The following is a 115,022-nucleotide window of genomic DNA, read 5'->3' as shown; positions in this document are numbered from 1 at the left end:
TCTGGAAAGGGAGGGAGTAGAAATCCATCCTATACTTAGGCCTAGGGCAGGAGTGGAGAGAGAGGGCTGTGTCCAGGCCAGAGCAGCTTGGGACAGTGTGCAAGGCCTGGTGTGTTAAAGATGGGCTGCAGCAGAGGGCACACAGGCTTTGTACATCATGGAAAAGCCACCAGAGTGGCTCCCCTCCCCCTTCTCTCTCTCTCTCTCTCTCTCTCTCCCCCCAATCAGGAAAGCTACAGCTAATGCAGGAGCAATAAGCTATATAGTGGAAGGTTGGGGTTTTTAATCTCTTATGCAAAGGGCCAGGTATGTTTTAATGAAGGTTAAGGGATGGCTGTTTAGTTTAAATAAGTGCTATCAGAAGGCAGTGTGGCATAGCTCCTGGGGCATGGAACTGGGATTTGGGAATGGCATTCAAGTCCTCCATCTACTGACTTGCTATGTGAGTGCATTACTTAATCTGTTTCTCCTCCCACCCTTTGTCCAGTTAGACTGGGGTGGGCAAACTTTTTTTGGCCCAAGGGCTACAGCGGGGTTGCATGATCTGTGCCTCCCGAAAGCAGCCTGGCCCCTGCCCCCTCCCACTTCCTACCCCCGACTGTGCCTGTATTGGAACCACTGACCCATCCAACCCCCCTGCTCCTTGTCCCTTGACCGTCCCCTCCTAGGACCCCTGCCCCTATCCAAACCTCCTGCTCCCTGTCCCCTGACTGCTCTGCCCCCTATCCCCACCCCTGTCCCCTCACAGCCCCCCTCCCCAGGACTCCCACCCCATCCAACCACCTTCTGCTCCTTGTCCTCTGACTACCCCCTGGGATCCCACCCCCTTGTCTAAATGCCCTGTCTGCTGACTGCCCTCTTGACCCCTATTCACATCCCCACCCACTGACAGGTCCCCTGGGAATCTCACTCCCAACCTGTTCCCCATCCCCTGACGGTCCCCTGCACCCCCCAACCTCTGCTGCCGTCTCCTCTCTGACTGCCCCCCCACTCCCTTACCTGACACCCCTCACCAGCAGCAGGACCTCACAGCTGCAACACCAGGCCAGAACCAGCTGCACTCCTGGGAGCGGTGGGCCAGAGTGCAGCCCCGTGGCAGGGGGTGAGGGGCCAGGCATTAGGCTCCCTAACTGGCAACTCAAGGGCTGGGCAGCATGGTCCCGTGGGCTGTAGTTTGCCCATGTCTGAGTTAGACTGTCACCTGGGCAGAGGGACTGTCCTTTTTGTATATGTTGGGTACACCACCTAGCACCTGTTCTTGCTTGGGGCTGAGATGCAGTGGGGATTTTTTCATATTTTATGTATCAGAGGGGTAGCCATGTTAGTCTGGATCTGTAAAAGCAGCAAAGAATCCTGTGGCACATTATAGACTAACAGATGAAAGCTCATGCTACAAAATGTCTTAGTCTATCAGGTGCCACAGGATTCTTTGCTGCTTCATATTTTGACTATTGTGTGTGCCTCAGTTTCCCCTGTGCAGTACATATTTAACTGGGGTGGGTGGGTGGCGTGGGGAGGTAGTTTACTCTGCAGAGAGTCAGGCTATGTAAGCTCTGTAGTGTAGCCAATGGTGTAGCTCAGCCACTCTGTGCTGCCAGGAGAGAACTCTCCCATCAACTTAATTACTCCTAGCCACCCCTGCTCAGGTGGGTAGGAGTAATTATGTTAGCAGGAGACATGCTCCCCCTGCTATATCAATGTCCATACTGGTGCTTAGGTTACTGTAACTAACATCCCTCCAGGGCCTGTTTACTCACAGCCCTCCGTGACATAACTTATCCCGATATAAACTCTAGTGGGTTTGTAGCTTCAGTGGTACAACCATGATCAATACTGAGCTGCCTGGGGCCCTATGCCCAGGGAGAGGCCCAGAAGACAATGGCTATTCCAGTTGTCCATACCCTTGGCACTTAGCAACAAAGGGCTGGGGATGGCCCACCCTCTATAAGAAGTCTGTGTGGTGTGACTAACTGGAGAACAAAGGACTGAGGGCCAGGTGCACTTGTTAAGGTTGGGCTGCTAGAGGCAGGAGAGAAGCTGCTGGACTGGGACTAAAGAAGGGGGCAGAGGGCTCAGCACTAACCCACATGGCCTATTCTGTAACTTTGTTTGCTGGTAACTAAGGGCATTCTGTGCTGTGTTCCAGCTATCTAATAAACCCTTCTGTGGGTTAAGAGTCACTCCTGCAGCAGGGACGGGGTGCATTGCTCCCTCTGGGGGTGCTCAATCCAGGGGGCCTCACTGCAGGGAGCTGATGACATGAAGCAGGGGAGCTGAAACCTCTGAGGTTTGCTCGTAGGAGACAGAAGCCAAGAGGCCTCCCCTAGTGAGAGTGAGACCTAGAGGGGGCTGCCATACTGAAGGGGCTCTCTGAAAGAACACTGGGCTTGTGGATCCATGACAGGGTCCTCTGACTTTTACAGTAATAAACATGCCAGCGTTTTAAAGTCTTGCTGTGCTCACATCCCCTCTCAACCAGGTTTAATAGGCTGAGAGCTACAGCTACATACCATCAGCAAGCTGTAGTCTCTCTGCAAGTGGTAGCATCTTTGTTGCTAATTTATAAAAAGCAAAGAGGTTTTTTCCCCCCAATAACTGGTTTATTGCTGCTGACTATTCCTTCTTTCCTTCCCTTTGTTACCCTTAAGAGTGGTTCTCAAACTTCTTGTAGGGGTGACCCTTTTCACACAGCAAGCCTCAGTGTGACCCCCTTATACATTAAAAATGGGGGGTTAATTTAACAGGGGCTTGGGTCTGTCAGCCTCACACAGGACCAGGGTTTGGGCTCTTAGCCCCATGGAGCTGATAACTGGTGACCCGCTAAGGGGTCATGACCCCCCATTTGAGAACCTCTGCTCTAAGAGTGGCCTTTACATAAAGGGGCAGGTGACTCCCCTGCTCACAACATTTTGATTGATCACTGCTAAAATGTTAAAAGCCCCAGCTGCATGTGCTGTGGTTTCCACACATAGGACCCCAAGTGAGGTATAGCAGAAGGGCAAGTTCCCTGCTCTTGCTTCCTGTGTGCTTAGAGTTTAGCTGTCAGTGATTTCTGGAGTGCAGAGTAAGCCCAGGTGCTGCACAATGGGTAAAATGTACTGGCAAACTAGGTGCTTGTTCTGAGGAGTTCACAGGCCCAAGGGGCTGCAATAAAGAGAAATGGTGAATGAACAAACTCTCAAATGCTCCAAGTCATAAGAACATAAGAATGGCCACACTGGGTCACACCAAAGGTCCATCGGGCCCAGTGTCCTATCTTCCAATAGTGGCCAGTACCAGGTGTTCCAGAGGGGATGAACAGACCAGGTAATCATCAGTGTCTTGTTGCAATGGGTGCGAAAGGGCTGGCTCACAGAAGATCAGTCAGTGAAGCAAGGCCACTGTGGTGGAGTCTGAAGTGGCGAGGTGCTGAAAGCTGGATCTTTAAAGGTACTTAGGTGCCTCATGAGATTTTTCAAAAGTGCCTAAGCTGCTGTGCTGCCTAAATACCTTTGACAGCCTGACCCAAAATCCTCTCTTCTGGTTTCAAAGTCTTGGTCTGATTAGCCAGCCAGGGGGCTCTTCCTAAATGCCAGTGTGCCTGTCTCCTGCCAGCTGTTGGGGTGAGGCCTGGCTGTCTTTTGTGCTACAAGTGAGGGCACCGGCAGTAGGTTAAACAAAGTGGTACAGCTGTGCCTGGCGTCACAGGGCTGCAAGGATACTATAAGCTGGGGGAAGATGGCAGTCAGTTTAACTGCATGGCTCAAAATAGCCACAGGGTGGCAGCTTACCACGAACCCATTGCATGCAGCAGAAGGAGAGGAAATAGCAGGGAGTGCAGCTGGGTAAAAGCAAAGCATTACAAGTGCCTGGAAGGAGTAGGCCTGGCAATTAAGTACAGCAACCCTTCAGGAGGGTTTTTTTTTACCACAGCTGTCAGGATGGCCGAGCGGTCTAAGGCGCTGCGTTCAGGTCGCAGTCTCCCCTGGAGGCGTGGGTTCGAATCCCACTTCTGACAAAACATCATTTTTATGAAATCCACTCCTGAAAGCAGCCGAGAAAGTGGTAAATGCCTCACATAAGCTGTTATGCCTGTGATATTATATAGGGTGCAGCCTTTTTCTGTATCTCACAGCCAGGTATTCCAGAGACAGGCAGCATCTCTCGCCTAATGGCAGGCTAGGAAAGATCGACTGCACAGAGAAGAGTGAGGATGAGACAGCCTTTGACCCCTCCCCCCACAGCCACTGCTCCCAGTGCCTACAGCAGGGTCCCCAATGTGGTGCCCGTGGGCACCGTGGCGCCTGCTGGGGCATCTTAAATACGCCTGCGTACTGGCCGGCGGATGAGCATCTGCCAAAATGCTGCGTCATGCAGAGGCGTCGCTGCCAATTTTTGGCGGTATTTTGGCGGTGACGCCTCTGGATGATGCTATGTGTTGGCATTTCAGCAGCGACACCTATTGACATTGCCGCTTGGCAGTGGAATTTTGGTGGATGCTCATCTGCCACAACGGTCCTCTGTGGCTCGTCATCTGGTGCCTGTCATGAAAAAGGTTGGGGACCACTGGCTTACATCAATCAGTGTTGTTAAATAGCAATTCACGCTCCCTAAGCCTCCTCAGGAAAGGCAGATGCTGAGGCCAGAAGGTGTGGGACCATCACCATGGCTTAAAGCCAGGAAGCAGAGCCAGGTTCTGCCTCTCTGGCCAGTACAATGCTGCCAGGGTACCTGGAACAAAGTCAAGGAAACCCCGGGAGTGCTGGCTCAGATGAGCTATTCTGCTGTGTGTGGCCACTAGGAGGCACTGGGCTGGGGAGAGAGGGTGGGTATGATTCTAACCTTCTGAGTGAAGGCCATTCTAACCAGTGAACTGTGCCTCCATCTACTAGGATCCTGCCCCCAACTCTGAGCTTCATGGTCTGCCCCCACCTTGCTCTGCTGCCTCTGCCTCCCAGAAGCAGCAGCAGGAAAGGGGCACAGGGTACTTGGCACGAGGCAAAACACTTCCATGCACAGAACCAAGAAGCAATTCTACACTAATGAGGATGGCCATAGGAAGCTAAGGCAGATGAGGAGCTAGGGGCCCTATGGGGCATGGGCTGGGGGGAGGGTATCATGTTCAATGCAAAGAGGCAAAAAGGGAATTCTGTTTTTTTTTCTGTTCCTTAGAACCTTAAAGGCAAACATCCCTACTGGTGCCAGGTTGAGAGAGATGGGGCTGCAGGACCCCTGCTTGACAGCAGCTTAAACCCAAAGCACGTGTTGAGAAACCAGTGGGCTGGACACACCCCTCCATCCATGGGACAGAGGGGAGTGGAGTATTCCACAGCCCTGCCCTTGTTCCAGGGTGGTGCCAGGGAGGGGCCAAGCAGGAAAAGAGGAGCAACAACTCCCCTCACCCCCCCCCCACCCACCCACCCTGTTAGTTCCATCAGAAGCTCTAGGCAGCAGGAAGCTGGAGCTGATACCATTCTGGGACACTGGGGGGCATTCTTCATTCAGGCTCCTCTCTGAATCTCTGCCCCAGCAGGCCTCCCCTCATGCAGTGCAGACGACTGGAACAGGGGAGCTGATGCTCACCAGGCTGGCAAGGGTGGGGGTAAGCCAAAGGAATTACATGAGGGGGAGGTATATATCTCAGGCACAATGATGGGTAAGAGCCTAGTGCTCAGAGATGGGAGCTTCAGCTCGGGTGCAACGGTTTCTGCTCGCTGCCCCTTGCGGTCCTCCAGCTTCCTGGCCATGGCTGGGAACCCACCCCTCATTCCCTAGCAAAGTGTTGGCAGCAGGGCTGAGGTCCTAGGGAGCTGAACTGGGGGGGGAGGGGGGTTAGCCCTTGTAAAACTGTATGGCTGGAGGGACATGGTTTGGACACTGCCATTTGAAAGCATTGGCCTTAAGCTCTGCCTCAGTTTCCCTCACTACAGCCTGAGGCTCACACTTTGCCTTCCAGCAGTGCTTTGAGAGGTGCCATGGAGGTGCTGCTGTCACGCCCTAATTTATGAGAGGAGAAATCAAAGCCAGTTAGGGGGACCAACAGGCATCTGGCAGAGTGGAGCCAGTTCTCCAGCAGTTATGTGGAAGTGTGCCTTGGCTGTTAGCTGCTCTGGGTCAGGCTAGTTATTGAGGCTGCCCAATAGAAAGCCTGGGTTGACCTCCCAAAAATGCAACATTTTTTACAAGGTGTTACCAACCGGAGATGGCCCTGCCCCTTGTTCCTGTGAGTGTTTTCTAACCATGGGAGGCCATAGGACAGGGGTGGACAAACTTTTTGGCCCTTGGGCCACATGTAGGTGGGGAAATTGCATGCATGGCCATGAATGTAGGGGTGGGGCAGGGGCTTGGGGTGCAGGAGGAAGTGTGGGAGGAGGTGCAGTGTGCAGGAAGGGGCTCAGGGCAAGGGGTTGGGGCAGAGAAGGGGTGCAGGGTGCATGGGGGGCTCAGGGCAGAGGGTTGGGGGGCGAGGTGAAGGAGGGGTTCAGCCTGGCGCCGCTTAGCTGGAGTGGCTCCAGGGTGGCAGCGGTGCGCACTGGGGCCAAGGCAGGCTCCCTGCCTGCCCTGGCCCCACACCACTCACAGAAGCAGCTGGCACCACATCCCTGGGGAAGGGGGTGGCAGAGGGCTCCGCACCCTGCCCTCGCCCATGGGTACCTCTCCTCCACAGCTCCCATTGGCCAGAGCTGCGGGGGGAGGAACCCACAGGCGAGGGCAGCATGCGGAGCCCTCTGCTCCCCCTCCCCTAGGGGCCTAAGGAACATGGTGCCAGGAGCAGCGCAGGGCCCGCAGCGCCATGTGCGTGGCAATCCCGCAGGCCAGATCCAGCCCGCGGGCCGTAGTTTGCCCACTCCTGCCATAGGACATTGCGGACCATGCTACTTCCTACCTGGTGTTGTCCACATGAGGACCATTGGCCTTCACCTTGCACAGCTGCCAAGCCAGCACGCTGCACCAGCACTAACCCTGCCGAAGCAGGGGTTCCCAAACAGCACCTACCCCAGGCTGAGGGACCAGGCCCTTGCAGAGCAGTTTGGAAATGGCAGCATGAGAGACGAACCCAGAGAGGCCCTAGAGCCCACCTGTCCCTTCCACCTAGAACAGAGCAGAGGCAGGAGTTCACAGCACACAACCCCCACAGTGCCCTAAAGGCAGCCAAATGTGTTTTATTATGAAAGTCTGGAATGAAACAATGTCCTGAGCAGGAACAAATACGGGGGACCAGTCTGCCAGCAGGCTCCATCCCCACCCCACCCCAGAGGGTGGGGGATGGTGCCATGTACTCACTGCAGAGAGACAAGCACATGGAAGGGAAGAGTTTAAAAGTTAAGTGAAGGACTTCGAGGTTCACACATTATGTGAATGCCACAGTTAAAAAGCTGCCCTAGAACCAGTTTTGCCATCCACCAAGGCTTGGATGTTAGGTAGGACAGGCCCACCAGGGCTTTGGCTGGGCTGAGCTGATTGCAGTGGGAGGGCCTGCCAGCAGGGTCAGCCCTGGAGCTACAGGATGGCACAGCGGTCAGGTGGGTCCCTGTGTGCAGGTACAATCTCAGCCCCAGGGTTGGTCAGTGTGTCACACCATGTGATCCCAGGCAGGGAATTTTCTTTAGGGGGGAGCCAGCTGGTCCAGCTTGGTGTCATTTGCCGTGAATAGGATTCTCTGGCTGATATTTCCAATTGTCTCCACCTAGAAAGAGGCCACAGAGAAGACCTCAGCCATCCTTCCCCATAGGCTCATCCCATCCTAGCTGAGTGTCTATCCACTGGGCTAACATGTTTAAGGGTGGCAGGGACAGCAGCGCCTCCGTCACTGGCCATTTTTTGACTCTAGGCATTTACAAATACTCAACAAACAAACAAAAAAAACCATTTTGTTCACCCTGAACCAGACTTTTTCAAATTACCAACAATTCTGCTGGGGCTGTTGAGGGCAGGCAGGCAGGCAGGCTGGGAAGCTGGAGGTCTAATGGCAGCTTGGTGTCAGAGGGGGAGGGGGAGGAAGAAGCAGAGGAGGGAAGGCAGGCGGGCGTGGGGCTCCTCCTAACCAGGTTTGGATGAAGGTCTGTGAGCACCGCAGCATGCCCAGCTCAGAGGATCTGTCTTCACAGCCTTCCTATAACCTCAACTGCATGAACTCCCTCTTGTATCCTAGTCCAGGGGTTCTCAAACTGGGGGTCGGGACCCCTCAGGGGGTCGTGAGGTTATTACATGGAGGGGTCACGAGCTGTCAGCCTCCACCACAAGCCCTGCTTTGCATCCAGCATTTATAATGGTGTTAAATATATAATAAGTGTTTTTAATTTATAAGGAGGGTCACACTCAGAGGCTTGCTGTTTGAAAGGGGTCACCAGGACAAAAGTTTGAGAACCACTGTCCTAGACAATGGCACCTTCTCTTCCTTGCCTCCTACACATAGCGAAGAGCTTGGCAAGTATCCGTCTGTTCCCCAGATCCCCGGTGCTCAGCTCCCAGCTCCTGCAGCACAAATGCCATGCAAAGGGATCTACTCCAGTGCTAGCCCAAATCAGTCCCTGTGCTGCTTTCTGCCTATTTAAAAAGTGACACAGGTAAAAAGAAACTCCCTGAACTCAAGGTCTGGCTCACTGCCTGAACTGTTCCCTTCCAGGCCGCTTAGAAGGGCAGGGCTATCCCTAGAGGGGCACAGGCCAGCCAACCCCAGCCTCTCCACAAGAGGCTCTCATTATTCCTGGTGGGGAGAAGCCAGGAGGCTGCATTTCCTGTCTCGAGACGGAACCTGGTGTCACAAGGCTGCCTCGGACATCTCAAGACCAGCAGAGAGCTGCCTTCCCCACAGCAACAGCACTAGCTCGCCTGCAGCTGCTCTATTCTTAGGGCAAGAAACATAACCTACAGGCTTCCAGCTCTCCCCTTCACACCTCCCCAGCCAAGGGCAGAAACCGCTCTTAGGGCTAAATGGGCCCCACAGTTGCCCTCGTCTTTCGTACAGATGGGGCAGCTCCAGAGCATGAGGCCCCCACTTCTTGGGTTTCCAGATGCACACGGGGGCATAGGCAACCCGACCCGCTCACACAGGTCAGATGCACGTGTGGAAAATCTCAGCTCCTGTCTCCAGGGTCACACTAGGTCCCTGGTCTGGGCTCTAGGGTGACCCCCCCCCCAAGCTGCTCTTTGGTAACGCGGACAGCCTGGCACTAGCCAAAAGAGTGCGGGGAAAACCAGTATCCTGAATGGAGGCCTGCAGTGGCTCTGTGTGCAGGAATGGAAGCTGACACTGAATCTGGGGGAGGTGGGGTGCAACAGCCAGACACCTGGGCCCACTGCAGTCCTCCTCCCATGCGGCTTCTCCCCCCACTGCACGCCGCCCCCAGGCTACCTCCCTCCTCCTTCCTGTGACAACCAGCCCCACAGGCTGTCAACCTGAGTAAGGAATGTCAGGCCAGCCCCCTCAGTCAGGAGAGCCAAGATAATTTCTGTTGTTTCTTTTGGGCGTTCCCCCAGCCTGTAGGTCAAATCTGAATCTTAGAGGCCAGAGGTGAAAGGCCTTGTGGTAACTTACTGGGCCACATCCCTGTCCCCACGCCTTCCGACTGCACAACAAAACTCCTGCCCCCCAATCTCTGCAAATCTGCTTCCCTGATTCCCAGGGGAGACACATGCAGAAAACAGCACGCACTCTCCTGGTCAGCAGATGCCATAGCAGCAGCAGTGTGACTGTCAGTCACACACACACTCACCGTTAGACTAGTACTGCCAGTATGTTCTAACAGCAAACTCTACTGGATTATCACTTACACCCCGACCAGCTCGGGACACAGGCTTCCTGATGGTTTATTCACATACAAATTCATAATGGGAATCAGTCACTCTCCTCAGACAGGCAGCACCTGGGCCCTGCACTGTGGCTTGTCCAAGTTTCTTGTCTACATGATTCTTCTCAGCTTGGAGAGAAGCTGGTGCAACTGGCTGGGTTTTTTTCTTGAAGACACTTTTAAAGAGAGGAGAAGTTGTGAGGGTGGCTGAGGAGAGCCTGGCCTGACAGAAATACAGCTGGCAGCAGTGCCCATATCGCCTGGACCAGCAAAGGGGCTCTGAGCTCAGTAGTTTGTAGCAAACTTCAAGAGGCCAGGGAGGGGGTCGGTGTGAAACATGGCTGGCAGCCAGGGGGATTCTTCTTCCCACTCCCCTCCCTGTCCCACATCTTGTTACTACAGGTGCCTAAGCAGCACTTCTGAGAAAGTGGCTTTCGGCATCTCTGGTGACACAGGAGCAACGGGGAACCCTCTGCTGTGTCATCCCATAGGCAGCACCCAGAGCTCAGGCACCTGCTTTAGACCAGCACAGCCAGATGCTCTAGGGCCCTGGCCCAGTGCTCCATGCAGAGGGGACTGGAATTCACACTATTCGCTGCAGGGAGTCTTTGGTGCACAAAGGAGTTTGGAGAGAGCTCCTGGACCACAGACCACCACATTCACCTCCAGGCTCCTGCCAACCAGCAGGGGTGGGGAAGGAATTCAGGGCGCAGCCCTGATCCCATAAGGCATCTGGTGCTCGTGAGAGCTCACAAGGGAGGGGCTGGGACAGAAGGTGGAGAGGGGGCTGAGGTATGTAATTTCCTCCTGGAGAGAGAAAACTGGAGAAACTCCTTTCCCATCAGGAGTGATGCTTCTTTCCAAACAAAGTCTGGTCATCCCAGCTGGCAGGAGGTTCCAGCCCCTCTCCCCATAAGACCTGCATTGGCCTTTAATGAGGGCAGAGAGAGGGACGTTGCGTCTCATCAGCTCAGCTGCACCAAGGGCCCTGCTAGCACTCTGGCCTGCAGGAACACTCCCAGACGAGCCAGTCCTCTATGGGAAAATAAGCTTGGCCTCCAGCTGCTTCCACAAAACAGCGAGGACACATCCTTCCCACGGCTGTAGAATCTGCTGGCTTCATAGTCCATGTCCCCCCAGAGCTTCCTGGCGATGGAATCTCCCAGAGGCCACTGGGCTTTTGTCAGTCACTGTCATCGCTGTGGCTCTCCTCCTCCTGCTCCTCCTTCGGTGCCTCTGCCTCTTCTCTCAGGTCGGCAAAGAAGTCCTCTCTGCTGCCCGAGGCTTTGCTACTCAGGGCCTTGAGCTGCCCACTCTTCTTCCTCTTCCGGTAATCATCCACCACCATGGAGCAGAGTGATGAGATGTCCCAGAACTTCACCTTCTGGTCATGGCCACAGCTGGCCAGCAGCTGACCAGTGTGGGACTTGGCCAGCTGTTCAATGGGCTCCCCCAGGTGCTGTCCAACGCTGCCTATCACCCGATTAGGTAAGATATTCACTGCCCTGAGACAAGAACAGAAGCTTGATTAATGGAGGGCCAGCTCCCGCAGTAACTATGCATGGTACTCCAGTCAACCCACCCACCAAGAGGAGGTGTTCTGGGGCACTCGGAGATTAGAAGACTATAATACAGGACCAACTGTCCAATAACCTTGTATGCTACCCCATCACTACCCACCTACCAGACAGGGGTCTTCTGGGATGCTGAGAGCTTAGAAGAGGGAAAGTGCCAAGTGGTTTAAGCCCCAAATTCAGGGCTTAGTAAGAGAGCTCAGTAGATCCAGCTCCAAGGAGATAAATTCTCACTTCACTGTCAGGAATTAATGTAAACATCCCCTGGGAATCCAAATCCAGCAGCAACAGCCGCACAGTGCTGAACGCCAGAACCCAGGAAGGGAAATGCACTGGGAACAGAAGCACCCAGAATGAAATGCACAGTAGGGACAGCCCTGAACGCACAGCGAGGCCAGTCTGGGGTTTGGATTCCTTCCAGTTTAACTGCCTTCATGGTGTTAACAGCACAGCTCCCAAGATTTCCCACCAACAGCCCTTTCATGGAGGCACCCAGAGGGATCCAACCCAGTAGGCTGTCTGAAGTCCATTCCCCAGCATCAGGGCAGGGGATTCCCTTGCAGTACTTCTGCCAGGGCTTTGCCCTGTCTGCTTGTAATGTGCCCTCTTGCCTTTGCATATTATTCCACGACTGCATTTGCCTTTGACAAATACACCTCTACCCCAATATAACGCAACTCAATATAACACGAATTTGAATACAATGCGGTAAAGCAGTGCTCCAGGGGGGCGGGGCTGCGCACTCTGGCGGATCAAAGCAAGTTTGATATAACGCGGTTTCACCTATAACACGGTAAGATTTTTTTGCTCCCGAGGACAGCATTATATTGGGGTAGAGGTGTATTTTCCCTTTCCTCAATTCCACCCCAATACTCCTAACCCCTTGGCCCTTCTCCCCCCACTCTCCCTGCTATTCACACCCTGTAAAGCCTCTGAGCAGAAGTCCATCACGTCCTCTCAGCCCTGCTAGCAGAAGCAAGGCAGGCAGCCCGCTTTTCCCAGCCTCCCTGCTGGGAGCTGGCACTGGGCTCTCTAACCTGATGACTCCATCGATGGAACCTGTGCACAAGACGTTCTCCGTGACTGGGACCATGCAGTCGATGGACTCAGCCTTTACTGCAAAGCGGTCGCTAGTGGCACCAAAACCGTCCCAGTTGAAGAGATAAATGGTCCCCTCACTAGAGCCGCACGCCACTTTCTTCCCTCTCTGGACAAGAAGTGAATGAGGCAGAGCTGAAAAAGCAGAAGCTCAGGACAGGACCCTCCCCTCCCCACACGGGCTCTCTAGCAGGGAGTGCTAAGGTCAGGGGCCGATAGCACAGGGAGTGTGACAGAATGGGCTCCTTTCCTCTTAGTCAAGGGAGTCCACATGTTGAACTCCGCAGGGTCCTTCGAGCTCATGGCTGAATATTAAAGGGAACTGGAGCGCTCACCACTGCCCACGTCTGGGACAGCTCAGTGCTGAGGCAGGGAAGCCTGGCTCTGAATTGCTACCCCCACATGAAGGACAGTCACACAGGTGGCCCGTGAGCGCCTACCTTCATCAGCGCGACAGACGTCAGGTCTCCACTCTGAGGCTCTGAGAGCAGCTCAAAGCGCCGTCTCTTGATGTTGAAGACACCCATGGTTCCATCGCCGCTGTGGGAATCAAAGTGGTACATTGCACTCACTCAGACACGGGAATCCTCACTTCCTGTCCTAAACTGGCAAGTGTTACCTTTATACCCCCCAGAGGTGGCTGCACACTTCAGAGAGAGGATATATGTGATCCCCCCATTTGGGATTGTCCAGGATGAGAAGCACAACAAACTCCAGTGATTACAAAGGGTCGGGGCCATGGTGATAATAGCACTTACCCGCTCCTTCAAGGGCGAAGACAACTGTGCCATCTGCATTAGACAAGCAGAACCAACAAGGTGCGAACAAACCTGCTCTTCCCCTAGGGGACGTGCTCTCAGGCCCCCCGGAGCAGGCTTTGCTGCCTGATGTGCCCACAGGAGTCCCCGGTGCACGTGGCTGAGGACCCCAACGTCACCTTGTGGTGAGCAGGAGCTTCTTGTTCTCGTCTATGGCCATGCTGCTGATGTACTCCTCGTGCTGCCGCATCTCCATGATGGCTGTGCCTTTGCGGAGGTCCCACACCTTCAGCATCCCGCCATCGTCCCCCGTGGCAAAGAGGTGCTCGTCTATCACCAGCAGGCTGTTCAGGGCTGAGCTGTGAAGACCCCTGCCCCAGTCACCAGGAACGTCGGGGACTGAGAGAACCTTTCTACCTGAGGCAGCCCTGTGAGATGCTCCACGCTGTGGCAGGGACCAGAGGCACCTCAGAGAGCCATCTGCCAATCAAAGGCCCTGCCATGGAGGCCTGCCTACATGGCAGCTCTAGTCATGGTACCAAGCACAGGTGGAATCTGGGGGAGGGGGAAGTTTGGCACCCCCAGCATGCTGGGTGTTCCTAGGGTGAGGGAACATTTTCAGGCAGCAGAGAGCTCCCGGGAGCTCTCGACCCTCTCAAGGGGGCCATCTGGAGAAGGCAGCGCCTCCTATCAGCATGTGTGGGGGAGGAGGAAACCAGCTCCCTCCAGAGCAGGGGTTCTCAAACTGGGGGTTGGGACCACTCAGGGGGTCGCAAGGTTATTACATGGGGGATTGCGAGCTGTCCATTCCAAACCCTGCTTTGCCTCCAGCATTTATAATGGTGTTAAATATATAAAAAAGTGTTTTTAATTTATAAGGGAGGGGTCGCACTCAGAGCCTTGCTATGTGAAAGGGGTCGCCAGTAAATGAGAACCACTGCTCCAGAGCTAGTTCCTGCAGCCCAACTCAGCCAGAGGGGTCGGTAGAGGGTGACCGGTGGCCACCTGGACGCAGCGGGCTGTCACTACAGTCCTGGCCCCATGGCTGGCTCCAGGGTTTTGGTAATTTGGCCTGCTCTTTGCCCCAGCCTCCCATCTGAATCTTTGACTGCCCCACCAGGCATGGCAGCCTTAGGGCAGATTTCCCTGCTCCCCATCCCACACATGGCCCAGCCAGCACCGAGCAGCACTCAGCATCAGGGATGGACATGATGGGCAAGAGAGAGTGCACAGGAGACCAGCTCCCTGCCACGGGGAGCAGCCAGCTCTAGTGGAAACGCTGAGCAAAAGGACACTCAGGGAGGAACCACTCTCCTGCTCTAGGGAGCTTAGGCAGCCAGTTCCCAGGAGGCCCTCGCTGGGCAGGGCAGGGCAGGGCTGCATGGGGCCAGGAATCCCCTATAGACACATACCTGTGAGCCTTGGAGAAGCGTGTCACCAGCCGGCCCTCCTCCACGTTCAGGATGTGGATGGATTTATCCTTAGACACGGTGAAGAGCTCTGAGGACAAGACACACAGTATACATTCAGCACCCCCAGCCCATCCAGCAACCAGAGCAGCAGGAGTGACACCGAGTTACCCAACTCCAGTGCCCATGTCCTGTGCTTATCCCTCACCAGCAGGATTCCCCCAGGATCGCTGTTACTCCTGGGCTCTGTGGCCATGAAGCCGGCCAGGATCCTAGCCCTGCCCTGGAGCAGCGTAACACAGTATGCTAGGGCACAGAAACATTGTGGCAGAATGGGACTTTTGAGCTACAGGGAGGAAACCCTTGGCAGTCTGGTGAGGGAGGAGAAAGGGGAGCTGGGAGCCCTGCCCCTGCCACACCTCTCGGATCTCTAGTCTTCACAGTACGGACTGACTGCATGGCTCTGAGCAGTCACTGTGCAACAGTCAAGCAGCAACAGCCCTGGCTCTCCACACTCCCCCCATACATCCCAGTCTCTCTGGACCCCTCACTCCCAGGCACAGCTGATTGCAGGGGGATCTTATCCACAGGCTGGGAGCTCAGCACATTTCCTGAGCCAAGCACAGCTAGGCCTGCTCAGGCTTCTAAGCAAACTCCAGCAAACTCCTCACACTGCTGCATGGCTGAGACCCAGAGAGGCTCAGCAGCCCCCCTTCCAGGGTGCAAGGAGAGAGGCTTCTCCCCAGAAGACAGAGAAAGGCATCCTCCTTGCTAGCTTGACCTCCACCCAGCGAGTCTGCACAGGTCGCTACAATGGTGTGAGAAAGTCGAAGGGAGGTGCACTCACTGTGTCCGTCGTGGGAAAAGGACACTTCCCGGCAGGATTTCAGGTGATGTCCTGAGGACCAGAGCTCCCGGTTCCCACCCTCCAGGCAAGAGTACGAATATCTGAAACAGAAGCATGTGTGTTAAGGCGACATCAGTGGGGAGCTGCTCCCTGTCTTGTCCTTTCAGGTGAGGAGCACACTTTTTGGGCGTGGAAGGAGCATTCAGATCCAAGATTAGGGGCTCCTGGTGCCTTGAATGAGGAGGTCTGTGTCCAGAGGGGGCTTTCATGGTACAGGACTGGAGAAGGGGGGGATGTGCCATGTCCAGATTGCTGGGGCACCGCCAGCCCCCAGAGGTGGAAGGGAAACAGGAGTCAGAGGTTTCAGGAGATGGATTCACATGGAAGAAAAAAGATCCCGGTGGAGCAGGAGCCCAAGCTGTGTGATGGGAAAGGAACAGGTGGCACCTCAGCATTGAGGGTCATCTCCCACAAAGGGAGACCCCTGCTTCCCAGCGCTCACTATCAGGAACTGGAGACTCCCCAGAGCTAGTAGGAGACCAATCTCCAAACCAATGGTATTGTGAGGGACTGTGAATGCCGGGCAGGTTCCCTAGAAATCTAATCTAATGCCTTCCAAGGCAGGTCACTAAAGAGGCACCATTGCAGCTGGGAGAGATGGCAGGTGCAGCAAGAGGCAGAGACTTTGCGCTACACCTGTGTGAGTGCAAGACAGATTTGTGGCACCGTCAAGTGATGAAATGGAGCAGTGCCAGCCAAGAGCCTGTTCCCAGTCTAAGCTCTTGGCGGAGGAAGGATGATGTGTCCCCAGCTACACCATCCCAAATGCCAATGGTCCGATACTGGAAGCAGCTTTGCCCAGCCCCCATCTTCCTCTGCAGAGATAAGTGGTTTCTTCAAGCCAATCTAGCCTTGGAGCATGGAAAAAAACACCTCTAAACACACATCACTCTCCACAGGAAGCCTCTTCCCAAACCCCAGACTTCTCACGGCTCCGTCACCTCCAGCAGCTGAGCCTGGCTCCTATCGACAGTGGTGGGGTGGGGCTGGATGGGCCATGGGGTCACAGACTCCTACCCATAGTATACACCCCATAGGGGCCCCTCTCTCTCTGCCTCCTGGGCAGTGCTGACCCCGGGGGTTTCCTTGCAGCTCCCTGGTTGCACTGCCTGGTGCTAGGGTCTGTTGCTGATTATCTACACAGTGCTCTTCTCTCAGATAGATCCAACTCACACATAGACATCGCCATCCACATCGCCGGCTGCAAGGATGTCCTGGCTGGGGTGGAAAGCAATGGTGTTGGCAGCAGCTTCAAAGGAGATGTCCTCTGGGGTGTCTCGGAGCCTGGGCTCCGGCTCCTCCTGCTCCGGATCTGCCTTTGTGGGGTAGAGAGACATGAGCTAGATGGTCAGCCAAGACACCACCGGGATGCTCAATTCCACTCTCACCCATGTGCACACAGCGGCTGCTAGCAGGGCTGATGATTCCCCACTACTGAACCCTCCCCACATACATGGGGACACCAGCAGAGCCCCCACTGCTAATCTGACATGCATCCAAAGGGGGGAGCCGACCTGCATGTGTCCTGCATCTTCCTCCTCCTCCACGGCTGCCTCCAGCTCCTGAGACGTTCCCTAGGGGGAAGGAGAAAGAGATCATCAGATTTAAGTGAGGGAAGGTGCATCCTGGGAAGCAGGTCGCCAGCGCTGCCTCCAATCAGATACAACCAAGAGAACACACTCAAGACAAATGGGCCCACTCCAGCCCCAGCAAGAAATGTCCCCTGGGGCTAGGACCCAGGAGATGCTACTATGACAGATATGACTATTTCCTGCTATAGCCTGGAAAAATCCCATTGAACTAAGTATCTTTTGAGTCCACTGTATCAAACATAAAGGTTACGTGTTATCGAGGAGTGTATGTGACCTTGCTAGAGGGGAGATGGGATATGAGTTGGAACTTCCAAGGACTATACTGAATAATGAGCCCAGAATGAGCTTTTGGACAGACAGTGTCAAGTGGGGGAATCTCTAGGGGAGGAAAATGCAAATTCTCAACTCTAGTTATGCAAAAGCCCTCTAGAACTATCTCCTGAGGAGAGGATGATTGTCTACTGCTTATCTGTTTCCAGAATCTGAAGATCAAAGGCCCAGGCTGTAAAAGGACAGACTAACCTATTCACGGATGTACTTGTTCTGGGCTGAAGCTGTTATGAATAAACACACAGCCATGAAAAAACACGTCACGGACCAGAAATCTGGTCTTTTGTGTGCTTTTACCTTATACTATACTTATTTCATGGAGGAGACCAGCGTTTATCAAATTGGGGGTCCTGACCCAAAAGGGAGTTGCAGGGGAGTTGTAAGGTTATTGGGGGAGAGGGGGGCGATTGTGGTATTGCCGCCCTTACTTCCGCGGTGCCTTCAGAACTGGGCAGCCAGAGGCTAGCAACTGTTGGTTAGGCACCCAGCTCTGAAGGCAGCACCCTGCCAGCAGCAGCACAGAAGTACAGGTGGCAATGCCAGACCATGCCACTCTTACTTCTGCACTGCTGCCTGCAGAGCTGGGCAGCTGGAGAGTGGCGGCTGCTGACTGAGGGCCCACCTTCCAGACAGCAGCGGAGAAGTAAGGGTGGCAATATCATACCATGCCAGCAGCCGCTGCTCTCCAGCTGCCCAACTCTGAAGGCAGCACCGCCACCAGCAGCAGCGCAGAAGTAAAGGTAGCAGTACCGCAACCGCCCCTACAACAACCTTGCGACTCCCCACAACTCCTTTTTGGGTCAGGACCCCTACAATTACAACACCGTGAAATTTCAGATTTAAATAGCTGAAATAATGAAATTTACTATTTTAAAAATCCTTTGACTGTGAAATTGACCAAAATGGACCGTTAATTTGGTAGGGCCCTAGTTATGAACTTGTAGCCACAGAAAAAGCCCTTTGTGGGCTTTGAAGGACTGACTTCACCAGAGCCCTTGTTGGAGTGAGGGGGTGATCTCTGGAAAGCTTATTAGCATTCTTTGTTTTAATGTGTTTTCTCTATAATGCTTTCACCCTTCAGAATAAATGTGCTTGCTTAGAAAACAGTTGTGGGGTAACTTGTAACTGTGCACAATTACACTGCTTAAAGCCTCTCAAGAGGAAGAGCAAAGTACAGCCACTGGCCTGTCTAGGCTGCCTGGCTTGCTGGGAATAACACAGTGTAGGCAGGGAACTGTGCAGCCAAGAAAAACCCCAGTCAGGAGGGAGAGAGGCATGTGCTTCCACCCAGCTGAGGGGAGTACAGGTGCAGTTGTCCTGAACTATGACAGCTGCTCCCCTCACAGCAGGTTAAAGGGAAGACAAAATGTCCCTGAGTCCTCCATGGGGCACAAAGAGAAGGGCAGGGCTACTGGGCTCCACTGAGGAAGAAGAGTTGCTGCTAAGGACCCGCAGGGGATGCAAAAGGAACACCTACTGTTTATAAAAATGGAATCAGTTAACACAGCCCTTCTCCTGTAGCGTGGACAGAGTCTTGGGCCTGGTCTACACACAGGAATTGGACTAGTTTAACTAAATCTGTGTAAAAACCAGTTTAGTTAAATGAGTGTAAATCAATACAAGTGTGTCCATAAAGGGGTTTGCTGTGGTGTAACTGAATCAGTTTAAAAACACACCTTTGGTTAGACCAGTGCGAGTTCCTGTGTAGACACAGTTGAAGAGGTGAATGTACTGAATCAAAAGTGCAGACAGACAATGCCAGCAAAAGCCAGATATGATGCAAGCAGGTCAAGGCCCGAAGTATAAGGGGGACAAACTAATTGCTGTAGAATCATGCTCAGGAATCTCAGCACTCCTTTTAGAAACAACACAAACAAGCCAGCAAGTCAGTAGCACTGATGCCTGTGAAAAAAAAAACAACTTTCAAGTGCAATCCAAACACTAACACATAGGCAGGTCCACCCAGGCCTACAGGCAGCCTGTAACCAGAGTTCTCAGGGGTGAACTAGCCCATTCATCTCAATGAGACATTAACGCAGAAGGCTAATGATATTTAAAATACCAACTCTAGTAGCTACTACAGAAGAATGACTACACTGGGTCAGACCAAAGGGTCCATCTAGCTCAGTATCCTGTCTTCCCACAGTGGCCAATGCCAGGTGCTTCAGAGGGAATGAACAGTCAAGTGATCCATCCCATCATCAGCTTCTGGCAAACATCCTGGCTAATAGCCATTGATGGACCTACCCTCCATTAATTTATCAAATTTTTTTTTAACCCAGTTATAATCTTGGTCTTCACAACATCGTCTGACAAGGAGTTCTACAGGTTGAATGTGCATTGTGTGAAGAAATACTTCCTATTATTTGTTTTAAACCTGCTGCCTCTGTCATATACCCCCCTTAGTCAGCTCTTCTCCAAACTGACAAATCCCAGTTTTTTTAATCTCTTCTCAGATGGAAGCTGTTCCATCCCCCTAATCATTTTAACTCCTCTCCTGAGCACTTTGGCAGGAACATCGAGTTAATCTGCTTGCCCATGAGTGCAGGGTGCAGCAGTGACAAGGCTGTCCTCGTGCCGGGAGCCAGGGAGTCGATGTCCAGGTTTGCTGAATCGGGAAATGAGGGATACAAACCTCCCTTCCTTACTCCAAAAGGGGGTGGGGGGAAGGGAAAGAAAAGTTTCCTCCCGCTACCGTGCGCCAAAAGCCTCAAGCAGCCTCCTGTCCCCCGTCCCCCACCAGCAGCTTCTCTCTCTGATGCGGCTGCAGCACCGAGGGGTCGATCTGCAGCTCCGCACACGCGGGAGCAGCCCAAGAAAGGCTACGGCCCGACCTGGACACGAGGGCCGCTGGCTGGCCGGGGACAGCGAGGGCAGAACAGGGTCCCGCGAGGCAAGGGGGATGGGGCAGGGCGCATTTCCCCCCCCAACGCTGCAGCCTCGGGCCGTGACAGGAGGGGACGGAGTGACCGGCTCTGATACAGGAATTGGCTCGTGCTCACCTCTCTGGGCGCCGCCATCTTGGTACGGATCGGTCCTGGCAGGGGAGTAGTGGATGCGTTTCAGCCAGGCGCTTGCGGTAGGCGCCGGGCTGGCCTTTCCCCGTCCAGGACCCTATAATGTTTAATTTCTTGCTTTAATTATTTGCATGGCGCCGCCCCACTGAGAACTCTTAGAGCTCTCGGACAGCTTACGCAAGCGGGCCGGCTTTAGCTCAGCGGTTACTTCATGATTTCAACTCCTTGAAAACCCAGCCCCTCCGGGGGTTCGAGGCCCGCGGGCGCTATCTGGCCTTTTGCCCCGCGGATCTTCAGCGCTTCCTCATGCGATCATTGCTCTCAACCTCCAGCCCCGCAGAGCCTTGAGACCGAGCTTCGAGGGAGGGGAGTGCGTGGGGCGCACTGAAAAGCCCTGGCTGACACATCAGTCTCTAGTAAAGGCCCTGGGCCGCATAGTGCTGGCCCAGAAGGGGGGCCCTACTTCACGCCACGTGCACTAGACAGGCTGGGAATGTGCTTCTCTAGCAGAGGTGGAAAACTGCCCCCAGCTTTCCAGTAAGAAAGAGGCAAGTCTTAGCCAGGCTGGGATCTGACTCCATGGGCCAAATCTCTCACACTGCCCAGCTCTGCCATGCCCTGGGCGACACACATGGCTTTGCTCCCTGCCTAGTTGTGCAAGATGGTATTTTCTCACAGTAAATAAGGCAGAGCAGTGGCACCAGAAAGCTGTTGGCACTGCCCTAGTACCCAGCAGGCCTATGTCTTGGCCCAGGTGTCACAGTCATTTTAATTGCAAACTTATTATTTTAAACACAGGACATGGCTTGCTTAGAAAACTGAGCCTTCCACTTGGAAAAATAGTTTGTTTGGTTTTTTATTAACAAGACTCAGGGGTTTTTATTCGGTCTTTTAGTTGCGTATCGTACATTCATTTGCCTTTGCTGGCCCTGATCTTCCTCAGGTAGAATTCTAGTTCTTTGCCTTCCAGAATATAGCCGTCTGCTCAGCCACACTGTCCAGGTCTGGAGGCGATGCAAGCAAGCAGCTTTCCCTGCTGGAATTGTTCCTCCAGGAGGCCGCTGATCTTGGCATTCTTCTTCCGCTCATCATATTTCTTCTGGATCTTCTTTGAACGCTTTTTGTTTAAGATTTCCTCCTCTTCAGGAGTCAGTTTAGTGCCCTTCTTGCGTCCGAGAGGCAAGGCATAGTGGACTTCATACCACTGTCGGTATGGGGTACTGTCAACGAGAACGATGCAGTTCTTCACCAGGGTCTTTGTCCGCACCAGCTCATTGTTGAAGCATTGTTTCTAGGCAATGGCAGACAAACCCTAGGCAAAGGTTCTAAGCCCCATTTCTCTCTTCTTCTCTAGGGGCCCCTGAACTAGCAATCCGGCAGCGTTATTCCCATGACCCGCCGGGCAGTTTATGGGAAACCAAAGTCTTTGGGTTCCGGTGGGAGTATGGTTGCAAAGCTGAAACTGAAAGGAATTGACAGATGGGCAGCACCAGGAGTGGAGCCTACAGCTCAGTTTGATAACAGGCAGGGCGAGAGGAAGGGATAACTCAGTGGTTTAAGCATTGGCCTGCTAAACTCAGTGTTATGAGTTCAATGCTTGAGGGGGCCATTTAAGGATTTGGGGCAAATATTGGGGCTTGGTCCTGCTTTGAGCAAGGGGTTAGAGTAGATGACCTCCTAAGGTCCCTTCCAACCCTGATATTCTATGATCCCACCCCTTCTAGCCTGCAACCCACCAGGAGTCACACACCCACAAAGAGCTATTGTAATTTTATTGCATCAAAAAGGATTACAAATTTCATGGTAATAGATAAAACAGAAAATATCATATTGCCTCTGTTTAAATCCATGGTACATCCACATCTTGAATACTGCATAAAGATGTGGTCACCTCATCTCAAAAAAGATATATTGGAATTGGAAAAGGTTCAGAAAAGGGAACAAAAATAATTGGGGGGTATGGAACAGCTTCCACAAAACTGTGATTTTTCATCTTGGAAAAGAGGAGATATGATAGTGGGCTATAAAATCATGACTGGTGTGGAGAAAGTAAACAAGAAAGTGTTATTTACTCCTTTTCATAACACAAGAACTAGAGGTCACCAAATGAAATAAATAGGCAACAGGTTTAAAACAAACAATAGGCAGTATTTCTTCACACAATGCACAGTCAGCCTGTGGAACTCTTTCCCAGAGGATGTTGTGAAAGCCAAAACTACAACAGGGTTCAAAACAGAACTAGATACGTTCATGGATAGGTCCACCAATGGCTATTAGCCAGGATGGACAGGGATGGTGTCCCAGCCTCTGTTTGCCAGAAGCTGGGAATGGGTGACAGTCTTACAGAGGTGATGCCAGGCTCTCTCCGGCAGAAGCGGCTCTGTCCCACTCCCTGCCCAGCTGCCAGGGAGAGTAAGTCAAACTTGTTTGGGGAAGGGGGAAGGCACAGGGAGAGAAGGACGGAACCCCACGGGCCCCTCACCACAGGTAATGTGGGGCAGGGAGAACAAAGCAGCCCCAGGTTGGATGGGGTGGAGGGTGTCACTTGGCAGAGGAGACACCTGGGGCAGTCACATGTCCTCCTCTTTAGCTTGTGCCCCTTGTAAATTGCCTCGGGGGAGGGGGGAGGGACAATCGTGGCAGTGCAGGGATTGGATTTAGCACTCCGGGCATCGGCTCAGGGCCGGAGCAACCCATTAGGTGACCTAGGAGGTTGCCTAGGCCACTAGAATTTGGGAGGCGGCACTTCAGGTCCTTCAGTGGCCACCCTGATTGTCGTCGGCATTTAGGCGGAGGGACCTGGGGCAGGGAAGTGCGGGGAGGGCCGCCTGCAGCAAGTAAGGGGGGGCGTGGCATGCAGGGGAACTTCTCCCCACCCCAGCTCACCTCTGCTCTGCCTCCTCCTCTGAGCATGCCACCCCCTCTGCTTCTCTCCCTCCCAGGCTTGTGGCGCCAAACAGTTGATTGGCGCCGCAAGTCTGGGAGGTGGGAGAAGTGGAGCGGCGACGGCGTGCTTGGGGATGAGGCGGAGCAGAGGTAAGCTGGGGCAGGGAGCTGCTGCATGGCTCCCCGGGGCCGGGGGGGAGCTGACTGGGGGGGAGCTGCTGCACGGGGGGTGCCTCAGGACGGAGAGCTGCCGCGGGGGAGGTGCCTCTAGGCGGGGGGGGGGCAGCCCCGTGGGGGGTCACCTTAGGGCAGAGGGTTGCCACAGGGCTCGGGGGTGGGTGGCACAAGGTGGAAGTTTCGCCTAGGGCATGAAACATCCTTGCACCCGCTCTGCCTCCCCTAGCACAGCCGTCCCTGCCTCCCGACACCTGGGCCATGGTGCCCCCCCCCCCATCGCCTTTTCCCATCCCTGATCTGACCCTTCTCCCAGGCTCCCACGGCTTGCTGCTGCTGTCTGGTGTGAATCTTCCTCCTCTCCTCCACCCCAACCCTTTCCCCCTTTCAGGTCCTGCCGCTGCTGGTTGCATCTCTCCTCAGCAGGCGTTTGCCCTTGACTTCAATAAGGGAAGGGGCAGGATTTCACCTTTCCTGGTTTCTGAGCAGTGCCTGTGATTTATCACACAACATCTTATGGTGCCAGGTCTCCCAACAATAACCTTTGTCCTCAATTTTTCATAGGGATATATCCTGGATGGCCTTGAAAAGCAGATGATTCCCTTACTAGTGCTAATGCCAAGCACTCAAAAAATTATGAGGCAAGCCCCAAATATCCCGAGATTGGTTTAAAAGTCATGAGATTTTAAAATATAATACAATTGGGGATCTTTTTATTTGCCTTCTGGTTTTTGAGTTTTTAGGGGCCGTTTTCCAGCTTTGCCCCTCTCCCATGAGGGCTAGTATCTTGTATTTGTTGTAGTCAATGATAGCTGAGATTCTCACATACTCACAGGTCTCTACAAGGTGAGGCTCTAAAAAGAATAATAAATGTTGCTAGATCAGTGCTTAATTTGTAATGAAAGGTGCCATGGCTCAACCTTTTTTTTTTTTTCTTTCATAAGTGACGCAGCAAGCCCAAAGGTACCAGGGCTATGAATTGCCAAGCCTACAGGTGCTGGGACTCAGCCTGGGCAAACGCTTGCACAAATTGAGAGAGAGAGAGAGTGTGTGTGTGTGTGCGCAGCTTAAATTGGTTAAAACCCCTAACTTTCAGTACTCAGCGTCTCAAAAATGTTAGACTGCCAACCTGTGTTGTAGAGATGTCTTCTCTTTAAAAAAACCCCATGAATAAAGCTACTTTAAGGGAAATTACTGCTTTGTCCAACCCCGAATAGCTCAGAGATCTTTGCTCACCAATTCTCATAAAACTTGTATTTGTCATGCCTTTTGGGGTACTTTAGTATTACGATCTATTATAAAGAAAGTGCCTTTAATTGATTGATTTTAAAATGAAATTAGTAACTGGAAAAAATGGCCAGTATTTTTTTTCTTTAATCTGTGACAATTATAAACTACTGTAATCTGTCATTTACTTTCCAGAATCTAAAGTATATCTAAGTATAATCTAAAGTTCTCCTGCGAAATGCCAGCTGTGTAGACCCTTCCGTGGCTGGATCATTCTTTTTTTTGTATTTTAAGGACAAAATAAATATGTATAACTAATTTTAAAGTATGTAATTAGTCATTAGATATGTCAGATGGCGCCTTTTTTTATGTGTTCGCTCCCCCTGATGTTAGAACCTGGCTACACCACTGACCCTTACAGGCCTGTGATCTGGCCCTGATTCCCAGGTGATACTAGGCAAGTCACTGAAAGCTGGAGCTTTGGAGACACATGCTAGTTTTTGCCATGTATGCTCTGTGCTTCAGTTCCCCATCTAGTGCTTCTAGATCAGCACTTCTTCACTCACTCAGTTTCTGACATCCCAGCCTGTCAGGGCTACGGACACATCTGGCCATTTATATGGGAGGGTGGGAAACTGGCAAGGGGTGCAACTCCCCCCCCTCAGAGGAGAGTGAAGACTGATGATTAACAAGGGGCACCAAGGGCCTTTGCCAAAGACCAGACTCTCAGTGACTGGAGCCCAAACCCTCTTCAGCCTTAGGAAAGGGGGTGGGGTAGAGCAAGCACCCACAATCCAGCTACAACCCAGGACCCAAACTCCCCCCAGCCCCTCCTCTGCCTCGTGGTGGGAAGATTTAGGGTGGTTTGCACTGACATAGGACTGGCCTGAGATTAAGGAAAATGCTGGAGAGGGACAGGAACAGATGAATCAACTGAGCACCTGAGAACTTGGGTGCAGCCTGATCTCTTCTGGGTACAAACCATGGGGTGGAAGCCCTGTGCCCACAGAGCCTCTCCCCTTCAGTGGAAGATTCAGCAATTTTCAAGGGTGCAAAAGTCTGCCAAGTCCACAGCTGGAGGAAATGGGGATCAGGAGAGCAGGTGAAATAACAGCACTAACACCCACCCTGGCTGGGATCTAGGGCATGGCACTAGGAGTGCCTAATTCGGTCTTCATTTGGATCTACACCTTGCTAGTGACAACCAACAGCTCAGCAGCCCAGTGTGCAGTGACCCCAGTGAAAATAGTAGCAGAAGGCTGAGAAACACCCCAGGGAAAGGTTCTAGAGCCATTTTTGGTGGGGGTAGTTCATGTTTTCTAACTCTCTTTTCTAGGGAGACCCTGAACTTTGGGGACCCCTCTCTTCCCTGCCAAGAAACTCAGCTGCTTTTCATGACCCAGTAACAGCAGCATTTCCCTTCCTCCCATAGAACACAGAGGGCACTGGGATTTTCTGCATCCTAGTGATGGGCACCATTAAAAAGGTTCAACTGACTGCTCAGAATGTAACTGTAGCCCAGGGCTCAGCAACTTTTCAGAAGTGGTGTGCCAAATCTTCATTTATTTACTCTAATTTAAGCTTTCACATGCCAGTAATACACGTTAACATTTTTAGAAGGTCTCTTTCTATAAGTCTATAATATATAACTAAACTATTGTTGTATGTAAAATAATGTTTTTAAAATGTTTCAGAAGCTTCATTTAAAATTAAATTAAAATGCAGAGCCCCCAGACTGGTGGCCAGGACCTGGACGGTGTGCCACTGAAAATCAGTTCCAGTGCTGTCTTTGGCACGCATGCCATAGGTTCCCTCCCCCAGCAGTAGACCATCAGTGGCCCAGCCAGGCTAAGATTAAATACAGCCACCGCTGCATTGACTCTTTGGACACCAAAGCAAAAGCAGCATTTGCCTCAAGAGCCAGCCCCAGCAGGGGATAAGCCCCTCCAGCCATACTCTGCCTCCTTCTGTTTGAAAGGGGTGATGCACAGTGATTGTCCACAGGAGAGAGAAAAAGGAAGCAGAAGCCTTTCAAACATTCCACAGGCAGCCCCCGCACATCCTGTCCATTCCAGCTGCAACCCAACAGGCCAAGCCCAAAGTGAGAAAACACACACACAGAGTTAGCGCAATTTTATTGCATCAACAAGGATTACAAATCACATGACGCAGCAGCACACTCTGGAAGAAGGGGCACAGTCTAGATGCACAGCCTCCAGCAGTCCAGGGCCCCAGGCTCCTCCAGACAGAGGACAGCTCCCCGCAAAGTGCATATGTACCCCCCCCATGCCACAAGCCCTGTTCTTTCCTGAGAGCAGAGCAGCTTTGTGCCAGAGCCTGCAACAGGAATCAGAACTGCAGAATTGTAATAGAAACGAAGTGTCCAGAAATCAAAGCCCCAGGGGCTCCAAGGATGAGACGCAGGAACTTGGCTGGGACGTCAGTACTTCGGTCTCTTCACCTCCACCCTGAAACCAGAGAAACATGAGGCCAGCTGTCGGACATCAATCAGCATGTCAGTGCGGCCCTGGGGCTCTAATCTGAGGCTTCCCCTCAACCTGTTTCCTTATGGAGAATGAACGCTACCCATGTATTCCCATAAGGTGCACCACTCTGGGAGAGCACCCCCCACGCCCACGCTGAAGCACCTACTTCCATAAGAATGGCCATTCTGGGTCAGACCAAAGGTCCATCCATCCCAGTATCCTGCCTACTGACAGTGACCAATGCCAGGTGCCCCAGAGGGAGTGAACCTAACAGGCAATGATCAAGTGATCTCTCTCCTGCCATCCATCTCCACCCTCTGACAAACAGAGGCTAGGGACACCATTCCTCACCCATCCTGGCTAATAGCCATTTATGGACTTAACCTCCATGAATTTATCCAGTTCTCTTTTAAACCCTGTTACAGTCCTAGCCTTCACAACCTCCTCAGGCAAGGAGTTCCACAAGTTGACTGTGCGCTGTGTGAAGAAGAACTTCCTTTTATTTGTTTAAAATCTGCTGCCCATTAACTTCATTTGATGGCCCCTAGTTCTTATATTATGGGAACAAGTAAATAACTTTTCCTTATTCACTTTCTCCACACCACTCATCATTTTATATACCTGTCATATCCCCCCTTTAGTCTCCTCTTTTCCAAGCTGAAAAGTCCTAGCCTCTTTAATCTCTCCTCATATGGGACCCGTTCCAAACCCTTAAATCATTTTAGTTGCCCTTTTCTGAACCTTTTCTAGTGCCAGTAAATCTTTTTTGAGATGAGGAGACCACATCTGTAGGCAGTATTCAAGATGTGGGCGTACCATGGATTTATATAAGGGTAATAAGACATTCTCTGTCTTATTCTCTATCCCTTTTTGAATGATTGTGGACATCTTCAGAGAACTATCCACAATGACTCCAAGATCTCTTTCCTGATTAGTTGTAGCTAAATTAGCCCACATCATATTATATGTATAGTTGGGGTTATTTTCCCCGCAATGTGCATTACTTTACATTTATCCACATTAAATTTCATTTGCCATTTTGTTACCCAATCACTTAGTTTTGTGAGATCTTTTTGAAGTTCTTCACAGTCTGCTTTGGCTTAACTATCTTGAGCAGTTTAATATCATCTGCAAACTTTGCCACCTCACTTTTTTACCCCTTTCTCCAGATCATTTATGAATAAGTTGAATAGGATTGGTCCGAGGACCGACCCTTGGGGAACACCACTAGTTACCCCTCTCCATTCTGAAAATTTACCATTTATTCCTACCCTTTGTTCCCTATGTTTTAACCAGTTCTCAATCCATGAAAAGATCTTCCCTCTTATTCCATGACAACTTAATTTATGTAAGAGCCTTTGGTGAGGGACCTTGTCAAAGGATTTCTGGAAATTAAGTACACTATGGCCATTGGATCCCCCTTGTCCACGTTTGTTGACCCCTTCAAAGAACTCTAATAGATTAGTAAGACATGATTTCCCTTTACAGAAACCATGTTAACTTCTTTTGTTTCGACTAATTTGCCTGGTACTAACGTTAGACTTACTGGTCTGTAATTGCCAGGATCACCTCTACAGCCCTTTTTAAATATTGGCGTTACATTAGCTAATCTTCCAGTCATTGGGTACAGAAGCTGAATTAAAGGACAGGTTACAAACCATAGTTAATAGTTCCGCAATTTCACATTTGAGTTCTTTCAGAACTCTTGGGTAAATGCCGTCTGGTCATGGTGACTTGTTACTGTTAAGTTTATCAATTAATTCCAAAACCTCCCCTAGTGACACTTTAATCTGTGAGAATTCCTCAGATTTGTCACCTACAAAGAACGGCTCAGGTTTGGGAATCTCCCTAACCTCCTCAGCCGTGAAGACGGAAGCAAAGAATTCATTTAGTTTTTCCGCAATGACTTTATCGTCTTTAAGTGCTCCTTTTGTACCTTGATCGTCCAGGGCCCCACTGGTTGTTTAGCAGGCTTCCTGCTTCTGATGTACTTAAAACACATTTTGTTATTACCTTTGGAGTTTTTAACTAGCTGTTCTTCAAACTGCTTTTTGGCATTTCTTATTACATTTTTATACTTAATTTGGCAGTGTTTATGCTCCTTTCTATTTACCTCACTAGGATGTGACTTCCACTTTTTAAAAGATGCCTTTTTATCTCTCACTGCTTCTTTTACATGGCTGTTAAGCCACGGTGGCTCTTTTTTAGTTCTTTTACTGTGTTTTTTAATTTGGCAGGCATCCTGCCTTCCAAAGCAAGGCAGCACTACTGAAGAGACACTGTGTGTCTTGCTTGGTTCTCAAAGGCAAATACAAGCCGGAGGACTGGAGTTTGCAATGCAGGGAATAGCAGTGTACTGAGGGGTGCTCTGGCTGTCATACGCCCACATCAGAACCATGGGCCCAAGCTGTCCCTCAGTTTAACCCTGGTGCAGACTTAAGCCCAAACACAGCTTCTCTTTGGGGCTCCCTGTGAAGAGTGGAGGGACTTAGCAGTACAGCCTCTGAGAGAGCCCTTCACGCCAGGCTGGGTCAGGCACTAGAGATACAATGATGCCATAGAAGGATCTGGGGAGATAACCTCTCCTCCATTTCTGATCCTGCTAGCTCAGAGCCTCTCAGATTCCTATGCCGGCTCAGCATGCTTGTGCTCAGGGCATTTAAGAAGAACATACTTCTGGGGGTGGAGAAGACAGCCCAGCCCAGGAGATTAACAATTGAAAGATGGGGTCTTGACCTACGCCCCAGAGGACGTGTCCATGATGGCATCTTTCTCCTGAGGGCTGTGGGGGCTAAGCCATCTGGGAAAGTTCTGGTGGAGGGGGAGTGAGCTGCAAGGGAGAATTGGGCTGGGAAGGATTGGAAAGTTTAATGCTATCAATTGGAATGGGTTTCTTCAGTACACAGAGCCTAGCGCTGGGGAGAGGCCTGCGGGACACCGGAATAAAATAGCTGGCTCCCTGCTTGGTAGTCTCTCAGAGATGAAGACAGGGGATCGCAGAGCCTCAGCCCCTCCTCCATCCAGTCCTGCTGTCCCCTGTGCTGGGGACAAAGGCTGGCAAGGTCCCAGTGCGGGTGCTGCAACACTCTCCAGCAGCGAAGTCACATTAATGAAGAGGAGATTCCACTCACCCATCAGCCTCCAACTTCTTCCTTTTCTCAATGATCTGCAGAGAAAGCACAAAAACCATGTTGCAACATGAGAACAACACGAGCTGCCCAGAGAACCTGTGGCAGGGGCTCTCCCTACCCACAATGAAAGGTGAAGGCTCCATAGGGGAAGGAGCTGGTTTGCAGGTTCTTTGGCCTGGTAAGGGTGGAGCAGGAGCTAGGGCTTCCGAGCTGCAAGATCCACTCAGGGACAATTCTGTTCAACCAAACCAATTTGTACTGGTGGGAAGAGGGAGTGGGTGAGGCCAGAGGAATGAAGTCAGGTTCCCACTCCTGGACAACACTGGAGACAGCTCAACCAATCCCAGAACCCAAGGGATCCTTCCTCTGGGTGCTGACTGTTCAACAGCACCCCCAGCAGGGAAATAGCTGTGTCCTGCCCCCAGACACTCACCGCACTGATCTTCTTCCACTGCCGGTCCAGCTCGGCTTTGTCATTGGTCTCCTTGAAACGGCGTGTTTTACGGCCCTCTGACATCTTGATTCCGTACTGGAAAGCCGCTCTGGGGTGAAGAGGTGAACAGAGGGGAGCTCAGGTGTGGAGGACAACTGGGCAGGTGGCTGCAGACCAGCCAGGCTGCCTGTATTATTGGGCCAGATTAGGGTTTTATCTCCACTGGGCCAGGTAGCAATCTCCTGAGGGTTACTGACAAGAGACCATCCTCCCCAAGGGGCATAGCTGCTGCCTAGGTCCCATCACCCACTCTGTTCTCTCCACCCTGGTGGGGTACCTTCCCCTCTACCCAACTTCTGGGGGAGCACCAGACTTACTTGGGCAGAGCCTCTTTGTTGTTCATGTACTCGCTGTACTCCTCCTGCGTGTCAAAGTCCCAGCGGCCCAGAGGCCCCTTCTTGTTACCCTGCAGCAGGAGAAAGGGGCTTAGGTGTTCATCAAAGGAAGCTGGCTGATACTCCCCATGCAGATCGCAGGCCTGGGGAGACGAACAGGCTTGGGGATCTTATTCCAAACCAAGCCAGGCTTGAGCAGAGAGCAGTCTGATCTCCCCCACTTGGCGGGGACGCATAGTTCTGGGAGCTCCTGGATACCATCTCTGAGAAGGTCATAGCTACACATGGGAGACGCTTCCATGAGCGTGCCCAGAACTAGAGAGCTGGTACGAGATGCCCAGCTCTCGGAGGCAGCAGAAAGGCAAGTCTTTAGATGGAGTCTCTAATTTATCTTTCCTTGCTGGCTAGCCCCTGCTCACCCGCCTCCTTTGAAACAGGAAGTCCTGAAGGCAGACAGGATGCAAAGGCCTGGCTCCAGTCTTGACCAATGAGCAAAGCTAAGAGGAGTGAAGGGCCAGGGAGCCAAGCAGCCACAATCCAACTAGAATCCCTCCCCCAGTCATCCATTGAGCACCAGATGGCAGGTAATTTTCACCCTCCTCTCCCTCATAGCAAACAGGGCAGAAAGATCCAGCTGCAGCGCAGAGAGAACAAGCACTTTCATCTATCTGAGAAACAGTTATATTGTGGAGCCAGGAGTCCATGTCCAGACCGACCTGCACAGATTCTGTCCTGTGGCTCCTTTGAGCCTCTGTTTTACATCAGCCTCATGAGCTGGCTGGGAATACCTGATCCATTTTGCTGTAGTCCACCTCTTCATCACTGTCCACAGCCATGTCGTCCATGCTGAAAGGGGAGGGGGAGAGTCAGCTGAGGCACCGTCTGAGACCGTGTAGCACACACAGTTCAACCAAAGGTACTCAAGTCCTCTCTGTTCTGGCAATGCAGGACTCTATGTACATCTGACTAACTTTAGCTGGGCAGCTCCCTGGGCCAGATGACAGCATCTGCTCCCTCCAGCAAGCTGACCGCTCCCAACCAGCCTGCAGGGTGCCTGTCTGGGCTCCTCAGCTCTGACCAAAACCCCCAGCTGCCTGGGAAGCAGCTGCACAGTGACCCCCTTCCCCCAGTGAGCGAAGAGCCCTTACGTGGCAGGGTAGCACTCAGCGTAGCTGTTTGACATCCCGAAGAAATCGCCCAACTGCTTCTTATCCTCAGGCTTCTTTAATGTGTCACGTGTTAAAGAAAATACAGCAAGGAGACAGTGTCTGACAGATGCAGAGAGGGGGCATAGGAACTGGCGGCACAGATGGAGCCAGTGTGGGGAATATGCAGGGCAAGGCACAGACTGGGTGGGAAATGGAGGGAGCTGAGATGGTCAGCGGAGCCCATTCTCTGGTGGGATGCACCAGGCGACGGCTCGTGGTTTGGACCCAACATACCACAAGGGACAGAGTGTTCAGATGGCTTTTCCCATCCAGTTCTCCTCTCCCAACAGCAAAGTGTGTGTGTGAGAGAGACACCCCGTGCGGAAGGAGGGACATGCTGGGGGGAGAAGAGCCCTCCTGCAGCACAGATGCCCAGACACACCAGCAGGCTGCAAGCAAGAGAAGCCCAGAGGCAGGGTGGTTGATGTGTGAGCATAAAGGATATGATTCTGGTCCCTCCCAGCCAGCTGCTCCAGCGAACTTCTCATTGATGGATTTAATCAGCTCCTTGGCTGAGCCTGGCCCTGGGCACAAGAGAAAAGCTGTTAGACTCTACCCTAACCAGGACACCAAGCTGGGGTACAGCTCCCCGTCTGCAACATACACAGGGCTGGCCCGAGACCTCTCACATGACAGCAAGACATAACCCCCCATATAGTCATCATGATCAAAGCCGCTTCTCAACAGCATCTGGGAGAGGCACTGCCCCCTTCTGGTAGCTAATGGAATAAAGTGCATGACCCAGGTATCACCCACCAGGGACAGGGCCTGGGGACTAATGGGGATGAGGAGACCCACAAAGGAGGAAAGAAACCCGACCCAGATTAACAGCCTGTAGGGTAAAGTTCAGTCCAGGCAGGGCCCATTGAGTCCCTGGCCTTCCTGCTGAGACCTGCAGACTAGTGCCAGCGGGATGTTCAACCAGGGGCTAAACTGAGACCCACCTGGCCAGCCATGCCCCAGTGGGAATGAATTTCAGGCACTGCCAGCCCCAAATGGATGCACACCAGTGCCCTAGGATGAATGGCTCTTTATCTCATTTCCAATTCCCTGGAGCCAGATAGGCCCCCACTATTTTATAGCAACATTAGAGGTTTCAGGAGCTAAAGCAGAACCCTATCGGCCTGGACCGGCAGTGCCAGGAGCTCTGCTCGCCATGCAGCCAGTAAGGTTAGGAGGTCTCTGCTGCAGGCTGGAATTCAGTCCCAACTGCCTCATGCCACACAAACACAGCAACTCACCTTTGTCAATATCCAGGGGCTGAAAAGGGAAGGCAAGAAGAGAATGTTACTATGGTGGGCCAGAAAACAACTGAAAATGACAGCGCTCCTGAACCCTGGGTCTGAGGGCTCAATCCTGCCCCCAAGCAGCACACAGAATGCAGGATTGAGCCTTCAGTGTGTGACAGAGTAAAAAGCTCCTTTTGGTCCTGTTTTCCAAGGCAATTGCAGGAGAATAGAGGTGTCCAGCCTTCCCATCAATCAGCTGATCAGCAAGTCTCTGCCCACGTCAGAGATCACTCTGGAGACATCCCGGAGGATGGTCACACACCAAAAGGCAAAAAGCTACAGGTGCAGCAGCAGTAACATCCCTCTCCAATTAGCACTCCGATCCCACTGTGAGCTTGTAGGGCAGTAGATGACCCAGCCACATTCCTGCCCCAAAGAGCAGGCAACCTCCTCCTAGGCGCTGGGGCAACTCAAAGCTGCAGGGTCTGAATCTGAACTCAGATCCACTGGGGCTGACCAGAGTGCAGTCAGTATGCATTTCCCACAGTGCATCACAGGCCAGAATCCAGCCCACACACTACTGTAACTCTGAAAGAGCCTTACTACTGACCTGGAGCTAACATCCCCCACCCCTCCCTCAGGAAGTCTCCATCACAGAACAGATTCTGGGCAAGACGCTGGATCTGTTCCCACTCGGCATGGGGAGATGGAGAGCAGGATACCCAGGGCTCTCTCTTCTCCTGGGAGGGAGTATTCTCATTGCAGCATGAGGAGCCAGCAAAAGATGCAGGTGTTGTTATGACTCTCCTAAGCCATATCCCCACTTTGGAACAGAGACGCGCAGTATAAAATCCCCTCTGCTCCGTAATAACCCCAGCCCATTTGAGGGGACCCTCTTTAACTCACCTCGTCATCAGCTTTGGGTTTCTCAAAGTAGCTGTGTCTCTTCTTCTCCTCTTCCCGTTCCCGCTCTCTCTCTCGCTCCCGTTCCCGCTCTCTCTCTCTCTCTCGCTCCCTCTCCCGGTCTCTCTCCCTCTCCCGGTCTCGCTCCCGTTCCCGGTACCTCTCTCGCTCCTTCTCCCGTGGCACCTTCGCCGCGGATGGCACGTAGTCACCAATATCTTCAAAGATACTACAGGTGAAATGGACGTTACAGTTACCACTGGTGTCTCGGCAAAGGCCAACAGATCAGCCCCTCAGAGCTGGAGGCTAACCAGTAACAAGCAGCACGAATCCAGAGAAGACTACAGCATCGGAGAAGTCCCAGCCAGCTGCATCCCTATGCTCATCTAGCACACATTTTTCTCCACTGAAAACAAGAGCCTTCTGCTCTGCAGCTCCTGCTATCTGTACTGGCCTCCCTTTGTGCCCCAGGGAGGTGCAGATGCTCCAGCCATTTCAAATTTCAACCAAAAACATCTCCTCTCCCTTGTCTGGGCCTCTTCATCTCTCTCCCTAAAGGGAATGGGGGTGGGAGAATCTCCATTCTAAAGCCCAGTGTGAAGAAGTAATGGGCCAAACAGAGCCCCTAGGCTCCCCCTAATTCCCCAAACAGACCCAACAGCTACCCCCAGAAGCACCAGGCAACTTCCTGATTCCCAAATCCCTTAGTGTGAGCAGTCAAGAGAAAGCCCAGAGGACAGTCCCTCATCCCAGAGGAGGTTACTTACTTCATATCAGCCTCAGGGGGTTTCTTCTCATCCAGCTTTCCTGCAGGCAGAAGGCAGCAATCAGTGAAGTCAGCACACTTCTGTCCTGCTTTCTCTGAGGCCCGTGCCCTGCCCAAACAACTGAAGTACACACAAGAGGAGCTCGTGCAATCACCATAGAGCTTCTGAGCAGGGCTCCAAGATGCTCCTAGAGCCTCCCATACTAGCCTCCAGCAGGACCCCGGCTATCTATACAGTCCTCTGCAGGCAGAGATGCCTCCAGACAGCTTTCCCTTCCCCCCTTGCATAGCTGAGGATGGGAAATAACCAGTTTCTCTTCAGCCCGAAATGAGATGAAACCAAGAAAGGCACAGTGAAACCCCAATTTAGACCCTGCACTTTTAGACTACCCAGGATCTGCCAGGATCCATCACTTCATTCCTAAGAACCCTGTCCTCCCAAATCCATCCCCTCATGGGCCACAGGAGCCCCACCCCGATTCCATCCTACAAGGCGATGGAAATCCAGCCCTGCTAGGATATGCACAGCTCCACTCCTTTGTAATTTCACTGAGATCAAGCCCCAGTTTGTGGCTGACCAAAGCCCAACCAGTAACTTTTCTAGTTACGTCAGTGTATCCCACCAGAGAAGGGGCTCCACTGACCATCTCAGCCCCCTCCATTACCCACCCGGTCTGTGCTCTGCCCTGCATATTCCCCACACTGGCTCTATCTGTGCAGCCAGTTCCTATGGCCCCTTCTTGCTTCTGTCAGACACTATCTCCTTGATGTTTCCTCCCCTCAGGGCTACCTTTGTCCTTCTTCTTGAGCTTCTTGTTGCGGGTCCCCTGCCTCAGGTAGGAGAGGATCTGAGTCAGCTTGCTGATGACAATGTCGTTTGTGGTTAGTGTGGTCTGTGCCTGGAAGAGAAAGCGCCGAGAGAAGGAATGATTCTCCAGAAAGAGAACCCCTGAGAATTGCAGCCCCTCCGTGAGGCAGGACTCTGACCAGCTATGCCCCTGCTGAGCTAGAGCCAGTGCTGTCAGTGCAGTAAGAAGACCAGGACGGCATAGGCAGTTACCTCCATGGTGGGGCAGTCAGCTTTGCTCCGGATCAGGGTGGTTGGGATATCTGTGTCTGCGTACTCATCATCCAGATCCACTACGTAGGCCATCCGCCCCGGCAGGTACAGCTCGTTCCGCTCATATGCCTTTGTCTTGAACAGTATGCGGTAGATGTTCCGACCTGGGGAAGAGAGGGAAGTGTAAAACAAAGTGGCTCAGGAGAAGAGGAAACCAAAATACCCAAACGTCTATTGACTGCAAGAGCTAAACTACCCCTGCGCTCAGAGGCTGCAAAATCTCATTCACACCCTCTCTCCTGAGAGCCCCAACTGATCTGCCAGCTCCTCACCAATCCACTGAGTCCTCCACAACTCCCCAACCAATTTGCTAGGCTTCCTCTCCACCAAACCCAGGGCATGATCCTCAGCCATGCACCAAGCCCCTTCCTATTCTCTGCACAACCAGCGTAATACACCCAAGTGGCCACATGGACACATTCATACCCAAACGAGTCTTGAATTCTATTTTATTTTCAGGATCTTCATCTTTTCTGAAAAGAAAACAAAGTATTAGAAGTACGGCCATTTCCATTCCTGCTCCAGCCCCTGCAGAGCTGGCTGCACTGTGCTCAAAGGAGGGTTCAGCCTTCTCACACTCACTTGGTTTCCTTCTGGGGTTTCTCCATCAGTTCCTCCTCTTCCTTCTCTTTGCTGGCAATCTCAGCACGCACCTGATCAGAACGACAAGACAGACGGAAAGGGAAAATGCTGTCAAAATGCTAGCCTCTGGCTCATTGTAACCAGAAGAGAGGCATCCAGCCCTTTTCCCTGGGCTCCAACACCTTCAGTGGACCAGCCAATGCTCTGCCCCAGCCTCACGCAGGATGACTCCAACCAAGAAACTGGCTGAACAGGTGCAGAGTAGAACTTGACCGTGCTATTTCCCTGTGTGCTCTACTAGCTAGACTGGAGCAAGGGATCGTGAGAGAGAACTCCTGGGTTCTAGTCCCGGTTCAGCCACTGGATCATTATGTAGACTTGAGTAATTTGTGACTTGGTTTCCCCATGTAAACTAGGGGTAATATTTGTTTACTGCACTGAGAGGTGGAGGCAGGGCCGTCCCTAGGGGGGTGTGGGGTCTGGGACATTAGAAACTCAGCGACTGTCTCCCGGGGGGCGCTCACCCCCGGCTCCGCCACCACTCCACCCCTTCCCCCAAGGCTCCACCCCCACCCCGCCTCTTCCCATTCTCACCCCTTCCTGCCCCATCTTGTCCCCGCCCAGTTCTGCCTCCTCCCCCAAGCACGCTGTCCCCTCACTCCTCTCCCCCAGCGCCTCCTGATGCTGCGAAACATCTGATCTGCAGCAGGCGGTAGGCGCTGGGAGGGAGGGGGAGGCGCTGATTGGCAGAGCCCACTGGCAGGCAAGAGGTGCTGGGGGCAGAAGGAGGTTCTGAGAGGAGGGCTCCTCCTTGTCTCACCCCCCCCCGCACCCGCCTGCCCCTCACCCCATTCGCCTCCTCACCCCACTTGCCTGCCTCCCCTCCAGTGGGGCCCCCCAAAGCATGGGGCATTTGCCCCAATTTGCTGTACCGAAGGGACGTCTCTGGGTGGAAGTCAATGGTTTAGCTCGCAGAAAAGTACACTGCTACTCAGAAGGAAAACCTATTGATGTATTAGCTGCACTCACCTTCTGCAGCAGTGCAAAATCCAGACCCTTCACCAAGTGAGTGTGCTCCATGTCACCACCCAAGAACTTGGATTCCTGGATCAGCTGTCTCCTCTTCTCAGCCGCTGACTTATCCCTGTGCAATGAGAAGGGAGCATGTTACACAAGCTCTGCTCTGGGCTGGAGCTCCCTGACAATGCCTGGACACAGGCTAACTTACGCTTCTGCAGTGGGTCCCACTGCCCTGTAGTTGGCAGTCGTGCTAATAAGCTCCGTTTCCTCATAGTCTTTGTTGACTCCGTCTCTTCTCTCCTTGGCTCGATCCCTGTATTTCTCAGCCAGCTCCCTCTCTCGTTCAATCTCCTGCTGCCGCAGCTTCGCATAATAGCTGGAGGCAGAGAAAGGGAGGAGGGTTTGAGCTACTGGATTGTGTTTATAAAATACTGACCAGGCGACACCACCAGTCTGTTCCCATTCCCACAGCACTGCCCTGTGTGGGCCACTGCCTCCACACCACCTCCCCTTCAATTCTCAGCCATGCTTTTAGCTGCTCTGCCTCATCTGGCACAGCTCCCTTCTCCATGGTCCCCTAAAGTCCCATCTCTCCAGACTCCAGCATGTAGAAAATACTGCTTCCTTCCTTCAGCCATGTAACCCCATCCTCAGACACCTCCAGTGGCTCCCAATGCATTTGAAGATGCTTGATTTAAAAACCCTTAATGGACTTGCTGCAGACTCTCCTAGACCTTGTCTCTCTCTACTGCCCTTCTCACTCCTTCTGCTCATCGGGCACTGGCCTCATCTGTCCCTTTCCAGAATCTCTTCATTGTAGGGTGCAATAGTTTTCTCCTCAGCAGCAACACTTGTCCAGGACAGTCTTCCTGTAATTCTCAGCTCCAACAGTCCTATGTCCTCACATCTCAGTGGAAGACAAAACAACTTTTCTTCCTCACTTACCACTCTTCATATTTTTACCTTTACAGCATTTGTTTGTATTTTTACCTCTACGTACAGTTTGTATGGAAAATGGTAAACAAAATAACATTATAATAGCAAGATATTGCTGAGCAACAGAGTAGCTTTAAAAGTGAAGAACCCACTCTGAACATAGACAAACAGTGTAAATGCACCATAATGAGTTCAATACTTGAAAGAAAATGCTGAATGGGGCGAATACCCCCATATTGTCCTAACTCACCCCCACAGAGGGCAGCCATGTCAGGTGCTCTCCCCTAACATCCTCCTAGGGGCAAGCTAAGCAATCTGTGGCACCATCCTACTGCTCCCCTGGTGCAATCCCTTTGTTGGTTGTGAAAAGTGACAACCTCCCTATCAGAGTGCTTCTAACATCATTTGGTTCCTTTGCCATTAGTCCAGAGCCCACTGATTTTCCAGGCCACTTAGGGTCCCTTTCTGCATTCTAAACAAAGGGCAGCAGCTGGCTGACAGGTGAAGGTGGCTTCTGCTACAGCACATTCCATATTTACCTCTTCTTCTTCCTCCTGCGAGCAGCTGGATCTTCATCTTCGTTGTACTCCCGGGGCATCCTGGAGAGAACAGAAAAACCACAGTCATCACAAACGGCAGACACCCACAAAACAGGAGCAGGAAGGACTAGAGGCGACAGTCACACAGGGACCTGGGCTTGAGAGGTCTAAAACTTAGATGTCCAAAGCTAGGCATATTTGGAGCAGGTAGTTATATTTCTGCCCGATAGGACACCTAACTCAGTTGTACCAACAGGGAGGGAGAAAGTGAAAGGGCTCAACATGAGAACCAAAGACAAACCTTGGAGTTCCCATGCATGTTTTAATAAGTCTATTGCATCCATGCTCTCATTCATGGTGTTCCTAATTTTATTAGTTTCTCCCAATGCATATACAACATACAGAGCAAGTTAGTCAGTCAGTACTGGAGTGCTGGGAAGAGAGAGTAAGATGTACAATAGCTGATTGAGACAGATGAGTTCACATTCGGTCAAAGAGCAGTGAAAGATTAATGAAATCTACTTACTCATGATGGCGAGATTTGGAGGGGGGCGCGGATGTTGGCGCAGCCCGCGGGGTCATAAGAAGCTTTCGGAAGTCTTCATTGGTCAGCTTGGACCTAGGAGGCGGAAGAATCATGTTTCATTGTAACAATGATAACGAGACCATCACATACTCCTGCTGAGAGCAGTTTTATCTTTATTTTTCCCTGCATGTGCTTGCATGCACTGGATTGCCCATATTCACCTGAGTTTCATAACGTTCAAACTGGAAATAAGATGCACATTTTTAAACAGTGAGGATAACTTACCCAGGGACATGGTACATTCTCCATCACTTGGAGTTTTAAATCAAGATTAGATGTCTTTCTAAAAGACATGCCCTAGTTCAGCTACAAGTGATTGGGCTTGGGCACACTGGAGAAATCTATTATCTTCATTATGCAGCATGTGACACTAGATGAGCATAATGGTCTCTTTCTGGTGCCAAGAGATTGACTGAAGCACAGAAACAGTATCTAAATCCTTCCTCCCCACAGTACACCATATTGTGCCCACTACCTTTCCATTTGAAGGAAACAGAGAGCAAAAGCTTTTATACTCACTGATTGAAGGAGTGGGAATCATCCACCTCATGGCCATCTGGGGCCAGAGGGTTGGAGAACGGTTCACCTTGGAGAAGGAAAAAGAGAGCTAGTTAGAGCCTATCAATCTGTACACTGTACTGCCAAGCCCAAACCTATACCAGCCCCTGCATCTTAGATGACAGACGACTCAAAATCAGATTTGAGTGAGCAGTGAACAGAAAATTAGATTTCACATACACTCCTCCCAATAAAATAAGCTTATGCCGCATACCTGTGTGACAGTTTCTCCCTTCACAGAGCACATCAATACACAACTGACATTTTTAGCCTAGTCATCTGATGAAGTGGGTTATAGCCAGTGGTGAGCTGCAGCCAGTTCGCACCGGTTCGCAAGAACCGGTTGTTAAATTTAGAAGCCCGTTTAGAACCGGTTGTTCCTGGAGGGACAACTAGTTCCAAAAGGGCTTTTAAATTTAACAAAAGCTCTAGCAGCTCCCTACCCTTCCCCCGGCTCCAGCTCACCTCACTCCGCCTCTGCCTCCTCTTCTGAAGCTCCTCCGGCTTCTCCTCCCCGTTCCCAGCTTCCTGCGAATCAGCTGTTCTCGTGGGAAGGCTGGGAGGGCTGAGAAGGAAGCAGCAGCTTCCACCAGGTGAGCTTGAGCTGGGGCCGGGGGCGCCAGCGGGAGGAGGGCTCCAGGCGCTGCGCCGCCCGGCGAGTTCGCGGCCGGCCCCTGGGGCGGGCGACGCGGCTCCGCCCGGCCCCGGGTCCGGCCCGACCGGGCGGCGCGGCTCCTGCCCGGCCCCCGGGTCCAGCCCTGACCGGGTGGCTCCAGTCCCAGCCCCAGCCCAGCTGGGCCCCCACCTCCAGGCAGCACGGTAAGGGAGCAGGGAGGGCGTGTTGGATAGAGGGCAGGGGAGTTGGGGGGGGGGTGGATTAGTGTCGGAGCGGTCAGAGGGTAGGGAACAGGGGGATTGAATGGAGGCAAGGGTCCCGGGGAGGCAGTGAGAAAGGAGCAGGGGTTACATGGGGCGGTGGGGGGCCGTTAGGGGTAGGGATTCCAGGGACAGTCAGGGGACAGAGAGAAGGGGTGGTTGGATGGGGTAGGGGTCCTGGGGTGCCATCAGGAATGAGAGAAGGGGTTGGATGGGGTGGCAAGGGGCAGTCAGGGGACAGGGAAGGGGTTGGATGGGGCAGGAGTCCCCAGGGGGTGGGGGGCATGACCCCCTCATGGGGTGAGGAGGAGGGAACCGGTTGTTAATATTTTGGCAGCTCATCACTGGTTATAGCCCATGAAAGTTTATGCCCAAATAAGTATGTTAGTCTGTAGGGTGCCATAAGGACTCCTGGTTGTTTTTACTGATACAGACTAATGGCTATCCCCCTGAAAACAGCCTAGTCAGTTACTGAACAGTGCTCTGTTAAGACCCTTTGATCCTTATAACCTGGCATAAGTTTAAGAGGAGTCAGAATACTAATGCTCTGGAATCACTCTCAGTCACTTTGAGGTGGGAAGGCACTTTTATATGGGAATGTTATTTGTCGTTAGCTGTCTCACAGATGGTTACATTAGAGAAGTCGGAACTACAAAAGGAGCATCCCTCATTGATAAATAGCATCATCTCTCACAAGGCAATGGAGAGAAACAACAATGTGAAACAACAAAGCCCCAAAGGCCCAGTGAAGGAGTAAAATTCTTGGATTATGGGGAAAATACCCAGGATATTGACTTTTACCCAGCACCTAAAAAAACACCAAAGGAAAGCCAGCCCTATTTTGGAGTGAAGATTCTGTGATCCTTCAGCTAGCCCCAACAGGAAATAAACACAGGAGAAGCATTTGCCATTGTCTATCATCTCCTTAACTGTGAGAGTGTCTATACTAAAGCCGGTACAGCAGCACTATACGGTTGTGCCGCTGTAGGCTAGACGCTTCCTACATAGATGGAAGGGGGTAGCTCCATTGACACAGTTATTCCTTCTCTCCAGAGGTGGTAGCTATGTCGAAGGATGACTCCTTCCATCGTCCTAGCTGTGGCTACATTAGGGGTTAGATCGACCTAATGGTTGTGCTCAGGATACAATTTTTTTTCGCGGGGCCTTGCGAGCACTACGGGAAGTGGGGAAGAGCAGTTTCAGCGCCTACCCAACGCAAACACCCTGTGGCATCCGGACGGCGACCCCCAACATACACACACGCTCCCCACAGGTGCGCGGGGCTCCCCGTAGCTGGGCGCTCACAGGCGGCTCCACCGCAGCTGCTAGTTTTGAGCAGCCTCTGAGCGACTTCCCTGCCGGGGCGAGAGCTCCCTGCACTCCACAGACCGGCGGGGGCCGCCGCAAAAGAGCAGGGCGGAGCCGGACAGTGCCCCTCCCCCGCCTCTCGGGCCCACCACTCACTCTCTCGCTCCGGCATCTTCCCCGCACAACCGACGCCACCACAGGAACGACCGGGACCCTCTACTTCCCACAATGCCCCACGCGCGATCTATCCACAATGCCCCGCGCAGGGAGCAGAGCGGAACGGAACTGAAGCCCCGCCCCCAGTCTGCCCGCACAGCCGCCTGCGGATTGGCTGATGAGGTTTGAAGTGTGTTTTGATTGGCTGAGTCCCGTATCATGCTTCGGGCCTCCCCTTCCTGCCGGCTATGGGATTGGCTGGGAAGGGGGCGCTACACTGGGAAGATGGCGGCGGCGGCGGCTGTGCGGAGTATCGGGAGCGGCCTGGGCCGGAGCCTCAGGGAGCTTCGGATCCACCTGTGTCAGCGCTCGCCGAGCAGCCAGGGCACCAGGTGCGGGGCACCTCGGGAGGGCTGGGCGGGGGCCGAGATCCTTGGACCGGCTGCGGCGGCTCCCTGCCGATGGGACACTGGGGATCTGCTAGTTACCGTCACTATCGTCCTCGCGTCGGTATAGTGTGAAAAACGGCTCTGTCCTAATTTGCTACTTGAGTGCACGAACTGCGCGTGCTTAGTAACGTCTGCTGAAGCCATTGCCCTTCACCCTGCCCTCACTTGGCCCAGATTCTGCGGAGAGCTCTTCAAATCGGAGGAGGGGTGAGCAGGGGGTGGAAATTGACTGGTCGGGAGGTTCAAGCATTTGGAGGCAGGGTTAAGGTAAGGGCTGAAGGGCAAAATGGGGTGGGGAGCAGGGGCAGAGGGAGTAACAGTTACTGGACTGAGACAACAGTGTTTGCAAAAATGGGGAGGAAAGGGGGAGGGGCTTTTTCATTTCCCCTCCCACAGGACAGTACATCTCAGCATGGGCTTCCCAGGGCTGGGTTCTTAAAGGCACAGGCATCCCAGTGCCTAGTCACAGCAGCTCCTCTTGGTCTGAGGTAACCTATTGAGGTGCTGCAGGAGACTTGATTCAGTGAAATATTTTACATATACCACCTCAGAAACAAGAATCCATTATCAGTGTATCTGATTGCATAAAGTCTCATAGCAATTCTCAAATTTGTCTTATCTGCTGCTAGGATTCCCTGAATTACTCTTAGTGCTTCATCATTTACTTTTGTTATTGTGCAGATGCAGGTCATTGAGCTATTTAATTTATATTTTTATAATACTCATTGAAAATATGTATAAGTAAGTACTTGCTAGTAGCTTTAGCAATGACATCTGTGTTTCAATCTCCCTGGACACTCAATAACAGACTTAAAAGTGGCCATTCCCCAACAAAAAAAAAACCCTTCAAAAATAGACTTCAGTGAGAAACTGCAGAGTTGGAATTAATTTGCAAACTTGACACCATCAACTTAGGTCCTAATAAAGACTGGGGTGGCTGGGTTACTACAAAAAATAATTTTCCCTCTGTTGATACTCTCACCTTCTTGTCAGCTGTTGGGAATAGGCCATATCGACCCTGATTTAATTGGCCTCGTTAACACAGACCCCCCCACGCCCAATTTTTCATGTGCTGTAGATATCTGCCTACTGTATTTTTAAGTCCATGCATCTGATGAAGTGGGTTATAGCCCATGAAAGCTTATGCCCAAATAAATTTGCTAGTCTCTAAGGTGCCACAAGGACTCCTCAGTCTGTATCAGCAAAAACAGCAACACGGCTACCCCTCTGAAACCTGTGTTTCTAGTATTCCACTTGCTATGTTTTACTAGCACAGTAAATGAAGCTGCAAAAGAAATGATGTTTAAATGACCTCCTTCAATTTTAAGAGGTAACTAATGTACACCAGGCAGGGTCGTTTGGAAGCCGAAGACTTTACGCTTCCATCCCACATCGCTGTCAAGTTTTAGCAAATTGGGACAAGTCAGAAAGTAAAAACAACCTTACTTATCAGTAACTGCTACTGGTTAGAATTTGCTATCCCTGTTCCAGTAGCAGATTGTCAGATAGCAGTTTAATATCAGTACCTGCTACTGGTAGCAAATTAAGACGGATAGCAGTTTTTCACACTACACTGGCAGGGAGCAGGACCCCAGTGTGCCCGGTGCTGCATGGCCCCCTCAAAGAGACAGGCCCCTGCCCCACGGATCTTACAGTCATAAACCAGGATACACTGGGCGGATTGAGACAGACAGGGGAGCACATGGCAGCAGGGAGACAGTGGGCAGCCGCACGTCCGGTGAGATGTCTAGAGCCACCCTGAAAACCAGGACCTGATCGTCCCTGATCAGCTGCAGTTGGGTTCTGCCTAGGTGACCATATTTCCCAAAGGGAAAACGGGACACTGCATGGGGCTAGCCCGAGGGCTTCTGCCTCCCCTGCATGGGGTTGGCCCAAGCCCTGCCTCTCTTCCCCGCATGGGGCTGGTGTGAACTGCTCGCTTGAGCCCTGTCTGTCTCTCACCTGAGCCCTGCCTCCCCCCCTCCGCGGGCCTGGCATCCCCGCTCACCCCTCCACTTTGACAAAATGTGCGTTTGTCCCTTTTGCTCTTTCCAACTTGATCAGCTGGCAAGAGCAAATGGGACAAATGTCCACTTTTGCCAGGAAAGTTGGGACAGCCGAGACAGGGCTTAAAAAAGGGACTGTCCTGTCCAAAACGGGAAGTGTGGGCACCCCACACGGTACCCTGACAGGGAAAGTAATTGAGATGGTGACGGTGGCAAAGACTGATCGGGCAGTACTTGTAATCTACAGGTTTCCTCTCGACCTTCAGTCTGCCTCAGCCTCAGCATTGCACAGAAACTTCCCATGGTGGTAAACCACTTCTCTCTGCCAGTAATCAAAGACAGGACCCTAAATATAACTATATCAGACCAAGTGCGTGTTCTGGCTAGTCCACGATCTCTTTTCTGGCAGTGGCTAGTACTGGAGATTGCAGAGTGAAATGCAGGTACCCCAAAGCGGGCAGTTATGGAACAACCTGGCCATAGGGCAGTTTCCTTCTCCAAGGGCATTGCTGGTGAGTTGCAGTATAGTCACTGTGGGGATGACACACAAGTTGAGTTTTTACATTTGACTTGTAATAGTACAGTTGTTCAGCTTTCCCAAAGGCTGGCTGAGTGAGCCAGAGTGGATGTCATATCTCAAATAAACTAATAGTGATTACTTGTTACTGCAAAGCATCACTTGATTGGATTTTACTGGAAAGATGGTTCTGGACTGTGTGCAATTTGGATAGCACCCCTATGAATTGTGGGGGTGATGCATGCATAGATCAGGGGCCGGGGGTTGAGCTCACACTCCCTACACTTATTGACTCCTGCATATATTGTAAGGCCTATTTTTCTAGGCTTGTCCTTAGGGTAGGGATTGTGTCTAGGGAGCTGTTTATTGACTGACTGACACTAGCTCAGCTAAGTGAGAGTAACTAGATTTTTTTCCCCCTGTTATTAATGTGCCTAAAGCCTATAAACCTCCAAGACTCCTAATAACTGCAGTAATAATGGCATGCTCACTTAGGACAGGGAGGGCGATGTCATGGAGATGGGGCTTGGTGTGAATGTAGGTGAGAGGCCTGTCTAGGTACCCTGGGTGGACACAGTGTCCTGTAGGTGCTCTGATAGTAATATGGGTCAGTGGTTAAAAGATGCTCCTGGACCGCATGGACTGATGTGTTGGTAAATGTTTAAATCTCAGCGAAAGGCTGTGTCGTTTTGAGTGTCCCCTTTCACAGCTTCCACCCTGCAAGAGGGAGGTACGTACAAATTGCTTCTCTGAGCTATTTCCACACCTTCCTGCTTGAGTCCCACTGTATATGCCAGAGGGAGTTCTCCAGGCACTGTTGTGATAGGGGACTGTTCACTCAGGCTGAGGTCAAAGGGCTGTTTGTGACTTGATTCAAGCATAAAGTAGAATGGGGATCCTGTGTAAGAACATCACTAGTATTACTGTTGTTTTTCGACATGTCCTATTTCTCTGTCATGCTTGTCCTACGCTTCACATAGCCCTGGTGAGGTCCACAGGGAGCAGAGCTGGGGTGAAATTGGTGTACAGACAAGATGTTCGTTACTGTACCCTTCCATAGACTGTGGTCCTCCCTACTGCCTGTTCCAGAGGCTGTGGATGCTTTGGAAGGGCCAGGTGCATATAACACTTCTGAGATCCCAGTAGATAAAACTACTTATTTTCTTTAGTTTGACATAATTGTACTTGGAAATGACGCAGAACTTTAATTAGCTCTGTTTTTGACAGAGACTTCATTGAACAGCACTACGTGACTCTGAAGAAGGCAAACCCGGACTTCCCCATCCTGATTCGAGAGTGCTCTGGTGTGCAGCCTAAGCTCTGGGCTCGATACGGTGAGTTGGGAAGGAGCCCTAGTCAATGTCATTAGCTCAGAGTTTGACAAGAACGCTGGAGTCTGTATCAAACTAGGAATTCCGCACTAAACTGCTCACAATCCAGGAAAGAGCAGTGCAAATTACACATCAAGGTGGCGTTTCCATATGTGGAGAGATGAGGCTAGGACCTGCTTGGTTTGGGAAAGAGCAAAAAAAAAAAAAAAGGCACTGTACAAAATAAAGGCTAAAAACTGCCTAATGAAAGTCTGATACATTAACTCGTTAGGAAGTTCAGAAATCGGGGTGCTTGCAACGGTGCTCTTCCCTATCAGTTCAACTGCTTAAACAGTGATTCTGAATGGTGTGTGTATGCGTCTATGCATCTGCACAGTGGGACTAAGTGAACTTTGTGGTGTGGATCTTTAAAGGAATAGTCAATTTGAAAATTAAAAGTCCACCTAAAAGCCTTGTACCCACTGTTGTTACCCCATCTAAAATTCCTGTAACAAAGCTGGATATTTTTTGCTAGGTTTCTATTTTTTTTTTTCCAGTTTTACTTGTTTGTGTAATCGGTTTCATTGTTTCCCTAGACTATAGTAATTATCCCTAGCTAGACAGACCCTTATAAACACTAAGCGAACAGGAAAAACTTTCCACTTCTTAAAGGAATGTTTTAAAAAGCATACAAGGACATACTGTGTAAACAGGGCTCTATCAGAAAGTAAGTTTAAAAAAATTAGTAAATAAAAAATAAAATTGTGACCCTGTTAACACTGGAATGCTCTGTCTGATGCAGAAGTGTCTCTGTGAAGCCTTAAATGTCATGGTAGCCTGTGAAATGAACAGATTTTTCCTTTAAAAAAAAAAAAACCAAGTCTTTAAATGAGTAAAATGTGCTGCACACTCACAATAGACAGACTTCTCCCCATGTAGCTAAACTGGAAGAGTGGTCTGTTGCTTTAAATGCACAGAGTTGTTATGCAGACACAAACATGCTTGACTGCAGGCTGAATGCTTGCAACAGAAAATTCTTGCCTTGGGCTCACGCTATGGGCAGGAACCTCAACTCTGAAACCCAGCGATGTGGGGAGAGTCTCCAAGCTCAGTCTCCAGTCTGAGTAAGAACTTCCTTGCTGTTATTTTTTAGCCCTGTGGTGCAAACTTGAATCAGATGAGCCAGGCTTTGAGACTAGCTGCCACAGAGGTTTGGGTTTTGCTGTGTAGCTGTCCCCTTTGTAGCTATATTATACGTGCTACACTATAGTTGAAAAAAGCTAGCGAGGCTCACAACTATCGCTCTTGAACCAAAGTGGAAATCTCATGTGGCGCAAACCAGCTGTAGCCCTTTCAAGCTTAAACTGACCCATTGAGGATTAGCCATGAACTCTGGTTGGAGTTTACAAAAAAAAAAAAATTAGTGGTGGAATCAGAAGCATAAAGAATTAATTACAGACTTAATTTCTTACTAAACCATGAGAACAGGGGGATTATGAAGACTACCACAGGAAATGCTGCTTTTCTGATTTGTGACATTTAGTTAGCATGCAGAACTCCGTTATGATGGAGGCTTCTTGAGAACCGAGGAGGAGAGCTGCAGTGCCAAATGGCAGTCAGTGCAGTAACCAATCTTTTCAAACAGCTTTTCCCCAAGCCTTAGTCAGGACTCTGAGATGAACAGGCTGCAGCTAAAAATGAAAATGCAAGTCTGCTCTGCCTTCAAGTGTCCCTCACAGCTTGGGGCAGTAGGCTGTTTCTTCCTTGCTTCTGGGGGCTAGCCAGTGAGACAATCTGCATAGCCATTCGTGGGGGTGGGGCTGACTTACAAGGAAAGTTGGGCTAAACAGGCAGAGTTCAAATGGGCAAAAACTAGAAGGGAGGGAAAAAATCTGCAAATGTTTTGAAGAGTGTGAACACCAAGGAGGAAGAGGAGGGTTATTACTACGAAACAGAAAGGGGAACACTTAAGTTGAGTCTGGGAAAGGCTCTTTACAGAGAGGTTATGGGATAATCTAAGGGAAAGGGTGGAAGTCCCATGCTATAGAACACTTGGGTTGGGTATCTAACTGGTCAAATATTTTAGAGCCCTAATTTGTTAGTCTTACTCTTTTGTTACTGTTCTATGGTCTGCAATAGGCTTTGCCGTAGCCACTTATGCCTAACTACAAAAAACAATGTACTTAACTGAGTTATTTTAACTCAGATAAATGCAAAACACAATGAAATTAAGTTTAAAAAATGAAGGAATGGCTCCATCATGCAGTCACAAAAGTTGGCCGTCACCTACATCAGGTATTCCTGTTGGAATATTTGACCATGGTCAAATAATAGGGGGTCAATTGACCAGCTTGTCAAAACCTACCCTTATGAGACCAGCCAAGGCACTAGGGAATAAATCCAGCACTGCCTCTCCTGGGGGAAGGGGACAAGGTGGCCTCTTCATCTAATTCTCTCTCTCTCCCTCTCCCCCACCCTAGAGTTTGGCAGAGAGAGTTGTGTGCCACTGAATAATCTCAATGTGGATCAAGTGGCCAAGGCCCTGGAGAACGTTGTTCACAGCAAAACATGAAGACAAAGAGAACTGAATCTGCATATGCTGAAGCCCTTGCCTGAATGGGTTTACTGGAGAAGCTGTATATCTGTAATTGTAACTTATTAATTGCATATAAAAGCCTGTCTGACAAAGTGCTCTGAGAGTCTGTTCTAAAAGAGATGCTAAGCTGGGAGGTAGCGCCTCATCCTCCCGCATAGGGTGGGGGCACTGAAGAGGGAGCAAATCCACTGAGGTATTTAGTCTCTTCCCTTCTACTCATTTGAGACCTATCTCTGTTCCCTACCTGAGCAGTCATGTGAGCAGCTTGCTGTGCTGGAGGGAGGGTGCCTTTATGGAGAAGGGTGAGCTAACCTCTGGCAGTCTGTGGGCTTGTTATGGCTGCCATTCTCTAGGGAACCATCCCGTAGACTTTCCAGACAGCTGGAGGGCAGTAAAATCAGCTGGCACTGTCCTATTAGGGCTTGGCTTCACGCTATGACAGCAGAGGGCACAATGTAAAACAGTTTATTAAATTCCAAAATAACTTCTCACTGTACAAAGTCCATGGGATAGAATTAGTGCAAATGGGAAGGGAAGCAGGAGTGGATGCAGCGTGGTCTAGGAGGAGGGCAGTACAGCAGCTGAAGCACCGGCACAGGAGATCAGAGAAGCTGCAGCTGGCTGGAGGTATGTCTCGCTGAGTGCCCTCACTCGCTCCTGGAGTTGGGGGTTGTCCTGGTGCTGTTCTAGGGCCTGCAGTCCTGCTTGGCTGAGAAAGTCGTCAGCAGCCTGTTCCAGGACAGACAGCAGACTAGAGCTAGGCCCAGCCTAATGAAGGCAGCTGAGCAACCCAGTGGATCTAGTTCTCCATGGTCTCTATCATAGAACCCATCATGCCTGATTCTTGGGAAAGGGGCTGAAGGATTAATTTCTAATGCACCTCCTCCCCCACGACCTAGGTGAAATGCTCAGACTAATAGTTGACTTAATGGTTTCAGCTTTTCCCCATTTTAGAACCCTGGGGCCTGAGGTTATCGGTCCCTGCAGTGCTGGGTTGAGGCACAGCAAAGTTCCCATAGACTGTGCTCTTCCTGCTCTTTGGATACAGAGAGGCCTTGAGGGAGCAGGGTTCCCCCTGGCATCTTTCCACAGCATAACCTCTTAATTTCCCCACTCAGGTTAGGAGGTAGCTGTTAGTTTACCACCGTAGTTCCCTGGCCACTGCACAATGCAGGGAAACCAGAGGCCTGAACTGAGCCCTACCTCTGGCAGGTGCAGGAAGAGGAGATGTAGCAGCTCTAGACTCTGGCCCACCACCTGGGCATCGGAAAGAGCAAGGGTGCTGAGCAGTGAGGGCAGCACAGCCTTCTGATGTAGCTGGTGGCAGTAGGCAGGGCCCTTCTCAGCGATGTTACACAGCACTGTCAGAGCCTAGAGAAGGAGCTGGCATGAGTATCCCAAACTGCGTGGCTCAGTAACTGATACCCGGGGAACTGATGTTACTGAGGTTAGTCACAAATTTTTTATTGACTAGCACCAACTATCTGTCACAGTCCTGTATGTCTCCCTGCTGCAGGATGGTGCAGTCTGGGTAACTCCACCTCCTGGGAGGACATAGAGAGAAGCAGGAAATGCTGTCACCCCTTCGAAGGAGACAGCCCTGCCCTGTGGTACAGCAAACCTTTGAAGGTGGAGATTAGCATGCTAGAACTCCACTCTGCGTGGCTCTAGGGCAGGGCGAGATGAGCTTTCTGAGCAGGTGACAACCCTGCTGAGGCCATGCAGAGTCTGCTACTTGTGCTTAGCATGGGGCTTGGTACACTGGCAGGTATCCCTGTGCCCAGAGTCACTCTGTGCTGGAGCTGCCTGCCAGGCTGGGTTGCACAAAGGGCTGAGGGTTATCTCCCTGCAGGCTTCGTGGGGAGCCATGGCAGTCTCCTGCCAGCAGAACACACTAGAGCAGGGCAATAGCTAGCTACTAGTTCAGGTGTTCTCTGTTTAAGCACAGGCTGGTCCAGGCCTTTCCCTCACTGAGCCTGCTGGAAAGGCAGAGTATGCAGCAGCTCCTGTTGGCGTTCAAGAAGCTTTGAAAGTGCTTCCTTAAAAATCCCTTCACGTGTACTTGTCTTGAACTGGCTGCCTCCAAGCCCGAGTGCTGGCAGTGCTAGAACCCGACTGCTCCTTTTACCTGCACTGCATTAGGGTGTCTTCCTCTTTCACTGCTTGGATTTTGAAGCATCTTTCAGTTGGTCTACACTAGCTTTCTTACCAGAGGAAGTTCAGCAGCTGCTCTCAGCTGGACCAGTCCCCTTCAGAGCAAGAAGGCACTTGACTCCCTGCGGCAATGGCTTATTATCCACTGGCATATTAGGAGACTAGAACCTGGGCAGGCAGCTCCCCTCATGTTCTTCCAACTCCTCCCATGATGACACACAAGTTGGGATGAGGAAGAGCATTTCAGTGGGCTCCAAACCCTCCCAGGGCAGGATGCAGTCAGAGCCCCCATAAGCAGGCATGAATACAGAGTCTAATAAGGAATGGGGGAGGAGACTGTCTTTAAAAAGAACCAAATAGGACAGAAGTAAATTAACTAGGTGAGGTGTTGGGTACTTACCTCACTCTTATCGTGGGCTGATAAAACCTTTGACATGCACATGGACCTCCCATGTACAGGGCCCAACCACAGGAGCACAATCCCTTCCAGTGGCTCCTACCTGTCACCAGAGGCCCAGAAAACTGACTGCTCTAGAGAACATAATATCCCATGAAGTGAGAGATTCCCTACCAGCAGGGTCACCATCCGGGAACAGGACAAGAGCTGCAGGAGGGCTGGGAGCAGGTCCAGTGTGAGCACGGCAGAGCAGAAGATGGGCTCATCAGCTGGGAAGATCAGGAGACAAAGGTATTAAGGAAACCCAAACATTACTGAGAAAGGGCCTTGTAGACGAGGCGCTTTCAGCAGCTCCCATGGGCCCGGAGCAGCGATCTGTGGCCAGTGGGAGCTGTGATCGGCCGGACCTGCGGACGGGGCAGGTAAACACACCGGCCTGGCCTATCAGGGGCTTTCCCTACGCAAGCGTCTACCCCTGTTTGAGAAACCCTGGTGTAGGACCATGCACTGACTGAGGTAGAGAAGTGGAGGGTTTGCTGCTATATATAAGGAGAGACTCTACATAAGAATGGCCATCTGGGGTCAGACCAATGGTCCACCTAGCCCAGTATCCTGTCTTCCAACAGTGGCCAATGCCAGGTGTTTCAGAACGAATAAACAGAACAGGCAATTATTAGTGATTCATCCGGTCCCAGTTTCTGGCAATCAGAGGTTTAGGGACACCCAGAGCATGGGGTTGCAACCCTGACAATCCTGGTTAATAGCCATTGATGGACCTGTCCTTCATGAATCTAATTCCTTTTTGAACCCCGCTATACTTTTGGCCTTCACAACATCCCCTGGCAATCAGTTCCACAGACTGACTATGTGTTGTGTGAAGAAGTGCTTCCTTATGTTTGTTTTAAACCTGCTGCCTATTCATTTCATTGGGTGATCCCCAATTCTTGTGTGTTATGAAGGCGTAAATAACATTGCCTTATTAACTTTCTCCACACCAATCATGATTTTATAGACTTCTATCGGATTCGCCTTACTCATCTCTTTTCTAAGCTCATGTGGAAGCTGTTCTATACCCCTAATCATTTCTGTTGCCATTCTCTGTACAGTTTCCAATTCTGGGGCAACCAGAACTGCACACAATATAGAAGGGGTGTGTGTACCACTGATTTATATAATGGCATGATATTCTCTGTCTTATCTATCCCTTTCCTAATGGTTCCCTATTGTTAGAGTTTTTGATTGCTGCTGCACACTGAGCTGATGTTTTCAGAGAACTATCCATGATGACTCCAATGGATGACTCTTGAATGGTAACAGTTAATTTAGACCCCTCATTTTGTGTGTGTAGTTGGGATTATTTTTTCCAGTGTGCATTACTTTGCACGTATCGATACTGAATTTCATCTGCCATTTTTTTCCCCAGTCACCTCATTTTGTGAGATCCCTTTGCAACTTCTCGCAGTCAGCTTTGGACTTAGCTATTTTGAGTAATTTCGTATCGTTTTCAAACTTTGCCACCTCACTGTTTACCCCCTATTTCTAGATCATTTATGAATATGTTGAACAGCACTGGTCCCAGTACAAATCCTTAGTGGAGCCTGCAGTTTACCTCTCTCCACTGTGAAAACTGACCATTTATTCCTACCCTTTGTTTCCTGTCTTTTAACAGTTACTGATCCATGAGAGGATCTTCCCTCTTATCCCATGACTGCTTACTTCACCTAAGAGCCTATGGTGTGGGACCTTGTCAAAGGCTTTCTGAAAGTCCAAGTAGACTATGCCACCCGGATCACCCTTGTTCACATGCTTGTTGACTTCCTCAAAGAATTCTAATAGAGTGGTGAGGCATGATTTTCCTTTACAAAAGCCATGTTATTATCAGGTTCATCTACGTTGGAAGGGAGCGCCATGCAGTCTCATATCTAGCATACCACCCAGAACATGTCGGAGATGGATGAACTTGTGAGTGGCCAAGGAGAGGAACTCAAGAACTGGGGAGCACTGGGATGATGAAGTGGGTAGTAAGATAACACCTGTGTTTTCTGTTCTGCCTATGGGTGTTATCTTATGTCTCCCGAATTAAGACTCTGGCGTGCCCTTCCTGCATGAGTCTAGTCCTAGCCCAATGATGAGCCGTAGCAGCACCATAAGTTCTGTTTCAATGTGTCTCTGGCGCTCTGTCCCTTCTCAGAGGCAATCTACAAAAAATGTGAGTCTCCCTGACTTTGATTTGAGGCAAGTCCCAGAAACCCCACCCATCAGCTATGTTAGTCACTCTATTCCTGTAGCACGTTCTAGGAGAATTCCTATTAGGTGCTATGCCTAGCCAGGGTGCATAGGAAAGTCACCTGTGAGGTTGTTGAGAAGCCAGAGACACTCCTGCACTAGGAATGGGTGCTGCTGGAGGAAGTACTGCATGAAGAGAAACAAAGCCACCAAGAGTCGCTCATCCTGGATCTGCACTTTGCAGCCCTCTGTCTCATCCTCCGCAAGCAGGTTGCTGAGACATCGCAGCACGGGACAGATAAGCTGAAACGGTAAGAACAGCAACATGAGGCATTCCCCCTCATGCACAGTAATGCTTCAGACAGCAGGGGTCTGGAGCGTGGCACTGCTGAGCAGCCAAGGCCCTCTACAGCCTCTACTTACCAACTCCAGGCCCTCGGTAGCTGCTTTTGACATCATGGAAGCCAGTTCCAGCAAGAGCAGCACCAGGGTTGACACGATCCCCTGGGAGATTAACAGCGTGTTGTTCACATGGCTATGAAGGGAAAGGAACGTTACAGGAACAGTGAATTCAAGGAGCAAACCCAAAACCAGCCAGCACCACTCACCCTGCTCATGTCCATGCACCAGTTGGTTTGGCTGGAGCCTCAGCTAAAAGATTGGGAGTAGCATTGTTTCACACTCTCTCAAGTTGACATTGACAGAAGGGGTTTTGCTCTGATTCTATAGAGCAGGTCCCCTGAGGGCAGCAGCTAACTCTGGAACATTTCAGCCTAAAAGGGGAAGGTTTCAGAAAGGGAAAAGCATGTGGAAACAGAGGATTATAGCTGTCTGGGGGTATCCACGCCTCACACTGTGCTTCCCTTTGCAAGACGGAATTTGCCAAGTGTGGCAAGCTATCATGTGACAGTGCAACCCAAGATCGCTGATTGCGGCCATGGGGAGGACAGGGCAAGAGCCTCATCTCAAGCCAACCCCAGGCAACAGATTACAAAAGCAACAGCTTCAAGATTACATGCACCTGGTGGGCCTGGGCCATGAGGGCAGACAGGTGGAGGCTAGGAAGCTCAAGGGAGAGGACAGCTTCATAGAGCTGCAGAATCACTGGAATAGGAACAGTCTCTAGTTCAATGTCAATAACACGAGACTGGGTGTGCCATGGAGTACAAGGCCAGCAGGGACCACCAGACTGTCTAGTCTGATCCCTGAATACCACAGGTCACCCCCAGCATCCGCACACTAAACCCAGCAGCCGAAATTCGTCCCCAGGAGACTGGACTATTATGTGCCACAGGAGGGACTAAGGTGCACCAGTGCCCAAGGCCCCCACAATGGCAGGGAAATGATTAAGTGAGATATACCCAGAGAATGCTGGCAGGTGACCCATAGCCCACACTGGGTGAAATCCCCCCAGGGTCACTGCCAACCTGTCCTCAGCAATCTCGCAAACTGAGGCCAGTAACAGGGTTGAGAACTGATGGGTCCCAACTGCAGTGGATAGAGCCATGCACACACAAGAGACAACCCCCAATGACACTCAGCTCTCCCTCCAAGGTCTCCCCCAAGGGACTGAGAGAGGGTTACACAGAGTGAGGTAGCCTCTGAGCTAAAGCAACTGGCTAAGGATACTAAGGAGCAGCTCTTTCTGTTCCCAAACACCAGGGGTTGGGATCCTGCCTTCTTCCATGGGTCTGGAAAGTCCCAGGCAGCTTTGAGGAGCTAGACAGTAAGTACTAAATGCATTTACCTACACACAATGTAATGAAGACACCAAGCAAACTCCACAGCGACTCCCATTCCCAGCTCCAGGTTGGAGCTAACCAATCGAAGCATGTGCTGGGGGAGAACTGAGTCCAGAACCAAGCTGGGGCCAGAAAGGAGAGTTAAGAGAAACATGGATTTTAAAGAGGGATTAAGCAAGAGTACAAGCAACACTGCCATATGTGGGGCAAAAGCCCGGGCTGTCTGGTGAGGGTAACTGTACTGCTCTCCCCAGAGCTGTTCAAGTTTAACACCCTCAGTGCGCTTCCAAAGCCCCGAATGGGAGAGACTCCACCAACGGAGGACAGACCCAGAAAACATGCCCACCAAGGCAATGCTCAGAGAACTGGGCAGGTTCCATTAGGTAAAGGGAGATGTGAGATCTGTTGGTAAATATGTACCAAGATATTCCTGTTTGTCAACGAGGCCAGAACTCGAATAACATGAAAGGAGTCGGTCCAGTTCCTGTGGGGGGTCAAGCATCTAGCATCGACAACCTCACAGCTGGCACTAATCAACCCCCTCATTAGCAGGCTCTGCAGAGAGGCCTCGGCACCTCAACTTGCCTCATTCCTAGACACAGTCCTTCCCAGGCAAGGCAGAGGAACCTCAGCAGTTGTTGTGGGGGTGGCTTGCACTGATGCTGCCCATGCTAGAATACATGGGGGCAGATGGCCTCAGTCTCCAGGGCTGTCAAGCCAACTCCTTTCAGCAGCACTAAAATCAATAGGAAGAAGTGTCCAGAGTATTTCTCTGTTGGCCCCCTTGGTTTCATGCAGCCTCTTACGGTTACTGAAAGCTGATTAGCTGAGGGGTCAGGGAAAAGTGCCCTAATCTGTACAAAACCTCAGTGTCCTTGCCAGGGTTCTGCTCCGGCATATTAATGTCACAGAGATAACGTGCCAGGAGGATGCTAACTGACCCTGGCATGCAAATGCTGTGCTCAGCCACGTGCCCTGTCCAGATGGAAGGTGAGGGAGTGATGCTTACGGCATGATCTTGGTGGGAGCTTCCCTGGCTTGCAGGAGCTGCGACAGGACGTAGCCCAGGCCTTCCAGCACTGCCACGTGAGGGGACTGAAATCAAAGAGCACAAGGCTGAGCCACTAGAACAAACCCAAGTATCCGAGGGGAGCCTTGTTAGTCTATCCACAAAAACGAGGAGTCCTCGTTGGTTTTTTAGAACAAACCCAGCAGGAGTCAGCGGTGAAAGGGGGAAGGACGGTGCCTACAAAACAACTCAACGTAAAGCAGAGAGGCTGAACTTGGTCTCACCGCAGCTCCATGCAGAGGGAGCTAGTTTGAAATATATACATGTGATGGCCAAGCCATTTCTCTGAGTCTCCAGGACCCCCAGAAAGCTCACAAGGCAGACTTGCCTGTGATCGCTTGTGATTAAGAGACAGAGCGATCTAGCCAGGGAAGAGCACAAAAACCATGTCAGCCACCATCAGAATGTTACCCCAGGAAATTAAAACTGTATACAGCAGTGCACATGGCGTATGCCCAGCTGCACCCGCAACTGGGCTCAGCTCTCTGCAGAGTGCCCTCTGCACCCGGCCTGCCCTGTGACAGGAAGAGATGCTGTGCCATTCATACAAGCTCTTAGTGACTATACTAAGCCACTAGTTCAAGAATGCAGGGAAATACCCCCTCCTGCTTGGCAAGGCTTGTAGGAAGAGCTGGAGATAGGCTAGCTGGGTCACTCACCTGGATACAGGATGCCAAGGCTGGAATAATGCCTTGAGGTAAAAGCTGCTTCCTCACTGCGTCACTCTCCACTGCCAAGTTCCCCAGTGTGTACAAACACAGTTCCTAAAACACAGACATAGGGGACCACAGTTACGCTCCCTATGTGCCACAAGTGCCCCGCCAATCCAACCAGATGAGAGTGTCCCCTACTGGCATTAGGGAGATATTGCCACTAGAGAGCAACAAACAGCCCCTTGAGATGCATGGATGCTGCACTAATGGCAAGAGAGATGTGATTTCCAGGACTAGCAGAGCCAGAGGATCTAATGCTAACTGAGTCCCTTTACCTAGCACAGCTTTCCCTGCTTGTGCAGGAGGCTCCTGGCTAGCTAGACACAGGCACACAAATGTAGTCCATCTGAGGGTCACACTAGCAACAACAAGAACCCAAAGGACATACTTGCTGGAGCAAGGTGTAGCTACCCTCCTCTGCAATATAGGAACACAGGGACTGCCAGATGGGCAGGGGCGGCTCTACGAATTCTGCCGCCCCAAGCAGGGCGGCGTGCTGCGCCTCTCGCGCAGCCGGGCGCCGGTCCCGCGCCTCCGCAGGACGTCCCGCAGACGTGGCGCTGGTCCCGCGCCTATGGTGGAGCTTCCGCAGGCATGCCTGCGGGAGGTCCACACGAGCCGCGGGACCAGCGCACCCGCCGCACTCATGCCTGCGGGAGGTCCGGTCGTCCCGCGGCTCCATTGGACCTCCCGCAGGCATGACTGCGGAAGGTCCGCCGGACCCACCTGCCGCCCTGCCGGCAAAAGGCTGCCCCAAGCGCGCGCTTGGCGCGCTGGGGTCTGGAGCCGGCCCTGCAGATGGGTCAGACTCAAGGTCCATTTAATCCAGCCTCCTCTCACTGACAGTACCCAGTGCCAGATGCTTCAGACATGATGATTCAGAGGAAGGGGCAAATAGGGAGGTAAATGTGGGATAATCTGTCCCATATGAAGGTCTCACTTCAACCCACAATAGCTAGAGACTGACTTAAACCCTGAAGAGCTAGTGGGTTTTTTATCCCTTCTAAGACTTTGTTTGCATTAACTTCGGATATTCTTGTTAGCCATATGACTGTCCAAACCCTCTTTGAATCTTATTGGTTTCCTGGCCACAATGACATCCTGTGGCAGTGAGTTGCAGTCTGATCACACACTTAGTGAAGAAGTATTTCCTTTCTCAGTTTGGAATTTGCCACCTTTAATTCAGTTTCATTAAGTGTCCCCTTGATCTTGTATTATGAGACAGGGAGAACAGAAGTCCCCAATCTGCCTTCTTTAAACCATTCATTCTTTTATAGATTTTTATCTTGTTCCCTCTTATTTGTCTCCTCTCTAAAGTAACAATCCCAGTCATTCCGATCTCTCTTCACAGGAGAGTTTTTCCAGCACATAAGCATTCTCATCGCCCTTCTCTGAGCCCCCCTTATTCTGCTACATACTTTCCGAAACGGGGGGCCAGTTCTGCATACAGTCTCCAGCTAAGGCTATACCATCCATTTCTATAACAACATTTGATTATTTTCTGGATTATTCTCTATCCCACTTCTACTACATTGTAACATCCTGCTTGCTTTTTGCACTGCAGCTACACATTCACTAGCTGTCTTCATTGCACTGTCTGTCCTTTTGCTGAGCTGATAGTTAATTTAGACCCCTGTGAGATGTGTGAGGAGTATACATTTCCCCCCTCCAATGAGCATTACTTTGCCTTTATCCACACTGCTCTTCACCTGTCTTGTGTTGCCAATCACCTAGCTTGGTTAAGTCCCACACAGTCTTATCGGGACTTGACTAACCTCAATAGCTTTGTGTCACCTGCACATTTTGCAACATCACTGTTCACCCCCCTTTCCAGTGCATTAATAAATATATTAAACCATATCAGACCTAACATGGAACCATGAGGCACTTGGCTGTCAACCTTTGCCATCATGAAAACTGACCATTTATTCCTACTCTTCATTTCCTGTCATTTAGCCCATTTTTGATCCATGACAATACTTTGCCTTTTACCCCTGATTATTTCGCTTCTTTAGTAGCCTCTTATGAAGGGCTTTGTCAAAAGCCTTTTGAAAGCCTAAATACATTGTGTCAAGCAGTTCTCTTTTATCCATTGTACAGATGCATCCCACAGAGCCTACAGGGCCACTGTTCTACCTTCAGCCAGGCCATTGACTGGAGCATTGAGGAGCACCTGTAGTCTCCACAAGATGGAGCTCTGTCCTGAAGAGGAGGGCAACTGCAGGGCTCTATTGGAGACCTTTGTGAGCTGCATCTGGCCAATGGGCTACATTTTGCCCACTCAATCTCAGAAGTCCAACCACTAATGAAAGCCCAGCAGATGCGAAAACAATGGAGAAACACAGGCCCGCATCTTACTGTGAATTCTACACTGTGTCCTGAGAGATAGGTCAGGAGATAGGAGGTTGATGGCAAACACGCCTCAGCCACAGCAGGGTCACTGGAGTGTGAGAGTTCGTGCAGACAGCGAGCTGCCTCCATCTGTACATTGGCCAAGCTGCTGGTGAAGAGCCCAATTAGGATCCGCATGCTGCCCTCCAACCTGTAAAAGCAAAACAGGACATTGTTTCTTTCTGCTGCCCCCCGTCCCCTTCCCCAAAACACACACACACTGCTCCTACCCTGATGTCCCAGGGTCGGGAGGGCAAGTTGTCTCTCAGGGACCAGGCACTAAAAACCTGCCCAGTTCATGGGCTGGCCTAGCCATTCCTCAGACCACTTGACTTGAAAGGGCCAGGTTAATTCCTGCTCTCACAGCTCTGACTTCACTGCAGTTACACAGGGCTGGATTTGGCCCAGTGTTTGGATATTGACTTTGGGTATATCTACATTACCCACCGGATTGGCAGGTAGCGATCAGTTTATCGGGGATCGATATATCGCATTTCATCTAGACGCGATATATTGATCCCCAAATGCGCTCCCGTCGACTCCGGAACTCCACCAGAGCGAGTGGCGGTAGCGGAGTCGACGGGGTGGGGTCGCGGCCGTCAATCCCGCGCCGTGAGGATGGGAGGTAAGTCGAAATAAGATATTTCGACTTCAGCTACGCTATTCACGTAGCTGAAGTTATGTATCTTACATCGACCCCGCCCCCTAGTGTAGACCAGGCCTTTGTCCCACTTCTTTTACAATATTTTCTCTTTTTCCTCCTCACTCCCCCTTTCCTGTCTTTAAGCAGCCAAATTTGCTGCCTTCTGAAGTCACTTTGCCACCACTATGTGGCATGGCAGAGAGCCTAACAAAGCTGTCTCTGACCAGCCAGAAGGATACTGCAAAGCCAGACAGCTCTGCCTATAAGAACATGAGCAGAATGAAGCCTCAAGCAAACCACGCAGACTGGAGAGTACAACACACAGCTCTCTCGAGCACAGTGAAGAGCCTTGTAGGAATCCTTTGTAATATATTTCCTTGATCAAAATCAGGTAAAGTCAAGTCCTGCAAGCTCTCAGCCTCCTTTTGTCAGTCTAGAGCGGCTACGTCCAGCTTTCCCCCCAAAATCCCTCTGTTCCAATGGGACTCTCCCAGCTCAGTCTCATCCGCAACCCAGCAGAGCACAAAGGCATACAGGCCAGGCTATCTAGGGGGCTGTCCCACATAACATGAGCTTTTCTCTCAGTGGGAAAAGGAACTGGTCAAAGAAAAAAAAGGGATGGAGACATTTTCTAATGCAGATATGTGAGCCACACTCCCAACCACAGAAAAATTTCCCACATCACAGAAATAGCCACACCTATCCCTGCTACAGAGGATATGTGGGCCCATCTCCATCTAAGGTATGTCTACACTGGAAACTTCAAAGCGCTGCCGTGGGAACGCTCCCTGGGCAGCACTTTGAAGTGCGAGTGTGGTCACATGCTCTCCTAGCACTCCTGGTAATCCACCTCCATGAGGGGATTAGCTCCCAGCGCTCAGAGTCTGTCTACACTAGCGCTTTAAAGCGCTCAGTCTTCCTGTGCTCAGGGGGGTGATTTTTCACCCCCGTGAGCCAGCAAGTTAGAGCGCTATAAAATGTAAGCGGAGACAAACCCTAAGTGGATCCACAGCCATGTCCTTGCAATGGCCACTACCAGAGAGGCCCACTGCTAGCTGGAGCCTTTATGAGCACAGACTAGCCATGCCTGGGGCTGGGCATAGCATGGAAGCACAGACTGGCTAACCTCACAAATTTCTGCTGCGTCTCTTTGTGCTGCAGTCCCTTTCGAAGGTGACTCAACAATTTCTTCCTCTCCTCTGTTCCCCTCTGGACATCCCTCAGCAGCTGCAAAATCTGGTAGAAAACAAACAGCTGAGTGGATGTCAAGCACAGCTCCAGGGTAAAAATCACAAGCCTAAAGGCATGATCACTTATGGTCATTCAAGATGCCATGGCACTTTTCTACAGGGTATTGATACTAACCCTGGCACCTAGGTGCTACAACTAAAGCTTATCTAGCAGTTTGTAAAACACTTTGGAATCCAACCAGCTATATAGAGTTCGTACCATCATTATTATTATTATTAACAAAGGCTAGGGCCAGTGAAAACCTAGAACTAGGGACAAATGGTATAAACCCTTCACCTCCTGCTCTGAGAGAGGTTCTGATGCTATCTCCACTCCAGCCTGCCTATCTCCATTCTCCAGGCTGTCTTCTCGCAGAAGTCTCTTACTGACCAACTGCTGCTGCCTCCGGGCCTTCCTCAGAGCTGCAAACAAACCAACCTCTGATTACTGACAACAACATGGCTTTCCAGCTCAAGACAAGTTTTCACCCCACCCAAAACACTGCTCTTTTTTGGGGGTGAGGAGAAGCTGCTGTTTGTCTCCTTCTGTGACTGTAAAATCACCTATTCCAGTGTCTAAATGTTTTTTCCCATAAATTATGGGAATTTATGGGAAAAACATCTAGACAATGGCATAGGTGATTTTACACAGATTTATTACAAATAAATAATCTGCGCACAATGGAGTTTGGAGAGATAGGTCTTACGTTGGCCATAGATTTGGGAACTGCAAGTCAAAGCAAGAGGTGACGATGAGTTGAAGCAGAGGTGGCGCTGAGGCAGTGAAATACATGGAGAGTGTTATAGGGGTAGTAAAAGGCCACTAGGCGTAAGTGGAAAAAATAGTTTGGGGAAGATCTGAACCAAAAAGGAAAACAGAGGAGATGGAGGTGTGTTTGAAGATGCAGCAGAGGCATCTTCTGACTTTGAGACATCCAGGTGAAAGATGCTGAGATGAAGCCACCAGTTTACCTGGTCAAGGCATGAGAGAATTCAATAAAGGTCTATGAGGAAATATAGCTGAGTATCATCAGTGTCAAAGTTGAGCTAGAGAAGGTAGACAAGGAAGCAGGAGAGGGCCAAGAACTGAATCTTTTGGGACTACGAAGAGAAGGAGCTGCTGCCCCTACCAGAGACAGGGACAGAGGGAGTAGTGTGATAATGTAGGAAGTGGAGCCATGACAGCTTCCATTCTATGGACAAATCAAAACCTAGCACGAAAGCAGGCTTTGTTGCACTATTCCCCGAACAAGCCAATGAGAATCAATTACTCCACCAGCTGCAATATCAAGATGGTCTAGAATGAGAATCCAGTAAAAAACCACCTATGATTCCTAAGGGGGTGGGGGGAAATGAGGGAGAGGAGTAAGAGGACAAGACCCCTCCCCAGACCTAATTATTGAAACAAATAGACTAGATCTTACCCTAAATGGACACCTCTTCCCCAAAGGCCCATCCCATCCCCACTTCCCAGGAGCATGGCTCAGATCACAGCAGATATGGCCCCTTTGCGGGGACCAAGACCCTTGTTCCAGACCTAAGCTTGTGGATCAGAGCAGTAGACCCAAGAGTGACAGGTTTCAGAGTGGTAGCTGTGTTAGTCTGTATCAGCAAAAAGAACGAGGAGTACTCGTGGCACCTTAGAGACTTGCTCAAATAAATGTGTTAGTCTCTAAGGTGCCACAAATACTCCTCCTTCTTGAAACCCAAGAGTGTCTGTGTCTCAGTCCCTGGCAGTGAGCTGAGTCCCCAGGGGTCTGAACCCCCTTCCCAGAACTGGAGCAACTCCTCTCAGCCCAGATCCCCCTCCCAAGACCCTCCAGACACAAGGATCCAGAGCCAACTGCCCCGAACCGAACCAGCTGCCCGGACCTCCAGAACCGCCCCCCCCCACTGGCTCCTGCAGGGCCCAGCCCGGTTCCCCAGGCCTGGGCCCGGCGGTTCTGTCGGGCCCGGACCTGACTCCTGCTCCCGTCGGCGGGCCCGCAGCTCCTCCAGGCCGCTGGCATCAGGCCGGTACCGGCAGCTCCTCCGGCTCCACATCCCGATCGCGGCCGAGGCGGCGGGGGGGAGCCGCCGCCGGCTCCAGCGGGGAAGATGGCGGCCGGGGACCGCGCGCTTCCGGGAGCCGGGCCCGAGCCGCCACGGCGCTGCGTGTACGGGAGGCCGCGGTCAGAGCGTCCGCAGCAGGCCTAGGGTCCCGGGCTCGGTGGAGATTGGGGCGCGGGTGGTGGGGTGGGGGTGGCGGTGGGGTGGGGTCGGCGGAGGAAGGAGTCAGTGAGGGGGTAACTGGGGGGCTGGGGGTTCCTGGCATGTCACTGAGGGGGGTCCCGAGGGTGTCAATCTGCGGGATTCCCGGGGGGCTGGGGTTCCTGGCATGTCACTGAGGGGGGTCCCGAGGGTGTCCCAGGGGCTTGGGGGCTTGCATGTTTCAGTGAGGGGGGTTCTCTGGGGGTCCCCAGAAATTGGGGGACCCCAAATGTCAGTGAGGGGGGTCCCCAGGATGTTTTGGGGTCCTGCCTGTCAGTGATGAGTCTCCAGGGAGTTGGGGGTCCCAGGTGTGTTAGTGTTGGGGTTGGGTAACAGTGAGGGGGACTCCTGTTGGGGGCGGTTGGGGGCATTGGGTGTGTCCTGGGGTGTATCAGTTGGGAACAAGGATATTTCAAGAGATGTCCTGTACCTGGTGCCAAACATCCCCACATCTCCTGTTCAATAAAGAGCCACTAAGAAGCAACTGGTCAGACACATTCTCTCTAGCAATAATCATGCTAAAGATCTGACCTGTGAGCTAGACGGAGGATTTTTACTGTGGATAAACTACCTGGATGGGCAGAAGAGGCCCTTTAAACTACCCTTTGCTCTGTGTTTCCCTTGAAACACAAAACGGGCTCCCAGGGGACAGGACCCCTGGACATGGTGGGCCCTGACTGTGTTGGTCAGGGGAGCCCTGGGGATGTAGATCAGGAAGCTTCACCAGAGAACACGTTAGGGAATTGTGCTGCACTCCACTTTCTGCTTCTTTTCCTGGGCTCCTCTGGTGAACCGCACAGTCTATGGTGCTGCCTGTTAGCCAGGTGTTATTTGTGCCACTCCTCCCAAGAGTTTCTAGTCCAAATAGTGACTATGGGGCTCTATTACTGAGGGATTGATTCATGCCTTGAAACTCTTTTCTCAAGTAAATTCGCCCTCACCACTGGTGATCATGAGGGAAGGCTCTAGCTGTTTGCTCTATGTTTATGGTGCTATGGCTATTTCATGTTATTTCTAGCATTTGCCAGTAAATGTGCCCATCATAGGTGAGAGTCATTCAATTACATCAGTCAGGGATTTGGACCTTCAGTTATGGCAGAGAGAGGCTACCCCTGCTGAATATGTTGTATTGCTTCTGAGTCCAAGAAGATATCAATGTGAGATTTCTAAGGATAGATACAGCACTGGACCCAAGGTTTAAGAATCTGAAGTGCCTTCCAAAAGCTGAGAGGGATGAGGTGTGGAGCATGCTTTCAAAAGTCTTAGAAGAGCAACACTCCGATGCGGAAACTACAGAACCCAAATCACCAAAAAAAAAAAAAAAAATGAACCTTCTGCTGGTGGCATCTGACTCATATAATGAAAATGAAAATGCATTGTTCCGCACTGGTTTGGATTGTTATCAAGCAGAACCTGTCATCAGCATGGACAAATGTCCTCTGGAATGGTGGTTGAAGCATCAAGGGACATAATGAGGTTAATGAGGCTAATGAAGGGCTTAGGAATAGTGGCAGAGTGACTGATGGGAATGAAGGTGCGGGGTTGGAAATTACAGTATCCGAGGTAGAAGCCAAACTTGAACAGCTTAACGGTAGTAAATCCGGCGGCCTGGATAATCTTCATCCTAGAATATTAAAGGAATTGGCGAGTGAAATTGCAAGCCCGTTAGCGATTATTTTTAACGAATCTCTAAACTCGGGGGTTGTACTGTTTGACTGGAGATTAGCCAATATAGTTCCTATTTTCAAGAAGGGGAAAAAAAGTGACCCGGGTAACTACAGGCCTGTTAGTTTAACATCTGTAGTATGTAAAGTCATGGAAAAAATATTAAAGGAGAGAGTAGTTATGGACCTTGAGGTCAATGGCAATTGGGACAAATTACAACATGGTTTTACGAAAGGTAGATCGTGCCAAACCAACCTGATCTCCTTCTTTGAGAAAGTAACAGATTTTTTAGATAAGGGAAATGTGGTGGATCTAATATATCTTGATTTCAGTAAGGCATTTGATATGGTACCGCATGAAGAATTACTGGTTAAATTGGAAAAGATGGGGATCGAAATGAAAATCCAGAGGTGGATAAGGAACTGGTTAAAGGGGAGACTGCAGCGGGTCGTATTGAAAGGTGATCTGTCGGGTTGGAGGGAGGTTACCAGTGGAGTTCCTCAAGGTTCGGTTTTGGGTCCGATCTTATTCAATCTATTTATCACTGACCTCGGAACCAAAAGTAGGAGTGGGCTGATAAAGTTTGCAGATGACACGAAGTTGGGAGGTATTGCCAATTCGGAGAAGGATCGGGATATCCTCCAGGGAGATTTGGATGACCTTGTAAACTGGAGTATTAGTAATAGGATGAAATTCAATAGTGAGAAGTGTAAGGTTATGCATTTAGGGATGACTAACAGGAATTTTAGTTATAAGCTGGGGACGCACCAGTTGGAAGTAACGGAAGAGGAGAAGGACCTCGGAGGCCTGGTTGATCGCGGGATGACTATGAGTCGGCAATGTGATGTGGCCGTTAAAAAAGCTAATGTGGTCTTGGGATGCATTAGGCGAGGTATTTCTAGTAGAGATAAGGAGGTGCTAGTCCCGTTATACAAGGCATTGGTGAGACCTCATTTGGAGTACTGTATGCAGTTTTGGTCTCCCATGTTTAAGAAGGATGAATTCAAACTGGAACGGGTACAAAGAAGGGCCACTAGAATGATCCGAGGAATGGAAAGCCTGTCGTATGAAAGGAGACTTGAGGAGCCGGTTTGTTTTCCTTAACCAAAAGAAGGTTGAGAGGAGATATTATTGCTCTCTTTAAATATATCAGAGGGATAAATACCAGGGAGGGAGAGGAATTATTTCAGCTCAGTACTAATGTGGACACGAGAACAAATGGATATAAATTGGCAGTCGGGAAGTTTAGGCTTGAAATTAGACGAAGGTTTCTAACCCTCAGGGGAGTGAAATTCTGGAACAGCCTACCGAGGGAAACAGTGGGGGCGAAGGACCTCTCTGGCTTTAAGATTAAGCTTGATAAGTTTATGGAGGGAATGGTTTGATAGGATAACGTGATTTAGTCAATAGGTCAATAACGTGCGACCACTGGTAATTAGTACCGAGGGTCAATGTTGGGATATTGAAAGTCTTTTTCTGGAGTGTCTGGCTGGAGAGTCTTGCTCGCATGCTCAGGGTTCAGCTGATCGCCATATTTGGGGTCGGGAAGGAATTTTCCTCCAGGGTAGATTGGCAGTGGCCCTGGAGGTTTTTCGCCTTCCTCCACAGCATGGGGCAGGGGTCGCTTGCTGGAGGATTATCTGCTACTTGAAGTCTTTAAATCAGGATTTGGGGACTTCAACAGCTGAGTCAAGGGAGATAATTATTTCAGGAGTGGGTGGGTCAGCTTTTGTGGCCTGCATCTTGTGGGAGGTCAGACTAGATGATCATAATGGTCCCTTCTGATCTTAAGTTCTATGATTCTATGATATGAATCTTTAGCGCATCTGGCATGTAAATATCTTGTGATGCTGGCTACAACAGTGCCATGAGAACACCTGTTCTCAGTTTCCGGTGACATTGTAAACAAGAAGTGGGCAGGATTATCTCCTGCAAATGTAAACAAACTTGTTTGTCTGAGTGATTGGCTGAACAAGAAGTAGGACTGAGTGGACTTGTAGGCTCTAAAATTTTACATGGTTTTATTTTTGAATGCAGGGTTTTTTTTACATAATTCTATATTTGTAAATTCAACTTTCATGATAAAGAGATTGCATTACAGTACTTGTATTAGGTGAATTGAAAAATACTGTTTCTTTTGTTTTTTTTACAGTGCAAATACTTGTAATCAAAAGTAAATATAAAGTGAGCACTGTACACTTTGTATTCTGTGTCGAAATTGAAATCAATATATTTGAAAATGTAGAAAACATCCAAAAATATTTAAATGAATGGTAGTCTATTATTAATGGTGCGATTAATGATGATTAATTTTTTTAATCGTGCTGTTAATCATGATAAATTTTTTTAATCGCTTGACAGCCCTAGTTTAAACTCACTAACAGTGCGATTAATGGCTTAGGTGGCAGGGGGCAGGAAGCGTTGGGAGGGAAGGGGAGGAGCAGGGATACAGTGCGCTCGTGAGGGGGAGGGAGAAGGGGGTGGGGGGGGAACTTGGCTGCCGGTGGGTGCAGAGCATCCACTAATTTTTCCCCATGGTGCTCCAGGGCTGGAGCACCCATGGAGTCAGCACCTATGCTCTTGGGTACATCATCACCAGGAAACCCTGACCCAGTCGAGGTAATTTAGGTCAAAGTGCAGTTTTGGTGGCCCCTATAATTCACCGCGGATGGCTCATGGTTAGTTGGCAATGATGCATATGTAAGCAGAGTCAGGATGAGCCCCACCCTGACATCTGGTGGTAAATTATGGGGAGTGTGGAAAGAAGTTTCAAGTGTTTGCATTGGCATTTCAGTTATTTGCATTGGCACTCCCACCCCACTTAGCATACAGCACAGCAGCCTGGGATGGTTATTTTCACAGCTGTGGGATCCCCAATTTCATTGTTATTGGGGCAGGAGGAATAAAATGTTGTCACCCTGATTAAGTAAATGAGGAACTACAAAACTGTCTTATGATAGAGGGTCTCATTATCAACTAAATAGCACTTGCCAGACAAGGGACATGGGTTCCAAAACCCAGTCAGGAGAGAGAGGCTGGGGACAGATATGTGTACTTGGTGGTATAGGCTCCTTTTGTGAGCCAGAAGCACCAGTTCCACCTATGCCTCTCTCCACTGTGGAATGTCAGAGTTAATTTTTGATTCCCTTAAGAATCTAGATACAGGTTACTGAGCTGAACTCACTGGTACTGGGGCTCCCCTACTAAGCTGGAATCACTAAGAGCTGAAATCACTGAAGAGCTGGACTTGCTGAGCTGAGAGCACTGAGTACTGTGCTAGTGAGTGGGGGAGCCTGAAGCAATACTGTGGAGCAGAGCAGCTGGCAGAGCAGAGTGGAGCAGTTTGTGCAGCCACTGGGTGAGTGGAGCCAAGCAGCTCGTGAGGACGGCTGGAGCAGATCACAGGACAGCTGGTGGACCAGAGCAGCTGGCAGAGCGGAGCAGCCCATAGAGCAAGCGGAACTGAGCTGTTTGCGGGGACGACTAGTGGAAGCAGAACCCCACGAAGAGGCAGGGCAGTTGGCCCCAAAACCATGTAAGGTGCCCCTTTTCTACCCAGGCTGGGGAGGGGGACCTCTGCAGAGAGACTCTTGAACTCTGGGGCTGCACTGACCCGGGACAGAGACTTTTGGATTGTGGGACTTTTGGGACTGTGGGTGATTTGGGGGTTGCTGGACTCAAGGGCCCAGAGAGAAGGACAAGGCCCAATTTGCTGGGGTGGGTCTTTGCTCACGGTTTGACCTATGAACTCTAGTTGAGGTATTTTCCCAATTTAATGCTTGTTGTTTATCTCATGTAATTAAACCTTTTCTGCTACACCAAGAGTCTGTGCTTGTGAGAAGGGAAGTATTGCCTCCTTGAGGCGCCCAGGGGTGTGTGTAAGATTTTCCCAGGGTGGGGGCTCGAGCTGGTTTTGCATTACATTGTGGGGAAGGGACCCCTATGTATTGAACCCGGCCCTTGCTGCTATCGTTTCAGCCTGGCAGAGGAGTTACACATATATGAGCCCCACTTGTCTCCTTGTTCCCCTTGGTAGAGTTTGCAGGGCTAGCACTTAGAAAAACTACCTATTTACATGCAACTGGAGCTGGAGTCAGACAAACCTAGAACCGTGCAATGCCATTTGGACAGAGGTACTTTTCAGAGGAGCAGCATGCTATAAAGAAATCAAAGCAAGATTTCCTTAGCTTCCTGGGCAACTGGAGCACAGGAAACCCAGTTCTCCCCCTTTCTGTGGCTTGGGCAGACCCACTGCTGATCCAGACAGCATTCTGGGCGTGGAGGATTTGGGTAGGATTATGAAATGCCTTACACCCATTAGTATTTCCCAACTGCAGTTCTGTTTCAGGAAACAGAATAGATTGGTGCAAAAGGAAGTAGCAACTGGGAAACTCTGTCTGACAGTGAGTAGTGGTTAGTGAAGGGTTTTGAGTGAAGGGGGGTCCCATGCAGGAGAGTAAAGCTGCTCACAAGAGAAAACCACTGACATCTTAAGGACACCCCAAAAGCTAAAGGAATCGAGCTGCTTCCTTGGCAGGAAAATATTGCAGGTGAGTCTGTAATGCTGATGAAATGTGATAACTCCCCCAGTCATGCAGGGGCACCCGAGAAATGCACCTCTGCAAAACAAACAAAGCATTCTTTATCAGCTTTAACCCTTTAACTGCTGGTACTTTTTGGACTGCCCATCAACAGTCCTGATCAGGGTCACTCAGTCACATAGAATAACCAGACCCCACAGTTTATAGCAAATGATCCCTCACCACTCCCCATGAGGTTGGTAGTTATTAGAACTCCAGTTTGAGATATGGAAACTGAGGTATTGAGACGTGAACTAACCTTCTCAAGGTTGCACATTGAGCCACTGTCAGAGCTTTGAATAAAAGAAGAGAGTCACTGACCCCCAGTCCTGTGCTCTGACCACTAGACCATACTTTCTCTTGTGTGATTTGCCATTTCTAACATCTCATCCTGCTGTGCCCTTGGGTTTCCCGGGGCACTTAATAGGAGGATATTCCCCAGCCTAGGATGTCGCAGCCTCCTCCGATGCACAGGATTCAAACTGGCATTCAAGCGTTGAGAAGTCCTTCGTGACTGGGTGGGACAAAGCAGCTTTCTTCACTGGGGGGGATTGTTGAGGGGTGGGAGATGGGCAGATTCCCATCCAAATGGGGCTGCTGGCAGGGTGAGGAACAGCTCTGCCTGTGAAGAGAAACAGGCTTTGTCTGAGGTGAAATGCCGACTCTTCTCCACTGGCTGCTACACGTTCACTGGGTGGGGGGAATGAGGAATCACTGCTGGCCCTTAAACCAGATCTAGGTAAGAATCCTCATGAAGATACAATGTGACTAGAGACACCATGGAGCTGAGTAGCTTCTCCTGCCTTTGGGCAAATCTGAAGTTGGATCTAGGCCTGAACTTTGTGGCTCAGACCCATCTCTGGACTTGGCTGTGACATCTCCTAAAACTCGGGGGGCCAGATCCTCAGCTTAGCTCTGTTGGCTTCCAGGTTGCATGACTAGTAATAGAGGCCACCCACCTTCATCCCAGTGCCTTGGAGATGGCCTGAGCTAACAGCCCTCACTGAACAAGCACTCCATTACTGGTAGAAGGAACTGGGTAAAACATACCCAGCATTGAGGCTTTCCAGCAGCGCCAGCAAGCAGCAGATCAATCCCTGAGTCCAAGGCAGTAGCTCTCACCGAAGTCTGGACTCGCTTTCATCTAGCTCTCTTCCACCCTCATTCTCCCCGAGAGGTTGCTGTGCAGGGGGAATGCTCACGTGCCCTTCTATTGGTGCCCAATACTGGACTGAGGAGCAATGTGCTGTGAATAATCCTAGCCTTGTTCTGGTGCTTGTATTGCATGGAGCAAAGGCTATAGGGACCACCCCTTGCCTCCCATTGGCTTCATTGAATGTTACTTCCTGCAGCCCCAGCTCTGTAACAGCAAAGGCCTGGGCTTTACTCTTGCTCTTCTGTTTTCTAGGCTATTCATCATGCACATCACTCAGCTGTTTGTGGTTATCCTGCTCACAGGATTGAAACTCTCTGAGGTAGTAGGTGACTGCTCCTTCAATAAGTCCCAAAGTCACTGCACCTGCTCCCTTTTGGATCTGGAAAATGGGGGAAACCTCTTTCAGTGCTTACCTGCCTTTGTCTTCGAGCTTCGAGGAGGAAACTTGGAGAAATATGTAGGTTTTGCATCAAACACAGTAAAGCAACCAGTGCTCGACATTCTACAGACGCTGCAGGTGACCAAGATTGTCTTTGGAGATCTCCTTGTGCCAGAGGTTCTCTTGGCAGCCGTCATGAAGCTCACTTACTACATGCGCATTACAGATATCGAGTTTGAAAGCTGCACTTTGCTTGGAAATGCCAGCTGGTTCCAGATGGACAGGTTGATTCTACCTGTCTCCTCATTACGCTTTCATAACGTGACCTCCGCCTCCCTGGCTAACAGAGACAAAGACTTCACCCACCTGAGTAGGTGGCTGGAGACCCTGCAGAATCTGACTGTGACACAGTCTCAGGTCACCTACATTCCATGCAGTATTGGCAAGGTTTTCAGAACCTTACGCTATCTGGATGTGTCAGAAAACCACCTCCAGGACCAGAGCATGAGGCCTTCATTTTGCCAGGGGGCTTTCCCACAACTCCAAGTATTAAAACTCCATCGCAACAATCTGAGCTCCTTCCACACCATGTGTGAAATGCTGCACCATCTGGAGAAGCTCGTCCACTTAGACCTGAGTCAGAATGACCTCCTGGCTATCCCCTCCTCCTCATGTCAGTGGCAGCCATCCCTCCGTATCCTCAACTTGTCCACCACGGGCTTAGATCATATCACCCTGCCTCTGCCCCCCAATGTTGAAGTATTAGATGTGAGTTCCAATAACCTTCATGCTCTAGACCTTGCACTCCCCTTCCTGAAGAAACTCCACCTGTCCAACAACAGGCTGCATGCTGTCCCCTCAGCCAAGAACTATCCTGCTTTAGAAGTCCTCAGTCTAGATGGAAACCTGATCTCGCACCTCCCAAGGGATGAGCTGCAGTCTCTGAGACACCTGCAGAGCCTAAGGGCAGGTCGGAATCTCTACAACTGTTCATGTGGGGGTGCCAGTGAGATCCAGGCCTTGGCGAGCATGGAGTCCTTGATGCCCGACTGGCCTCAGAACTACACATGTGAGTCCCCATCTCACTACCAGGGCACCCTGGTGAAGAATGTGCCTGCTTCAGTGCTGGAGTGCAACAAGGCCATTGTGATCATTCCTGTCACTGTACTTCTTGTACTGAGCTGCTTGGCTGGGATCATTTGCTTTGCCAGACGTAAAGCACGGTCTGGTTAAGCCAGTAGCTAGCCTTTCACCGCAAAGGCTCTGCCCTTCACAAGGCAGGACAGGGGCTGTAGAACATCACTGCCTGCAAATGCATATGATCTTGATTACCAAGTTGCATTAAAGCACTGCTGCCTGAGAGAGCTGCCTATCCTGGGGCTGCCACCCAGCCTAGTGGGCTAGGAAGAGCAGACATCTAGCCAGCTCCCCAGGAATAAATTGACAGAGACATCAAGTGCAGGCCGTTCCTTGAGGAGGGAACCCCTGAGCACTGCCCCCCCTCCCTGCTCTGTGGGGATCATATGCTGGATGGTTGCAGACATCTGAGGTACCAGACAGGTTTTTGGCATCGCTTTAAAGCTCAGGTGTCAGGGGCAGCTCTAGCTTTTTTGCCGCCCCAAGCACGGCAGTCAGCAACCTTCGGCAGCTTGCCTGCAGGAGGTCCCCAGTCCCGCGGATTTGGTGGCATGCCTGCGGGAGGTTCGCCGGTCCCACGGCTTCAGCGTACCCGCTGCTGAATTGCTGCCAAATCCACGGGACTGGCGGACCTCCTGCAGGCAAGCCGCTGAAGGCTGCCTGACTGCCGCCCTCGCAGGGACCGGCAGGTGGCCCCCGTGGCTTGCCGCCCCAGGCACACGCTTGGAGCGCTGGTGCCTGGAGCCACCACTGGCAGGTGTGATCAGAAAAGTAACTGTGCCCCACTGATGTTATGGGGCTCCCCATTCATGCTGTCTTGCAGATCCTGGAGCAGAATGAGCAAGCCAGAAAGAGGAGACTGAATTCTTTATTCAAGCAGACTCTCTAGCTTGTAACCTCCACAAGTTAGTTGAATTCCTCTGTCTCCCAGCTGCCTTCAGTGTTCTCAGGAGGGATTGAATGTACTCCCTTCTGCCCTATTCACTTGGGCCAGCTCTACACACAGATTGTGTCCAGATAGAATTTACTAGATTACTTAGAGGCATTTTTTGTTTTGTTTTGTTTTGTTTTTTTACCAATATAATCATACTGGTACAGCTTCTAGTGTGGACACAGTTGTAGTGGGTATAAATGTGCTTATACTGATGTAGCTTACGACCCATACTGGAATAAACTGGACCAGCATAAGCACTTTTATACCAGGATCACTGCATCCACTGTGGGGGTTGTGACACTGCACTCTATATGATTTTATGAAAATATGATAATGTAACTGGAATGCGCTTCATGCAAAAGGTCTCTTGTAAGGTATCATTACAAAGCTTATAATCTACTGAGTGTGATCATCCTATTTGTAGAAATGTACCACTCTTGTATTTGAAACAAAAATATGAAATATAACTCTGAGAGCCTATTGTAATTATGCGAAGTGTGGGCCATTAATGGTGGTTTGGAATCTTGATGACTCCCATTAACCAGGACAATTGACTGCAGATGACTCTGTTTTACCTGTAAGTCTTCCTGTATATGTGTGTGCTGGCAAGTGGGTAATGAAGTCTTACAGTGACATGTGATCGTGTCATCTGAACTGGAATCCATCTTTAACCTGGTGCTTTTCCATTGCGGGGGGGGGGGGGGGTAACCCAGAGGGACAAAGGATTCCCACCTTATTCAAAAGATATATAAGTGGGTGGAACAGAACAAAGGGGGTGGCCATCATGAGGAATCCCCTAGCTACCACCTGAGCTGGAACAAGGGCTGCACCAGGGGAAAGGATTGTGCCCAGACTAGGAAGGCATCCAGTCTGTGAAAGAAATGTATTGAAACATCTTGAAATCTTATCTGTATTCAGTTTTTTACTGTATTAGACATAGACTTGCATGTTTTATTTTATTTTGCTTGGTAATTCACTTTGTTCTGTCTGTTACTACTTGGAACCACTTAAATCCTACTTTCTGTATTTAATAAAATCACTTTTTACTTATTCATTAACCCAGAGTATGTATTAATACCTGGGAGGGCAAACAGCTGTGCATATCTCTCTATCAGTGTTATAGAGGGCGAACAATTTATGAGTTCACCCTGTGTAAACTTTATACCGGGTAAAACGGATTTATTTGGGTTTAGACCCCATTGGGAGTTGGGCATCTGAGTGTTAAAGACAAGCACACTTCTGTAAGCTGCTTTCAGTTAAGTCTGAATCTTTGGGGCAAGTAATTCAGACCCTGGGTCTGTGTTGGAGGAGACGGGTGTGTCTGGCTCAGCAAGACAGGGTGCTGGGGTCCTGGGCTGGCAGGGAAAGCGGGGCAGAAGTAGTCTTGGCACATCAGTTGGCAGTTCCCTAGAGGGTTTCTGTGATCCAACCCGTCACAGGGGTTATACACATTCACTATGTTAGTATAGTTAAAGTGGTACAACTTGTGTGGGGACAAGGCATTAGTGTTAGCTATAATAAAGGAAGTAGATTCTGCTCTCAGGTACACTGACTTACTCCACATTTTACACTCAAGTAATGAGAGCAGAATTTGGCCCAATGGACTCGCTTTACAAGTCAAGCAATTATTTTTCCAACTCTCAGTGCATGGGTTATTTTATTGACTATTATGCCTTTCTTTTCGTGTACTGCCTCCAAGGCCTCTGCTGTCTACAGAGACAGGCAGCCATTAGTGTTTAGCTGCCTAACTCCCATAGAAATTGATGAAGCTAGGCATCTGGTACCTGTGGAAGCCAGTAAATAATTAACAAGGATTTGAAGAGATCTTAATGAATGTTAGTTAGCAAGAGTCAGGCCATACTGTAACCTTAATGACGTAAGACTTGTAGGAGCAAAGATAGTGCGAGGCGACAGGACAGGAACTGTGTACAAAGTTATTATGACCTTGCAATCACTAACCAAAATGCAGGCTTGCTTTTCTTAGGATTGAGACAAATAAGATAAGCCTTTTTGCTATGTATAAACAAAATGTAGTTGTTGTTTTTTACTGTCTGTATTATTGCTAGAAATTGTCTGTAAAAGGTATAAAGGCTTGCTGTGATTTTTACCAGTTGAGAGACCTGTCCAGGACCCTGTGTCCTATGGCACTCTCTCCCTCCATGGTAATTACTGGAGAAATAATAAAGTATTTGATTTTGCTGCATCCAAACAAAAAGTGAGAACTGAGTTTTCTTCGACAATTTGGGGGCTCGTCCGGGATGGCAACGCCCACGGACCCACAGACAACTACTACGGATCATTCCCCTTCGAACCCCATGGCGCCACATGAGAGGTATGAGACCTTTTGAAATCTCTATTGGGGTATCGGAGGAGGACTGTCCCTGAGGACGTCTGTCTCTCTGTTGGGCTCACGCCATCTGAACTTATTGACTGTGCAGCAGGATCAGATGCAAAGTGGTATTGGGGAGAGGCCCCAATAAGGTTAGTTTATTGCAGTACTGGGAACTGCTGAGTTGGCCAAGGAAATGCATAAGGTAATGCATAAGGTAATGCATAGGTAAATGCATTAGAATGCACCGGTGCTGAGGGGTTTTTACCGCCTCAAGAGGGGTTGTCATACCGCCTCATGGTATTGGTCCGGACCAGGTAAAGATGCATCATGGTTTAAAAAAAAAAAAAGATAAAAAAGGTTGAAAAAGGGTTAAAAAAAAAAAAAAGACAGAAAAAGAAAAAGGAAGAAAAAGAGGCCTTGGTGTGTGTGTGTGTACACCAGTGTGAGTGGCTGTTACCGGGCTAGCCCAGTAACTACTGGATCTTTCGGAGATCCGACCCACGGTGGGCTGACTCAGCCTGGCATAGTCCGGCGAGGAAGCTGCCTGGGTCTAGGAGTGTGTGAACCCATCTTCCCTCCCCTTTCCTTGTGAGTCTCTCCTGTGTGAGTGGAAAATGGGTAAGGGACTGTCTAAATATTCCACCTTACCCCCTAAGGGTACCCCAGCATATTACATGTACGTACATTATGGTCCTAAAACCTGCAGGTATTTAAATGATTGGAATCTGTATACGCGTGAAAATTCATTTAAACAATGCCCATTAGAAGGTACCTTCAATCTAGATAAGATCATATATCTCAGTGGAGCTTTATTCACAAAGAAAAACCTCTGTTACAGTGTGACATACCTGAGAGGATCTGGGCTGGCACATACAGCTCAGGGCAGTGTGTCCTAGAGGGGTACAGGGGCACACCCGGGGGGTGGGGGGCTCTCTCATGGGACTTTTCTTTGTACTTCCTTGTTATTGATTAACCTAAAATTAAAGCAGTCCAGACTGAAAGTGGATGGCTGCTCTCTGGAATGGAATCCAGCTGCACTGACTGTCTGAAAGCTCCCCATTCCTCTGCTGCTTACAGTGCCCTTGGGAGGGAAGAGTTTGCAGCTGGAATGGAGCTGGCAGCGTCGCTGATAATGCACGAGAAGGATAGACTTCTGCTCTCTCTCCCAAAGCTGCTGTGGCTCTTAGAGGGTAAATAGCAGTGAGACTTGAGTGGCTGGGCCTGAGATGCCTAGGGAGCAGATCTGTGGAGCGGGAAGGTGCCAGTTTTACATAGTCCCTTTTTACCATAGCCCCATTGTACATGAAGGTCACATGCCAAACCTAGCATTAATAATAAATGAGTGCTGGATTGAAGTTGTTTGCCTCTTACTGCTGCCATAGAAAACGGGCTGTAATAACACCACCAGTGACTGCTCTAACTGGGTTGACAGGCTCCAGTGTCTGAATTGCTGCAGCATCCTTTGCTAAAAGCCTCACAATCATTGGGATACATTTCAGCAACATAAGAATGGCAGTACTGGGTCAGACCAATGGCCCAGCTAACCCAGTAGCCTGTCTTCCAACAGTGGCCGGTGTCACATGCTTCAGGGGGAATCAACAGAATAGGGCAATTTATTGAGTGATCCATCCTATGTCATTGAGTCCCAGCTTCTGGCAGTCAGAGGTTTAAGGACACCCAGAACATTGGGTTGCATCCCTGACCATCCTGGCTAATAGCCATTGATTGACCTATCCTCCAGGAACTTACCTACTTGGTTTTTTAACCCAGTTATACTTTTGTCCGTTACAACTTCCCCTGTCAACCAGTTCCGCCAGTTAACTGTGCACTGTGTGAAGACGTATTTCCTTATGTTTGTTTTAAACTTGCTGCCTATTAATTTCATTGGGTGACTCCTGGTTCTTGTGTTATGAGAAGGAGGAAATAACATTTCCTCATTCACATTCTCTACCAGACATGATTTTATAGACCTCTACTATATCTTCCCCACCAGTTATCTCTTTTCTAAGATGAACAGTCCCAGTCTTTTTAATCTTTCCTCATATGGAAGCTGCTTTATAGTCCTAAACATTTTTGTTGCCCTTCTCTGTACTTTTTCCAATTTAATAGATCTGTTTTGAGATGAGGTGACCAGAACTGCACACAATATTCAAGGTGTGGGCGTACCATGGATTTATACAGTGACATTATGCTATTTTCTGTCTTATTATCTATCGCTTTCCTAATGGTTCCTAACAGTCTGTTAGCTTTTTTGACTACCACTGCACATTGAGCAGATGGTTTCAAGAACTAGCCACAATGACTCCAAGATCTCTTTCTTGAGTGATAACAGCTAGTTTAAACCCCATTGTTTTTTATGTATAGTTGGGACTATTTTTTTCTAGTGTGGATTACTTTGCACTTAGTATTGAATTTCATCTGCCATTTTTTTACCCAGTCACTCTGTTTTGTGAGATCCCTTTGTAACGCTTCACAGTCAGCTTTGGACTCAGCTGCGTTGAGTAATTTTGTATCATTTTCAAACTTTGCCACCTCACAATTTACCCGTTTCCAGATCATTTATGAATATGTTGAACAGTACTGGTCCCCGTACAAATCCTTGGGGGAGCCCCACTATTTATCACTCTCCATTGTGAAAACTGACAATTTATTCCTACCCTTTGTTTCCTGTCTTTTAACCAGTTACTGATCCATGAGATGACCTTCCCTCTTATCCCATGACTCCTTACTTTGCTTACGAGTGTTTGGTATGGGACCTTGACAAAGGCTTTCTGAAAATCCAAATACACAATATCAGCTGGATCACCTATGTCTATGTTTGTTGACCCCCTCAAATAATTGTAATAGATTGGTGAGGCATGATTTCCCTTTACAAAAGCTGTATTGACTCTTCCCCAATATATTGTGTTCATCTATGTGTCGTATAATTCTGTTCATTATTATAGCTTCAGTCAGTTTGGCTGGTACTGAAGTTAGGCTTACCGGCCTGTAATTGCCTCTGTAGCCTTTTTTTAAAATGGGTGTTATGGGTATTAGCTATCCTCCAATCATCTGGTACAGAGACTGATTTAAGCAATAGGCTATATACCACTTGTAATAGTTCTCCAATTACATATTTCAATTCCCTCTTGGGACCATCTGCTCCTAGTACTTCTTATTGTTTAATTTATCAATTTATTCCAAAACCTCCTCTATAGATATCTCAGTCTGGGACAATTCCTCAGATTTGTCATCTAAAAAGAATGGCACAGGTGTGGGACTCTCCCTTACATCCTCTGCAGCGAAGACCAATGCAGAGAATTAATTTAGCTTCTCTGCATAGCTATGTCTTCTCTGAGTGCTCCTTTAGCACCTTAATCAGCCCCACTGATTGTTTGGCAGACTTTCTGTTTCTGATGTACTTTTAAAAATTGCTGTTAGTTTTTGTGTCTTTTGCTAGTTGCTTGTCACATTCTTTTTTTTTTTTTTTTTTTGGCCTGCCTAATTATAGTTTCACATGTGACTCGCCAGCATTTATGTTCCTTTCTATTTTTCTCGGTAGGATTTGACATCCAGTTTTTAAAGGATGCCTTTTTGTCTCTAACTGTCTCTTTTACTCTGCTCTTTAGCCATGATGGATTTTTTTGGCCCTCTTACTGTTTATTTGGGGGGCGGGGGGATATATTTAGTCTGAGCCTCTATTATGGTGTTTTTAAATAATTTCCATGCAGCTTTTAAGGCATTTCACTCTTCTGACTGTTCCTTTTAATTTCCATGTAATTAGTTTCCTCATTTTTGTGTAGTTCTCCTTTTTGAAGTTAAAAGCTACTGTCACTGGTTTCTTTGGTATTCCCCTCCCTATAAGGATCTTAAATTTAATTACATTATAGTCTCTAATACCAAGCAGTTCTTGGACCAGATCCTGTGCTCCATGTAGGACTAAATCAAGAATTGCCTCTCCTTGTTTCAGCATAAGGTTTCGTGGGCTACATCTCACTTTATCTGAAGAAGCGGGCTGTAGCCCACGAAAGCTTATGCTGAAATAATTTGTTAGTCTCTAAGGTGCCACAAGTACTCCTGTTCTCTCCCCTTGTGGGATCCAGGACTAGCTGCTCCAAAAAGCAGTCATTAATGGTGTCTATAAATGTTATCTCTGCATCTCATCTTGGGGTGACATTTACCAGGTCAATATGGGGATAGTTGAAATCCCCCATTATTATTGGGTATTCTGTTTTTGTAGCCCCTCTAATCTCCCTGAGCATTTCACAGTCACTATCACCATCCTGGTCAGGTGATCAGTAGTATATCCCTACTGCTATATTCTTATTATTGAAACATGGAATTTCTACCCATAGAGATGCTGTGGTACAGTTTGATTCATTTAAAATTTTTACTTTATTTGACTTTATGCTTTCTTCCACATATAGTGCCATTCCCCCAGCAGCATGACTACTCTATTTTTCCGGTAAGTTTTATGGTGTCCCATTGGTTATCATCATTCCACCAAGTTTCTGTGATGCCTGTTATATCAATATCCTCATTTAATACCAAGCACTAAAGTTCACCCAGTTCAGTATTTAGACTTCTTGCATTTGTAAACAAGCACTTATACAATGTATCAGTATTTAGTTATCTGCCTTCCTGTGATGTAATTGAATGGGACTCTTTTTCATTTGACTGTTTCTCTTCAGTTTCTTCCTGTACTTTATCTACTTCTATCCTCTCCTCATTACTAGGATATAGAGTATCCCCTTTAATAAACCCTCCTGTAAGAGATGTCTCTGTCCAAACCGTGTGCTCCTTCTCACTTGCCAGCTTCCCCCCAGCCCTTAATTTAAAAACATGCCAGCAATCTGGTTCCATTTTGGTTTAGGTGGAGCCCATCCTTCCTGTCTGGGCTCCTCCTTTCACAAAAGATTGCCCAGTTCCTAATAAAACTAAATTCCTCCTCCCAACACCATTATCTCATCCACCTATTGAGTCCCTCTCTGCAGGTCTGCTTGTCTAACTGACTCTAGGTGTGGAACTGGAAGCATTTCAGAGAATGCTGCCGTGGACATCCTGGACTTTAATCTCTTACCCATCAGTCTGAATTTAGCCTCCAGGACCTCTCTCCTACCTTTCCCTATGTCACTGGTACCTACATGTACCACAACCACCAGCTTCTCCCCAGCACTGCAAACAAGTTTATTTTGATGTCTCAAGAGGTTCACAATCTTCGCACCTGGCAGGCTTCTCCTGGTCATCTCCTGGGCACTATGCAGTTCTCCTGGTCATCACAAACCCAACTATCTATATTTCTAATGATTGAATCCCCCACTATTATTACCTGTCTCTTCCTAATAACAGGGGTTCCCTCCCAATGGACTGGTATCCTCAATGTGAGAGGATACCGTAACATCATCTAGAAGGAGGACACCATCTAGCATGTGGAATAAGGGAAATAAACAGGAAGCACTCAAAATGCTAGTAAATAAACACAACTATGACATAGTTGGCATCATAGAGACCTGGTAGGATAATACACATGACTGGAATATTGGTATAGAAGGGTACAGCTTGCTCAGGAATGATTGGCAGGGAAAAAAGGGAGGAGGTGTTGCCTTATATATTAAAAATTATACACTTGGACTGAGATTGACATAACAGTTTTCAAGTATGTAAAAGGTACAAGGAGGAGGAAGAAAAATTGTTTTTCTTAACCTCTGAGGATAGGACAAGACGCAATGGGCTTAAATTGTAGCAAGCGAGGTTTAGGTTGGACATTAGGAAAAACTTCCTAACTGTCAGTGTGGTTAAGCACTGGAATAAATTGCCTAGGGAGATTGTGGAATCTCCATCACTGGAGATTTTTAAGAACCCTAACCCTAAGGTTACACAAACAACTGTCAGGAATGGTCTAGATCAGGGGTGGGCAAACTTTTTTGGCCGAGGGCCACATCTGGGTGCGGAAATTGTATGCGGGACTGGGGCAGGGGGTTGGGGTGCGGGAGGGAGTGTGGGGTGTAAGAGGGGGTGTGGTGTGCAGGAAGGGGCTCAGGGCAAGGGATTGGGGCAGAGGAGGGGTGTGGAGTGTATGAGGGGGCTCAGGGCAGGGGATTGGGGTGCAGGAAGGGTGCAGGGTGCAGGAGGGGACTCAGGGCAGGGGTGCAGGAGGGGTGTGGACTGTGGGAGGGGGCTCAGGGCAGGGGGTCGGGATGCACAGAGGTACAGGGTGCAGCAGGGAGCTCAGAGCAGGGGGTTGGGATGCAGGAGGGGTGCGGGGTGTATGGGGGGCTCAGGGCAACGCATGGAGCCCTCTGCCCCCCCACCTGGGGGCCGCAGGGACCTGGTGCCAGCCGCTTCTGAGAGCGGTGTGGGGCCACAGCTCCACAGGGGGCAATCCCGCAGGCTGGATCCAAAGCCCTGAGGGTCCAGATCTGGCCTGCGGGCCGTAGTTTGCCCACCCCTGGTCTAGATAATTAGTCCTGCCATGAGTGCGGGGGACTGGTCTAGATGACCTCTCAAGGTCCCTTCCAGTCCTATGATTCTATGTCTGGTGATCATCTATTCTTTTAAAATGAAGCATTTCCTGATCAATGATTTATTAATGCTTATTAGCATCTGTAGCCATGGGCCCTGCTCTGGGCTGTGCTCTGCTGTTACAGAGCCAAATATCTGTGGTTTATTTTTGGTATTATACTGAAGGCCACTCAAGTAAGGTCACATGGTTGCTCTGAGACCCCAGGACACTCAGACAAGGGAGGTATGTGTTTCAGGGGGCTTTCCCAGGAGCAACAAACTGATGGAATGCAACTGATGCTATGATCCTTGGAGGAGCTGCTCAGGGTGTGCAGACGGGCTTTGCTAGAGGATAGTCTGTCTCTTGTTTAGATAGTCTTGCCTGGAAGAGTTTACAATCTCTTTGGTATAGTTTGTACAGGGTCTAGCATGGTGGAGCACTGATCCAGAGCTGGGGGCCCAGGACACTCTAGTGAGGCAAATGAATAACAGTAAAAATAAATAGGAGGGTGGGTCATTAACTAATGAGGTTTGGAGGAGATGAGGTTTCTCCAGAGACTGGCACATTTAAGCCATCAGTTTGAATCCAGCCCAGTTCGGTAGTGACCAGAAGTCATTGCGTGGGGCCAGGGGAATGTGAAAGGAGTTGGGGGTGCCAATGGAGAGATGCCTGTCGTTACTGGCCCCCTGTTACAGGGCCTCCCGGGGTGGGGGGGCAAGTGGGGCAATTTGTCCCGGGCCCTGCAGGGGCCCCCATGAGAATATAGTATTCTGTAGTATTGCAACTTTTTCTTATGGAAGGGGCCCCCGAAATTGCTTTGCCCCAGGCCCCTTGAATCCTCTGGGCAGCCCTGCCCTGTTGGCTGTCACAGCAGGGGCCAAGCACTGAAATGAGCTGTGAAGTCTAAAGTCCCCTCTCAGCCCTAGAAGTTGCCCCACAGGGCTGGTTTGAGGCATCTCCAGGGGCCAGTGTGGGAGAAGATTGCTCTGCTTTTGACAGTGCTGCAGCCATACAAGCAGATGACTTCAGCTGTCCGAGTGCTGCGGGGGAGGCATGGAAGGAACCGCCCTTGTGCCTGCACCCCCAGCTCTGCCCTTGAGGCTGGGGCGCTGCTCTCCCCAGCTCTGTCCACACCTGCCGCTTGTGCTCAACTGGCGCAGACCCCTCCCCCCACCTGCAGCCTACACCTACCTCTGCTCCCCTGAGGAGCATCAGGACAGACAGATTAAAAATGCATGGTAACTTCATCTCCCTTCCATGGAAAAGGAGCTCACCGGCTGCAGAGTGCAGTAGAGTGTCGGCTATGGACGCTGGGCAGGTGAGTGCTGCTGGGGTTAGCTGAGAGACCCGGAGTGGGGAGGTCTGGGAGGGGCAGCTCCCTCATTGCATATTGTCCTGTCACTGTCCCCTTTGTCCAGCTTTGACACCTGGCCTGTTGCTTCCAGCTTCTCCTTGGGCTGGTGGTGAGTGGGAGCCAGGTGCTCTCTGGAGCTCGCTGGTGCATCAGGAGCCAGGGAACTGGCTTCCCCTTGTGCATCTCCTTCAGTTCCCTAGCAGTCTGCTCCTGGAAGTGCTGGGCCTGGGGCAGAAGCCCTTACCTCTCTCTGGTGTGCTTCCTTCCAGGCCAAGCAGGAGGCATGTGTGCGAGCGGCAGTGGGACTCCGACGCACAGCAGGTACGATGCCCTGGGCAGCCAGCAGCAGGGGGGATCTAGGGCATGAGTGCCTACAATTCATCAGGCCCTTTGTGTAGTCTTGTCAGGGGATTGGCTCCTGTGTGGGAGTGGGGAGTGGTCTGGGAAGCTGATGACTGGTTCAAATCCAGCCTAGCCTGGTATGCCCAATTAGGCACCTAACTGCCCTTGAAATCAACGGGAGAGAGGCAGGTAAATCTCTCTTCAGAGCTGGACCCAAAAGCCAAGCGCATCTGCTGCTGCTGTGAAAGGAGCTGGGGGTCTGTGTCCAGCTGGCCTGGCCAGAGCCCCATGGTGAGAATGGCAATAAGGCAGCCAGGCACGAAGAGCAGCTGGAGGGAGATGCAGAGTTAGCTGGAGAGGGGCATGATGAAGAGGGCACAGGGGGAGGAAGGAGATGGGCCTGGGGAGAAGGGGGCAAGCTGGCTCTGGGGGGCACTGCAGAATGAAGACACAACATCCCTTTGCTCTCTGAGCCACTGGAGCCTAAAGTGGGGCGAGAGCAGAGGCAGCAGGGTACCCGGGAGGCTGCACCCCACCTCTCCTCAGCCTGGGCTCGGAGTGAAGGGCTGGCCAGGCTCAGGCTCCATGGGGGAGGGGCAGGAAGCTCAGGCCAGCACTTGAAAGTGGTTTTGTCAGTTCACAGCAAAGGGGAACTGCTGACAGGAGTGTTCCTCTGTCAGGGGCCTGCAGGAGGACCGACCGCAACAGGAACCCGGGGATGGTTACACCCAGCAGGCTGCAGCCAGCCGGGATCTCATTCCCTTTAGCAACCAGTGTTCAGGCCTCCCCACTGTGCCTGAGCCAGCAGTAAAGCCAGGTCATGTCTACACCACTGCAGGGAACCAACTGGGCAGGGCCAGCAGCAGCAGGGCTCAGTGACCTTCCTCATCCCGGCCCTTCCTTGGCTGAAGGACCACCCGAGGGGAGGATGGGCTGAGATTAAACCCAAAGAGCTGAGGCTTCCCAGTGGGGACCAGGAAGAGGCTGATGCTCCCTGCGAAGGAGAATTGGGGAGGGGATGGAGGGCAGCCTGGGCTCAGCAGGTGAAAGACCCATGGACACATGTGGGCCAAAGTCCCAGTGCCTGGGGAATGGCAGGTTGGGTCAGGTCACCTGGCTCTGCTCTCGCTCCTGTTTCCTGGCCCATTCCCATCTGGCATGTGGCTTCATGTCCCTGCTGTCTAGGCCTTCCATGGGTGCCACAGGTGGTGCTGCCAGGCCCAGGAGATCCAGTCTGCAGGTGTTGTGTGGGGATGGCACATCCCAGTCCTCACTGCAGCTGGTTCCAGGGGAGTGGACCCTGTGGACCAACTGGAGCAGATCAGGCCCCAGGGAGCAGGATCTCCCATAGTTTATTTCTTGATCATGTCCCTGATCCGGTGTTTATGCCCCTGGCCCCTTGCTCGGTGTTTCAGGCTCGGGGAAGCAGGAGAGTTTCCGGGTTGTGAATGAAGACTCCAGCCGTCTGATTTTCATAGATAAGGCAGACAAGGACATTCAGGTAGGTTTGGGTGGTGTCCGGGGCAGGGTCCTCACCCCAAGCTGGAGTGAGAAGGGAAGGTGGGATGCTCATGTCATGCCCGTGCTCAGGTGGTGGCCCGGAAACTGCCTGTGTGAGGAGTATGGCTGTATGCAGGGGCAGTGACCCTCCAGCCAGGCACAGGATGAAGCAACGGAGGCCTCACCTCAAGCAGCAAGAGTCATCCACAGGGGGATACCTGCCCTCTTACAAATCAGCCTTTGGGACTTGAGGGAACCCTGACCCACTGGGGTGGGGGGTGGGGGCTGAGTCCCAGGACTCTCTCACAGCCTGGCTTGGTATGGCTCTCAGCCCCTCCCGCGTAGCCCTCTCACTTAGTTCCCCTCGGACGGGGTCCGTCTCACCCACAGCCCCACAGGAGCAAAGGGCAGCAGGTCACTGCCTGCTCAGCCCCTGCCCTGGCAGGTAGGAATTGTGCCCAGGCCACAGCTGTGGAACTGTTTCCTGCGGTGCAGTGCAACGCTGCCAACCCCTGGAGCTCAGCTGCTATGGTTCCTCCTGCACCCGGCCCAGGGGGATGAAATACACCCCAGAGGTCCCCACGGGACGGGAGAGCTCTGGGCCGGTGCATGCTGGGGCTGGGTGAGAGGCAGGAAGGGCTAAGCGCTAACCCAGCTGCTGTCTTTCCAGGAGGGCTGCTTCACATTCGATGGCATCTTTAGTCTGGATACGGGGCAGGTACGGTGGGTTCTGCATGTCTGTGCTGGGAAGGGGAAAGGCCTGGGGCCTGCACCCCTCTCCTTAGACTCAGGGGCAGGCAGCACCCAGAGGCTGATCCAGGAGCCAGACTGAGCCTAGATTCCCCAAGCCCTGAGAACTGATCTATGTGTCTCGCCAGAGCTTGGCCGTGTCCCCTGGGATCATCCTGGCCCCCCAATCACAAGCGGTAAGGAATGGCTGCTAAGGTGCTTGTCATGATCCCCCTTATCAGCCTAAGGCCTCTGAGGGAACCTTGAGATCCAGGGATAATGTGGAGCTTGGTCCAGTGCACTTGGAAATAGCCCAAGCAGCAGGGGTTCCCCTCCCCTTGGGACTAATCCCGAGTCTAGTCCCTGTGGGCATTTCACCATTGCTCCTGCCCCCACAGCGATGCTCCGTCCTGGCATTCCCACTCTTATTCACGCTGCACAGGGGTCTCCTATCCCCCTCCCCTGCTCCCAGCAGACGCCCCCTTTGCAGTCCCAGGCCTCCTTCAGGGGCTGTACCATTCCCGGTCTGCTTCTCCAGGGCCCGACTGACACAGGGCTTGGGGTGCTGAAAGCGTCCCAGCCCAGCTGGTAAATGGCTTTAGATTCACATGGCTGAGCACGTTTCAATGGGGTCTCTACCTCTCCCCACCAGCCCCAGCCCCAAAGCCCTCAGCAGGGGCCAGCACCAGCAGTGGGGGTGGGGGGTGGGGGCCCTGAGGTCAGGGCTTGGAGCAGAGCACCCTGGCCTGTGTTCGAGATCTGAGTTGCTCCCCTGGCTCTCTCTGCAGGACGAGGTGTTCTTGGAGCTGGTGAGACCCCTGCTGGCCATGGTGCCCCTCGGTTACAGCGTGTCCCTGCTGCTGTGGGAGGCCCATTGCGCTGTCACCAAGCCGCAGCTTCAGGGCACTGGGCAGCACCACAGCATCATCCAGCAGGTGAGTGTAGCCGGCTGGGTGGCCCAGGGGTTATTGCTGGGTCCTGTCTCCCTCTCACCAGGCTGGTTTAATCCTTCAGATGCGCTGGGTTGGGATGGCCCACTCCACCCACTGGCATGAACCTTCCAACCCTTGTAGGCTGCCTGGGGCTTGGCACTGAACTGGGCAAACAGGAATATACATATGTGTGCTGGGTGTGGTGTCCCGGTGTCAGAGGGCAGCCAGGGGCACCATTTAGGTAGTTTGGCAGGGCAGATCTGGGCATCAGAGCAAGGCAGGGAGAGACGTTCTCCCCCTCTGGCTGCCCCAGTGGTTCTCCATGGAGGTGGCAGCAGTTCTGATATGGGGAGAAAGCCAGCGAGAGGGGCAGAAAGTGCAGGGGGTGGGGAGGCATCTCTGCCATGGGGAAGGCACCGTCCCTGCTCCCCGCTTCCGAGCGTGGAACTGTGCTGGCTCTGCAGTGCTCTGGCCACTGCTGCCTGGAAGCCGCTCAGCACCGTTGCCTTCCCATCTCCTGTCATGTGGCAGACAGACAGATGGAGGCAGTGGCGTAGCCAGCACCAGCTTCCCCCGGAGGATCAGAGTGGCCGGGTAGCTCAGCCAGCCCGTGGCTCCCACAGGGTCACAGCACGGGAAAGTGGCAGGAAAGTGGAGCCAGACAGGCACCTGCAGCTCATGCATCATCCGAGAGAGGGGGAGAGAAAATGGGTCAGTACCTGGGAGAGCCAGTGAATGCGTATCAATGGGACCTGGGGACATGCCTGGCCTCCCATTGCCAGACCAATTGGAGTTGTTGCTACATGAGGCACTTCTCAATCTACACTCTGCCACCTCCTAGCACAGTGTCTGGCCTCTCACCTAGCTCAGCATGTCCCGGTCCCCCGTAGCATCGGCTCCACATGAGGATAAGAACCTATTAAAGCTGTTAACTGGAGGAGCTGCTCCTTTAGCTTGAGCTGTAGTGGCTCATGCTTCTACCTCTGACGGGTCAAACCCTGCTAACAACCCAAGCGAGGGGATTGGTGTGGGTAATTTGGGTGTAATCAAACGGCAGTGAATAACCACAACGAAGGCTCCCGAAATAGACTGACATTTACATTTTACCATTCACAAAAATCCAAGGGCTTCCAGGGCCTAAGGGACTCCTGGCCACCACTAAATTTCCCCTGCACCCCCATTGAAATCTGAACAGCCATTGGACACAGCGTCCCGGGGGTCAATTGGCAGCCAGGGATCCATTGGCTATGGCATCCCAGGGGTGGGGGAGACAGCCTGGGGAGGCTGCTGCTCACATGGCAGGGGATGGTCCTGAGCTCTCAGCTCACCCAAAGGGCCCAATCCCGCCCTTCCATGAACAGATGCGACAGACCCTGAAATTGAGGGGAGCTCCCTCAGCAAATTGAAGGCAGGACAGATCCCAGCTTCAGAAGAAATTCCAGGGAGCTGGTGAGCAAAGCACAGGCCTCTGAGCAGTTCCACCCCCTCTTCAGGTGATAGAAACCATCTTCCAGGATCCCAAGCTCCCAGGGGATGGCAGGGAGCAACTGCAAACTGTCAGCTTTGTCCAGGTAAGATGAAGTGTGGGAGATCCATCGCTGGCAGGTGTGCGCCCCAGGCTGGCTGCCCATCCTCCAGCCTGGGCCATTGGGGGTGGGGATGATTTTATAACCCTCATTAGAGCAGTATCTCCCATTGCCTGTGGTGGGGCCCTGGAGCTGCTGCCCTCAGCAGGCTCTGAACCCCAATCTGTGGGTGCGGGTGCCAGCCTGGTGCATAGGAACCATCCCCTGCCTGGCTCTCCTGGGTCTGAATGCCCCCTGCCGATGCTGCCTCAAGACAGGTTTGTGCCTTGAATTTAAACATCAGAAAGAGGAAACAAAGGAAAAGAAGCAAAGGAATGGAGGGGTGCAACCTGCTGTGCCCTGGAGCCAGCACCTGAGGCTGGGCCGTGTCTCCGGATGGGGCTGTGGAGTGGTTAGCTCTTTGGGTTTGCAATAATACTGTTACCCCTGCTACTGCCTGGACAACCAGCTGCCTAACAACTTTCCCTTCAGAACAGTTGGCATGGATCCCTGGGTACGTCAATCCCAAAGAACCATGACAAATGTTTCTATTCAGAGAGGCCCCTGGGAATGTTCCTTTATGAAAAGGAGAGTGGGCAGGCTGCTTCTGCATTAACTTCCTCCCCCATCTCCTGGAGGAAGGAACTATGACATTGATCCTGCCATCGGATCCGTGCGGGTGAAACCTGGCCTCTGTGCAGAGTCCTGCTCCTGCAATTGGATCTGCATGGGCAGCACAGTCCAAGGCCGGGAGCTCAGACAGACAGCTGGTTAACTGCCCATCATTCCCTGCCATAATGGAAGGGAGGGCGAGGGAGGGGGCTTCTGGTGTTTTCCCATGGGAAGCAATCTCATTTCCCACTCTCACAGCCAGCAGAAGGGGAAAAATCCAGGACAGGCAGGAACCTTATTTTATCAACCAAGGCTCACAGCGAAAACATAGTAGGGTCTCCGTGACATTAGAGCAGGGGCAGCTCTACCAAGATTGTTCTAATGAGAGAGAAGCATAGCCAGGACTTCTGATAACAATACAGACCCCACCCTCTTCCAAGGGTCTGATCCAAAGCCCTGGGAATTCCTAACTTCAATGGGGATGTGGGTCAGGCCCCAGATGGGTCCAGCTCTTCTACTATCCCCCTGGCCACCCCACATTATTGGGATGCCACAGGTTTTCAGTGCACCTGCTGGAGACACATGCAGTCCCCAGCCACAGCCCCACCCAGTTACAACCCCGCCCCCACCCCCCTGGGCAGTGCTGCCCCCAGGCCCTCAGTGACATTGTGACACTGGGCGGGAGCCAAGCTTTCCCAAAACTGACCAAACTCTAGTTCCCGTCAATTTCCTTTCACATCCCTGCACATGCCCCATGGAGAGCCAGCCCGCAGGAACAGGGAGGCTCCCAGTTCAGCTGCTTTACAGCCTACCACGTATAGTCTGTCAAGCGTGAGATCCCTGGGCATAGAGCTGCTCCCATCTTTAAAAAAGGGAAGAAGGAAGATCCAGGGAACTACAGGCCAGTCAGTCTCACCTCAGTCCCTGGAAAAATCATGGAACAGGTCCTCAAGGAATCAATTCTGAACCACTTAAAGGAGGGGAAAGTGATCAGGAACAGTCAGCATGGATTCACCAAGGGCAAGTCATGCCTGACTAACCTAATTGCCTTCTATGATGAGATAACCGGCTCTGTGGATGAGGGGAAAGCAGTGGATGTGCTATTTCTGGACTTTAGCAAAGCTTTTGATACAGTCTCCCACAGTATTCTTGCCAGCAAGTTAAAGAAGTCTGGGCTGGATGAATGGACGGTAAGGTGGATAGAAAACTGGCTAGATGGTCGGGCTCAACGGGTAGTGATCAATGGTTCCATGTCTAGTTGGCAGCCGGTATCGAGTGGAGTGCCCCAAGGATCGGTGCTGGGGCCGGTTTTGTTCAATATCTTCATTAACAATCTGGAGGATGGTGTGGACTGCACCCTTAGCAAGTTTGCAGATGACACTAAACTGGGAGGAGTGGTTGATACACTGGAGGGTAGGGATAGGATACAGAGGGACCTAGACAAATTAGAGGATTGGGCCAAAAGAAATATGATGAGGTTCAACAAGGACAAGTGCAGAGTCCTGCACTTAGGACGGAAGAATCCCATGCACTGCTACAGATTAGGGACCGAATGGCTGGGCAGCAGTTCTGCAGAAAAGGACCTAGGGGTTACGGTGGACGAAAAGCTGAATATGAATCAACAGTGTGCCCTTGTTGCCAAGAAGGCTAATGGCATTTTGGGTTGTATAAGTAGGGGCATTTCCAGCAGATCGAGGATGTGATCATTCCCTCTATTCAGCACTGGTGAGGCCTCATTTGGAGTACTGTGTCCAGTTTTGGGCCCCACACTACAAGAAGGATGTGGATAAATTGGAGAGAGTCCAGTGGAGGGCAACAAAAATGATTAGGGGGCTGGAGCACATGACTTATGAGGAGAGGCTGAGGGAACTGGGATTGTTTAGTCTGCAGAAGAGAAGAATGAGGGGGGATTTGATAGCTGCTTTCAACTACCTGAAAGGGGGTTCCAAAGAGGATGGATCTAGACTGTTCTCAGTGGTAGAAGATGACAGAACAAGGAGTAATGGTCTCAAGTTGCAGAGTGGGAGGTTTAGGTTGGACATTAGGAAAAACTTTTTCACTAGTAGGGTGGTGAAGCACTGGAATGGGTTACCTAGGGAGGTGGTGGAATCTCCTTCCTTAGAGGTTTTTAAGGTCAGGTTTGACAAAGCCCTGGCTGGGATGATTTAGTTGGGTTTGGTCCTGCCTTGAGCAGGGGATTGGACTAGATGACCTCCTGAGGTCCCTTCCAACCCTGAGATTCTATGATTCTATGAAGGCCTCTGCACCAGGGCTCACTGGAGCCATGTGGCTGGCTCCCTGCATCAGGGGAATGTCGGCGATCAGGACTCCGGGTTTCCCATATGGAGCTAGACCATCGCAGGCATTCCTCATTGTTACAATAGCCCCATGGCTCAGGAGCCCTGTGTGAAACCACCCAGCCCACGGTGTGTTCTCCCAGCCCCTCCCTTGGGCTCCTGCCCCCTCGCCATGGGGCACTCCCTACCCAGACAGCCCAGTGCCAGCTCGGCTCCATGCCCAGGGTGGCCCCTGCTCAGTACTAATGCTGCTCGTTATAGCTTTGTGCAGATGGAAATGTCCGGGACCTTCTCAGCCCCAGAAATCAAGCCCTGCACGTGCTGGACGTCCCCCCGCTGGGTCTGTACGTATCTGATCCCTCATTCCTGCTCCTCCCAGGGTATGAGCAAGAGGCTTCCAGTCCCCAGCAGCAAGCTGGGCAATAGAGGGGCTAACGCCACATTGGAGGGATGGTTTCAGTGGCATCTCTGAAAGCTACACGCTGCCCTTGGCCAGAGCACGTGGAGCTTGGGCTTGGGGTGCCACAGCAGAATGTGGGTGTGTGGTCAGGACTAGAATAGGGAATAGTGCTCAGGACTGAGCATTGGAGGTGGGAGGGCAGGACCAGGAGAGCGGGGTATGGAGCAGGCCAGGATTGGGCACCTTTGGCAGAGGTGTTAGGAGCCCAGGACTGGACAGGGGTGAGGGGACTCTGGCTCAGGATTGGGATGCACTGCAGAGCTGGGGGTGGGAGCGCAGGAGAGCAGGAGGTGCACTGCAAAGCTGGGGATGGGAGTGCAGGAAAGTAGGGGTGCACTGCAGAGCTGGAAGGAACCCCACCCAGCACCCAGCCACTGTCCCTTCCTCACCCAGGGGCTTTGAATCCTTCTGTTTCTAAAGCACTTCATTTACTCAGGGACAAGCCTGCAGCTGGATAGAGGCCAGTGGAGAGGGGATGGGCTGGGGGCTGGCTGGAAGAGGCCCGTTCCCAGCTGCTGGCAGCAGGGGGGACATGCCACCACCGTGGAGCCAGGGGCAGCTGCTTGGTAGGGCTGGCATTGTGCTGCTCTGTGCTCACTCCCATTGATGGTACCACCCGGCAAAGCCTGGCTCTGGGCAGGCAGAAAGCAGCTTGGCTGGTGGCATCTGAAGGGGGGTATGGGGAGGTCTCCTGCTACAATACGACTGAGGCACTAAGGCTGCGGTGGGAGGAGGCTGGGCTTCATCCCCCAGTTGCCTGGGGCTGAGGGACAAGGTACCCCAAAGGCCACTGAGCAGCTGCTCTGCTCTGGGAATGGCGCCCAAGCCTGGGAGGATGTGAGAGGGGTGAGGTGGGGTGCTCCCTCCTTAGCCAGGGCAAAGGATGGGAGGAAAGGCCTGGGTGATGGGATGCAAGAGGGAAGAGCATCTTTGATGTTGGAGAATGTGTTGACTCCACAAGCCTGTGGCCCTGAGCTCTGCTCATCATGTGGTCTGGTAGGACCCAGGGTGATTGCAGCCAGGGAGAGACCTGGGAACCCCCCCAGACCAGCCTGCAGGGACTGCCCCACCCCTGGGCTGGGATGAGAGCTGATCCTGTGGGCTGGGGTTGGGGCGATGGAGCTAGTCCCTGCAGAGCAAGGGCCAAAGGAGGAGGGGGACAGGGGAGGAGATCCAGAGGGCTTGGTTGCTCTGCCCCATGCGGGGCTCGTGATGGTTCCCCCACTGTGCTCTTAACCCTGGAGCCTCTTACTCCTGGCTCTTTGTTTCTAGGATGGTGGAAGAGGCAAGTGAAATTGTTGTGTCCAACTCTACAGCTGCCTACAGCTTCTATGTGAGGGGGCTGGAGGACAGTCCAGCACCGTCCCAAGGGTGTTCGCAGCAGTCCCAGGTGGAGCAGCACGCAACCATGTAAGGGTCAAGGCTAGGAGAGGGCAGCCCAGGGTGTGTGTACTGGTGGGGGGAGGGCTCTGGGACTGCTACTGCACACTGTACATCTTCTGTAAGGGACCCTGCATGCTACTTGGCCATCTCCCATCCACTTCCCAAGCAGGCCTGGCCCTGTTTATCTGGGTGAATTCCCAGAGCACAGCTGGGTTGGCTGGCTGCCATCTTTGAGAGCTCAGGGCCAGATCCCAAGGGCTCCCCAGCCAGGGCTTGAGGGGCCGTGTGTGCAGAAGAAGGGGACTGGAAATGGGACCAAAAGGGCTTTCCCAAAGCCCAGGAAGGGGAGAAGGTAGAGAAGTTGCTGGCAGGAGCTGAGCACTAGCCCTCTGGCCACTGGGAGCTGGATTCGGCCCTGGGGCAGTAGATCCTGCACCCCCCTGGACAGAGAAGCTCCAAGGCATCTCCATCAGAAGCAGCCACAACCACGCAGTGTCTTCATGCCAAGCTCCCCAGATGTGTACCTAGAGGGGAAATTGTGGTAACTTGCTCAAGTGCTGTCACAGCAGCAGGACTGACTCAGCTAAATCCTGCTGCGTCAGCAGCTGAGCCACAACCCGACACCCTGGGAGCGTGCCAGGGAAGGGGCCGTTCCGCTTGTCATGGCCCATTGCTCCCTGGTTCCTGGGAAGGTGAGCAGTTGCCCCCCATGCATGCCCTCACCCTCCTGCCTTCCCCAGGTGCGCCAGCCTGTTCACCCTCACCGTGGAGCAGGAGCTGGAGGGGTGCAGGCGCCAACGCTCGGCTGTCAGGATTTTGGAGTTCCCCCGAGGGGCCGGGCCCTGTGTGGAGCCGTACGTACAGGGGGGACATGCAGCTCCAAGCTGCTTCTCCAGGGCACCAGCCCATGGCTTGTCCATAGTCAATGGGGTCCTGCGGAACTCACTGCTGCAGGATAATGAGACCTATAGTTCCATATGTTTGAAAATAGGCTCAGGTTGGTATATGATCAGCAGCAGCAATGGCAGCCAGGGCTTGCAGTCCCCCTGCTTCACTTTTATTTATGTGCATGGCCATAGCACTCAAAAGCCCTGGCCAGGATCAGGACCTCACTGTGCCATGTGCTGTACAGAGCCTGCCTGGTCACTAGCTGGGGCACGAAGGGATTCCCCTATGGGACCATGGTGCCCAAACAGCCAAGAGTTTCACCCACCTTTCCTCAGCAGCACCTAGCACTGGAGACAGGCGCCCTGGCTGGGTGGGGTTGGGCCATGTGCTGGGCCCTTGGCCTTATACTTTGATTCCCACCTTAATTAATAATAATAATAATAATAATGGTGTGCTGTTGTCTCTGTGCCCTCCTACCTGTGGGGCTCTCACACCCAGTGTCCTGTCTCTCTGCAGTCTCTCACCCCTGCTCCAAGCTCTGGCTCCTGGTGAGCTCCTGGACGATGCAGGATTCCTCCCTTGGATTCTCAAGCGGGTGATAGAAGGAAACAACCTCACGTTCCTGCTGCTGTGTTTGACCCTGCCAGGTACTTGCCCCACTTCTGCCCATCATACCTACTCCACCCAGGGCCGGCTCTAGGTTTTTTGCCACCCCAAACAAAAAATTTTTTGGCTGCCCCCCATCCCAGCCCTGGGCTCTCACCCCCCCCAACTCCCTGCCGCCCCAGCCCTTGACTCTCTCTTCCCCCCCCCCCACCCTCTGCCGCCCCAGCCCTGGGCTCTCTCTTTCCCCCCCCACACCCCCTTCCATCCCAGTGGTGGGCTCCCCCCCCCCACCAGTGTTGACTCCACCCGCTCCCCCCTTGCCTTCAGCCAGTCCAGTGCTGGCCGGGTCGGGGTAAGCAGCAGGGCTCCCGGGCCATGCCTCAGCCCAGGGTCCCTCCAGCCAGGGCTCCGGCCTCCAGGACCAGCTGGGACCCAGAAGGGCAGAGCTGGGGGACCGCCCCGGCAGGGGGCTGAGGAGCCGGGGCAGGGTAGCCCCAGAGGGAGCGGAGCCCTGGAGAGTGGGACAGAGGCCCCACATGGCAGCGCCCCGCCCTTTATGGCCCCGCTGCTGCTGCTGCTTCTGGCCGCCCTGCCACAGTCCCTGGGCGGCTCGGGCCACTTCGCCCAGCCCCGGCTGCGGCGCTGGGGGGTGGCTGCCCTGTGGCACCTGCAGGCAGCTCTATGTGCCCCATGGGGCAGCCCCCAGCCCAAATGTCCCCCGCTAGGAGCCTGCCCGGCCCAGACACAAGGTGCGGCACTGCTCCCCCGCTGCGCGAACCGCAGCAGCCCTAGGCCACCCCCCGCGCACGACGCGCTGCTGCTGCCAGGGCCGGCTCTAGGCTTTTGCCGCTGGAAGCAAAAAAAAAAAAGATGGCCAGAATGCGACCCTTGAAAATGTGCCGCCCCAAGCACGTGCTTGGTTTGCTGGTGCCTAGAGCTGGCCCTGACTCCACCCCAGGGCAGGGATTGGTGTCTGGGGTCCATGCACCAATGCTGAGTCTGCCCCCTGCTGGGCAGACCCTGGAACAACCACATTCAGTTAGCAGAATCGCCCCATCTGCCGGCCAGACTCCCCGAGGACACAGCCAGGTCATGCCTGCAGCTGGGGGTACAGCCCAGTCCAGAGACAGCATATTTACAGCGAGCACCTGGCTCTGGGTGGAGCCAGAAGGAGCCATGCTGGCCTATTCTGTGATCCTACAGATAGAGGCCAGTCAGGAAAGGAGAGAAGGGCATGGGATTAACGCTCCCCATCCCCTTGCGCTGCTCTGGACAGAAGGGGCCACCGCCTAGTGCTGCACTGAGTGGGGTGGGGCTAATCCCTGGCCCTAGGGCTGCTCTGAATGGAGGGGATTAGTGCCAGCAGCTCCAAAGGCCAATGTGTTCATCTGACTCTGCCATGCACTGAAAGATGCCCAGGGGTTTGCCTGGGTTACTTCCTTTCTCCCTCCCTCCACAGGCCTCCCTGTGTCTCTGCACTGCCCTTCCTGCACTCATCTAGCTCTGGTTTTGAGGGCCCCATCAGGCAGCCCCACCCCTGTGGGTGCGAGAGCCTTCTCCTCTGCAGCAGACTCCCTGCAGCTCTGAGCTCATCTCAGCCCTTGGCAGGACAGAAACACTGCCCCCCCAGTGGCTGTCCCCCTTTCACTGTAACGGAGTAGCTGCAGAGGCCATCCAGGCAGCGAGGGTGAAAGACGCTCTGCAAAGTAAAGGCAGAGAGTTTGTTTCAGGGCTTCCCATCGATCTGCTCACCGGGCACCTGTCTGTGCCACGGCAGCTCATCCCTGCCGTCCTGGGTGCACCTGACGTGTTATCATGCCGGGTCCTGAGTGAGGGGAACTTTTGCATTCACATGCAGCAACCACAGATCCCAACATCTGAGAGTCCCGTCCCATGTTGGTCCCTGGGCCCCATTTCTTGGTGATCCCAGATAGATTCCCCAGTCCTTGGCCTGTGATCTCTCTGATCTTTTCCCCAGAAGTTGGCCATGGTCTGACATTCCCACTGGGAGGGCAGGAAGGTTCCCTGCTGCTCAGAGCATGGTGCCAGCTTGTTAGCTGGGAGCCAGTGTCTGAAAGACTCGCCAGAGCTCACACCTCCTGTTGCCTCCAGTCCCTGCATGGCCAGCCTGGGCAGAGTGACTTCATGTTGGTCTGCAGGGATTGTTACTGTAATTCAGCTCTCAGGCATGGCTAACTGGACTGATTATTCCAGCAAATTCCCCTCCGCCCCATCCTCCCACTGCACTCTTTCCTGTCTCCCTGGCCTCTGCTCCCTGTAGTCTCTAAGTGTATGACATTGACTCCGGCTCCAGCAGCCCTCATGGCTGAATGCTCTGGTCTTGTAGATGCCTCTGGAGAAGAGATCCTGTCAGCCCTCTCACTGGCTGAGCAGGTGAGGGGACGGGCCAAGAAGGTCTCACCAACCCACTGGGATCCTGCCAAAGCAGCTTGGAGGCAGAGGGCAGAGATCCGAGAGCTGAGGGCCCAGCTCCTCTCCAGCAGCAGCCATACAGTGCAGGAGAGTGTGATCAGCCAGCTGAGAAGAGTGCTGAGGGACCTGCAGGTGGGAGAAGCAGATGCACTGCACATCTGTACACAGCTGGGACACTCGTGCCCGAGCTGGCTAGCCCAGAGCTGTGCGCCATTCATCACAACACAACCAGTGATTTACATAATGGCACTGAGAGTACACTTATAAAGTTTGTGGACTATACCAAGCTGGGAGGGGTTGCAAGTGCTTTGGAGGATGGGATTAAACTTCAAAATGATCTGGACAAACTGGAGAAATGGTCTGAAGTAAATAGGATGAAATTCAATAAGGACAAATGCAAAGTACTCCACTTAGAAAGGAACAATCAGCTGCACACACAAAATGAGAAATGACTGCCTAGGAAGGAGTACTGTGGAAAGGGATCTAAGGGTCACAAGCTAAATATGAGTCAACAGTGTAACGCTGTTGCAAAAAAAGTGAACATCATTCTGGGATGTATTAGAAGGAGTGATGTAAGCAAGACAGGAGAAGTAATTCTTCTGCTCTACTCCGCGCTGATTAGGCCCCAACTGGAGTATTGTGTCCAGTTCTGGGCACCACATTTCAGGAAAGATGTGGACAAATTGGGGAAAGTCCAGAGGACAGCAACAAAAATTATTAACGGTCCGGAAAACGTGGCCTATGTGGGAAGAGTGAAAAAATTGGGTTTGTTCAGTCTGGAAAAGAGAAAACTAAGAGGGGACATGATAAGAGTTTTCCAGTACATAAAAGGTTGTTACAAGGAGGGAGAACAACTATTCTCCTTAACTTCTGAGGATAGGGCAAGAAGCAATGGTCTTAAAATAAAGAAGCAAGGGAGGTTTAGGTTGGATATTAGGAAAAACATCCTAACTGTCAGGGTGGTTAAGCACTGGAATAAATTGCCTAGGGAGGTTGCGGAATCTCCATCATTGGAGGTTTTAAAGAGCAGGTTAAACACCTGTCGGGGTGGTCTAGATAATCCTTAGACCTGCCATGTGTGCAGGGGACTGGACGAGACGACCTCTCGAGGTCCCTTCCAGTTCTACGATTCTATGATCCTCAGCTACTGCCCCAGCTTGTACCAGTGCATTCAGGGAAAATCTGGGCAGCTGTTCCACAGTGCTTCAGCAGGGGCACCAGCACGCAATGCATTCTGGGATGGAGGAACATCACCCATCCAGACAGCAACATCATAATGTTCTGATCTACCTTCTGGGAAGACAGCCATGTGCCAGGCCAGGGGCATGGGACTCTGGGCTGTCTAGGTTACTAGGTTCTAGGGGTGGACGCAGCGTAGGTAGATGCACCATTCTGCCGGTAGCACAGTGTATGCCTAGCTATGTGTGTGTGCCACATGGCTGTATGCATGCACAGTGCTGGATGCAGATAGGTTGGCATGGGTTCTGTGGCTGTAACACTCTGGGCCTAAGTCTGAACAGAAATAAAGCTCTTGTCTTGTAAACCTGAGTGTAAGCGTCCGCAGGTGTCCCTTGCTTCTCCTCAGGGCAGAAGGAGTTAGCCAGAGACTGGAGAGAGTTTGTCGCCTGGAAGAGGTTAGGATCTCCAATGCTCCGGGGCTGTGCAGTCAGCAGATGCCGGAGGCCCTGTGGATGGTGGCCTTACCTAGGACTTGGCTTGCTGCCCCCCACATGGACAGCATGGTCTTTGTGGTGGTGACACACAGCACAGTTAGGTCTCCCGGGCCTGTTTTCCAGGTGCTGAAAAACCAGAGCTGGGAAAAAAAGAAAGAGACGTCGGAAGCATTTGAAGGAAGTGGGAGCTGTCATCCTGAAGCCAAGGTGAATCTGAGATTCCAGCTGCTGATCACTGCCCTCCAGGTGCAGAGCAGTGGCACAGGGACGTGACACATGGCAAGGAACATCCCCTCCCGCTAGCAGCAGAGTCATAGGAGCAGGCATAAGTGATACAGATAAAGTCAGAATCCATCCCCAAGCCAAGCAGAGAGCTAGCTTGTACAGTAACAGTGCAGCTCCCTGCTGGGCCAGCTCTGGGTCTCATCCCAGCACTTTATGCACCATCTTCAGAATCTGGGCCACACAGTCAGGGGAAGCCCACACTCAGCACTGAGTCAGAGGTTGGGCAGCTGGGGCCCTGCACAGCTGGCCAGCTGCTGGCTGGGCTGAGCTTGAGATGGCTGTGCTTCATCGCTGCGGGGGACTGAGGATGGGGGCTGGGAAGCAGAGTCTGTGTGGAAGGGGCTGCAAGTGAGGGGGAATGCTCTGTCAGAGGTCCCCAGTGTTACAGTGGATCCTGGCCCCATTTAGCTTTAACAGGGCCCTGTCTGATGTGTCCCACACTACAGGGTCGAATTCCATTGTGGCCAGGCAGGGACGATCAGCTTACAAACCAGGTGCTGACAGAAATGCTGAGAAGCCAAGAGTTCCTGGACAGAGGCAACCCCAAGCCAGATGGAGACGTCCCAGGTGTGGGAGCAATTTCAGGGCTGGATCTGTTCTTGCCTAACCTGGGGGTGCATTGACTGCTAACATGATCTGAGGGCTCAGATAACTTGTTAAATACCCAGAGAATGGCCCCTCCTTGAGGTCAGCCTCACCCCACACCAGCTGAGAGGGCACCGGTGAGACTGGATGAAGTCCAGCTTGCTGTTAAGGGGACCCACAGTGGAGAAACTTCTGGGTCTGGGCCTCCTTAGGGGAGGAAGGCAGGCTGGGAAAGGGGCTTGTGTGGCTGTGTTGGGGGTTCTGCTTCTTTTTCCCCAGCATCTCCTCCCCTGCAGATCTCCCTCCCTCTTTTCCTGCAGGGTTTGTTCCCCTCTGTAACGACAAAGGAGGCGAAGCTGCCACAAGTAGCCTCGGGTGGTTTGGCCGAATCCCCCCGAGCATGGGAGCAGTGACAGGGGAGAAGCCTTTGCAAAGTGGAGCCAGCAGAACACAGGAACCAACCGGCACTGCTAGTGTGACCGGCACGGTGAGTGCGATCCAAGCACAGCCCTCTCTTGGGCCTTCCCCTCTCCTGGGTGGGATCCTGCAATTCTCCTACTCTCAGGGTAGGCCCTGGGCTACAGCAGCCTGTGTAACAACTGTGCTTACCCTGCAGGTCCAACTGGGTTCAGGCACCTGCAGTTCTTCCCTCCAGGAGGCTGTGGCCAGGGGCACATGGGAATCAGACAGCCTGCTTAAAACCAAACATTACTGATTTTAACAGCAGGAACAAAGTTGTTAGAGAAAAAGGATTTAAAAATGACAGGTAGCCTGCACACGTCTCTCACCAAAAGCCCTCCCATCCCAATGATCACTGGGCAAGCTGAACTCCTGTGTGGGTCCTGGGTGTCAGTCTGGCCCCCTAAACAGCTCCCCTACAGCCATCCCCTTTCTTGAGAGAGAGCGGGGGAAGGCTTTTCAAACATGCCACAGTCCTTTAGATCTTCTGGCTCCAATGCCTTTTCCCATCCTGCCGTTGTCTCTTCACAGCCCACAAGTGTTTGTGGAGAAATGGTTTATCTGAAGCTATTCTTCTTCCCGACTGATATCAGCCCCACTATTATCCTCTGTTATAGACTGGATTTCATCCAGCAGGAACGCAAAGTGCTTCACAAACAATACATATACCATTGCTGCAATGCAGCCACCTCTGGGGTGGAATGTGACAGATGTCTATCTGCACACAGCAATACTACACAACAATTTAGACACAAGGGGTTCAATTTTCCTCTCACTTACCCCAGTGTTAGACTGCTGATTTCTATGGTGTTACTTTTGACTTACCCCATTCTATATGAGAGGAGACTCAGACCCTGCAAAGCGAAAAGGACCAACATAGCCAAAGGAAATGTCTGGAGATTTCGGGGAGGTGGCGTTTAATCACCCAAGCAAGATCAGGCCCCAACAGAAGGATTCCCGCATCATTCAAAAGCCCCAATACTGTGTAGTTCTGAGCTGGAGCCTGTCCAGGCTGCAGGCATAGCCATCCTGGCTCCCTGCTCAGCCCTCAGCCAGACTGCCGGGAGCCCCAGCTGGGCACAGAACTGTGGACTGTTCTCTATCTGACTTGGAAAGGAACCGACCCCCCTGCTGTTCTGCTTGGATTGACCTTTCCAAGAGAGCTACTCTCACTACATTTCACATAGTCCAGCCTCTGCTGCCACGAGGGCTCTCAGTGCACTGCATCTCTTGCCCAGCCAGCACTACCATACTGGGCTGGGACACTGTAATCTCCCAGCTGGGCCCCACTCTCCATGTGTCCCACAGCCACTCCAGCTAGGAGAAGCTACATGCAGAGCCAGTGCTCTTACACCTCCTGCTGGGAGAGGCAGGGATTGCAGTAACGCTGAGAGCCTTTTCCCCCACTAGTTATCCTGGTCCCTACAGCACCTCCTGCTGAGAGCAACTGGGCTGCAGCTCCTCTACAGGCAATGAGTTCACCATTTCAGGCAGGCAGGGAGCTGAGCTCTCCGCCACAGATGGCACATTATTGTGTTGGGGGAGCCCCAAGGCAGCATGGCTCCCCACAGGGAGGCTGAGAGCTGGAGCGGGGTGGAGAAGCCTTGGGAAATCTCTGCTCCATGACTGGAGAACAGAGGAAGTCAAGGAGGGAATGGGGTTGGGGGTGAAAGCTGGTGAGTCACAACTTGTTCCTCAGCCTTGAGCCCAGCTGAGCTTCCTGCCTCAGCCCAGGCTGGTGACGGTGCAAGCTCCTGGGGGCTGTGCCTTGGAGAGGTATAAAGGGCTCAGAATGTCCTGCCTGTGCTGCATCCATCCCACAAACATCATGTCTGCCCTGTGCTATGCATGGTCCGCCCCATGCTGCACATGTGCAGGAGGTGAAGAGGACCATAGCGGCTCCGTACCCTATACTGCAGCCCTCTGCCCTCCCTCAGACACCCTGCACCCACCCCGTCCCCACTCTGTCACCCATTCAGGAAACCCCCACGGCGTTTCATTGGGGAGGATACGCAGGCTCGTCCCCGCTCCTCTTTCTTCCCTGCTTTGTCTCTCCCTGGTGTTAGGACAGGGTCCTTCTGGCACAACACTTGGTGCAACCCTCCCGTGCTCCCAAGCATGCAAATGCCAACGCAGAGAGACTCCAGGCTGCCCACCTGGCTCCCTCTCTGCACCCCAGCTCTGCGGTTGGGAATGGCCTGCGTAGGAGTGTCACTTCCTGGGTGCCTTCTCATGTCTGCTCTCTGCCAGGTGGGGAGCTGGGCCTCTCAGCAGCACCCAACTCTGGAGCTGCAGTTTGCAGTGGCCAAGGCCAGGAGGCAGCGTCTGCGAGAGCAGCACCAGCAGCTCATCCAGCAGGAACTGCTGAAGCTGGAGGAGGAGCTAGCAGGGAACCAGGAGGTGAGTGAGGAATGGACCCTAACCTGGGACCGAGGGCTGAGAGCAGAACACAGGGTGATGAGGCAATAAGGGGGCCCAAGAGCGATGGTCCCAGATGGCACGCTGGGGGCAGGTGTCCATGGCAAGGCACAGAGCTGCAGCCAGCCAAGGCCAGGATGCAGGGCCGAAGCAGAGTGAGGAAAATGGGCACTTTGCAGTGACATCAGAAGCCACACTCCAAGGCTGCAGGCACAGGGAGGCTCTGCCCGCCGGGGGCTGGTCACCACAGAAAGGTGGGGCAGCAGAGGACAGGGATCCCTAGGGTAGGGTAATGCTGCCCCAGTTCTCCCACTGCACATCAAGCCCTATCCGAGAGGCTGTGGTGGCAGCGACCCCAGGGATGGTCCTGGCCCTCGCTCATGCCCTCAGCTGTAGCGGCATCTTTGGGGGCAACCTCCTGCCAGCTCTGAGACAAGGAAACTGCAAGACAAAACCTGCAGGCTCCTTGCCCCTGAGGCAGGAAGAAGGCACCTGGGGGACAGCTGGGCCTATGGCACTGGGAGCAAATGGGGGCTTTAGGCATAGGGGGTAACACGCAGATGGGATGAGTCACTGGGAAGGGCAGACGGGGCAAAGGGGACCTTGCAATGCTTCCGGGAAGGATGAAATTGGGGGTGGGGGGGAACTGCCCTTGAAGTTTGAACCATCCCATCCTGTCCCAACAGGCAGCTGAAAGGCTGTGCTAGTCCAGGTGAGCCACTGAGCTGGTTTACAGCTGCCCAGACCCTCCCCGTCCCGCTCCTTCAGGTCCAATTCATATTGGATGGCAGCGGTGCCCTCCATTCCTGACTCAGAACCGGACTCAGGAAGATACCAGAGCAAAAGCATGTCAGGGAAGGAGCCTTCCCCGTGGCTGCTCTGTGAGGAGAGGTCCAGTGCACAGGTGCTATGCATGCTGAGATGGACGGCCAGGCAGCAGGACAGCCCCTTCTTAGCTCTCCGTGTGAGCCCAGCTAGCAAAGCCAGCTCTGACTGAGCCTGATGGTTTGGTCAGGGCCCCCATGCCCTCTGCTGGGACAAAGGTGACTCCTCACAGCCTGCCTGAAAGCTCTCACTCCCAGCTCCCTCCTGCCCCGCGGGATGCCTGGTGCTGGCCCAAGGAGAAGGCAGTGCTGGCCCTGCAGCTGGAAGCTCTGCGGAGGGAATGGGCTGAGGCAGAGAAGGACCTGGAGGCACTGTACCAGCAGCACAGATGGGAAGCGGAGGCTCAGAAACAACATGTGCTACAGGTGACCGGGGATAAGCTGCCGTTCTCCATGTGTCCGGTAATAAGGGGGTTGGGGAGGGATCAAAGCATGGCCCAGGACAGCCCAGTGGAAGCCAGTCCCCCCACTGGCTGTTTGAGGCTCCATGGACAATGAGTTGGTTGACCTGTTTCGCAGTGGACAGACATTCCCATCACAGAATCAGTTGGCACCAGCTGCCCCTTTGTTGGCAGGCTCAGCAGAGCACACCAAGGGCTGAGGGGCGATGGAGCTCTGCTGAGTAGCCCTTCATGGTCAGGGTTGAGTCAGAGTGATGGGAGCAATGGACATCAGGCTGCTGGCTGCTCCCTTTCCCCCACAGCACTGCGTTCCCTCTCTGCAGGGCGATCTCGCCTGGCCCTGGGATGTACCTTGACACCCTCTTGCAGCCCCCCGAGGAAGCTGATAAGCTAGCTAGGTGCCTGTGGGCCTTCCTCACAGGAGGCTCAGGAGCCGGTGTTTGTGCACTGAGGAGCTGTCATTGCTAATAAATTCCACAGCCTACAGTTCTGTGAGAGCGAGATGGGCAGGAAGAGAGAAGCTGCAGTGCCAGAGCAGGATAAGGCGGCTGGCAGTGCTCCATGCAGGGGATCAGGGGGTGCTTCCTGTGACACTTGCTCTTCTGAAGAAAGGCCGCATCTTCCCCATCGTGGTGCTGCTCCCTACAGCACAAAAGCGAGAGGGAAGGACACAGGCAAAGCCTCCCACAGTCACTGAGCCTGCCCTGAAGAGCAGGTGAAACACTCTGCCCTGCCCAGTTGGGTTAGGCCCCTGCCCTGGCTGAGCCACTGTGACTCACTGGCCAAGCTGGGCTACTGAATGCTACTCCGAATTGGAACAGGAAGAGGTTTGCAACCCCAGATCCTGCCCCCAGCCCCCCATAAGCCATGGCTCTAGCCTGGCACAGCTCACTTGTTGACCTTTACTGGTTTCTGGTTAAGAGGCAGGGCTGCGGCACTGCATGGTAAAAGGACTCACTGGTCTCTGCAGGTGTTTCGGGCCTATCGGGGTCTCTCAGAGGAGCAGACTGATGCACTGGATCGACGGTACCGGAAGCTGTTGCAGGAGGCCCTCCAGGACGCCATCTCCCTGTCTGCGCAGAACCAGCAGCTCCGGGCACACAGCCAGCTGGGCTGCACTGATTGCGCCACGCAGACAGACCCGCACTCCTGAGCAGTGAGCTGTGCCATGCCAGAGCACTCTGCCCCCACCCCTGGGGGAGCAAACACTGGAGATTTGGGTGGGGGGGGTGAAGAGGGGGCAATGCCTGCCAATCATTCCAGGGAAGAGGTGCAGTTTGAGTAACCCCTGGGCCAGCCTTTCTTACAGCACCAGGCAGGTGTTCTGGTGTTTTAGCAGGTCTCTGAGCAGCTGGGGAGCTCTTTACCTGCATCTGCTGAATTGGGGAGTTGTCTGTGTGCAATGGCAGACTGGCCCTGGGAGGTTATGGGGGACTGAGCAGGCAATGTGTGAGCACATGGCTAGCTCAATACAGCACCTTCCCCCCCTCCCCCTCCAACAGGGTTGGGAGAGAGCAGAAGGTTTATAAAGCTACAACTCCCATCAGCTTCTAGGCTCTCAGTGGAAGTGCGCTGTGACCCTGGTCCCAGCTCCTTTCCACAGCAATGGGACAAAGCGTAACAGGGGCTTGGAGCCCAGTGCAGAACTTGGCAGCTGCTCTCAACTGCTAGGGATGATACCACTGAGGTCCAGCTTCACATGCCCAGAAATCACTCACAGCAGTGGAAGCAGCTGCCCAAGTCAGCAAGGAACCTGGCCCTGGCTCCAGCCCAAGGGCTGTCAGGAGCTGTTAACGCACACAGTGCAGTGCTCAGAGTCCAGCCACAGGCCTGTTCCTCCAGACCTGAGGAATGTCTCCCTGCAGCAGGGGTCAGAGGATGAGGCCAATATGCCCCCATGGGTCCTGGCATTAGGCATCTGAGGGAGGGGCTGACATGCAGGGCTGTTAAGCCCCCAGCTCCCCCAGTCTTTCATCAGAGCAGGGGCCCCAGCACTGCCACATACCCAGCCACTCCAGGAAGTGTCCCAATCAGGAGTTAAGGGACTAGCTGAAGGCTCCCAAAGTAGACCATTTAGACCACCACGCTCTAACAGAGCCTCAACCCCACCCCACCCCACCCCGTGTGAGAACTAGCCCCATTACCCTCGCTGATCCTGACGCATGTGCAGCCTGCCTGGCCTAGGCCCTGAGAGCAGCCATCTATCCTGTTCATTGAAGATGCTGCAAAAGATGCACCCACTCCACTGGAACAGGCCTAGCCTGAGCACCCACCACAGCCGAGCCCCAGGCAGAAGCCCCTGTTACAGCCTGGGGAAAGGCTGCCGTGTAGACAGCAGCTAAGTGGGTTAAAGCCTCGGCCACCCCAGAGCTCTGCCCCAGTCAGGTCCCAGCCACACTACAGCGTTTAACTGCAGTGTAAATGAATCCCCCAGCTGTCCAGAGCAAGGGTTCTCTCTGCACCCCCTGCAGAAAGGCTGAACAAAGCCCCAAGTGCCTCTTTCCAGGGGGCTGGGGCTGTCAGCGGTGTGGGGAATTGTGCTCCCATGGGACTGGCAAGCACTGCTGAAATACTGTGGGAAATGAACTGCATGAGACAACTGGACCAGGAACCCAGGGCAGGTTTCTCATTCCCTCAGGCTGCTGCCAGCAGAAATAAACCAATGAGATTCTCAATAAACAGTGTATTCAAAGGTTCCAATAGGATGCTGCGCTCCACTGAGGAAAGACCCTTCACTCCAGTCCAGAGAGACACTCACATTAAAATGAGGTCAGACTAGGGGCTGGGCATTGGGCCTGTTTGGTCCAACCAGTCTCCCTGCCAGCAAGAGGATAGGAATGAGACAGTCACAAGGGCTGGGAAAGTGCAGGTTTTAATACTACAGCCAGCGCCAGGGTGGGCGTTGCTGTTTGGCGCACTGGGGGTGACAGAAATTGAACTTTGTCAAACCTAAGTTGGTACAAATCCAGATACAAACCCATAATTTATACAGGCTAAACAGTCACTATGCTCTCAGAAACACGCACTGCTGCAAGCATCAGCTGACAAGCAGGGCAACAGCCCCATGCAGCTGCACTGCTCCCATGAGGACTCCATGTCAAGTGGCAAGCAGAGGCCTGTAGGAGGAATGGCTGCCCCCTGCCCTGCCCCAGCCTGGCACTGCAAGCCTGGGACTGGCACAGTGGGAAATGGACAATTCAATTCATGAGATGAGGCACAGCTTCCCTGAGATAGGGAGTTTGGGCTGCCCAGCACAGGATCTGCCCAACAGCATGCTGGGAAGCACAACACTCCAGGGCAGACCGAGTTGGAGCTGGCAGGGGTGTGGAATGTAGTCAGACCCCTGTACTGGGAGGCAGCAGGTGCATGTGGTGGCTTCTGCATGTTGAAGGGCAGGTGCATTGGAGAGGAAAGCATGGTCAGCGGAAAGGTATAGGGGGAAAGCAGTGCAAGACCACATGGGTCAGCCCAAAGCTCCAGCCCTGCCACTCAGAGTACACTTTTATTGCATTTCTAGGCTAGGGAGGAAACATTAGCCCCTGGTCAGACACGCTACTCTGGAGACAGCTGAACCCCTTGCCCACTACATGCAGACCCCTGCTGAGGTTTGGTACCGGGAATGGCAGAGCAAAAAACTCTCCCCTGCGAAGCTGATTGCTCAGGCTCCTGCACTGGCTGGCACAAAGCAGGGAGCTGCCTTCCTCCCACCCCGTCAGTCACCTGTAAAGGGTTTAGTCATTTATAGAAAAACCCAGGGCTTAGCAAGGACAATTTTCAAGGGGGCAGGTCTCCACCACCAGGCTGACAACTGGCAGCTGGGCTGCCTGCCTGAGCTGATGCCAAAAACAGACTGGACCATGGAGACTGAACAGAGATGGAGTCCCTCAAGGTGGGCCACTGGCACGTGCGGGGGGGAAGCTGGGACTGCCAGGCCTGCAACTGTTCTGTGGCTAGACAGAGAAGTCAGTTTGCAGGGCTGCCAAACCAGCCCCTGCCCCAGCACTGCAATCATCCCTGTCTTCAATTCTGGGCATCTTAAATGATTCCGACCATTTATTTCGGAAGTTTCCTTTTCCTCTTTCCCAATCAACAGGGAACTCCTCTAGCCTTCAAGCCACCACCCCAACTCCTGCAGCGCATCACAGCTGACAGCTCAGATAACACTCAACAGTAGCTGCTTTCATGCTGAGGATACAGATCTCTGCTTCAATCCAAAGTTGAAAGAGGGGAAGCAGGAGTTAACTGTGGGCATTGGGTACATGCTAGCGACAGATTCACCTGCTGGGCTCTAGCTAGGGCCTCAGTGACCAGGGCTAAGCTCTGCAAAGGTATTTAGGCACCTAGCTCCCACTGGAATCAATGGGAGTTAGGTGCCTTTGAGGATCTAGGCCCAGGAGTCTACTACAGGTGAAGAGCCAGATTTTGAGACACACATGTACCTGTGTGTGTGCACAAGGAGTGAGAGTGATAACCATGCACACACAGACCCCCAGCTGAACAGCAGCTGGTCATGTCGCTGGAACTTTCCAGGGAGATGGTTACACGTATCATTTCCTCTGACAGAAGAGTCGACAGCTCTTTGGTGCTTTGTTACAGAGATGAGAGCAGCAGGTAGGAAGGGGTCTGCGAAATACATGCGTCACGCGCTGCATGAGAACAAGGCTCTGCCTTGGAGTCAGCGTGCAGCTCACTGTACCGGATGTGCACAAAACCAGGACTATCCCCCTTCCAAAAGGCACTTTGAATCTGTAACAGCTGGATCAGTGCTCATAGCGTTGTGGCTGTACCTGGTGCCTCCAGAGAGAGAAGAAAGCAGCTCACATCACAGAAGTGGTCCCTGAATGGAGCTGGAAATGGTGCAGCTCAGCTGTAACGAGAGTCCCTCGGAGCCCTCCCAGAAAGGGCCTGAGGACGGGCGCTCAAGTGAAAATGGGGGATGGTCACAGAGGATGCCATTAAACTGCTGTTATTGTCACTGGCTTAGTCTTCTCCAGGAAGCCCTCTGACCCTTCCCCCAAAAGGGATACATTGGGCCTGATCCTACAGACACCAATAGGGGCTGCTGAGTCAGCACCTTATGGGCCAAAGTCTCTGTATGCGGAATACAGAGCCCATGCAACGAATGTATCCCCTGCCGCTTCTTCGTGCTGCACAATAGTGCAATTCCTTACAGTGCACATGCTAGCTACAGGCAAGGTCTGCTTGTGATAGCCAGTAGCTTTCAGCTGCAGTCCTGCTGCCTCACACATGCTTGTCCCTGACCTCAGGTGACGGGTTCTGAAGGGAATCTGCCTTCTAAGAGGGCAGCCAGGCCAGATTAAATGCATTTGTTACATAAAAATGAGACAAAAAACCAAGCAGTTACTACCCCCACATAATAGCCCAGAACATGCCAGCTATAGCCTCAAAACCAGATGTCTCCAACAGAGCTGCAAGGTGGAGTCTATTTGACTCCATAATACAAGTGAACAGCCAAGCCGATCAGCAGGACAGCGAGGAAGAAAAAGGCAGTGAGCTGCAGGCTGAAGAGCAGTATGGATAGAAGGGCATTAACAAGCATGGAGCAGGAGATAACAAAGAGTCTGGTGATGTTACTGCTGTGCTTCATGACCACAGACATTATCAAGCCATTCAGGGCCTGGCTGACCACGATTACTACCACCCAGAAAGAGAAGCCGTCCAGGAATCCAGCCCCATTGCTGCTCAACAGATGGACAATCAAGTTCAGCAGGACTCCAAAGAAGTAAAGAAACAGGTTCTGGAGGGTAAGTGGCAGATCTTGGGTTTTCAGGATGACTTCAGTATAGACAGCAGACAGGCCTGATATCAGGCAGTACACGGAGATGAGCAGCAAGCCAATCAGGGTGACATGCAGCTGCATCTCAGAGGAGCTGGAGGAGTGCTGCAGGTCCTGGAGGCCTCCATAGGTGTAGCTCACCCCAGCAGCTGTTAGCAGGAAGAGGGCCAGCCACTTGTGCAGAGAGAGTCTTTGGTGCAGGAACATGCTGTACAGGAGAGCAGTACTGCCAATCTTCAGGTTACTCAGGACCTGGTAGGTGCTAGGATCCATGAACAGCTGCATGTGAACCACCAGGTTATTGTTGGCAGCATAGAGCAGCGCAGATAGGGCAAAGGGGGCAGCATGACACCATGATAGGGTGACTCCCAGCTGCCTCCGGTCCCAGATCAGCAGGGAAATGAAGGAGAGCACCAGCTTGGTCAGTTCAATAAGAACCACAACAGATGAGGCGCTGAATGGAATCTTTCCATCCACTTTACACAGAGTCAGAAGGGGAGCATGAGAGCCATAGATAGCAACGGATATGACTAGCATCAGTGCCCACAGCACTCTCTTGAGCCCCCTGGTGGGAGAGCTGAGCAGTGAGCCAGCAGCACTACCATTCGCAATAATTATTCCCATGAGGCAGTGGATTCCAGCAAAGGGTAGCACCTGGTTCTTTCACAGTCAGAGCCTCAGTAGAGGCAAGATCATTCCAGGATGTAGATATGTTTCTAAAAATCAAGTCACCTCCTTGGAGAGAGACAACAAATGCCATATATTTAAAGACAGTCTAATTAGGAAGACACTGAACTATTCATTATGTGCTCAATGCAAGGAGAGGAACATGTTTGCTCTTCATCAGGGAAAGAAATGGAGCTCTCCCTAGAAATCAGACAAAGCACATTTCCTGGGCAAGGTAATCGATACGTGAAGGGGTGTAATAATAGCACATGAGATGATCTGACAGCTGCCCTTCCCCCCAGTAGACTGGAAATGCAAGGTAAGAAATTACAGTGAGAAAGGCAGTTGTCAACATTCAGATTTTGAAGCTCGCAAGCACTGGACAGCTGAAAGCAGCAGTTGATACCTTCAGGGTATTCTGATTAATAATATTTTGTAATCAGACCTGCTGATGTTTCACACTGATCTGGTATTACACATGTTTTACAATGGGCCAGAATGACACATGTAGCTACAGTCCCGGGAGCCCCTTAAGATCATGTCAAAGATGAGAAGAGCTGTTTCTGGAGTGCACTGTTGTCCAAAGGATTCTCCTCTAGTCTGGTCCTTTCCTCAGCGAGCTGATATAGTCTCGGATTGTCTTTTCAACATTGGGAACTGCATAGGCCTGAGCTGCATATATTCCAGTGCAGGTCCCAAACACAAATCCTAGTACTGCAGAAGATCGGAGTTTGGCTACAATGTAACCTGCCAGAAACCCTTTGAGAAATGGAGATGCCAGCAAAGAACCATCCTGCAGAGAAAAAGGAGAGAAGGGGATGAAATAGTCTCTTGGACAAAAATGTACCCTGATGCATAAAACTTAGTTGGAACACATCATCTTCTTCCACTGATTTCCCTAGACTGCTGTTGCCAGGCTTGCGTAAGGTTATCACACAGAAGAAATAAATATAACCTCAGTATTTTGCCAAGGTAAGCAAGTGAAACTGAGCACTCCTTGGAGATACTAGTGTGCACTCTGAGTGGAACAGGATACATTCATTCTACTGGAAGATCACAGAACAGCACAACTTCTTGGGAGATGAATCTAGGGCTAAAGTGTTAAAGAACTTCAGCTTTACCTGGCCCGCTCCAGCCAGCACCTCGTCTTCCACTCGCTGCTGTAAGTTTTCCAACTGAGACTTCAAAAAAGCAAGATCCTTCAGCTTTGACCGCGAGTCCTACACAATTAAAACAGAGTCAACTGCTTGCAAACATGTAATTCAGTAACTGCATGACAAGGAGTCAAATTCCTTTTGTTCAGGGAACTACTATTTTGGCACAGCGTTTAGGCCAGAGGTTCTCAAACTGAGGGTTGGGACCCCTCAAGGGCTCATGAGGTTATTACATGGGGGGTCACGAGCTATCAACCTCCACCCCAAACCCCCCTTTTCCTCCAGCATTTATAATGGTGTTAAATATATTTAAGTGTGTTTAATTTATTGGGGGGGGGGGGGGTCGTCGCACTCAGAGGTTTGCTGTGTGAAAGGGGTCACCAGTAAAAAAGTTTGAGACCCACTGGTTTAGGCCATGCTACAGAGGGAGCAAGAAGTGAGTAGACCAGGAATCGGCAACCTTTAGCACGCGGCTCGCCAGGCCGGTTTGTTTACCTGCCGTGTCCACAGGTTTGGCCGATCATGGCTCCCACTGGCCACAGTTTGCCGCTCCAGGACAACGGGGACAGTGGGAAGCAGCTGCCAGCACATCCTTCCCGCAGCCCCCATTGGCCTGGAGCGGAGAACCACAGCCAGTGGGATCCACAATCAGCCAAACCTGTGGACGCGGCAGGTAAACAAACCAGCCCGCCTGGGGGCTTACCGTAGCAAGCCGTGAGCCAAAGGTTGCCGATCCCTGGACTAGACTAGTGTAACAGACTATACTAATGTTGACAAAGTCACATTTTAAGTAGATCTATCTTTTAAACTAGAGGTAGGAAGCTAAGGCTTCTCAGGCCTGTACAGAAGGGAATTAAGACTGCCTAAATATATCCCATGGTTATTGAAGTTTAGTTCAGTCATTTCAATTCTGAAGGGGCTTAACCAATGTCAAAAGCCCATTATTTTCAATTTCAGACATTCTACAATCATATGCCTAATGAATTCTACAAAAATGTTCAATTTCAAGCCTCCAGCAGTGCAATTTCGAGAAAAGATGGTAGGGCTTGATCTGTGTCACCTACAGAATACCTTCATAAGGTGCATGCGCTACAGGTCAGGCCACCCGTAAAACCAGATCGTGTCACTCTGCGGAAAGCGCATTACAAAATGCAACGCCAGAAAGGGCCCCGTGGTTAGGAGAGCTGGAGGGAGGCCGGTTAACCCCGCCCCGAGGCAGTAGCGGAAAGCTAGGGAGTATCTGGCCCAACAGTGGAGTTAGCCCATTTATAAGTCGCAGCAGGCTCAGGTAATCGCGGGGGGGAGGGCACAGTTACGTAGTTACCGAGCACTGCCCTCGCTGTTACGGCCACCGGGGCAGCTGAGCCCGGCCACCGAGCACGCTCAGCAGCCCAGGCCGAACACGGAGCCGGGGGCAGGGGACGCGGCGGCTCGGGGCTCTCCAAGCCGGAGGCTTTATGGCACCGGCAGCTTTCTCCGCCCCCGAGAACTCGGGCCCAGCGGGGGAAGGGCGGCTGGGGACGCGCCTGCCAGGGGCGCAGCGAGACCCGTTCCCCCCACGCGGGCTGGGGCCGGGCAGGCGGCGGGGCCCGGCCTGGGTCACAGCAGCGAGCCCTCGGCTCCCACCGACCCCCAGCTGCCGGGACCAGCACCACCACCTCCTGTCTGGCTCGAGGGGCGGCGGCCGCCGGGCCGGGCTGTGAGGCGGGCACCAGGCACGACACAGCCCAGCGCCCCTCTCACCTTATCGTCCGCCATCTTCAGGCCCGGGCCTCCGTTCGCGCATGCGCACTCCACACAGCAGCCCCAGCCCGGGCGCTATATACCCCAAGCACGCATATTGACAGCCGGGAAAGGCGTATTGGGCACGAAGCGTCACGTGACGCTGCCAGCTCAAGGGAAAAGAACGAAGGCAAAGCAGTCGCCATCTTTAAACAGGGCGGAAACAATTCCGGTCACAGCCGGAAACCATGGACCAGAGCCGCTACCACGCCCCCCAACCGCCGCGTGACGGGTGGCGCGTGGGCACCAGAGGCTGCGTGGGGAGGTTCCGGCCGGCACGTCTCTCGCATCCGTCACCGACCCGCATTTGCCACGTCACCTGCTGCCAGCATCATTCCGCTCCATGCCTGTCCCCTCCCGGCCCGTGGGCGGAGTCCTGCCCGCCTAATACTATCGCTCATTTCTTTGGGGACGGGGCGAGTCCGTGTTAGTCTGTTTTACCTACGTGTCCAGGGGCGGCTCCAGGCCCCAGCACGCCAAGCGCACG

The 115,022-nt window shown here is 51.8% G+C and overlaps 7 protein-coding genes, 1 non-coding gene and 1 pseudogene across 26 annotated transcripts; 3 read left to right on the top strand and 6 right to left on the bottom strand.

Annotated features, from left to right (window-relative positions):
- The first annotated feature begins 3,914 nt into the window (after positions 1 to 3,914).
- On the top strand, positions 3,915 to 3,997 carry TRNAL-CAG. The gene has a single exon. It is a non-coding gene; the product is annotated as a tRNA-Leu (tRNA).
- A 3,139-nt stretch (positions 3,998 to 7,136) lies between these two features.
- On the bottom strand, positions 7,137 to 20,558 carry WDR55 (WD repeat domain 55). Of its 6 annotated transcripts, none has more exons than XR_005584168.1 (10): positions 20,441 to 20,558; positions 17,031 to 17,090; positions 16,690 to 16,832; positions 15,457 to 15,557; positions 14,613 to 14,700; positions 13,380 to 13,559; positions 12,883 to 12,982; positions 12,382 to 12,551; positions 9,754 to 11,275; positions 7,137 to 7,666 (listed from the first exon to the last, which is right to left on the bottom strand). XR_005584168.1 is itself a non-coding variant. In XM_039486710.1 (10 exons), the coding sequence occupies exons 3-10, from the start codon at positions 17,034 to 17,036 to the stop codon at positions 10,954 to 10,956; spliced, it is 1,110 nt and encodes a 369-aa protein (XP_039342644.1). In that variant the 5' UTR covers positions 17,037 to 17,090; positions 19,115 to 19,340; positions 20,441 to 20,529; the 3' UTR covers positions 9,746 to 10,953. The 6 variants fall into 6 exon arrangements, 5 of the variants coding, with proteins under 5 accessions (XP_039342644.1, XP_039342642.1, XP_039342645.1 ...); XM_039486710.1 differs by lacking the exon at positions 7,137 to 7,666 and adding an exon at positions 19,115 to 19,340 and having other exon boundaries at positions 9,746 to 11,275; positions 20,441 to 20,529; XM_039486708.1 differs by lacking the exon at positions 7,137 to 7,666 and having other exon boundaries at positions 9,746 to 11,275.
- Positions 20,559 to 21,345: 787 nt separating this feature from the next.
- On the bottom strand, positions 21,346 to 23,240 carry LOC120370230 (annotated as a pseudogene).
- Positions 23,241 to 26,860: 3,620 nt separating this feature from the next.
- IK (IK cytokine) lies at positions 26,861 to 43,126 on the bottom strand. Its single transcript, XM_039483997.1, has 20 exons — positions 42,975 to 43,126; positions 40,596 to 40,662; positions 40,017 to 40,109; positions 39,491 to 39,550; positions 38,224 to 38,391; positions 38,025 to 38,139; positions 36,996 to 37,066; positions 36,840 to 36,886; positions 36,354 to 36,517; positions 36,084 to 36,192; positions 35,295 to 35,334; positions 34,531 to 34,756; positions 33,637 to 33,655; positions 32,841 to 32,919; positions 32,336 to 32,416; positions 31,976 to 32,033; positions 31,170 to 31,258; positions 30,793 to 30,901; positions 30,360 to 30,394; positions 26,861 to 27,210 (listed from the first exon to the last, which is right to left on the bottom strand). Exons 1-20 carry the CDS (start codon positions 42,988 to 42,990, stop codon positions 27,183 to 27,185), a joined length of 1,674 nt encoding a protein of 557 aa, XP_039339931.1. The 5' UTR covers positions 42,991 to 43,126; the 3' UTR covers positions 26,861 to 27,182.
- A 70-nt stretch (positions 43,127 to 43,196) lies between these two features.
- On the top strand, positions 43,197 to 49,947 carry NDUFA2 (NADH:ubiquinone oxidoreductase subunit A2). Its single transcript, XM_039484006.1, has 3 exons — positions 43,197 to 43,366; positions 47,174 to 47,280; positions 49,737 to 49,947. Exons 1-3 carry the CDS (start codon positions 43,260 to 43,262, stop codon positions 49,826 to 49,828), a joined length of 306 nt encoding a protein of 101 aa, XP_039339940.1. The 5' UTR covers positions 43,197 to 43,259; the 3' UTR covers positions 49,829 to 49,947.
- Positions 49,948 to 50,301: 354 nt separating this feature from the next.
- TMCO6 (transmembrane and coiled-coil domains 6) lies at positions 50,302 to 64,586 on the bottom strand. Of its 7 annotated transcripts, none has more exons than XM_039483999.1 (12): positions 64,375 to 64,586; positions 62,715 to 62,839; positions 62,314 to 62,423; positions 60,512 to 60,695; positions 58,100 to 58,204; positions 57,381 to 57,466; positions 56,377 to 56,493; positions 55,053 to 55,164; positions 54,752 to 54,932; positions 52,578 to 52,672; positions 51,056 to 51,223; positions 50,302 to 50,581 (listed from the first exon to the last, which is right to left on the bottom strand). In XM_039483999.1, exons 1-12 carry the CDS (start codon positions 64,457 to 64,459, stop codon positions 50,411 to 50,413), a joined length of 1,539 nt encoding a protein of 512 aa, XP_039339933.1. In that variant the 5' UTR covers positions 64,460 to 64,586; the 3' UTR covers positions 50,302 to 50,410. The 7 variants fall into 7 exon arrangements, with proteins under 7 accessions (XP_039339933.1, XP_039339936.1, XP_039339934.1 ...); XM_039484002.1 differs by lacking the exon at positions 64,375 to 64,586 and adding an exon at positions 63,841 to 64,017; XM_039484000.1 differs by lacking the exon at positions 56,377 to 56,493.
- Positions 64,587 to 69,840: 5,254 nt separating this feature from the next.
- LOC120370248 lies at positions 69,841 to 106,296 on the top strand. Of its 8 annotated transcripts, none has more exons than XM_039484638.1 (19): positions 69,841 to 69,866; positions 72,320 to 73,515; positions 81,256 to 81,293; positions 84,954 to 85,005; positions 86,442 to 86,527; positions 87,197 to 87,244; positions 88,044 to 88,190; positions 89,681 to 89,758; positions 92,933 to 93,005; positions 94,438 to 94,531; positions 95,245 to 95,358; positions 95,909 to 96,039; positions 98,346 to 98,563; positions 100,228 to 100,311; positions 100,836 to 100,956; positions 101,271 to 101,461; positions 103,684 to 103,833; positions 104,934 to 105,101; positions 106,107 to 106,296. In XM_039484638.1, coding segments are annotated over exons 1-19 (3,174 nt in total). In that variant the 5' UTR covers positions 69,841 to 69,864; the 3' UTR covers positions 106,290 to 106,296. The 8 variants fall into 8 exon arrangements, with proteins under 8 accessions (XP_039340572.1, XP_039340569.1, XP_039340567.1 ...); XM_039484635.1 differs by having other exon boundaries at positions 92,923 to 93,005; positions 94,394 to 94,531; positions 101,295 to 101,461; XM_039484633.1 differs by having other exon boundaries at positions 92,923 to 93,005; positions 94,394 to 94,531.
- A 1,693-nt stretch (positions 106,297 to 107,989) lies between these two features.
- Positions 107,990 to 111,581, bottom strand: SLC35A4 (solute carrier family 35 member A4). The gene has a single exon (XM_039484642.1). The coding sequence runs from the start codon at positions 111,555 to 111,557 to the stop codon at positions 110,580 to 110,582; it is 978 nt and encodes a 325-aa protein (XP_039340576.1). The 5' UTR covers positions 111,558 to 111,581; the 3' UTR covers positions 107,990 to 110,579.
- A 363-nt stretch (positions 111,582 to 111,944) lies between these two features.
- LOC120370250 (SLC35A4 upstream open reading frame protein) lies at positions 111,945 to 114,612 on the bottom strand. The gene is made up of 3 exons (XM_039484643.1): positions 114,497 to 114,612; positions 112,721 to 112,819; positions 111,945 to 112,392 (listed from the first exon to the last, which is right to left on the bottom strand). Exons 1-3 carry the CDS (start codon positions 114,509 to 114,511, stop codon positions 112,195 to 112,197), a joined length of 312 nt encoding a protein of 103 aa, XP_039340577.1. The 5' UTR covers positions 114,512 to 114,612; the 3' UTR covers positions 111,945 to 112,194.
- Positions 114,613 to 115,022: the final 410 nt, after the last annotated feature.

This window comes from Mauremys reevesii, linkage group 8 (assembly GCF_016161935.1).
Source record: "Mauremys reevesii isolate NIE-2019 linkage group 8, ASM1616193v1, whole genome shotgun sequence".
Lineage (NCBI taxonomy): Eukaryota > Metazoa > Chordata > Testudines > Geoemydidae > Mauremys > Mauremys reevesii.
This window is presented reverse-complemented; position numbering and strand designations above follow the sequence as displayed.

What these genes read in the sequence shown, in the direction of transcription:
- WDR55 (XM_039486708.1), bottom strand. An exon ending in CGCTTCTCCAAGGCTCACAG is followed by an intron (nt 13,560 to 14,612) that starts GTATGTGTCTAT and finishes GGGTCTTCACAG; the next exon opens with CTCAGCCCTGAACAGCCTGC. An exon ending in AAGCTCCTGCTCACCACAAG is followed by an intron (nt 12,983 to 13,379) that starts GTGACGTTGGGG and finishes TGATTCCCACAG; the next exon opens with CGGCGATGGAACCATGGGTG.
- IK (XM_039483997.1), bottom strand. An exon ending in GTGGGACCCACTGCAGAAGC is followed by an intron (nt 38,140 to 38,223) that starts GTAAGTTAGCCT and finishes CTCATTGCACAG; the next exon opens with GGATAAGTCAGCGGCTGAGA. An exon ending in AGAATTCAAGACTCGTTTGG is followed by an intron (nt 36,518 to 36,839) that starts GTATGAATGTGT and finishes TCTCTTCCCCAG; the next exon opens with GTCGGAACATCTACCGCATA.
- NDUFA2 (XM_039484006.1), top strand. Translation starts at nt 43,260, where the DNA reads ATGGCGGCGGCGGCGGCTGTGCGGAGTATCGGGAGCGGCCTGGGCCGG. An exon ending in CCGAGCAGCCAGGGCACCAG is followed by an intron (nt 43,367 to 47,173) that starts GTGCGGGGCACC and finishes TGTTTTTGACAG; the next exon opens with AGACTTCATTGAACAGCACT. An exon ending in TAAGCTCTGGGCTCGATACG is followed by an intron (nt 47,281 to 49,736) that starts GTGAGTTGGGAA and finishes CCCCCACCCTAG; the next exon opens with AGTTTGGCAGAGAGAGTTGT.
- TMCO6 (XM_039483999.1), bottom strand. Translation starts at nt 64,459, where the DNA reads ATGTGGAGCCGGAGGAGCTGCCGGTACCGGCCTGATGCCAGCGGCCTG. An exon ending in CCGACGGGAGCAGGAGTCAG is followed by an intron (nt 62,840 to 64,374) that starts GTCCGGGCCCGA and finishes GTTTGTTTGCAG; the next exon opens with CTCTGAGGAAGGCCCGGAGG. An exon ending in GCTCCCACCAAGATCATGCC is followed by an intron (nt 56,494 to 57,380) that starts GTAAGCATCACT and finishes TTCTGGCCCCAG; the next exon opens with CTTGGTTCTGGACTCAGTTC.
- LOC120370248 (XM_039484633.1), top strand. An exon ending in TTAGTCTGGATACGGGGCAG is followed by an intron (nt 87,245 to 88,043) that starts GTACGGTGGGTT and finishes CTCTCTCTGCAG; the next exon opens with GACGAGGTGTTCTTGGAGCT. An exon ending in CTGCTAGTGTGACCGGCACG is followed by an intron (nt 101,462 to 103,683) that starts GTGAGTGCGATC and finishes GCTCTCTGCCAG; the next exon opens with GTGGGGAGCTGGGCCTCTCA.
- SLC35A4 (XM_039484642.1), bottom strand. Translation starts at nt 111,557, where the DNA reads ATGGGAATAATTATTGCGAATGGTAGTGCTGCTGGCTCACTGCTCAGC.
- LOC120370250 (XM_039484643.1), bottom strand. An exon ending in TGCTGGCTGGAGCGGGCCAG is followed by an intron (nt 112,393 to 112,720) that starts GTAAAGCTGAAG and finishes TTTTCTCTGCAG; the next exon opens with GATGGTTCTTTGCTGGCATC.